Below are 131537 nucleotides of genomic sequence, written 5' to 3' on the forward strand. Positions count from 1 at the left end.
TTCTCAAAATGAGGATGCATCATCTTTGAACACAGTAACACAAAATTTTAATATAAACTCTGACATCTATTTGATATCTCAGCAAACTAGAAGCTGGAATGGAAACAAGGAAAGGATAAGAAAATGATTTAAATAAAGTTATGCACACTGAGAGGCTGCCTACTAAAGCAGTCCAGTGCAAAATCGAGGAGTGACCCAAAACTGGGAGTTTATACCTAGAATCCAGCAAGGGGAACAGAGTGTTCCCTAGGCAGGAGAGAAACCTGAGCTGGACAGCTTTAGCATAAACAAAAGTGGGTCTGCAGGCACTGACTTGCCACAATGAAAAAAATAAAAATAAAAAAACCTTTTAAAGATGTATATCCACTAAAAAAGTCCCCATTAATAAGTAAGGAAGCCCTGTTGCTTAGAACATTTTTACTGCAAATCATGGTTTCAAATCTCCATACTAAAGCAGACATGCTTTTTGGATAAAGCTGAAAATACATGTCATTTTGAATAAGTACATATGAATATAGGTAAATGTTAAAAAAAAAAACAAACTCTAGAGGGGTAAACACAGCAGCACTGAAGAGGAGGAACCAGAATCAGGATGGAGGAGGTGGTCAAAGAGGCCACCTTGTCTATAACGTTTGAATTTTTTAATAAAAGGAAAGTATTCACATATTTTTATTGTGGTTAAAATATACATAAAATTTACATTACAGCCATTTTTAATGTTCAATTCAGTGGCACAGTACGGTCACAATATTATGCAACCATCAGCACTCTCAACTTCTAGAACTTTTTCATCATCCCAAATAGAAACTCTGTACCCATTAAATAACTCCCCATTTCCCTTCCCCCAACCCCTGATAACCTCTATTTTTCTGTCTCTATGAATTTACCTATTCTAGGTAACTTACGTAAGTAGAATCATAAAATATTTGTCTCTTTGTGACTGGCTTATTATATTTAGCATAGTTTCCTAAACTTTCATCCATGGTGTAGCATATGTCATAATTTCCATCCTTTTTAAGGCTGAATAGAATTCCACTGTGTGGATATACCATTCATCTGCTGATGAATCCTTGGGTGATTTCTACCTTTGGCTATTATGAATAATGCTCTGTAGATTGGTGGATAAGTATCTGTTTGAGTCCCTGCTCTCAAGGCTTTTGGGAAAATACCTAGGAGTCAAATTGCTGGATCATATGGTAATTCTAACTTTTTGAGGAACTGCCAAACTGTTCTCCCCAGCAGCTGCACCATTTTACATTCCCACCAGCAATGCATGAGGGTTCCAATTTCTCCACATCCTTGCCAAAACTTGTTTTTCCCTTTTTTTTTCTAATAATAAGCCACCCTATGGGTGTGAAATGTTATCTCATTGTGGTTTTGATTTGCATTTGCACATTTTTTTCATGTACTATAAATGTTTAATTAAAAATTATTTTAGAAGAAGAAAGTAAGGGATCAGGATTTGTTTTCTTCATTCACAAGCAAGGGATACCTTCTTCACTGCTAAGCTCTGTGATAGAGGCCAGGGCTGTCCTGCTCACAGTTGCATCCCCAGCCCCTAACAAGGTGCCTGGTACCTAGTAGGCACTCATTAAATAGAGTATCCATTTGAGGAATAAATGACTGCATTATCCTCCCAATTTATGTATGAGTTGAGGGGAATAAGTCTATGAAGAAGTGTCACCTTGAAAAATATACATGCAAATATTATTCAGCCATAAAAAAAAGGAAATCCTACCATTTGTGGCCATATGGTTAGATCTTGAGGGCATTTTCCCAAGTGAAATAATTCAGACAGAGAAAGACAAATACTATATGATCTCACTCATACGTGAATCTAGAAACGCAAAACTCAGAGAAAACGAGAGTAGAATGGTGGTTACCAGGGTCTGGGGGTTGGTGGGGGGAATGGGAAGATGTTGGTCAAAGGGTACAAACTTTCAGTTATAAGATGAATAAGTTCCAGGGATCTAATGTACAGCATGATGACTATAGATAATAATACTGTATTATATACTTAAATGTTGCTTTACTGTTCTCACCATAACAACAACAACAAAATGGTAATTATGTGAGATAAAGGATGTATTAACTAACCTTATTGTGGTAAACATTTCCCAATATATACATATATAAAAACATCACACTGGGCTTCCCTGGTGGCGCAGTGGTTGGGAGTCCGCCTGCCAATGCAGGGGACGCGGGTTCGTGCCCCGGTCCGGGAAGATCCCACATGCCGCGGAGTGGCTGGGCCCGTGAGCCATGGCCGCTGAGCCTGCGCGTCCGGAGCCTGTGCTCCGCAATGGGAGAGGCCACAACAGTGACAGGCCCGCGTACCGCAAAAAAAAAAAACAAAAAAACAAAAAAAAACATCACACTGTACACCTAATACTTACACAATGTTATATGTCAATTATATCTCAATAAATCTGGAAAAAATAATATAAGTCATCCAGAGGAAAAAGAAAAATACACATACATACTAATTTCTGAAAAAAACATCATCATAAACTTGGGAAGTCTTGGGTAGCAGCCTGTTTCAAGACAGATGCAGGATGGCCAAGAAAACATAAGTGACACTACTTAATGGTTTTAAGAAAGGCAACTTCGGGGTGGTATTCATCCATCTGGGTTGCCAGATAAGGACAAGGAACTTTTCAAGTGTATTCATATTATACAACCAGGGACCCTATATTTCCTGAGTTTCAGGCAGGATGGCTGATGAGAAAGATATATACAATCGGAACACTGTTGTACCCCTGAAGTCTTATCACTATTTGTGTGTTTGAAAGTCAGTTACTAATATTAATCACTTTATCATAAATTCTGCAACAGAAGTAGATATTTGAATTTTTTTCCAATTTGTTCATAAATCCATGAATGAACATTACTTATTGTAGATGGCAACCATCGATTGCTTTTCTCTAGCTAAAGAGGATGGAGGCCATTCATCTTGTTCTCCCATTCCCTTCCCACAAGTTTAAAGTGCAGTAAACTACTCCTCTCTCCACTCCCCAAGCTGAGAACTTGTCTGAAAGTCACGGAACTATTGCCCTGCATGAGCCCCTGATGTCCCTAGGGGTGAAGGAAGGGAGGAGAGAGCTAGTTGATGCTAAGAGAAGAGCACCAAGATGGGAGCTGCCTGCATTCCCTTCCTCCTTGAGTTATGCACGTAAATTCTCCATGGGTGAGTCAACTGGAGAGTACAGAAGGTGGCTGAGGCTTAAGGCCCTTGCTGGCACTCCCCAAGAAGCCCCTCCAGACAAAGATCCCCTAACAACAAAAGGCTATATGTTAGACTGCCCCTGGCAGGGACTGGTGGGGATGTCTGGGAGAAAGGGTTTAGATTGACCTCTCCTACATTAGAGAGTGCACAAGGGAGGCCCCAGAGAGCAACAATGTGCCCATTCCAAGTAAGAGAGCTGGCATCCGGACTCCTGACACATTGGGAGAACCGTTACTGAAGTAGCAACAACCAGAAGAAAAAGAACAGATAACTCTTCATGGACAGTCTTGCAGAGAACATTCTTTCTCCCTCCTCCTCATCCTTACTTAGGAGCAGAGCCAAGCAGAAAGAAAGGGAGTGACATTACCACTCCCTCCACTAAGAACTGTTGTAGCCACAAGTCCACCTGCACCAGGAGAACGGGAAGAGCTATGAATTAAATAAGAGATTAAAGATTTTAAACGGGCAGGCCTAAGTCATAATACTTGGAATGGGACTGTATTAGTTACTGAAAGTGACTGCAATTATGGGACCAGAGTAGAATATTCTTAAGGGAATCCGTTCAACAGAGTTAAGTGAATTTCTAAAGACAGTGGTAATGGTTATAGGGGAAACAAATTAAATCGCTTCATATTTATATCTCACAAGTGAAGACTTTACAAACTGGCTATATACTTATCATAATCTATAATTATTTACTAGTTTATTGTCTTCCCCATAAACTATAAGCACCATGGATCAGAGACCATGTCTATGTTGTTCACTATTGTATCCCTCAAGTACGGCATACATGCTCAACAATAATTTGATGAATGTAGATTCCTTATCTTTTAAAGATACAAACTGAAATGTCTGCAGAATAAACAATGTGATGTCTGATATTTACCTTAAAATAATTCAGGAAGGTAGAGGTGAGACAGTGCATGGGAATATAAACAGAACAAAATTGATAATTCTTAAAGCTGGATGATGGGTACACGGGGTTCATTATAATCTCTTTTGTTTAAGTTTTTAAAATAGTGGTAGGGCCTCCCTGGTGGCGCAGTGGTTGAGAGTCCGCCTGCCGATGCGGGGAACACGGGTTCGTGCCCCGGTCCGGGAGGATCCCACATGCTGCGGAGTGGCTGGGCCCGTGAGCCATGGCCGCTGAGCCTGCGCATCCGGAGTCTGTGCTCCGCAACGGGAGAGGTCACAGCAGTGAGAGGCCCGTATACCGCAAAAAAAAAAAAAAAAAAAAAAAAAAAAAAAAAAAAAAATAGTGGTAAAATTATAATTGTTTCTTAATTTTTTTCTCAACATAATATAAAAACATCTAAATATACATAAAAGGTAAAAGTGAACACCCATATAACGACCATGTATTTGACAATGTTAATGTTTTATTATATTTATTTACCCACATCTATCTTTCTATACATTTATCCATCTTATTTTTGATGCATTTCAAAGTAATTTGCAGACTTCATTACACTTCACTCCTTAACACTATAGCATGCATATCATAAACCTCAAAAATTTTTACCATTTCTTTTTTTTAAGGTAAAATTTACTTACAGTGAAATCATATATTTACTATATGTAAACATATCATATATTTACTATATAAAATAACATTAATATAATCTACACAAAATACATATTATTTATATTTGTCCTTACATTTAGAAGTTCATAGCATGTTATGTTTGTGTTCTTCCAAAATTCATATGGTGAAACTCTAACCCCACAATGTAATGGTATCTGGAGATGTGGTCTTTGGAAGGTAATTAAGGTTAGATTAGAGTAGGGCATGAGGGCATGAGGGTATCCTCATGATAGGATTAGTGCCCTTATAAGAAGGCCATTAATCCTCACCCTCACCCTCACCCTCTCCCTGCATGCACCCACTGGGGAAAGGCCATTTAAAGTTATACTGAGAAATCTGCAACCCAAGGAAAGAGTCTTCACTGGGAACTGAATTGGTCAGCACCTTAATCTTGGAATTCCCAGCCTCCAGGACCATGAGAAAATAAATTTCTGTTGTTTAAGCCACCAGTCTATGGTATTTTGTCATGGCAACCTGAGCACACGAAGGCATAGTGTTATTAGGAAGCCACTGAAGGGGTTCATTACATACTTTCTTAAAGAGCACTCTGGCTGAGTGTGGAGGAAGGAATGAAATAGGACAAGAATAGGTTCAGGAAGACTGGATAGGAGACTATGACTACTGACTAGACTAGAGGTGATCTTAGCTTGCCTAGAATCATAAGAGCAGAGACCAAAAGAAGCAAGTGAGTACAAGAAATATTTAGGGGGTAAAAGAGACAGGATTTGTTGAGAGCATAAAGCTGTGCCATTGCTGGCTGGTAGTACCACCAGTCACTAAAGTAGGGAACACAGAGAAGAAGCAGGCTTTATTTTTGGAGGGCCAGGTAGGGGGATGGAGGTTGAGTTCAGTTTTGGACATATTCAACTTGAGATGCCTATGAGGTTCAACAGACATTTGGATATATATATCCGGAGCTTTGAGGACAGGGCTGGGCTGGGGATAAACATATGGGGGTCACCAGCATAAAAATTATCATTAAAGCATGGAAACGATTGAGATTGTGTAGGGAGAAGTATGGGAAGGTCATGAGGAACACCATGATTTAAGGAGTGAGTTAGAGGAGCAGGAGTCAGCTAAGAATGAAAAGAAGTGGCAACAAAGGTGCTGAGCCACAGAAGCCCAAAAAAGAAGTTAAATAAACTAAATGTTTAATGGCATTTGGTGAAGACAAACAACTTAATGAATCCCTTCACAACAAGGATGATTTCAAACATACCACCAGAACATCTGAAATCTGTTGGCCATTGATCTGAGGTTTTCAATGCGTGGTCCCCACAAGAGCAGCATCAACATCACCTGGGAACCTGTTAGAAATGAAAACTGGGTGGCCCCACCTCATAAACCTACTAAGTCAGAAACCCTGGGGTGTGGCCCAGCAATCTGTGTTTTAACAAGCCTTCTGGGTGATTCTGATGCTCACTAAAGTTTGAGAATCGCTGCTCTAAGCAGTGCTTAGATAGCACCTGACAACCATTCCTTTAGGAACCAATCCCCTTTCCGATAAACACATTTTCCTTTAGCTCTGTTAATACATTCTGCCAAATTGCTAGAGCCTGGGCAGCAAGATTTGGTCAATACCCCATTTACTGTAAAACAGATCCTATCCTGATTTTAACGGTCCTGCTCAACAACCAACTACCTACCGCTTCTCCCTCCACTGGGTGTATCTTTTTTGCTTATTCATAACATCTAAATATTTATAATGTCTGCTCCTTCATCGCTTCTCTTTGTGCATTTTTTTCAGTCTCTGATCCTGCTACCAACTGAACAAATCTCTAAATCTCAGTTTAAATTCCTGAGTGACATATATTGTTGGTGAAACCGCAAATTGGTACAATTTAGTAATTTGGCATCATTTATCAGAACAGAAACAGCGCCTTCGACCTAGTAATTCCACTTCTAGGAAATGATCCTACAAAGGTACTTGCACGTGTGCAGAAAAGGGACGCTCTTCGGGTGAGTATGTCGAGGCTGTCTGGGTCAGAGAGGCCTGTTCACACCTCACTTCACACTTGAGTCAGAAGCAGCAGGGGAAGCCCTCACAGCCTCAGCGTCCCGCACGGCCGTCCCCAACACCGGCCCAAGCCGGCTGCGACTTGATCTTCTCTCGCTTTCCGGGAAGGGAGAACGAGTGCCACCGCCAAAAACCGTGACCGCGGCCCTACCGGCCGCTAGCCGCCCGCCGCCTGCCGCCCGCCGCCAGCCGCCAGGAGGCGGTGCTCCGGAGGGGCGGGAAGGGGCCGACGGGGCGGGGATCGGGGCGGGGCAGTCGGGGTGATGGCCCCGGTTGTCGTCGCCGTCGCCGCCGCCGCCTCAGCAGCAGTAACCGAAGTCAACGCCGCCGCTGCCGCCTCCCGGGTTGCCGGCCGTCCGCGCGCTGGCTCGGCCGGGACCCGCAGCCATGGAGGACTTCATCGTGATCTCGGACGACAGCGGCTCCGAGAGCTCCGGGGGGACCCGCTCGGGCCGGGCGCGGAGGCTCCGCCGGGCCCTGTCCCGAACCACCGGCGCGCTGCCCCGCCGGACCGTGGTGAGTGAGCGAGCCGCCGCTTCTCGAGCCCCGCCGCGACCGGAGCGCCGCCTCCGCTCGGGCCACCCTCTGCCCGGCCCGCTGGCTCCGGCGGCCCCGCCGCCCTCCCCTGGGCGCCTCACAGCTGCAACCGCTTCCCTCCTTGCCGCCTTCCTGTCGTGTTCTACCCTGAGGAGTGCGGCTGGCCCGGGTCGGGAGGCCGGGCCTCCCGGGCTCCGCACTCAAGCCCGAGCGGGCTGAGGCTGGAGAGTGGCCGCCGAGCACATGGACGAGGTCCGGGTGCGGGGGGTGCAGGAGCCCACAGCGGGCGGCGGTCTCAGGCCGGGCCGTGCGCTTCCCCGAGCCTTGGCGGGGGTGGCGGCCGGGGGGCCCGGGGGCACGCAGGGTCCTAGGGGTAGTCCCGGACCTCCAGGCGGGGACGCGGGAGCGTGTAATTGTTTGGCTTGTGGTGGGTACAGATGTATGCAGGGAGGTAACAGGAGCCCGGGCGGGGAGGGAGGGAAGCTGGGGCCTGGGCCAGATGGTGGCCGCGCTCCAGGGCCTGGCAGCCGAGCGAGGGGCCCGATTTTGGAGTTGTGCAGGAGGGCCGTTTATTTCTCTTAGGAAACATTTACCAGGCTCTAAAGGAATAAGGAGGGAAACATCTTGCACGATTTCTTTTTCCCTCAGGCTCTTTGTCCTTCCTAAGGTAGTGAATAAAACATCTATGGTCCCTGCCTTTCTAGAATTCTCCACAGATATTTATTGAAGCCCTACTATGGGCCTGATGTTCTAAGAGCTGGGGATGCGATGGAGAACACAACATTTGCGGCTTCTGTCATAGAAGGTGATATAATCAACAAGTGACTATTGAGTACTCAAGGGATGGGAGGTGGGCAAGGTTTTCTATCAGGAGACTCCCAGCATCAGACTTCCAACAATCTTCCCAGCCTCCCAAAGCCACACCCCAGAAATAACAGAACTGTCACACTGATGTTATTTGTAAACCCCTTTCTTCCTTTGCAAATACTTCATCAAGACAAATCTAGCTTCTGCTTCTCCAATCCCCTTCCCATTGTTTGTAGTCCCTAAGCCTCCACTGTGAGCCACTTCAGGTATAGTGCTAAACCTAGGAGGTCACTGTAGAATAAATGGCATGCAAAACCAATTAACTTATAGTGCTATGTTGCCATGATTCAAGCAAGAGGGATCCTCAATAAATTTCAGTAAAGAATTTAGATGAGATGGACAGACAAAAGATTTTCAAGGTAAAAGTGACCCAACTTGGGAAGTGAATGGATGTCCCTAGTGCTGTGACAGTGTGGGGGACATACTAGATCCACAATAAATATTTGTTGGATGAAAGAATGGTTGACGGAATGGGAGAGCGAGCAGTTCAGATGGATGTTTGACGATGAGAGCAAATACAGTAGGAGCAGGCTTGGGGTGGAGGGAATGCTGCATTCAGTTTGAACGACAGAGGACTTGAACTCTGGAGAAAAGTCAGGACTGGAAAGATTTGGTAACCATCTAAACAGAAAGGAGCATCGAAGGTCTAATTGTGACCGAGATAATCAAGGGAAAGAATATAGAAAGAAAAGAGGTGGAAGAAAAAAATACTGCAGAATAACTCCCAACTGCATCTCCTCCCAGTTCCTCCTCTTTCCTATTCCTCCTTCTCTCAATCCCCCTTTAATTTGTCCTTCCTACTAACTTTGTCCTTTGCTCCCAAGTGGTATCCATCTTCCCTCATCCTGGGTCAGCTTCCTTCTTCAGGTGCCCAGATGTCATCCTTATCCCAGTCTGTCGCGTGTGTTGTGACCCTTCACACACATACATAGGGGCACTCTCAAACTGCCCCCCTCCCCTCCCTTGTGACCACCCAACCAAGCATTTTGATTTGGAGCTTTTCGAATTGAAGAGAAATGAAGGGCAAGTTCCAGAGTAGTACCCAGTGTAAATCTCGCTTCTCCAGAGACTTACTCCACCTTTCTAAAAACTCTGGGCTAGTTCTCCTTTTATCTTTCTTGCAAGTTAGATAAGGGTGGTATGATAACCACACAAAAGATCAGAGGCATTGAGAGAGCAAGGTTATAAAGCCTCAAGCGCCTTTGTCCAGCTTTTTCTCAAGGCCCTGAGGTCAGAGAAACCTCTGTTTAAATACGGAACTCGGAACTCCCCCGCCTCCCCCCCACCCCAACAGCTGTGTGAGCTTTGGCAAGTTCTGTCATCTCTCGCAGATTTTGCATTTGAGAACATTAATACCTACCTGGCAGGACCATTAGAAGGTTTTTAATGAAGCAATGCAAGAAAAATGCCAGCATAAATGATAGCTTTTGCTACACTTTGTGCTGTTTCTCAAGCTTGGGAAGCAATGAAATGAAAGAAACAAGTTTTGTAATTTTTTTTTCTTTTTTACAAATATTGACTGAGGGGAAACAACTTGCTTGAATTCAGGAAATCAGAAACCCATCTCCAATGCTGAAGTTGATGTTTCTGAACTTCTGGCTCTTAACCTGGGCTTTAGTCTTCAGTAAGTTGATGAAATGTGTCTGTGTTTTTTTATAATATTTATTGCTTTTTTCCCCCCTACTTATAAAAGCAGAACATATTCAGATAATTTTGGTTGCCCTAATTACAAAAAATTGAGAAATGTATATAGAAAAAAATTTAATTGCCCTTAATCTCGCTATCCAAAAATAACCAATGTTAACATTTTGAAGTATGCCTGGCTAAACTTTTATTTGTAAATACCAGTGTGCACTCATACATAGCCATGTGTCATCCCCATATATTTTTGCAAAAATGAAGTCTTGCTATACTTCATTGTTTTCAGTTTGCCTTTTCTTTTAATATACTTTTTATCTCTTTCTGCATCAATAAATACACATCACCAATATTTTTAATGTATTTCATTGTACAGATTTATAATTACATTTCTCTTTTCCTATAAATGGATATTATGCTGCCATTTCTAAATTTTCTCTATTATAAACAACTCAGAAATTTCCTCATAAATAATCTTTGTACCATTGTTTGTTTGTTTGTTTGTTTAGGATAAGTTCCTCTTAGAAGTGAGATTGCTGAGTCTAAAGGTATGCCCTCTTTGGAGGGCTTTTGATATATATTGTCATATTTCCTACAGAAATCGTGCACCAGTTATATTTTCACCGTACCCCTTTCTCCACTACCTAGTCAATATCTACCCCTAGATACTGTCAATTTATTGAGTATGTAAATATTTATTGAGCACTTACTATATGCCAGGCACTCTTGTAGTTGCTAAGAATATGGCTGTGTAACAAAACCAAGTCCCTGTTTTTGTGGAGATTTCACTTTAGTCAGAGGGAGACAAAGAATAAACAATCACATAAATGTCATGTCAGAGTGTTAGGAAGAAAAGTAAGGAATTTTTGTTCTTTTAATATTTGCTGATTTGATAGCCAGATTCTGTGAGCTGTCATGGTTTTAATTTTTTCTATGGTTGTGGATTGTGATTCATTCTCTCATTAAATACATATTGAGCACATGCTCTGACCTTGGGTACCAAAGGTGAACAGGATGACAATGGACCTACATTCTAGTGAGGAAATAAGAGCAATAAACTAACAAATAAGTGAACAATGTAATACAGAATAACTTGGGTGGGGTTGGGAGCGTTAGATTGCATCTGCAAAGAAGGCCTTTCTGAAGAGTTAATGTTTGATAAGAGAACAAAATGACAGATTTGTTATGAGAAGATCTTGGGGAATAAAGTAGCAGTAAAGGGTGCAGCAAAAACAGAGGCTTGAAATTTGGAAGGGGCATGACTAATTGGAAGAATCAAAAGGCCAGTGGGGCTAGAATGTGAGTGAAGGACAGAGTTGGAAGAGATGAGAAGTAGGTGAGCTAGGTTATATAGGACCTTCTAGACCACAGTAAGGAACTTGGATTTATTCTTATGTAATAAGAAATCTTTGAAGGGTTTTTAGCGGGGGGAAAACATGATCTGATTTACACTTTTAAATGGTGACTTTAGGGGCTTCCCTGGTGGCGCAGTGGTTGAGAGTCCGCCTGCCGATGCAGAGGACACGGGTTCATGCCCCGGTCCGGGAAGATCCCACATGCCACGTAACGGCTGGGCCCGTGAGCCATGGCCGCTGAGCCTGCGTGTCCGGAGCCTGTGCTCCGTGACAGGAGAGGCCACAAGAGTGAGAGGCCCACGTACCGCAAAAAAAAAATAAAGGTGACTTTAGCTACTGTGAGAAGAAAAGACTGTAAGGCAAGGTGACCATATAATTTGTCATCCAAATGGGGATTCTTTTGCAAATGAAAGGAGTTACTAACTGGACCGGGTATCAAGCAACAGGTGAAGACTAAACTGTCCCAAACAAACCAGCTTCACCTTACTATAAGGGGACAAAAGTGGATCAGGGAGATCAGTCTTGGAGGTTTCATTAGTAGTCCAGACCAGAGATAATTGTAGCTTTGTAGGTGGTGCAACTGGAAGACTGGAGAGATATGGAAGGCATTTATAAAGTAAATCCTGATCTTTGGATGTGGTTAATGAGGGAAAGGGAGAAATTAAAAATGATGCCCTGGTTTTGGCCTGAACAACTGGATGCAAGTTGGTGTCAGTCATTGAAGTGGGGAAGACTTGGGGAGGAACAGGGTTGGAGGAAAGATTCAAGATTTCTCTTTAAAAGGTGTTAAATTTAAGATACCTGTGGGAGAGCCAACTGGAGATGCAAGGTATAAGGTTTTTACTGAGTTTGGAAGCCAGGGGAGAAGTCCTGACTAGTTTGGTGTCATTAGCACATAAGTTGTAAAGTCATTGACCTAGAAGAGTTCATCTAGGTTGACAGTGTACAAGAGGAAGAGCATCCAGGATCTAGCCCTAGAGCATGCCACAGTGCCTGGCCCAGGGGAAGGCAAGGGGAGGAGGAGCAGCTAGTGAGGTTGGAGATCAGAGTGTGTGCTTGGCATGTAGGAGAGCTGGACGTCTTCCACGTTTATTGGAGATCTCTCTCTATATATGTATGTATGTGTGTATATATATATATATATATATATATATACACACACACATATACACACATAGGGTGTGTGCGTGAATTGCCTGTTCTTATCCTATTGGGTTTCTGTTTGTTTGTGTGTTTACTAATTTGTCAGTTTTACTCACATAGTAAAGACTTTTTATAGGTTGGATTGGGTCCTCCAAAAAGATGTGTTGAAGTCCCCACCACCACTACAGAATGTGACCTTATTTGAAAATCAAGTCATTGCAGATGTAATCAGTGAAGATGAGATCATAGAGTAGGGTGGACCCTTAGTCCGATATGACTAGTATCTTTATAAGAAGATGTGAAGACAGAGGGAGTTATGCAGCTGCAAATCAAGGAACACCAGGGATTGCTCATGACACCAGAAGCTAAGAGAAGGGCACAGAACAGATTCTCCCCTAGAGCCTTGGAGAGAACATGGTCCTGCAGACACCTTGATTTTGGACTTCTGAGCCTCCAGAACTGTGAGAGGATGTTGTTTTAAGCCAGCCAGTTTGTAGTAATTTGTACTAGGAAACTACCCCTGTGTCATACATGTTACATATTTTTCCCCACTTTTGATTTCTTTGGTTTTCTTTACAGAGGTTTTAAATTTTTACATAGTCAATTCTGTCACCCTTTTCCTTTATGATTTCTGTCTTTGTTGTCATACTTAGAAAGACTTTCCTCACTCCTAAGATTATAAATATTTTTTTTCATTAATCCACCTGGAATTAGTTTCAAAAAAAGAATAGAAAAAAAAAGAATAGAATGGTAATCTAATATTTTTCTCTCCAGATGGTTAGCTAGTTGTCCCAACATCATTTATTGAATTATCTGTCCTTTTTCCCTAGTGGTTTGAAATATTACCTTTATCAACTAATAACCTTCGTGTCTATTTGTGGACTTTGTATTTTGACCTTGTTGCATGCTGTTTTAATAATAAGCAGAGGAAACTTTTCATTGCTCTTCTTTTTTAGAATTTTTCTGGCTAGTTTTGCATATTTATTCTTTCAAATAACTTTAAAAATCACTTGATCAACTTCCAAATAATTTTTACTTTTAAAATTGGGATTGCACTAAATTTAGAAATCTGTAGTTTGTGATGTTTTATTTAATGACGTTTTACATTTTACATGTGTATTTGTGCATCTTTTTTCTTTATTTTTTTCTTTGTTTTATGTTGAGAAAGATATTTCCTGTCCTGAGATTATTTTCCTATTATTGTTCATTGACTATCTCATTTTTAACATTTATTTCTTTAATTCATCTGAAATGCTTTATATAGCATGAAGTATGCTTACCATTTTCCATATACTGTATTGCCTTATTTCTAAGACAACACTGAATCTAAGACTTGCTGTCAGTTTAAGAACAGCTTTTCAAGAAAAAAGAAACTACCGCATGAAATGTATATACTATTAGATGCATCCTGATTGCAGATGTATGAGGGAAACATTCTGGATATTAGAATTTATAATATATGATTTTAATCATTTTGTCTGGGAATCATTTCTTAAATAATATTTTTCTCCATTTATCTGAAACACATTTTTTATACCAGATTATTTTAAGCACTTGGATCTATTTCTGGGTTTTCTTTTATGTTTCATTGATTTGTGTATTCTCAATGTCAGAATTTGACTGTCTTATTTTTGTGGTTTGATAGTATTTTTTTTTTTTTTTGGTATCTATTCGAGCAAATACCTCTTCTCACCTTTTTTTTCCCCCAAAAGTTCATGTCTGTTGTGACCATTTAGTCGTCCAAGTGAATTTTAGAATCATCTTATCACGGATTGCATTAGATCAGCGTTTCTTTGGGCCAGATAATTCTTTGTTGTGGGAAGCTGTCCCGTGCACTGTGGAATGTTTAGTAGCATCTTTGGTCTCTACCCACTAGATGCCAGCCAGTAGCAGCAGCCCCTTCACTTGTGACTACCAAAAATGTCTCCAGATATTGCTAAATGTCTCCTGTGGGGGGCAAAATTGCCCCTGGTTCAGAACCACTACATTAGATTTATAAGTTAATTAAAGGAGTTTAATTTCTTAATAGTATTGTCTTCCTAATTGGAAGCACAGTTTAATTTTACAGGGCTTCCTTCTTGGCAGTAATAAAACTTTAAGACTTTCTTTGTTTGGGTTCTGTGCCTTTCTCATCAAGGAGCTGGTGTTTTGACTCAGAGTGACTGTTTGGTACATAGAACTGACCATGTTAATCATGGTGAGCATCACATAGTAAGAAAAGTTGGTATTTATGCCAGGCACCATGTTGAGTGCTTTGCACGGATTAACTCATGTAATCTTCACTGCAACCCTATGAGGTGTAGGTACTATTATTATCCCTATTTGATAGATGAGGAAACTGAGGTAGGTTCAACCAGGTGCTAACTGATAGAGCAGATTTACCACCACTAGTGTCAGTCTTGAAAATCCTGGGGTGAACTTGCAAACCTCTCACCATGTTTCCAAAGGAACATCCTCTGGGGATGCTGGAAATAGTTAAGTGGAAAAAAGCAAATTGCAAAGTATAATTCTATTTTTCAAATGTGTGTTTTTATCAGAATAGACTCACCAGTGTTTTTTAATCCAAAAATTATTTTTTAAACCCTATCATGTACTTTAAAAATACTTTTTAAATCACTTTCTCTTTCTCAACCCCTTCTCCCCAAAATTGCAAGTTCCCTGCTGGACACAGCCACATACTTAATGCGTCAAACATAATAGGTGCTCATTAATTATTTATTCAGGGAGAAACAGAATTCTTATTATTGGTTTTCTAAGGAATCCTTTCCTCCTTAGATAAGTTATGTCAAAATACCCTCTGCGATGGGAGAACCAGGGGATAAGTAATGGCTTCCAACCCAAGCTAATTTTTTATAAAGATTTTTGGAACTAAAACTATGGATATGTTTTAGAGTAGAAGGCAAAATTCACCTACATTTTTAATTTAAAACATCAGATGTCAAACTATTGATAATTTGGATCTTAAATCAAGGTCGGCTCCCATGTAAGCCTGCAGATCACTTGCCCCGTTCCCCCTTAACAGCTTTATTAAGATATAATTCCGGGCTTCCCTGGTGGCGCAGTGGTTGAGAGTCCGCCTGCCGATGAAGGGGACACGGGTTCGTGCCCCGGTCCGGGAAGATCTCACATGCCGCGGAGCGGCTGGGCCCGTGAGCCATGGCCGCTGAGCCTGCGCGTCCGGAGCCTGTGCTCCGCAATGGGAGAGGCCACAACAGTGAGAGGCCCGTGTACCCAAAAAAAAAAAAAAAAAAAAAGATATAATTCCATACCATACATAAAATTTGCCCTTAAAATTTCCTGAGTAGTTTAACAACCACCATTGTTTTAGATTTTAGAACATTTTCTTCACTCCAGAAGGAAACCCTATAGTCTCCAGTGGGTTCTCGGGGTTTTTTTTTAAGGTATACAATTTGTGTCATTTAAAAAATAAAATTTCCCCATTTTAAATTATAAAAATTATTTTAAAATTTTAAAGAGGCAAAAAACTCAGGACATCAGAAAGAATGCACCCCTGTCCATTCCCGCTCTCCAGAGATAACTAATAGTTTTCTCTGTGTATGTACACAAACATACCTAAATATCTAATTTTTTTCCCAGTGGAGTCATAGTAATTTTTTAAACCACTTAATATATTTTAGGCATTTAAAAAAAATATTGGTACCTCATTCAGACTATTGTCCACTTTGTTTACCATGGTATTCCCAGTGCATAACATGGTTCCTGGCACACAGTGAGTATTCATTCAATAAATATTTTATCAGCTGCATGTTATTCTCATATAAAAAATGCCATAATTTATGGCATTTAACCAGTCCCTTATTTTTATTTATTTATTTTAACATCTTTATTGGCATATAATTGCTTTACAATGTTGTGTTAGTTTCTGCTGCATAACAAAGTGAATCATCTATACATATACATATACCTCTATATCTCCTCCCTCTTGCGTCTCCCTCCCACCCTCCCTATCCCACTCCTCTAGGTGGTTATAAAGCACCGAGCTGATCTCCCTGTGTTATGCGGCTGCTTCCCACTAGCTGTCTATTTTACATTTGGTAGTATATATAAGTCCATGCCACTCTCACTTCGTCACAGCTTATCCTTCCCCCTCCCCATGTCCTCAAGTCCATTCTCTACATCTGCATCTTTATTCCTATCCTGCCCCTAGTTTCTTCAGAACTTTTTTGTTTTTTAGATTCCATATATATGTGTTAGCATACGGTATTTATTTTTCTCCTTCTGAACCTCTCCCTTATTGATTTTAATTTTTTTGCTATTACAGACTGTGATGTGATGAACTCTCTTGCATGGTCATAAGAATATGTTTTTAGGACAAGTTCCTTACAATGGAATTCTGGAGTTAAAGAGTAATAAGTATTTATAATTTTAATGTATACCACTGTTGTGGACATAATGTCATTCTTTGTGCGATCCTAGTGTCTGAAACCCAGAACTATGTTTGTAAAACTCCCACCTTTGGAAATACAATCTATTTCCTCCTAAAAAAAAAAGCTGAAATGCCAGATACTCACATTCCCGGGCTCCCTTGTACCTAATGCTTGGACATAGAACCTAGATTATACCAGTCAGAAGTACTTTTTCCAGACTTTGAATTGGAAGCTGGTGATGGGAAAAAGCAGGGTAAGGTAGACTCCATTTTGGTGAGACAGCAGCAGCAATGGCAATTACATGTAGCAGTAGGGTACAGGGTATAGCTGGCCATGGAAGCTGTAGTGTTTGTGCCCACTGACAGTGATAATCGCATATTCAGTTGTGCACTATGGTTTAGAGCATCAGTTTTGGCTGTGTAGACTCCAAACTTGGTTCTCAGGTTCTCTAGATTCTAGGAGCTACCCTTTTTCTTGCAACTAAGATCACTAGTTGATATATAACCACCAAATTATACTTCAAAATGGATGTAATATATATTCTTATGTAGACAGTGTTTAAGAATACCTGTTTTCTTATACTTTGGCAAACCTGGATATTATCAAATTTCTTAGATTTGTGCCAAATGTAATGGTCTAACTTTTCAATTGCATAGAATTTTGCTGAAAGGAAAAACTCCTCTCAAATAATGAGTTAACTCATTTAATACTATTGAATGATCTACCCAATTATGTGTAAAACTACCTGTGTCATAAACTAAGTTTCCAGATAATTCGGGGCCTATTTTCTACATATTTTAATTACTGTAGCTCTGAAGTTGTCTTGATATTTGGTAGTGCAAAGCCTCCTTATTTGTCTTTTGTTTTCCCTTTAAGTTATTCTTGAGCCTTTCCACTTTCAAAGGAATGTTTGAATCATCTTACTCATTCCTTTAAAAAATACCATTTTTGTTTGGAATTTATTAAATTTATAGGGTAATTTGGGGATAACCAACACTTTTTAAACTTTAAATTTTTGTTATAAAAGATATATGAATAGACTATCTGAATAGACCTATATCTATTAAAGAAATTGAATCAATAATTAATAACCTTCCAAATCAGAAAACACCAGGCTCAGATGGGTTCACTGGTATATTCCACTAAACATTTAAGGAAGAAATTATTACCAGTTCTCTACAGAAGATAGCAGCAGGGGGAATACTCATTCTGTGAGGCCAGCATTACCCTAATACCCTAAAACCAGACAAAGACATTACAAGAAAAGAAAACTACAGACTAATAGCTCTCATTGAACATAGATACAAAAACCCTTAACAAAATATTAGCAATTGAATCCAACAATGTATAAAAAGAATTATACACCACGACCAAGAGGAATTTATTCCAGGTATGCAAATCTGGTTCAACATTTGAAAACCAACTAATGTCATCCACCACATCAACAGGCTAAAGAAGAAATTTTTTCTTCATATGATCATATGATCATATTAGTAGATGCAGAAAAACCATCTGACAAAATCCAACACCTATTCATTGTAAAAAAGAAAAAAAAGAAAAGAAAAAAAACCTCAGCAAACTAGGATTAAAGAGGAAACTTCCTCACCTTGATAAAGAACAACTACAAAAAACCTCTGATACTTAATGGTAAGAAACTTAAAATTTTCCCACTAAGATCAGGAGCAAGGCAAGGACATCCTCTCTCACCAGTGCTTTTCAGTATTGTACAGGAAGTCCTAACTAATGCTATTAGACAAGAAAAAGTATACAGATTAGGAAAGAAGAAATAAAATTGTCTTTACTCACATGTCATAATCACCTATGTAGGAAAAAATCCAAAAGAATTAACACCAACAACAACGAAAACTAATAAGCGATAATAGCAAGACTGTAGGATGCAAGGTCAGCTTACAAAAGTCAGTCACTTTCCTGTATACCAGCAGTGAACAAGTGGAATTTGAAATTAAAAACATATTACCATTTACATTAAAACCTAAAAAAATGAAATACTTAAGTATAAATCTCATAAAACATGTACAAGATCTATGTGAGGAAAACTATAAAACTGATAAAATATATCAAAGAAGAAATAAATAAATGGAGATATATTCCGTGTTCATAGAAAGGAAGACTCAGTATTGTCAGGATGTCAGTTCTTATGAACCGGATCTATAGATTCAATACACTCCCAATCAAGATCCTAGCAAGTTATTTTGTGGATATCAGTAAACTGATTAAGGTTTATATGGAGAAGCAATAGCCAACTAAATATTGAAGGAGAAGAACAAAGTCAGAGGACTGTCACTACCTGACTTCAAGACTTACTACAAGCTACAGTAATCAAAACAGTGTGGTATTGATGAAAGAATAGACAAATAGATCAGTGGAACAGAATAAAAAGCCCTGAAATAGACCCACATTACTATAGTCCACTGATCTTTGACAAAGGAGCAAAAGATAGTCTTTTCAACAAACGGTGCTGCAACAACGACATTCACATGCAAACAAATGAATCTAGACACAGACCTTACAACTTTCATAAAAATTAACTCAAAATGGATCATAGACCTAAACATAAGATGCAAAACTGTAAAATTCTCAGAAGATAGCATAGGAGAAAACCTAGATGACTTTGGGTTTGGCAGTGATGATTTAGATACAACACCAAGGACATGATCTATGGAACAAATAATTGCTAAGCTGGACTTCACTACTACTAAAAACTTCTCTGTGAAAGACAAGAGAATGAGAAGATAAGCCACAGACTGGAAAAAAATATTGCAAAAGACACATCTGATAAAGGACTGCTTTGAAAATATGCAAAGAGTTCTTAAAACTCAACAATAAACAACCTGATTAAAAAATGGACAAAGGACATAAACAGATACGTCATCAAAGAAGGTATATAGATGTCAAATAAGTGTATGAAAAGATGTTCAACATCATGTGCCATTAGGGAATTGCAAATTAAAATAACAATGAAATATTACTACATTTGGATTTTAGACTACCCAAAATCCAAAACAAACACCAAATGCTGGTGAGGATGTGGAATAATGGAATTCTCACTCATTACTGGTGAGAATGCAAAATGGTACAGCAAATTTGGAAGACAGTTGGGCAGTTTTTTACAAAACTAAATGTGTTCTTACCATAAAAACCAGCAATTGTGCTCCTTGGTATTTACCCAGATGAATTGTAACTTATGTCCACACAGAAAACCGAATACAGATGTTTATATCAGCTTCGTTCATAATTGCCGAAACTTGGAAGCAACTAAGATGTCCTTCAATAAGTGAATAGATAAGTAAACTGTGGTACATCCAGATGGTGGAATATTATTCAGCACTAAAACGAAATAAGCTATCAAGCCATGAAAATACTTGGTGTAAACTTCAATGGCTTTTTTCACTTAGTAATACGTAATCTGAAAAGACTACATGCTGTATGATTCCAACAATGCGACATTCTGGAAAAGTGAAAACTGTGGAGACAGTGAAAAGATTACTGGCTGCCAGGGGTTAATGGAGAGGGAGACCTGAATAAGCAAAGTGCAGGATTTTTCAGGCAGTGAAACTATTCTGTATGATACTACAATGGTTACACATGTCATTATACATTTGTCAAAACCCATAAAATGTACAGCACCAAGAGTAAACCCTTAATGTAAACTATGGGCTTTGGGTGTTGATAATGTGTCAGTGTAGGTTCATCAGTTGTAACTTATATACCACCGTGATGCTGATATTGGGGGAGGTTGTGCATATGTGGGGAGAGGGGATATATGGGAACACTCTACTTTCTGCTCAGTTTTTCTGTGAACCTAAAACTGCTCCAAAAAGTAAAGTTTATTAATTAAAAAAAAAAACTTACATGTACCAGTCCAAAAAATTCAAATACTAGAGAATGGTATACGATGAAAATTAGGGTAGTGTTAGCCCCCAGCTCATTATTTTCCAGAGTTTTTCTGGGTTTTGTCACATTTCTCTTTTTTTTTTAAGTTATTTATTTAAAATTTTAGCTTTATTGATGTATAATTGACAAAATTGTAAGATATTTAAAGTGTATGTCATGGTGATTTGATATGCATACGCATTGTGAAAGGATTCCTCCCATCTAGTTAATTAACAAAGTTTTTAATTTTTAACCAAAGTTTCACACATTATCAATGAACTTTAGTGTCAAGTCACATTTTCTAAAAATCCTCATCATTTTTTTATTGAGGTATAATTGACATATACCATTATATTAGTTTCAGATGTACAACATAATGATTCAGTATTTGTATACACTGCAAAATGACCTCCTTAATAAATCTAGTTACCATCATTCACCGTACAGAGTTACAAAGAAAATTTTTTTCTTGTGATGAGAATTTTTTTAAGATTTACTCTCTTGGCAACTTTCAAATATGCCCTGCAATATTATTGATATATTATTATAATACATTATAATTTATAATATTATTATATAACATATAATATATTATAAAAATAATAATATATTATAAAATACTATTGATATAATTACTATGCTAAACATTACGTCCCCATAACTTATTTTATAAGTGGAAGTTTATACCTCTTGACCCTGTTCACCCATTTTGCCCACCCTCACAACCCTCCCGGCAAACACCATTCTGTTCTCTGTACCTGTGAATTTCGTATTGTGTGTTTGTTTTTCTTTTTAGGTTCCATGTATAAGTGAAATCATATGGTATTTGTCTTTCTCTGTCTGATTTATTTCACTTAGCATGATACCCTCTAGGTCCATCCATGTTGTCACAAATGGCAAAATTTCATACTTTTGTATGGCTGAGTAGTATTCTATTGTGTATATATATGTATTTATATATATATACTATACACACACACACACACACACACACACACACACACACACACACACACTACATATTTATCTGGTCATCCATCAATGGACGCTTAGGTTGTTTCCATTTCTTGGCTATTGCAACTAATGCTGCAGTGAACATAGTGATGCATATATCTTTTCAAATTAGTGTTTTCATTTTCTTCAGATAAATACCCAGAAGTAGAATTGCTGGATGGATCACATGTTCTATTTTTAATTTGGGGGGGAACTTCCATACTGTTTTCCATAGCAGCTGTACCAATTTACATTCCCACTAACAGTGCACAAGGGTGCCCTTTTCTCCACATCCTTGCCAACCCTTGTCATCTCCTGTCTTTTTGATAAGAGCCACTGTAACAGGTATGAGGTAATAGTTCATTGTGGTTTTGATTTGCATTTCCCTGATGATTAGTGATGTTGAGCATCTTTTCATGTGTCTGTTGGCCATCTATATGTCTTGTTTGGGAAAATGTCTATTTAGGTCCTCTGTCCATTTCTTAATCAGATATTTGGTTTTTTGTTATTGAGTTGTATGAGTTCTTTATATATTTTGGATATTACTCTTTTATCAGATGCATGATTTGCAAATATTTTCTCTCACTCAGTAGGTTGCCTTTTCATTTTGCTGATGGTTTCCTTTGCTGTGCAGAAGCTTTTTAGTTTGATGTAGTCCCACTTGTTTATTTTTGCTTTTGTTGCCTTTGCTTTTGGAATCAGATACAAAAATAATCACCAAGACCAATGTCAAGGAGCTTACCACCTATGTTTTCTTCTACGAGTTCTGTGGTTTCAAGTCTTCCATTCAGGTCTCTAATCCATTTTCAGTTAATTTCTGTGTATGGTGTAAGATAGTATCAATAGTCTAGTTTCATTCTTTTACTTGTGGCTGTCTAGTTTTCCTAGCACCATTTATTAAAGAGACTGTCCCTTCCCCATTGTACAGTCTTACCTCTTTTCATAAATTAATTGACCATATGTATGTGGGTTTGTTTCTGGGATCTCTATTTTTTTAATTGATCCATGTGTCGGTTTGTATGCCAAAATCATACTGAGTTTGAAATCAGGGAGTGCAATGCCTTCAGCTTTGTTCTTCTTTCTTAAGACTGCTTTGGCTATTTGGGGTCTTTTGTGGTTCCATACAAATTTTAGGATTCTTTGTTCTATTTCTCTGAAATGTGCCATCAGGATTTTGATGAGGATTGCATTGAATCTGTAGATTGCTTTGGGTAATATGGGCATTTTAACAATATTAATTGTTCCAAACCATGAGCATGAAACATCTTTCCATTCATTTGTGTTTTCTTCAATTTCTTTCATCAGTGTCTTATAGTTTTCAGTGTGTAGGTCTTTTACCTCCTTGGTTAATTTTATTCATAGGTATTTTATTCTTTTTGATAAAATTGTAAATGGGATTGTTTTCTTTTTTGATAGTTCATTGTTAGTGTGTAGAAATACAGATTTTTGTATATTTATTTTGTACTTTGCAACTTTCCTGAATTTATTAGTTCTTAACAGTTTATTGGTGGAGTTATCATACTTTATATAATATATTGTCCACAAATACTGCCATTTATTTCTGTGTCTTGCCTAATTGCTCTGGCTAGGACTTCCAATGCTATGTGGAATAAAAGTGACAAGAGTGGACATCCTTGTCTTATTCCTGATCTTAGAGGAAAAACTTTCAGCTTTTCACCATTGAGTATGATGTTAGCTGTGGCCTTATCATATATGGCCTTTACTATGTTGAGGTATGTTTCCATCTCTACCCACTTTATTGAGAGTTTTTGTCATAAATGGATGCTGAATTTTGTCAAATGCTTTTTCTGCAACTATTGATATAATCATGATTTTTATCCTTTGTTAATGTGGTATACCATGTTAATTGAATTGTGGATGGTGAACCATCCTTTCATTCCTGGACTAAATCCCACTTGATCATGGTGTATGATCCTTTTAATGTATTGTTGGATTCGGTTTGCTAGGATTTCTGCATCTATGTTCATCAGTGATATTGGCCTGAAATTTTCTTTTTTTGTGGTATTCTTGTCTGGTTTTGGTATCAAGGCCATTCTCGCCTTGTAAAATGAGTTTGGAAGAATTCCTTCCTCTTCAGTTTTCTGGAAGAGTTTGAGAAGGATAGTTATTAAATCTTATTTAAATATTTGGTAGAATTCACCAAAGAAGCCATGACCCTGGACTTTTGTTTGGGGTGAGGGGCAGTTTTTGACTACTGATTCAATCTCTTTATTAGTAATCTGTCAATTCAGATTTTTTATTTTTTCATGATTCAGTCTTGGAAATTGTATGTTTCTAGGAGTTTATCCATTTCTTCTAGGTTGTCCAATTTTTTAGCATATAATTGCTCTTAGTAGTCTTTTATGATCCTGTGTATTTCTGTGATATCAGTTGTAACTTCTCTTTCATTTCTGATTTTATTCATTTGAGCCCTTTCTGTTTTTTTCTTGGTGAGTCTAGCTAAAGGTTTGTCCATTTTGTTTATCTTTTCAAAGAATCAGCTCTTAGTTTCATTGATCTTTTCTGTTGTCTTTTTAGTCTTTACTTCACTTCTGTCTACTCTGATCTTTGTTATTTCCTTCCTTCTCCTAACTTTAGGATTCATTTCTTCTTTTTCTAGTTCCTGTAGGTGTAAAATTAAATTCTGTCTTTGAGATTTTTCTTGTTTCTTGAGGTAGGCCTGTATCACTATCAACTTCCTTCTTAAAACTTCTTTTGCTGCATCCCATAGATTTTGGTAAGTTGTATTTCCATTTTCATTTGTCTCAAGGTATTTTTTTATTTATCTTTTGATTTCTCTGTCTACCCATTGGCTGTTCAGTAGCATGTTGTTTAATCTCCATGTATTTGTGATTTTTCCAGTTTTCTTCTTGTAATTAATTTTTTATTTCATACCATTGTTGTTAGAAAAGATGCTTGATGTGATTTCAGTCTTCCTAAATTTATTGAGACTTTATTTTTTTAAATATGGCATATCCTGGAGAATGTTCCATATGCACATGAGAAGAATGTATATTCTGTTGATTATGGCTGGAATGTTCTGTTTATATCTATTAAGTTAATCTGGTCTAGTGTGTCTTTTAAGGCCAATGTTTCCATATTGATTTTCTGTCTGAATGATTTATCCATTGATGTTAGTGGGGTATTAAAGTATATCACAGTTTTTTTCATTGCTGTCAGTTTCTCCCATTACATCTGTTAATGTTTGCTTTATATATTTAGGCGCTCCTATGTTGGGTACATAAATAATTACAAATGTTATATTCTCTGGTTTGATTGACCACTTTATCATTATGTAATGCCCTTCTTTGTCTTTTATTACAGTCTGTTTTAAAGTTTATTTTGTCTGATATAAGTACAGTTACCCCAGCTTTCTTTTGGTTTCCATTTGCATGGAACGTCTTTTTCCATCCCTTCACTTTGTCAGTATGTGTCCTTACATCTGAAGTAAGTCTTATAGGCAGCATATAGATGGGTCTTGTTTTGTTTTGTTTTGTTTTGTTTTGTTTTGTTTTGCAGTACACGGGCCTCTCACTGCTGTGGCCTCTCCCGTCGCGGGGCACAGGTTCCGGACGTGCAGGCCCAGTGGCCATGGCCCACGGGCCCAGCCACTCCGTGGCATACAGGATCCTCCCGGACCGGGGCACGAACCTGCATCCCCTGCATTGGCAGGCAGACTCTCAATCACTGCACCACCAGGGAAGCCCTTGTTTTGTTTTTTTTTAAATCCACTCAGCCACTCTATATCTTTTAATTGGAGAATTTAGCCCATTTACATTTAATTATTGATAGGTATGTACTTATTACCATGTTGTTAATTGTTTTCTGGCAGTTTTGTAGTTCTTCTCTGTTCTTTCTTTTGCTCTCTTCCCCTGTTGTCTGATGACTTTCTTTAGTGTTATGCTTAGATTCCTTTCATATTATCTTTTGTGTATATACTATAGGTTTTTGCTTTGTGGTTACCATGAGGGTCATATATAACAGCCTATATATATGACAATCGAAATTTTCTTAATATAGGTCTTGAAATTTCCCAGTAAATTTATTCCAGGGACTTTTAAATTTTTATTCAAATATGTTTATTGGGGGATAATTCTCCAACTCTCTGGATATCAACTGGGTGTCCCACAATTTCATTCAATTCTGACACTACCTGCAGTCATCATAGAACCCACAGGTTAAGGGCTCAGTCCTACAAGACTGCCCCCCTCTTCAGATTCCAATTGCATGTAGTGCAAGTTACCTTCACTTCTTTCCAACTTGTCTGCAAATCAGGGATTCCCATCACCCCCTTCTAAGGTTTGATCATTTGCTATAATGGCTCACAGAACTCAGGGAAACACTTTACTTACTGTTACCAGTTTATTATAAAGGATGTAAATGAACAGCCAGATGAAAAAGTACAGAGGGCAAAGTTCAGAAGGGTCTCAAGTGCAGGAGCTTCTGTCTCCATGTAATTTAGGGTACACCACCCTCCTGGCACATGGATGTGTTCACCAACTCAGAAGCTCTCCAAACCCTGTTGTTTAGGATTTTTATGGAGGCTCCATGACAGTGGGTGTGACTGATTAAATCCCTAGCCATTGGTGATTACCTCAATCTTGAGTTCCTCTCCCCTCCCCAGACACTTAGGAAGTAGGGCTGAAAATTCTAACCCTCTAATCACATGGTTGGTTCCTCTAGCAACTAGCCCCAATCCTGAAATACCTAGGGGCTTTCAGCCATCAGTCATGTCATTAACAAACACAGATATGGTTGAAAGGGGCTTATTAATAACGAAGATGCTTCTCTTCTATCACTAAGGAAACTACAAGGGTTTTAGGAGCTCTGTATCAGGAACCAGAGACAAAAACCAAGTATATATTTCTTATTAGATCCCAATATCACAGAATCATATTGCATGTTATTCTCTTTTGCCTTTGTTTTTTCCTCAATCTTATGTTTATACAATTAAGCAGTGTTATTGCATGTGGCTTTAATTAGCCATTTTCATCTTTATATGGTATTCCCAAACCAGTCACTGCCAACAACCTTCTAATTTGTGACTTTTCTTACAACTTTCTGGTGTTTTGATAAACAGAAGTAATATTCTCAGTGCATCTCATCAGGAGGAACATTAGGTAGTTTGTTTCATTATTGGTGATGTTAACACTGGTCACTTCATTGATGTAGAATCAGCCAGGTTTCTCTACTTTAAAGGTGCTATCTTTCTCTTGATTAGTAAGAAATTTGTAGGGAGACACTCTGAGACTATTAAGTGTTCTAATCCTCATGAAATTGCTATACTTTAGTTTTAGCATACATTGATGTTTCTTGCCTAAATCAATTCTTACCATGATGGTTGTAAAATAGTGATTATATTTCCTGATTGCATTATATTTCCTAATTATATTAGTTGGCATTCTACTATAAAGAAGAATATTTCCTTCTCTTTCACATCACCCTGTCTACCTATCATTAGTATGAATTAATGGATTTCTATTTTATTCAGTTGGTTAAATAATTTCTACTACTCTTTATTTGTTTTTATTGAGATAATTATAGATTCACAAACAGTTGTAAGAAATAATACAGGGAGATCCCTTGTACACTTTGCCTAGTTTTCTTCAGTGGTAGCAGTTTGCAAAATTATAGTGTAATATCACATCCTGGATATTGATACAATTTGCTTATATTATTGAGATTTCCCCAGTTTTACTTTTATTCATTTGTGTGTTTGTGTGTATTAAGTTCTATAGATTTATAACCTTTGTAGGTTCTTGTATTTACTACCACAATCAAGATATTAAACCAATCCAATACCACAAGGATCCCTCATATTGCCCTTCTATAACCCCATTCACCTTCCCCCCACCACCACCATCACCCCACTCACATCCCTAAACCCTGGCAACCACTAATCTGACATTCATTTAAAATTTATCCTTTCAAAATGTTATTCAAATAGAATAATGTAGTATGTAACTATTGGGGATTAGCTTTTTCACTCATCATGATTCTTGGAAGATTCATCCAAGTTATTATGTGTATCAATAGTTCATTCCTTTTTGTAGAATAGTATTCCACTGTATGTATGTGCCAGTGTGTGTAACCAGGCATCTGTTGAAGGACACTGGGGATAACTGCAGTTTTTAGCTGTTACAAATAAAGCTGCTATGAACATGCATGTACATGTTTTTATATGAAGAATTTTTCATTTTTTTAGTATAAACGTCCAGGACTGTGATTGCTGGTACTATGGTAGTTGTTTGTTTCATTTTTTAAAAAACAGTCACACAGTTCCACTGACATTGTATGAGTGATCCAGTTTCTCTGCATCCTCACCCAGATTTGGTGTTTTCACTATTTTTATTTTAGTCATTCTGTTATATAGTGATATCTCATTGAGATTTTAATTTGAATTTCCCTAATGGCTAATGATGTTGAATATCTTTCCATGTGCTTATTTGCCATCTGTCTATCTTCTTCAGTGAAATGTCTGTTCATATCTAACCCATTTTCTACTTGAATTTTTTTTTTTTTTTTTTTTTTTTTACTGTTGAGTTGTGAGAGTTCTTTATATAATCTAGTTACTATTTCTTTGTTGGGTCTGTGATTAGCAGATCTTTTCTCCCAGTCTATAACATGTCTTTTCATCCTCTTCACACAGGCTTTCACAGAGCAAAAGTTTTAAATTTTGATTAGGTCTTATTTACTCACTTTTTTCTTTTATAAGTAGTGTTTTTGGTGCTGTCTAAAAACTCTTTGCCTGGCCCTAGAACCCAAAGATTTTCTCTTATTTTTTTTCTAAAAGTTTTATAGTTTTACATTTTATATTTAAGTCTATAATCTATTTTGAGTTAATTTTGCTGTAAGGTCTGAGATTTAGGTTGAGGTTCATATTTTTGCCTATGGATGTCCAATTGCTGCAGCATCATTTGTTTAAGTACTATTTATTTGTTGTTCAAATTGACCCAGTGTTAGCCAGTGGTAACGCCTTTATGCTGGCTTCTCTTCAAGAGAAATATTGAATAGGCACTATTCTTGTTTTACTGGCCTACTTTGGAACCAAATCCCCAAGTAAGATGCGCCTATACTGTACTTACTATCTTGGGGATGAGTTGATCTTGAGTTGTGTGAGATTTCACGAACTCTGGTGTGTAAAAGTAGGATCTTCTGCTCTATAATCCTTTGGACTCTGATGGTCTAATGCAACTTTTAAATTTCCCAAGGTTCCAAAGTTTGGTCCTACTTATTTGAAAACTAAAAAGTTTCTTTCTTAGCATGAGAGAGCAGAGCCACTCTTCTCCTTATTCTTAGTTAGTATATCATTAGGCCAAGACCTGGATTAAAACTTTAAAAAGATGGTTGGCACTCCACCCAGTAACATCTGTTCTATCACACATGGGACATTCACCAAGATAGACCACATCTTGAGTCATTAAACAAACCTTATAGATGTTTTAAAAATTGAAATCATAAAAAGTATGCCCTCTGACCATAATGGAATCAAACTAGAAATCAGTAACACAAATATAACAGGAAAATATCCAAACACTTGGAAATTAACACATGTCTAAATAATATATAGGTCAAAGATGTTTTTTAAACATCTTTATTGGGGTATAATTGCTTTACAATGGTATGTTAGTTTCTGCTTTATAACAAAGTGAATCAGTTATACATATACATATGTTCCCATATCTCTTTCCTCTTGCGTCTCCCTCCCTCCCACCCTCCCTATCCCACCCCTCCAGGTGGTCACAAAGCACCGAGCTGATATCCCTGTGCTATGCAGCTGCTTCCCACTAGCTGTCTACCTTACGTTTGGTAGTGTATATATGTCCATGCCTCTCTCTCGCTTTGTCACAGCTCTCCCTTCCCCCTCCCCATATCCTCAAGTCCATTCTCCAGTAGGTCTGTGTCTTTATTCCTGTCTTACCCCTAGGCTCTTCATGACATTTTTCCCTTAAATTCCATATATATGTGTTAGCATACGGTATTTGTCTCTCTCTTTCTGACTTACTTCACTCTGTATGACAGACTCTAGGTCTATCCACCTCATTACAAATAGCTCAATTTCGTTTCCTTTTATGGCTGAGTAATATTCCATTGTATATATGTGCCACATCCAAAGAAGAAATCTTAAGGGAAATTTTTTAATGTATTATACTGATTTAAAATGAAAATACAACATATCAAAATCTTTGGGACACAGCTAAAGCAGTGCTTAGAGGGAAATATATTGCACTTAGTGCTTATATATAAGAAAGGCCTCAAATCAGTCATGTAAGCTCATACCTCAAGAAACTAAACAAAGAAATACATACAAAATAAATCCAAACAAACAGAAGGAAGGAAATAATAAATATTAGAGTGGAAGTCAATGACATCAATAACAGAAAGACAATAGAGAAAATCAAACTAAAAGATTTCTTTTGAAAAAATCAGTAACTTTGATAAACCTCTAGCAAGAATGATAAATTAAAAATGGGAGATGAAACAAACTACCAGTATCAGGAATGAAAAAAGGAATATCCCTACAGACCCCACAGATATTAAAAGGATAATAAGATACTACTCCAAACAACTATAGTCATATAAATTTGAAACTTTAGTTCACATGGACGTATTCCCCTCCAAAATCACAAACTCGCCCAAGGCTAAATAGATAATTGAATAGTCCCATAACTGTTGTGGAAATTGAATTAGTAATTTAAAATTTTCCGAAAAGAAATCTCCTGACCCAAAATTGTCACTAGCAAATTCTACCAAACATTTACAGAGGAAATAGCACCAATTCTACACAACTTTCAGAAAACAGAAGAAAAACCAACACTATCCCCCTCATTTTATAAGGTGAGCATTACCTTGATATCAAAACCAAAGACAGTACAAAAAAAGAAAAAGAAAGAAAACTATAGACCAATATTCCTCGTGAATATAGATATAAAAATCCTCAGCAAGATATTAGCAAATCAAACCCAGCAATGTATGAAAAGAATAATATACCACAACTAAGTGGGATTTATTCTGGGAATTCCAGGCTGGCTCAGTATTTTAAAACCAATTAATGTAATCTATTAACAGTCTTAAGAAGAAAAGCCACATGATCATATCAGTTGATGCAGAAAACACATTTGACAAAATTCAATGCCTATTCATCATACAAACTCTCAGCACACTAGGCACAGAAGGGAATTTCCCCCAGCCCAATAAAGAGCATCTACAGAAACCAAAACAAAACACTAGAACTAACATCATACTTAATGATGAAAGACTGAATGCTTTCTGGAATAAGGCAAAGATGCCTGCTCTTTACACCCCTATTCAATATGGTACTGGAAGTCTTAGCTGGCACAATAAGGCAAGAAAAGGAAATAAAAGGCACACGGATTGTAAAGGAAGAAATAAAAGTGTAACTTTTTCCAGATAATATGATTGTCTACATGGAAAATCCTAAGGAATCTACAAGAAAGAACATAAGAGGAGGGGAGGAAGGAAGGAAGAGAAACCCTCCTAGGACAAATAAGTGAGGTTATAAGTTAGCAAGGTCACTGTATACAAGGTCAACACAAATTAATCATATTTCTATATGCTAGCAGTAAACATTTAGAAACCTAAATTGAAAACACTATCATTTACAATCACATACACAAAAGTGAGATACTTAGATATAAATTTAACAAAATATATATAGGATCCATATACTGAAAACTACAAACTGCTTCTGAAAGAAAGAAGACCTGAATGAGTGAAAATATATACTGTGTTCATGGACTGGAAGACTCATCATACTAAAGATGTCATTTCTCTCAAATTGATGTATAGATTTAACTTAATTCCTACCAAAATCTCAATATGGTTCTTTATAAACATAGATAAGCTTGTCCTAAAATTTATGTGGAAAGGCAAAGGAAGTAAATTAGCCAGAACAATTTTGAAAAAGAAGACTATAATTGGAGGAATCAAACTATCAGATTTTAATAGTTACAATTTAGCTACAGTTATCACAAGAGTGTGGTATTGACACATAGATCAATGGAATAGAATAGAGTCCTGAGATAGACCCACACAAGTACAGCAAACTGATTTTTTTATGAAGATGCAGAAGCAATTTAATGGAGGAAGGACAGTATTTTCGACAAATGATGCTGGAACAATTGACATTCAAAAGCAAAAAAAAAAAAAAAGGAAAAGAACCTTGATATAAATATCATACCTTATACCAAAATTATCTCAAAATGGATCATAGATTTAAAATGTAAAGCTGTAAAGCTTATAGAAGAAAACATAAGTGAAAATTGCTGAGACCTGAGGTTAGATAGAGTCCTTAGATATGACACCAAAGGCACAATCCAAAAAAAAAAAGATAAATTGGACTTCATCAAAATAAAAAATTTGGAGGAACTCTGGTCTCAAGGGCTGGGTGCAAGACCTCTATATGCATCACTCTATGAGCAAGTGAAACTAGACTAAGGACAAGGAAAAGAAGAAGGGCCAAATATTTGCTTTCTCATGACCCTACCACCAGTAAACTGTAACTTCTTTGTTGTAATGGATTGTATCTCTTTTCAACTATAAGCATTTAGAATAATGATTAGTGCACAATTGTCCTCAAAGAGTGATTGAATAAATCAATGACTTTGACTTCCATTTTGTCCATCTAGGTTACCATTTCTACTTTATTTATCTTTATTTTTTTACTCTATTTCTAATCCACTTTCTTGAAATAGATCTGAAGATCTCAAAACTTGTTAATATAAAAACTCCCTGGAATAGAGACAAGATGGCAGAATAGAAGGACTTGAGCTCACCTTCTCTCACGAAAACACCAAAATCACAACAAACTGCTGAATAACCATCAACAAAAAAGACTGGAACCTGCCAAAAAAGATATTCTACATCCAAAGACAAAGAAGAAGCCACAGTGAGACAGTAGGAGGGGTGCTTTCACAATGCAATCATATCCTACCAGGTGGGTGAACCAAAAAGTGGAAAATAATTATATCACAGAGGTTCTCCCACAGGAGTGAGAGTTCTGAGCCCCATGTCAGACTCCCCAGCCTGGGGGTCTGTCATTGGGAGGAAAGGCCCCCAGAACATTTGGCTTTGAAGGCCAGCAGGGCTTGAGTGCAGGAGCTCCACAGGACCAGGGGAAACAGAGACTCCACTCTTGGAGGGCACACACAAGGTTTCACGTGCACTGGGACCCAGGGCAAAGCAGTGACACCATAGGACCCTGGGCCAGAGCTACCTGTGGGCCTTGTAGGGTCTCCTGGGAAAGTAAGAGTCAGCTGTGGCTCACTGCAGGGGCAAGGACACTGGTGGTAGAGACCCCAGGGATATTCATTAGTGTGAGCTCTCCAGAGGTAACCATTCTGGAACCAAGACCTGGCCTGACCCATCAGCCTGCAGGCTCCATTGCTGGGAGACCTCAGGCCTAACTACCAACAGGGTGGAAACACAGCCCCACGCATCAGCAGACAGGCTGCCTAAAGTCTTCCTGAGCCCACAACCACCTATAAACACACCCCTTGACATGGCCCTTCCCACCAGTGGGACAAGACCCAATTCCACCCACCAGGGAGCAGACACCAGAAGCAAGAAGAACTACAATCCTGCAGCCTGAGAAACGGAGACATCAATGGACAGATCATCCAGATGGAAAATCAATAAGTAAGCACAGGCCTTAAATGACACGTTAGACCAGATGTACTTAATTCATATTTATAGAACATTCCATCTGAAAACAGCAAAATACACATTCTCCTCAAGTGCACATGAAACATTCTCCAAGATAGATCACATTGCTGGGCCACAAAGCATGCCTTGGTAAATCTAAGCAATGTGAAGTCACATCGAGCATCTTCTCTGACCACAACGCCGTGAGATTAGAAATCAACTACAAGAAAAAAAAAAACTGTAAAAAACACAAACACAAAACTGTAAAAAACTAAACAACATGTTACTAAACAACCAATGGATCACTGAAGAAATCAAAAAATACCTAGAGATGTAAGCGAAAACACAATGATCCAAAACCTATGGGATGCAGGAAATCAGTTCTAAGAGGGAAGTTTATAGCAATACAAGCTTACCTCAGGAAACAAGAAAAATCTAAAATAAACAACCTAACCTTACACCTAAAGCAACTAGAGAAAGGAGAACAAACAAAACCCAAAGTTAGCAAAAGGAAAGAAATGATAAAGATCAGAGTAGAAATAAATGAGAGATGAAGAAAACAAAAGAAAAGATCAATGAAACTAAAAGCTGGTTCTTTGAAAAAATAAACAAAATTGGTAAACCTTTAGCCAGACTCAAGAAAAAAAGGGAGAGGGCTCAAATCAGTAAAAGTAGAGATGAAAAAGGAAAAGTTACAGCTGACACCACAGAAATGCAAAGGATCATAGAGACTGATGCAAACAACTGTATGCCAATAAAATGGACAACCTAGAAGAAATGGATAAATTCTTAGAAAGGTACAATCTTCCAAGACTGAACCAGAAAGAAATGAAAATATGAAGAGACCAATCACAAGTACTGAAATTGAAACTGTGATTTTAAAACTTCCAACAAACAAAACTCCAGGGCCAGATGGCTTCACAGGCAAATTTTGTCAAACATTTAGAGAGGAGTTAACACCTATTCTTCTGAAAGTATTCCAAAAAATTGCAGAGGAAGGAACACTCCCAAACTCATTCTATGAGGCCACCATCACCTTGATACCAAACCAGACAAAGATACCACAAAAAAGAAAATTACAGGCCAATATCACTGATGAACATAGATGCAGAAATCCTCACCAAAATACTAGCAAACAGAATCCAACAGCACATTAAAAGGATCATACACCACAATCAACTGAGGTTTATCCCAGGAATGCAAGGATTCTTCAGGATATGCAAATCAATCAATGTGATAAACCATATTAACATATTGAAGGAGAAAAACCATATGATCATCTCAATTGATGAAGAAAAAGCTTTCGACAAAATTCAACACCCATTTATTATAAAACTCTCCAGAAAGTAGGCATAGAGGGAACCTACCTCAATATCATAAAGGCCATATATCACAAACCCACAGCCAATATCGTTCTCAATGGTGAAAAACTGAAACCATTTCCTCTAAGATCAGGAACAAGACAAGGTTGCCCACTCTAACCACTATTATTCAACATAGTTCTGGAAGTTTTAGCCACAGCGATCAGAGAAGAAAAAGAAATAAAATGTATCCAAATCAGAAAAGAAGTAAAACTGTCACTGTTTGCAGAGGACATGAAACTATACATAGAGAATCCTAAAGATGCTACCACAAAACTACTAGAGCTAATCAATGAATCTGGTAAAGTAGCAGGTTACAAAATTAATGCACAGAACTCTCTTGCATTCCTATATGCTAACCACAAAAAATCTGAAAGAAAAATTAAGGAAACACTCCTATTTACCATTGCAACAAAAAGAATAAAATACCTAGGAATAAACCTACCTAAGGAGACAAAAGACCTGTATGCAGAAAAGTATAAGACACTGATGAAAGAAATTAAAGATGATACAAACAGATGGAGAGATATACCATGTTCTTGGATTGGAGGAATCAACGTTGTGAAAATGATTATACCACCCAAAGCAATCTACAGATTCAGTGCAATCCCTATCAAATTACCAATGGCAGTTTTTACAGAACTAGAACAAAAAATCTTAAAATTTGTATGGAGACACTAAAGACCCCGAATAGCCAAAGCAGTCTTGAGGGAAAAAAGCGGAGCTGGAGCAGTCAGACTCCCTGACTTCAGACTATACTACAAAGCTACAGTAATCAAGACAATATGGTACTGGCACAAAACCAGAAATATAGACCAATGGAACAGGATAGAAAACCCAGAGATAAACCCACACACCTATGGTCAACTAATCTATGACAAAGGAGGCAAGGAATAGAGAAAAGACAGTCTCTTCAATAAGTGGTGCTGGGAAAACTGGACAGCTACATGTAAAGAAATTAGAACACTCTCTAACACCATACACAAAAATAAACTCAAAATGGATTAAAGACCTAAATGTAAGACCAGATACTATAAAACTCTTAGAGGAAGACATAGGCAAAACACTCTTTGACATAAATCACAGCAATATCTTTTTGGATCCACATCCTAGAGTAGCAAAGATAAAAACAAAAACAAATGGATCCTAATTAAACTTAAAAGCTTTTGCAGAATGGAAACCATAAACAAAACAAAAAGACAACCCACAGAATGGGAGAAATATTTGGAAAGGAAGTGACCAACAAGGGATTAATCTCTAAAATATACAAACCACTCATGCAGCTCAATCTGAAAAACACAAACAACCCAATCATAAAATTGGCAGAAGCTCTAAATAGACATTTCTCCAAAGAAGCCATACAAATGACCAAAAAGCACATGAAAACATACTCAGCATCACTAATTATTATAGAAATGCAAATCAAAACTACAATGAGGTATCACCTCACACCGGTCAGAATGGCCATCATCAAAAAGTCTACAAACAATAAATTCTGCAGGGACTTAATGCAGTGGTTAAGGATCCGCCTGCCAATTCAGGGGACACGGGTTCGAGCCCTGGTTGAGGAAGATGCCACATGCTGTGGAGCAACCAAGCCGATGTGCCACAACTACTGAGCCTGCATTCTAGAGCCCCAAAGCCACAACTACTGAGCCTGTGTGCCACACCTACTGAGGCCCGTGCTCCTACAGCCTGTGCTCCACAACAAAAGAAGCCACCACAATGAGAAGCCCGTGCACCGCAACAAAGAGTAGCCCCCGCTTGCCGCAACTAAAGAAAGCCCACATGCAGCAACAAAGACTCAGTGCAGCCAAAGATATATAAATAAATTTAAGTAATAATGATAAATAATAAATAATGATAAATGATAAATAATAAATAAATAATGATAAATAATAATGATAAATAATAATAATGATAAATAAATTATAAATAATAAATAATGGAGAGGGTGTGGAGAAAATGGAACCTTCCTACCCTGTTGGTGGGAATGTAAATTGGTATAACCATTATGGAGAACAGTATGGACGTTCCTTAAAAAACTAAATATAGAGTTACCATATGTTCCAGCAATCCCACTCCTGGGCATATATCTGGAGAAAACTATACTTCAAAAAGATACATGCACCCCGGTGTTCATTGCACCACTATTTACAATAGCCAAGACATGGAAGCAACCTAAATGTCCACTGACAGAGGAATGGATAAAGGAGATGTGGTACATATATACAATGGAATATTACTCAGCCATTAAAAAGAATGAAATAGGGGCTTCCCTGGTGGCGCAGTGGTTGAGAGTCCGCCTGCTGATGCAGGGGACACGGGTTCGTGCCCCAGTCCGGGAAGATCCCACATGCCGCGGAGCAGCTCGGGCCGTGAGCCATGGCCGCTGAGCCTGCGCGTCCTGAGCCTGTGCTCCGCAACAGGAGAGGCTACGGCAGTGAGAGGCCCGTGTACTGCAAAAAGAATGAAATAATGCCATTTGCAGCAACATGGATGGACCTAGAGATTATCATACTAAGTGAAGTAATAAGTCAGACAAAGAAAGACAAATATCATATAATATCAGTTATTTGTGGAATCTAAAAAATGTTACACGTGAACTTATTTACAAAACAGAAACAGACTCACAGACTTCTAAAACAAACTTACGGTTATCGAAGGGGAAAGGTGACGGAGAGGGAAAAATTAGGAGTTTGAGATTAACATATACACGCTACTATATATAAAGTAGATAATCAGTGCTTCCCTGGGGGCACAGTGGTTAAAAATCTGCCTGCCAATGCAAGGGACACAGATTCGAGCCCTGGTTCAGGAAGATCCCACACGCCACAGAGCAACTAAACCCATGTACCACAACTACTGAGCCTGCACTCTAGAGCCTGCGAGCTACAACTACTGAAGCCCACACGCCTAGAGCCCATGCTCCACGAGAGAAGCCACTGAAATAATGAGAATCCTGCACACCGCAATGAACAGTAGCCCCCACTTGCCACAATTAGAGAAAGCCCACACGCAGCAACAAAGACCCAACTCAGCCAAAAATTAATTAATTACGAAAAAATAGATTAAAACGACTGCATACTACAAGGAACTCTACTCACTATTCTGTAAGAATCTTTATGGGAAAAGAATCTGATAAAGAATGGATATATGTATATGTATAACTGAATCAGTTTGCTGTACACCAGAAACTAACACAACATTGTAAATCAATTATACTCTTAAAATAAAATGTAAAAAATCAATTAATTGATTAAAAATCAATTAATTGATTAAAACTTTGCTCTGTGAAAGACGCTGTTAAAATGAAAAGGCAAACTATACACCAGGAGAAAAGATTTACAAATAACGTATATCACAAAAAGACTTATCTAGGTACATATAGTATACTTTAACCTTAATACTAAGAAAACAAACATTCCAATTAGAATATGGACAGACGATATATGCGCAGCAAGTATTTTCATGAAAAGTTCAACATCATTTGCCATTAAGAAAATACAATTAAAATCATAATGAGCTATCATTACAGTCCTATCAGAATGGCCAAAATAAGATGGTGTCAATTCCAAATGCTGGCAAGGATGCAGAGAAACTGAAACACTTGTGCATTGCTGGTAGTAATGTAAAATAATATGGCCACTCTAGAAAACATTGACAGTTTCTTATAAAGTCAAACATGAACTTACCTGATGACCCAGCATTTGCATTTCCAGGCATATACCCAATAAAACTGAAAACAAAACACAAAACACACAAAAACTTGTCTACAGATGTTCATAGTATTATTCATAATAGCCAGTAAGTGGAAACACCCCAAATGTCTATCAGCTGGTGAATGAATAAAGAATAGTGCTATTGCCATACAACAGATCCACAAAAAGGAATGAAATACCAATAACAACATGGATGAATGTTGGGGACACTTCCCTGGTGGTCCAGTAGTTAAGAATCCACCTTCTGATCCAACAGAGAGCAGACAGCAGAAGCAAGAAGAACTACAATCCTGCAGCCTATGGAACAAAAACCACATTCACAAGATAGACAAGGTGAAAAGGCAGAGGGCTATGTACCAGATGAAGGAAAAAGATAAAACCCCAGAAAAACAACTAAATGAAGGAGATAGGCAACCTTCCAGAAAAGAAATTCAGAATAATGATAGTGCAGATGATCCAGGACCTCGGAAAAAGAATGGAGGCAAAGATCAAGAAGATGCAAGAAATGTTTAACAAAGACCTAGAAGAATTAAAGGACAAACAAACAGAGAGGAACGATACAGTAACTGAAATGAAAAATATACTAGAAGGACTCAATAGCAGGATAACTGAAGCAGAAGAACGGATAAGTGACCTGGAAGAGAGAATGGTGGAATTCACTACTGTGGAACAGAAGAAAGAAAAAAGAATGAAAAGAAATGAAGACAGCCTAAAAGACCTCTGGAACAGCATTAAACGCAACAACATTGACATTATAGGGGTGCCAGAAGGAGAGAGAGAGAGAAAGGACCGGAGAATGGGAAAGGAAATAGCCACCCAAGTCCAGGAAGCCAGAAAGTCCCATACAGGATAAACCCAAGGAGAAACACGCCGAGACACATAGTAATCAAATTGGCAAAAATTAAAGACAAAGAAAGATTACTGAAAGCAGCAATGGAAAAATTACAAATAACATACAAGGGAACTCCCATAAGGTTAAGAGCTGATTTGTCAGCAGAAACTCTACAAGCCAGAAGGGAGTGGCATGATATACTTAAAGTGATGAAAGGGAAGAACGTACAACCAAGATTGCCCAGCAAGGATCTCATTCGGATTCGATGGAGAAATCAAAAGCTTAACAGACAAGCAAATGCTAAGAGAATTCAGCACCACCAAACCAGCTCTACAACGAATGCTAAAGGAACTTCTCTAAGTGGGAAACACAAGAGAAGAAGAGGACCTACAAAAACAAACCCAAAACAATTAAGAAAATGGTAGTAGGAACATACATATCGATAATTACCTTAAACGTGAGTGGATTAAATGCTCCAACCAAAAGACACAGGATCGCTGAATGGATACAAAAACGAGACCCATATATATGCTGTCTACAAGAGACCCACTTCAGACCTAGGGACACATACAGACTGAAAGTGAGGGGATGGAAAAAGATATTCCATGCAAATGGAAATCAAAAGAAAGCTGGAGTAGCAATACTCATATCAGATAAAATAGACGTTAAAATAAACAATGTTACAAGAGACAAGGAAGAACACTACATAATGATCAAGGGATCAGTCCAAGAAGAAGATATAACAATAATAAATGTATATGTACCCAAAATAGGAGCACCTCAATACATAAGGCAACTGCTACCACCTATAAAAGGAAATTGACAGTAACAGAATAATAGTGGGGAACTTTAACACCTCACTTACACCAATGGACAGATCATCCAAACAGAAAATTAATAAGGAAACAGAAGCTTTAAATGACACAATAGACCAGATAGCTTTAATTGATATTTATAGGACATTCCATCCAAAAACAGCAGATTACACTTTCTTCTCAAGTGCACATGGAAGATTCTCCAGGATAGATCACATCTTGGGTCACAAATCAAGCCTCAGTAAATTTAAGAAAATTGAAAGCATATTAAGCATCTTTTCTGACCACAATGCTATGAGATTAGAAATCAATTACAGAGAAAAAACGTAAAAAACACAAACACATGGAGGCTAAACAATACGTTACTAAATAACCAAGAGATCACTGAAGAAATCAAAGAGGAAATCAAAACATGACAATGAAAACAGGACAATCCAAAACCTATGGGATGCAACAAAAGCAGTTCTAAGAGGGAAGTTTATAGCAATACAAGCCTACCTCAAGAAACAAGCAAAATCTCAAATGAACAATCTAACCTTACACCTAAAGGAACTAGAGAAAGAAGAACAAACAAAACCCAAACTTAGCAGAAGGAAAGAAATAAAGATCAGAGCAGAAATAAATGAAATAGAAACAAAACAATAGCAAAGATCAATAAAACTAAAAGCTGGTTCTTTGAGAAGATAAACAAAATTGATAAACCATTAGCCAGACTCATCAAGAAAAGGAGGGAGAGGACTCAAATCAATAAAATTAGAAATGAAAAAGGAGAAGTTACAACAGACACCACAGAAATACAAAGCATCCTATGAGACCAGTACAAGCAACTCTATGCCAATAAAATGGACAACCTGGAAAAAATGGACAAATTCTTAGAAAGGTATAACCTTCCAATACTGAACCAGAAAGGAATAGAAAATATGAACAGACCAATCACAAGCAATGAAATTGAAACTGTGATTAAAAATTTTCCAACAAACAAAAGTCCAGGACCAGATGGCTTCACAGGTGAATTCTATCAAACATTTAGCAAAGAGCTAACACCCATCCTTCTCAAACTCTTCCAAAAACTTGCAGGGGAAGGAACACTCCCAAACCCATTCTATGAGGCCACCATCACCCTGATACCAAAACCAGACAAAGATTAATCTCCAAAATGTATAAACAGCTCATGCAGCTCAATATTAAAAAAACAAACAACCCAATCCAAAAATGGGCAGAACACCTAAATAGACATTTCTCCAAATAAGACATACAGATGGCCAAGAAACACATGAAAAGCTGCTCGACATCACTAATTATTAGAGAAATGCAAATCAAAACTACAATGAGGTATCACCTCACACCAGTTAGAGTGGGCATCATCAGAAAATCTACAAACAATAAATGCTGGAGAGGGTGTGTAGGAAAGAGAACCCTCTTGCACTGTTGGTGGGAGTGTAAATTGATACAGCCACTATGGAGAACAGTATGGAGTTTCCTTAAAAAATTAAAAATAGAATTTCCATATGACCCAGCAATCCCACTACTGGGCATATACCCAGAGAAAACTGTAATTCAAAAAGACACATGCACACCAATGTTCAGTTCAGCACTATTTACAATAGCCAGGTCATGGAAGCAACCTAAATGCCCATCGGCAGACAAATGGTTAAAGAAGATGTGGTATATATATACAATGGAATATTACTCAGCCATAAAAAGGAACGAAATTAGGTCATTTTTAGAGATGTGGGTGAATCTAGAGACTGTCATACAGCATGAAGTGAGTCAGAAAGAGAAAAACCAATATTGTATATTAACGCATATATGTGGAACTTAGAAAAATGGTACAGATGAACTGGTTTGCAGGACAGAAATTGAGACACAGATGTAGAGAACAAACGTATGGACACCAAGGAGGGAAAGTGGCGGGGGCTGGGTGTGGTGGTGTGATGAATTGAGAGATTGGGATTGACATGTATAGACTAATATGTATAAAATGCATAACTAATAAGAACCTGCTGTATAAAAAAATAAATAAAAATTAAAAAAAAACACCTTCCAGTGCAGGGTACATGGATTCAGTCCCTGGTCGGGGAACTAAGATCCCACATGCCACGGGGCAAGTAAGCCTGTGAGCCACAACTACTGAGCCCACACACCACAACTAGAGAGCTCATGTGCTGCAACTACGGAGCCCACGTGCTCTGGAGTCCATGCACCTTAACTCCTGAGCCTGAATGCTCTGGAGCCCACGCACTGCCCCTAGAGAGAAGCCCTCACACTGCAATGAAAGATCCTCCATACTGCAATTAAGACCCGACACAGCCAAAAATAAATAAATAATAAATATTTTTTTTAAAAAACATGGAGGAATCTTGAAAACATAATTCTAAGTTAAGGAAACCAGGCATTAAAGGCCACATATTTATTATTCCATTTATATGAAATGTCCAGAATGGGCAAATCCATAGAGACAGAAAAAGGATATACAAGTCAGATAGATGGAGATTGATCTAATACATTCTATGTTACTAATAGTGCCTAGTTAGAGTAAGCTTCCTGGATCTATAGCCCCATTTTGGCTTTCTAAAACTATAAATTAAACTTAAAACCCCATTGACCCCTTCCTACCTAACAAACTTCAAGGTAAACTTACCCAAGCAAAAAGCAGATAGTATCTTTAGGGTAGAGGGCTTAAAACAAAGAAGGGGGGCTCCTGGTTCAGCCCTTGGTTCTAGATTCACCAAATAATGATGCCATTCCTTTTTCTTTGTGGAAAAGAGTGATAGGTGGAGAGAAACCTGAAGTATCTCTGTTATTTTCAGTCTTCTTGAGTGGAAGTTCTCTATGTGAGGTATGGAAGATCAGCTTTCCCCCTCAAAATTATTATTTTTTTATTCAGTTGATGTTACTTGAGCACTTTGCCATTTGTCAGATGCTGTGCCAGTCACTATGGCATTATACTCAGTCCTAGTGGGAAAGATAAGCAACTAATACTGGGATCTTGTAAAGAGGCCTGAACCCAGGAACTTCTGCCTTCAGCAGTATGACTGACTTGAAAGGGTTCTCTGCTAAAACAACAACAACTAGATCCTGAATGAAACTAATTTTTCCTGCTTGCTGGGCTGGCAGGAATTAACAGAACTCTCCAAGGAGAAAAATAAAACCAAAACCATGAGCTGAACCTGCAGTGAAGAGCAAATACCATTTTCAGCACCATAATCAGGAAATAAGCCTTGGACCAACACCTTGGCATGTGTAGGTGAATTTGAGACTTCTGATTTAAACAAGTCCAGAAACCCAAAAGAAAACTATTCTGCTTTCTGAGTTTTAGTTTCTTTAGCTATAAAATGTGAATAATATTCACCTCACAGGGTTGTTGTGAGGCATCTAGTTTTGGAAAATAGGGTTAATGGAGTGGACAAGGGCTTTATGGGCTTGTTGCTATATTTCATTCTGCAGATACAAACTATTGGAGAGCCTTAGTCATCTGTATTTCTGTCTGGTGACATAATTATTAAAATTAGAAAGATAATTTGTTGTCTGTGAAAACTTAGAGTAATATGTGATGGAAAAGCAAACTACTTAATTAGGAGTTAGGAGGACTATCAGAGGACAATGAGATGAGAGGATAAATAAACAGTTATTAGATTAAATTTATTCATTTATCATTTGTTGAGTCCAAAATACTATGCAGGTACCAAGGATACAGGATACAAAAATAAGTTACGTCTAACGGGGGAGAGGATAAGCAGGTACTCTGTGATATGCACTAAAGTGATATTGGTATGTATAGAGTGCTACGGAGTGATCAAAGAGGGAAGCAATAAACTCTCTCCAAGGTGGAGCAAGGCAGTTGAATTGTACTTCCAATCTGTGAAACTACTTTACCTGCGAAAATACTCCCTGATGGCCCAGGGAAAAATCAGGCAGACACTAGAGAGAAATATGCTCTTGAAAGATAGCTGCACGGGGCAATATCTGTGAATTTGCTGCTCTTTTAACGAACTGCATTCTGCAATCATTTGCCACTTAGGTGACAGAAAGCTGAAATTTTATGCTTTTGAAATGTCAGGGGATAGAGGTCAAGGTTGGCAGAGCAGCAAATAATTAGGGAAGCAATCCCTAATCCCCAGAATCAAGAGAATCACAGGAAGGGCAAACCCCAAAATGAGAGTAAAATCTGCACAAATCTTTGGCTGATAGCCAAATTTAGGCAGGCACAAGAGAGAACCACCCTGCCGCCCACCACCAGGTTGAAAGAGCAGCACCTGGAAACCATAAGAACAAAGATGTCAGTACCTACATTGTGCCAGGGAGAAAAAGCTTGCAGTTTGAGTTCAGGCAAATTAACTATCTACTAGAACAACAACAAAAATGAAAAGACAGTTTTTGTAAGAAAACCATCAAATCATTATGTGTATTACCTATAATACTCAATTTTCAACCAAAAATTACTAGACATGTAAAGAAGCAGAAGTGTGACCCATACTCGGGGAGGAAAAGTAGGCAGTCAATAGAAACTGACTCTGAGCCTAAGTGTTGGATTTAACAAAAAATTTCAAAATATTTATTATAAATATGTTCATCCAATTAAAGAAAATATGGCATCAATGAATGAATAGGTAGAAAATCTCAACAGAGAAAATGGAGACAATAAACAGCAGAAATTCATTTTCTAAAAGGGGGAAATTTGGATATAGAGATAGACACGTCCAGAGGCAAGATAATGTGAAGACACACATCTACAAGCCAAGGAATGCCAAGGATTGCTAATAAACCCCAGAAGTTAGAAGAGCCAAGGAAGGAGTCTCCCCTACAGCCATCAGAGAGAGCATGGCCCTGCTGACACCTTGATTTTGGACTTCTGGACTTCAGAACTGTGAGACAATAAAGTTATGTTATTTTAAGCAAAAAAAAAAAAAGTTAGGGAGTTTAAAAATACAGTAACTAAAATTTTAAAATAACTAGATGGGCTCAACAGCAAATTAGAAAAGAAAACAGGATGTCGGGGTGGGCAGGAGTGACAGCAATGTTTGAGATAGAACAATAGAAATCACCCAATTTTAAGAACAGAGTGGGGGAAAAGATGGAAATAATTGAACAGAGCCTCAGAGATCTGTAGGGAAATATAAAATAATTCAAAATATGGGTAATTAGAGTCTTAAAAGGAGGGGTGGGGGTAATAAAATTTTTTTGAAGAAATAATGGCAGAAATTTTCTCAAATTTGGTGGGGAAAAAAATAATAAGTTACAGATCCTCGAAGCACAGCAGACTCAAGGCAAGATGAACACAAAGAAAACCACTCCTTGACTGTCCAGAAAAAAATATGTTGCATATAGGACACACAATGCAATTAACAACAGACTTCTTGGGAATCCCCTGGTGGTCCAGTGGCTAGGACTCTGCAGTTTCACTTCCAAGGGCACAGGTTTATTCTCTGGTCGAGGAACTAAGATCCCGCAAGCTACGCAGTGTGGCCAAAAAAGAAAACCAAAACACAACGGACTTCTTATCAGAAACTGGAGGCTAAAAGACATTGGACTGACATTTCCCTTATATCCAAATAAAGGAAAAAAGAAACCTTTAGCCAAGGATTCTGTATATGGGAAAGTTGTCCTTCAAAATTAAGGACAAGGAGTTCCCTGGTGGCACAGTCGTTAAGAATCCGCCTACTAATGCAGGGCACAAGTGTTCGATCCCTGGTCCGGGAACATCCCACATGCTGTGGCGCAACTAAGCTCATGTGCCACAGCAACTGAGCCTGTGCTCTAGAGCCTGCAAGCCACAACTACTGAGCCTGCATGCTGCAACTGCTGAGCCCACGTGCTGCAACTACTGAAGCCCATGCACCTAGAGCCCATGCTCCGCAACAAGAGAAGCCACCACAATGAGAAGCCCATGCACCACAATGAAGAGTAGTCCCTGCTCACCAAAACTAGAGAAAGCCCGTGTGCAACAACAAAAACCCAACGCCACCAAAAAAATTTTTTAAAAAGGACAAAACAAAGACATTTTCAGATAAACAGAAAAAGAATTTGTCACTAGCGGACCTGCACTATGAGAAATTTTAGCTGAAGGGGAATGACACCAAATGGAAACTTGGATCTACAAAAATGAATGAAGAGAACTGGAACTTGTAAATATGTGTGTAAAAAGAAAATATTTTCTATTAATTTCCTTAAAAGACAAATAACTGAAAATAAAATAGTTATACTATATTGATGAGTTCATAATATATATATGTAAAATATATATGACAACAAAAATAATGGGGCACAAGGCAAGAGGGATATTTTTTAAGGTTCCTACATTTTTACCTTAAGTATTTTAATATATTTTCTAAGTATACTGGATTAGTTGAATTTGCATACTGTAATCATCTGAGTAACCACTAAAAATATAATTTAAAAATATAGCTAGAGGGGCTTCCCTGGTGGCACATTGGTTGAGAGTCCATCTGCCGATACAGGGGACACGGGTTCATGCCCCGGTCCGGGAAGATCCCACATACTGCGGAGTGGCTAGGCCTGTGAACCATGGCCGCTGAGCCTGCGCGTCCGGAGCCTGTGCTCCGCAATGGGAGAGGCCACAACAGTGAGAGGCCCGTGTACCGCAAAGAAAAAAAATATATATATATAGCTAGAAAAGCAACAAAGGAATTAAAATGGAATTCCAAAAAATATATGTGATTAATTCAAAGTGGGGTGGGAAAGGAGGAACAGAAGAACAATGAACAGATAGGAAAAATAGGAAATAAATGGCATGATTATAGATATAAAAGCAAATAAATCACCAATTAAGTGTAAATGACCCCAAAACGAATCAAAAGGCAGAGCTTGTCAGACCAGACGAAAAAGCAGTAACAACTATGAACTATTTATATGAGATGCACTTTAAATACAAAGATACAAGTACATGGAGAACAGAAGGATAGAAATACACCATGCAAACAGTATGCATAAGAAATTTAAATTGGCTCTATTAATAACAGAAAAATAGACATCAGTACAAGGAGGATTGCTGGAGACTAAGGATAAATGATAATCCTAATAATGATAAATGGGTTAATACATTAAGAAGGTATAATAATTAAAAGTGTATATACACCTAATAAACAGAATTTCAAAAGACACAAAGCAAAAACTAACTGAATGAAAAGGAGAAATGGTCAAAGCCACAATCATAGTTGGACACTTTATTTTTTTAACATCTTTATTGGAGTATAATTGCTTTACAATGGTGTGTTAATTTCTGCTTTATAACAAAGTAAATGAGCTATACATATACATATATCCCCATATCTCCTCCCTCTTAAATCTTCCTATCACCCTCCCTATGCCACCCCTCTAGGTGGTCACAAAGCACCAAGCTGATGTCCCTGTGCTATGTGGCTGCTTCCCAGTAGCTAGCTGTTTTACATTTGGTAGTGTATATAAGTCCATGCCACTCTCTCACTTCGTCCCAGCTTACCCTTCCCCCACCCTGTGTCCTCAAGTCCATTCTCTACGTCTGCGTCTTTATTCCTGTTCTGCCTCTAGGTTCTTCAGAAACATTTTGTGTTTTTTTTAGATTCCATATATATGTGTTAGCATATGCTATTTGTTTTTCTCTTTCTGACTTACTTCACTCTGTATGACAGACTCTAGGTCCATCCACCTCACTACAAATAACTCAATTTCGTTTCTTTTTATGGCTGAGTAATATTCCATTGTATATATATGTATACATGTTCTTTATCAATTCATCTGTCGATGAACACTGAGGTTGCTTCCATGTCCTGGCTATTGTAAATAGAGCTGCAATGAACATTTTGCTACATGACTTTGAATTATGGTTTTCTCGTCTGAGAAAACGACCCAGTAGTGGGATTACTGGGCCATATGGTAGTTCTATTTTTAGTTTTTTAAGGAACCTCCATACCGCTCTCCATAGTGGCTATATCAATTTACATTCCCACCAACAGTGCAAGAGGGTTCCCTTTTCTCCACACACTCTCCAGCATTTACTGTTTCTAGATTTTTTTTTTTTTTTTTTTGGTACGTGGGCCTCTCACTTTTGTGGCCTCTCCCGTTGCGGAGCACAGGCTCCGGACGCGCAGGCCCAGCGGCCACGGCTCACGGGCCCAGCCGCTCCGCGGCATGTGGGATCTTCCCGGGCTGGGGCACGAACCCGCATCCCCTGCATCGGCAGGCGGACTTTCAACCACTGCACCACCAGGGAAGCCCCTGTTTCTAGATTTTTTGATGATAGCCATTCTGACTGGTGTGAGGTGATACCTCATTGTAGTTTTCATTTACATTTCTCTAATGATTGAGAAATGCATCCTTTAATGGGTTTGTTGAGCATCCTTTCACGGGTTTGTTGGCAATCTGTATATCTTCTTTGGAGAAATGTCTATTTATGTCTTCTGCACATTTTTGGATTCGGTTGTTTGTTTTCTGGATATTGAGCTGCATGAGCTGCTTGTAAATTTTGGAGATTAATCCTTTGTCAGTTGCTTCATTTGAAAATATTTTCTCCCATTCTGAGGGTGGTCTTTTTGTCTTGTTTATGGTTTCCTTTGCTGTGCAAAAGCTTTTAAGTTTCATTAGGTCCCATTTGTTTATTTTTGTTTTTATTTCCATTTCTCTAGGAGGTGGGTCAAAAAGAATCTTGCTGTGATTTATGTCATAGAGTGTTCTGCATATGTTTCCCTCTAAGAGTTTTATAGTGTCTGGCCTTACATTTAGATCTTTAATCCATTTTAAGTTTATCTTTGTGTATGGTGTTAGGGAGTGTTCTAATTTCATTCTTTTACATGTAGCTCTTCAGTTTTCCCAACACCACTTATTGAAGAGGCTGTCTTTTCTCCACTGAATATTCTTGCCTCCTTTATTAAAAATAAGGTGACCATATGTGCGTGGGTTTATCTCTGGGCTTTCTGTCCTGTTCTGCTGATCTAGATTTCTGTTTTTGTGCCAGTACCATACTGTCTTGATTACGGTAGCTTTGTACTATATTCTGAAGTCTGGGAACCTGATTCCTCCAGCTCTGTTTTTCTTTCTCATGATTGCTTTGGCTATTTGGGGTATTTTGTGTTTCTATACAAATTGTGAAATTTTTTGTTCTAGTTCTGTGAAAAATGCTATTGGTAGTTTGATAGGGATTGCATTGAATCTGTAGATTGCTTTGGGTAGTATAGTCATTTTCACAATATTGATTCTTCCAATTCAAGAACATGGTATATCTCTCCATCTGTTTGTATCATCTTTAATTTCTTTCATCAGTGTCTTATACTTTTCTGCATACAGGTCTTTTGTCTCCTTAGGTAGGTTTATTCCTAGGTATTTTATTCTTTTTGTTGCAATGGTAAATGGGAGTGTTTGCTTAGTTTCTCCTCCAGATTTTTTTGTGGTTAGCGTATAGGAATGCAAGAGGTTTCTGTGCATTAATTTTGTATCCTGCTACTTTACCAAATTCATTGATTAGCTCTAGTAGTTTTGTGGTAGCATCTTTAGGATTCTCTATGTATAGTATCATGTCCTCTGCAAACAGTGACAGTTTTACTTCTTCTTTTCTGATTTGGATACATTTTATTTCTTTTTCTTCTCTGATCGCTGTGGCTAAAACTTCCAGAACTATGTTGAATAATAGTGGTTAGAGTGGGCAACCTTGTCTTGTTCCTGATCTTAGAGGAAATGGTTTCAGTTTTTCACCATTGAGAACGATATTGGCTGTGGGTTTGTGATATATGGCCTTTATGATATTGAGGTAGGTTCCCTCTATGCCTATTTTCTGGAGAGTTTTTATAATAAATGGGTGTTGAATTTTGTCGAAAGCTTTTTCTGCATCAATTGAGATGATCATATGATGTTCATAAATATCAATATTTTCTCCTTCAGTTTGTTAATATGCCTTATCACACTGATTAATTTGCGTATATTGAAGAATCCTTGCATTATTGGGATGAACCCCAGTTGTTCATGGTGTATGATCCTCTTAATGTGCTGTTGGATTCTGTTTGCTAGTATTAGGTTGAGGATTTTTGCATCTATGTTCGCCAGTGATATTGGCCGGCACTTTTCTTTCTTTGTGACATCTTTGTCTGGTTTTGGTATCAGGGTGATGGTGGTCTCATAGAATGAGTTTGGGAGTGTTCCTCCCTCTGCTATATTTTGGAAGAGTTTGAGAAGGATAGGTGTTAGCTCTTCTCTAAATGTTTGATAGAATTCGCCTTTGAAGCCATCTGGTCCTGGGCTTTTGTTTGTGGGAAGATTTTTAATCACAGTCTCAATTTCAGTGCTTGTGATTGGTCTGTTTATATTTTCTATCTCTTCCTGGTTCAGTCTAAGAAGGTTGTGCTTTTCTAAGAATTTGTCCATTTCTTCCAGGTTGTCCATTTTATTGGCATATAGTTGCTTGTAGTAATCTCTCATGATCTTTTGTATTTCTGCAGTGTCAGTGTTACTTCACCTTTTCATTTCTAATTCTATTTATTTGAGGCTTCTCCCTTTTCTTCTTTTTTTTTTTTTTTATTTTTATTTTGCGGTATGCGGGCCTCTCACTGCTGTGGCCTCTCCCGTTGCGGAGCACAGGCTCCGGATGCGCAGGCCCAGCAGCCACGGCCCATGGGCCCAGCCGCTCCACGACATGCGGGATCCTCCTGGACCGGGGCATGAACCTGCGTCCCCTGCATCGGCAGGCAGAATCCCAACCACTGCGCCACCAGGGAAGCCCTCCCTTTTTTTCTTGATGAGTCTTGCTAATGGTTTATTGATTTTGTTTATCTTCTCAGAGAACCAGCTTTTAGTTTTATTTATCTCTGCTATCGTTTCCTTCATTCCCTTTTCATTTATTTATGATCTGATCTTTATGATTTCTTTCCTTCTGCTAACTTTGGGGGGTTTTTTTGTTCTTCTTTCTCTACTTGCTTTAGGTGTAAGGTTAGGTTGTTTATTTGAGATGTTTCTTGTTTGTTGAGGTAGGATTGTATTGCTATAAACTTCCCTCTTAAAACTCCTTTTGCTGCATCCCCTTGGTTTTGGGTCATCGTGTTTTCATTGTCATTTGTTTCTAGGTATTTTTTGATTTCCTCTTTGATTTCTTCAGTGATCTTTTGGTTATTTAGTAGTGTATTGTTTAGCCTCCATGGGTTTGCATTTTTTACAAATTTTTTCCTGTAATTGATATCTAGTCTCATAGCATTGTGGTTGGAAAAGATACTTGATATGATTTCAATTTTCTTAACTTTACCAAGGCTTGATTTGTGAACTAATATATGACCTATCCTGGAGAATGTTCCATGAGCACTTGAGAAGAAAGTGTATTCTCTTGTTTTTGGATGGAATGTCCTATAAATATCAATTAAGTCCATCTTAAATATTGTTTAATCATTTAAAGCTGTGTTTCCTTATTTATTTTCATTTTGGATGATCTGTCCATTGTTTTGTTTTGTTTTGTTTTGTTTTTCAGTATGTGGGCCTCTCACTGTTGTGGCCTCTCCCATTGCTCCGGACGCGCAGGCTCAGCGGCCATGGCTCACGGGCCCAGCCACTCCGCAGCATGTGGGACCTTCCCGGACCGGGGCGTGAACCCGTGTCCCCTGCATCGCCAGGCGGACTCTCAACCACTGCGCCACCAGGGAAGCCCGATCTGTCCATTGTTGAAAGTGGGGTGTTAAAATCCCCTACTATGATTATGTTACTGTCGATTTCCCCTCTTATGGCTGTTAACATTAGCCTTATGTATTGAGGTGCTCCTATGTTGGGTGCATAAATATTGACAATTGTTATATCTTCTTCTTGGATTGATTCCTTGATCATTATGTAGTGTCCTTCTTTGTCTGTTGTAATAGTCTATTTTAATGTCTATTTTGTCTGATACGAGAATTGCTACTCCAGCTTTTTTGATTTCCATTTGCATGGCATATATTTTTTCAGGACCTCACTTTCAGTCTGTATGTGTCCCTAGGTCTGAAGTGGGTCTCGTATAGACAGCATATATATGGGTCTTGTTTTTGTATCCATTTAGTCAGTCTGTGTCTTTTGGTTGGAGCATTTAATCCATTTACATTTAAGGTAATTATCGATATGTATATTCCTGTGACCATTGTCTTATTTGTTTTGGGTTTGTTATCTTAGGTCTTTTCCTTCTCCTTTGTTTCCTGCCTAGAGAAGTTCCTTTAGCATTCATTGTAGATCTGGTCTGGTGGTGCTGAATTCTCTTAGCTTTTGCTTGTCTGTAAAGGTTTTAATTTCTCCGTTGAATCTGAATGAGATCCTTGCTGGGTAGAGTAATCTTGGTTGTAGGTTTTTCCCTTTCATCACTTTAAATATGTCCTGCCACTCCCTTCTGGCTTGCAGAGTTTCTGCTGATAGATCAGCTGTTAACCTTATGGGGATTCCCTTGTATGTTGTTTGTTGTTATTCCCTTGCTGCTTTTAATATTTTTTCTTTGTATTTAATTTTTGATAGTTTGATTAGTGTGTCTTGGCATATTTCTCCTTGGATTTTTCCTATATTGGACTCTCTGCTCTTCCTGGACTTGATTGACTCCTTTCCCATATTAGGGAAGTTTTCAACTATAATGTCTTGAAATATTTTCTCAGTCCCTTTCTTTTGCTCTTCTTCTGGGACCCTTATAATTCAAATATTGGTGTGTTTAATGTTGTCTCAGAGGTCTCTGAGACTGTCCTCAATTCTTTTCATTCTTTTTTCTTTATTCTGCTCTGTAGTAGTTATTTCCACTATTTTATCTTCCAGGTCACTTATCCGTTCTTCTGCCTCAGTTATTCTGCTATTGATTCCTTCTAGAGAATTTTTAATTTCATTTATTGTGGTCTGGTGGGTTTTTACCTTGCTCCTTCATCTGCTGTGTGTCTCTGTCTTCTCATTTTGCTTAACTTACTGTGTTTGGGGGTCTCCTTTTCGCAGGCTTCAGGTTTGTAGTTCCTGTTGTTTTTGGTTACTGCCCCCAGTGGCTAAGGTTGGTTCAGTGGGTTATGTAAGCTTCCTGGTGGCGGGGACTCGTGCCTGTGTTCTGGTGCATGAGGCTGGATCTTGTCTTTCTGGTGGGCAAGACCATGTCTGGTGATGTGTTTTGGGGTCTGTGACCTTGTTATGATTTTAGGCAGCCTCTCTGCTAATGGGTGGGGTTCTGTTCCTGTCTTGCTAGTTGTTTGTCATACGGTGTCCAGCACTGTAGCCCTCTGGTCATTGAGTGGAGCTGGGTCTTAGTGTTTAGATGGAGATCTCTGGGAGAGCTTTTGCCATTTGATATTACGTGAAGCCAGGAGGTCTCTGGTGGACCAATGTCCTGAACTCGGCTCTCCCACCTCAGAGGCACAGGCCTGACACCCAGCTGAAGCACCAAGACTCCGTCAGCCACATGGCTCAGAAAAAAAGGAGAAAGAGAGAGAGAGAGAGAGATAAAATAAAATAAAGTTATTGAAATAAAAAATAAGTATTAAAAATAAAAATATTAAAAAGTAATAAAAAAAGAAAGAAATAAAGAAGAGAGCAGCCAAACCAAAAAACAAATCCACCAATGACAACAAGCACTAAAAACTATACTAAAAAAAAAAAAGAAAACCGACAGACAGAACCCTAGGACAAATGGTAAAAGCAAATCTATACAGACAAAATCACACAAAGAAGCATACACATACACACTCATGAAAAGAGAAAAAAAAAAAATATATATATATATATATACATATATATAAAAAGGAAGAGAGCAACCAAACCAATAAACAAATCTACTAATGATAATAAACTCTAAATACTAAACTAAGATAAACATAAAACCAGAAACAAATTAGATGCAGAAAGCAAACCCTGAGTCTACAGTTGCTTCCAAAGTCCACCACCTCAATTTTGGGTGATCCGTTGTCTATTCAGGTAGTCCAGAGATGCAGGGTACATCATGTTGATTGTGGAGATTTAATACCCTGCTCCTGAGGCTGCTGGGAGAGATTTCCCTTTCTCTTCTTTGTTCGAACAGCTGCTGGGGTTCAGCTTTGGAACTGGCCCCACCTCTGCGTATAGGTCGCCTGAGGGCATCTGTTCCCACCCAGACAGGATAAAGGAGCAGCTGATTAGGGGCCTCTGGCTCACTCAGTCCCGGGGGAGGGAGGGGTACTGAATGCGGGGCGAGCCTGTGGCGGCAGAGGTTGGCATGATGTTGCAACAGCCTGAGGCTTGCCGTGTGTTCTCCCGGGGAAGTTGTCCCTGGATCACAGGACCCTGGCAGTGGCGGGTTGCACAGGCTCCCTGCAGGGGAGGTGTGGATAATGACCTGTGCTTGCACACAGGCTTCTTGGTGGCTGCAGTAGCCACCTTAGCATTTCATAACCATCTCTGGTGTCCACCCTGATAGCCGCAGCTCGCGCCTATCTCTGGAACTTGTTTAGGTGGTGCTCTGAATCCCCTCTCCTCGTGCACCCTGAAACAATGGTCTCTTGCCTCTTAGGCAGTTCCAGACTTTTTCCCAGACTCCCTCCCTGCTAGCTGTGGCACACTAGACCCCTTCAGCCTGTGTTCATGCAGCCAACCCCAGTCCTCTCCCTGGGATCTGACCTCCTATGCCGGAGCCTCTGCTCCCAGTCCCACCCGTCCTGGCAGGTGAGCAGACAAGCCTCTCAGGCTGGTGAGTGCTGGTCGGCAGTGATCCTCCGTGCGGAAATCTCTCCACTTTGCCCTCTGCACCCCTGTTGCTGCGCTCTCTTCTGGCTCCGAAGCTCCCCCACCCACCCACCCCCCATCTCCACCAGTGAGGGGGCTTCCTAGTATGTGGAAACTTTTCCTCCTTCACAGCTCCCTCCCAGAGGTGCAGGTCCCGTCCCTATTCTTTTGTCTCTGTTTTTTCTTTTTTCTTTTGCCCTACCCAGGTACGTGGGGAGTTTCTTGCCTCTTGGGAGGTCTGAGGTCTTCTGCTAGCGTTCAGTAGGTGTTCTGTATGAGTTGTTCCATATCTAGATGTATTTCTGATGTATTTATGGGGAGGAAGATGAGCTCCACATCTTACTCCTCCGCCATCTTGAAGGTCTCTCCCCTGGACACTTTAATACACTTCTGTCAGTACTTGATAGCACAACTGCATCCCCTCAAAGGTGAAGAAAATCAAAGATCCAAAAGCTACTATCAGCAGCCATGACCTAATTGGCATTTATATCCAACAGCTGCAGAATGCACATTTTTTTCAAGTGTACAAGGAACATTCAGCAAGTAGGCCATGTGTTAGGACATAAAATAAGTCTCAGTGTATTTCAAAAGATTGAAATCTTACAGGGTTTGTTTTCTGACTATGGTGAAGGTAAGCTTGAACTACATGATAATAAAGTGACTGTGTATTAAAAATTGTGGGATGGGGCTTCTCTGGTGGCGCAGTGGTTGAGAGTCCGCCTGCCGATGCAGGGGACACGGGTTCGTGCCCCGGTCTGGGAAGATCCCACATACCGCGGAGCGACTGGGCCCGTGAGCCATGGCCACTGAGCCTGCACGTCCGGAGCCTGTGCTCTGCAACGGGAGAGGCCACAACAGTGAGAGACTTGCATACCGCAAAAAAAAAAAAAAAAAAAAAAATGTGGGATGAAGCTAAAGCAGTACTTACGGGGAAATTTTTAGCTTTAAATGCTAATGTTAGAAAAGAAAGATTTTGAAAATCAAGGTATCAGCTTCCACATTAAGAAGCTAGAAAAAGAAGGGCAAATTAAATCCACAGTAAATAGAAGGAAGGAAATAATAATGATAACAATAGAAATAAAGGGAATGGATGAAAAATCTGGTCCTTTGGAAAGATCAGTCAAATTGATAAACTTCTAGCTAGGCTGTTCAGGGGAGAAAATGCAAAGGATACAAATTACCAATACTGGGAATAAAAAAAGAAAATTGGGGATAAATCTATACAGAATATAGAATTAGAAAGATAATAAAGGACTGTTGTGAACAACTTTATGCTAATAATTTTAATAACAAAATCCATAAGTCACAGAACTAACACAAGAAGTAGAAAATGTAAATAGCCTTATGTCTACTAAATTTTAACTACAAAGCAAATTTCAGGCCCAGATAGCTTCACTGGTGATTTCTATAAACATTGAAGAAAGATATGGTACCAATCCAACACAACCTAAATAGAGGGGGTGGGAATAGCTCCCAATCATTTTATGAGGCCAATTTTATTCTGATAGCAAAACCAGTAAAAGAAATTACAAGAATAGAAAACTGTAAACTAATATCCCTCATAAATATGCAAAAATTCTTAACAAAATATTGATATATTAAAACAATATAGAAAAAAATAATATATCATAACCAGTGGAGTTTTCCGTAGGATTAATTTAACATTAGAAAATCAATTAATATAATTTTTGATATTAATAGTACAAAGGAAAATCATAAAATATCTCAACAGGTGCAGAAAAATCATTTGACTAAATTTAACAACCATTTCCAATTAAAACTCTCAGAAAACGGGACTTCCCTGGTGGTCCAGTGGGTAAAACTCCATGCTCCCAATGCAGGGGGCCCGGGTTCGATCCCTGGTCAGGGAACTAGATCCCACATGCATGCTGCAACTAAGAAGCCACAACTAAACATGCCACAACAAAGATCCTGTGTGTTGCAACTAAGACCCAGTGCAGCCTAAATAAATAAATAAATAAATTTTTTTAAACTCTGAGAAAACAATGAGAAGAAGGGAACTTTCTCAACATGATATGGGGCATCTATGAAGACAACACAGCTAACGTTATACTTAATGATGAAAGTCTCAGATGTCTGCTTTCAGCACTTCTGCTGAGAATTATACTAGATGCTTTAGCCATTGTAATAGTTAAGAAAAAGACATAAAAGGCATGCAGATTGAAAAGGAAGAAGTAAAACTCCTCTATTTGCAGACATGATTTCTTATATGGAAAACACTAAGGAATCTACAAAAAAAGTTACCTGAACTAGTAAGTGAATTTAGCAAGGTCAGAGGATACAGGGATAATATACATACATAAATCAACAGCATTTCTATATACTAGCAATGAATAATTGGAAAATGACAAAAAATTATTTCCATTTTCAATATCATTTAAAAACATCAAATTCTTTGGGATAAACCTTTTTGGTTTGTACAGATGAATTGGGGATATAAGGGAGAAAACTAATAATTTAACTTGGGACAAGAAGTGATCTGGAAGAATTTTCGCACACAGTGATATCTGTGCTGAGTCTTGAAAGACAAGAAACTTCCAAACAATCAAAGGGATAATAATCACTCCAGACAAAAGAAAGAACATAAGCAAACATAAAGATAGAAATACTTGAGAAAGCATGGCACATTTGGGGATCTGAAGTAGTTCTGTGTGATTTGCGCACACGAGGAGGAGAGTAATCACGAAGAGGCTGAATTATGAAGGGCTTTATGAGTCTTTACTAAAGCATTTGCCCTTTATCCTGTAGCTCATATGGTGGGTTTTAAGTGAGAGAGACATGGTAATGTTGCATTTTAGGAGTTGGTGATGGAATAGGAGTTGAATTCAGACCTTTGCAGCTATTTATGTTGAGTTCAGCTAGCAGTAGAGAGGCAGTGATACTATATGGCTGCTTCTTAGGAATGAGGCATTAGGTTTCACCAAGCAATCCCTATTCCAAGATGAGGTGCATTCCAGCTTCTCACTTGACCCACCCAGGATCCTGTGTCCTGCTTTGGTGCCGTTGACAGTGGTGACCATCACATCTATTAAAAGAAATAGCACGGTAGCTGTAGTAGCAGCAAGAGCATTGCTAGCCCAGCAATTAGTACCCGACATAGCAGTGGCAATGGTACCCAACCAAGTGAGGAGACACCTGGAAGGCAGAGCAATATTTTTCCTGGCTCATGACACAGAAGTTGTTTACAGTACCTCTGGCTGGCATCATCAGGCTTTGTGAACTGCCTAATCATTTTGCCAAGGAATGGGGGTGAATATAGGAGGTTTTTTGTAATTAATTTAGGCTCACACTTAGAATGGTTAGTTTTATAACCCTTAGTGTATTATTCTCCATATCTGACTATAGGCTGACTATACATTGAATGAAGTTGTACATTCCTAGGCCCTAACAGGGAAAGAAGGAAACAGGCCTGGGTTTGAATGTCTGTCTCTGCTACCTAACTGTATAATCCATAGGTAAATAACCTAACCCCTCTGAACTCTAGTTTCCCCATCTGTATAATGGAGATGATAATGCCTTCCTGACAGGGTCATTGTGAAAATTAAAGATGTGTGAAAGCACTCAACACATTCTTAGCACAAAGTAGATTCTCGTATTAGTTTCCCTTCTTTAGCTTCTGTTGTAGTTTATCCTGTGTATTTGCTTTTCCAAACAAAGTTTGCTTTTTACTTTGACTTAAGGTTGAAATCTTCTCTACTACTCCCCTGTCCACCTTGGATCATAATACATTTCCCCCTGTGTCCTCTGTTATGTGCTTGTGGCATTTGGATAATTTAAGAAGGTATAGAAATTGGCAGCTTTGACAGAGGAAAATTTTGGCCAAAAGAAATAAACTAACACTTACGTTATATAAGATATATAGGGGCTTCCCTGGTGGCGCAGTGGTTGAGAGTCCGCCTGCTGATGCAGGGGACACAGGTTCGTGCCCCAGTCCGGGAAGATCCCACATGCCACGGAGCGGCTGGGCCCGTGAGCCATGGCCGCTGAGCCTGCGCGTCCGGAGCCTGTGCTCTGCAACGGGAGAGGCCACAACAGTGAGAGGCCCGCGTACCGCAAAAAAAAAAAAAAAAAAAGATATATAAATTGTCAGTGAATTGAAAAAGTAAAATAGTTTTATCATTAAAAGCTAAGCTTTAAGTCCTCTTAGATAAAGCTAAGACCCCTACTTGACCTCTTATCTTCTCACAATCCTTCAACAGGACTTCATTGACTTAACTAGAGAAACCAGACCAAGGGCAAAGGATCGCAATGGACTCTGTGTGATTGACCTAACAGGATCTGAGGAAGAAAATAGACCTATTGCCACTCTTGACTTGACTCTAGAACCCGTTGCTCCTTCCCAGAAAGAGCCAGCCAGTCTTCAAGCATGTGCCAGCCTCTCCAGCAAAGAGGTGATGGAAGGGCGGGTAGACAGAAGCTCTCGGCCTGCAGCACGGAGAATCATTAACAGTGATCCTGTGGATTTGGACCTTTTGGAAGAAACTGCATTTGAAGGTCCCCAGCCCCCTGTGTCCATCAGTGGGGGCTCTGTTTATCCAGGAGAGCCGAATTGTAGCTCAACCATATTCAAAGGTGACCTCGGCTTCTTGGCAAGCCTACAGCTATCTTCAGATATTCACTCCCTCCCTGCAACAAGCAATAATGGTAGCCGTAGCAATCAAAGGGCACCCTTGCCATGCCCACAGCAAGATGTGCCTTGCCCTCCACAAGCCTTGCCATGCCCACTGAGAGCTTTGCCATGCCCACTGCGAGCCTCACCATGTCCACCACGAGCCTCCTCATGCCCACCACGAGCCTTGTCATGCCCATCACAAACCATGCAGTGCCAACTACAAACTTTGCCTCCCCCACCTCAAGAAGGGCCATGCCCTCCTCAAGATGTGCCATGCCCTCAGAATGTGGCATGCGCTCAGCAGAATATGCCAAGTCCACCTCAAGACTCATCATGGCAACTTCAACACTCACAAAGCCCACCTCAAGACTCACTGGGCCTACCTCAAGATGTACCAGGCCCACCTCAAAACATAACGTATCCACAAGATGTGGCACACCTGAAAGACATGCCACAGTCACCAGGAGATATGCTACAATCATCAGGAGACATGCCACAATCATCAGGAGACATGCCCCAGTCACTAAGAGATGTGCCACAGTCACCAGCTGATGTCCTACAGTCACCAGCAGATGTGTCACAGTCACCAGCCAATGTACCACAGTCACCAAGAGACACGCCACCGTCACCAGGAAGTGTACCACATTCACCTGGAGAAATCCCACACTTATCAGGAGATGTGCTACATTCACCTGGGGACATGTCATGCTTGCCAGAAGACATGCCACACACACTTAGAGACTTGCCTCATTTACCAAAACTCAGGCCTGACTCTCCGCAAAATGATGTACAGAACCATGACACCCCTATGGATGTCTCAGCTCCATCCTCTCCAAGCTGCTCTCCCAACCCACAGTCTGAAACTTCCTTAGAGAAAGTTCCTTGGCTCTCTGTCACAGAAACTCCAGCCAGAAAAGAGATATCACTGTCAGAGCCTGTCAACCCCAGATCTGCCCAGGTGCAAGCACGAACACCACAAGGTGGGTTGTACAACAGACCATGCCTGCATAGACTGAAGTACTTCTTACGACCTCCGGTGCATCACCTCTTCTTCCAGACACTAATACCAGATAAAGACACAAGAGAGGTGAGATAACATGTCTTCCCCTGGGGATCAGGTGTCCTTTGTATAGGCCTAGCATGACGTTAGTATGCTACAAGGAGTCCATGCATGAGAGGACAGGCCCAGCTGAGTTAAGACATTTTTATCTTTCTCCCACTGTGGAACCATTCAGTGTAGAATCAGATCTGGGTACAAATTCAGCCCCACACTTAAAATCTGGCACTGAAGAAGTCACTTCACCTATCTATAAAATGGAGATAAGAACATACTTCACAGTATCATTAAAGGAGATAATATGTAAAGTGCCTGTTGGAGTGTCTGGCTCATCATAGGCCTTCATCAAATACTTCTCAATTCCTCTGCCTTTCCTTCCTCAATTCCTGATGCCCTCATTACAGCTTCCATATTACAGAGATAATAATACTCATGACACTTTGGTACCTTCAAAATTGTTACTCTCTAACTTGGGGGGAGGAAATTCAATTTTAAGATTTTTTTAATTGAAGTTGATTTACAATATTGTTTTAGTTTCAGGTATACAGCAAAGTGATTCAGTTATATATTTGTTCAGATTATTTTCCATTACACATCATTACAAGATACAGAATATTGTTCCCTGTGCTAGACAATAGATCCTTGTTGCTGATCTATTTTATGTATAGCAGTTTGTGTCTGTTAATCCCATACTTCTAACTTGTCCTTCCCCACCTCCCTTTCCCCTTTGGTACCCATAAGTTTGTTTTCTATATCTGCAAGTCTGTTTCTGTTTTGTAGATAGATTCATTGGTATTATTTTTTTGGATTCCACATATAAGTGATATTATATAATATCTGTCTTTCTCTGTCTGACTTACTTCACTTAGTATGATATTCTCTAGGTCCATCCATGTTGCTGCAAATGGCATTATTTCATTCTTTTTTATGGCCGAGTAATATTCCACTGTGTGTGTGTTTGTGTGTGTGTGTACCACATCTTCTTAAACCAATCATCTGTTGATGGGCACTTGGGTTGTTTCCATGTCTTGGCTATTGTACATAGTGCTACTATGAACATTGGAGTGCCTGTATCTTTTTAAATTAGAGTTTTCGTCTTTTTCCAGATATATGCCCAGGAGTGGGATTGCTGGACATATGGTAGCTCTATTTTTAGTTTTTTGAGGAACCTCCATACTGTTTTCCATAGTGGCAGCACCAGTTTACATTCCTACCAACAGTGTAGGAGGGTTCCCTTTTCTCAACACCCTCTCCAGCTCAATTTTAAGACTTTAACGGAAATGCTACTTCCCATTAGTCTTCATTGATCTGTAAGAACTAAACTAGATGTGTAAGAAAAAAAAATTGTGGCTCAGTCCCATAACATGAAGCTTTTTTTCATTATACCTAACCACATTCCCAACATGAAGAAGACTGGCTTGAAGTTGTTCAAGAATTCAAAAGGTGCTTCTCCTGTTGGAGCAATCCGTAATCCAGCTTAGTGGGTGTCAGGCATTCACATTGATTTGCCCTTAGAGAGTGAATTTTTTTCTCTCGTTTTAATTGTTCTACCTTCTAGTAGGCTTTATGTTTCCTCCTTCTGAATGACTTTCCCCAACACTAGCTTGTTCTCTTTTTTCCTATGAGTTTGCCTCTGATTGGCGATACATCATTCCATTATTGAGCACCTGGAGGACTTGAGAAAGTTTTTTACCTAGTCAAGGCTGTAGTCCTTTGTAGGTGCTACACAACCAAAGAAGCCATCAGTAGATACAGGTCCACCTTATGTGTACACATAGCTCAGATTACAAGGTGGCAATTAGGCTACACAGAGTGGCTTTTTCTTCTTCATCTTTATTTCTTAACTTCTCAAAGAATCTCAGCCATCTAGAATACATCTGTAAATATTTTCTGTCTCTTTTGATTACTTTTGGGCTTTTTATAAGTACTTCTTCACTAAGTCATTCTCCCCCCAGAACTTGTTTTTAGTGTGATGCACTTTATTTTCTATTCTAATTCATTGGGGGTTTTGGTCAGTACATTATTTTTTTTATTGAAGTATAGTTGATTTACAGTATTATATTAGTAATGGGCAAAGGATTTGAATAGACATTTCTCAAAAGATTTTCTGTATCATTAGTCATTAGGGAACTGCAAATCAGAATCACAATGGGATACCACTTTGTATCGACTAGGATGGCTATAATAATACTTATTATAGCCATTTATAGCCAATAAATATAATATATTTATTATATTAAATATATATTTAATAATATATAACTATTATTAAAATATAGTTGATTTACAATATTATGTTAGTTTCAGGTAAACAACAAAGTGATTCTGTTATTTTTTTCAGGTTACATTCCATTATAGGTTTTTACAGGATATTGAATATAATTCCCTGTGCTATACAGTAAATTCTTCCAAGAACTTCTTAGCCAGTGTCCATGCTGCCGCTAACCAGCCATTAGCCTTAACTCCTCTGAGTTATCAGTGAGATCAGGGGTTACCCTCAGGTGGCCTGAGACATAAGAAAGCTAACTGCCCTCTCCCCAGAAGGGCAATTCCAGCCATCACTGTTTTTCTGTTATACATAAACTATCAAACTTTGTTTGGCTTATGTTTTAAAATTAATACTTATTCTCAGATTTTAAAAATAATGCTTGCTTAAGAAATAATTACCCATGATGCTATCAGTCAGCATTTATTAATGTTAATAATTGGGTGTATTTCCTTCCTGGTTGCCTTTTTATGTGTAGACACTTTAAATTTTTTAATAATTGGGGGTTTTAACAATAATATATTTATTATTGTTGGTTTTGTTGTTTATAGAGAGTTTGAGTTTAGATGGTAGCTGTGGAGTTATACCGCTGTATGAAACCAGCTTCTGCCATCTATTGCATGACAAATTCTCACTCTAAATCTCAGTTTCCTTATCTATAAAATAGGAATAATAATAACATATATTTCTTACAGTTGTTGAGAGAATTAAGTGAGGATAAGTTGAATGTTAAAACTTATTATTATAATTATTGTTGTTATTATATCAGACTTTTTAATGTTTGTTTTTCTTTTGATGATGTGTCTATTACAGAAAAATTGAAAACTACAAAAGAACATATAGAGGAAAAATCATCCATCATTTCACCACCCAGATAATAGAAAACCACTTTTCATACATTCTCTTTCATTCTTTATATACATACTGTTTGGGGGTTGGGGGGGCGGTGAAGCAACTTAATATTTACTGTTGACTCAAAAAAGACCAACAAAATGGAATTCTTCTTCTAACAATAAAAGATATTTAAAGCATCTTTATTCATCTCTTTGTTTCAGTATCTGATATTGTATCATAGCTACCCCTAAATATCTTAATCACCCTTATTCCAAAATCAACTTAGGCTAGCTCTTAAATCTTTTGTACTTTCCTTTCTAATGCTATATTTTAACACAGATGAAATCATGTTACATGTAGAACTTTGTATTCTTATTTGTTAACTTAATATAAGTATTTTACCATGTCATTAGAAGTTTTTTAGATAAGGCTTTCCAGTCTCAGTTTTTTAAATTATGAATATTTAAAATGCATGGAAAACTTCCCTGTCTTCAACTTGTTCCAGAACCTCTAGCTTTTATGTCTATAGAAACCCATCCTAATTTATTTCTTTTTATCTCTGCAGAACAAGAGTCAAAAATTAGAACCTATCCCTCATCGAAGACTAAGGATGGTAGCAAACACCATTGAAGAAAACTTTCCCCTGGGGACTGTGCAGTTTTTGATGGACTTTGTGTCACCCCAGCATTACCCACCCAGAGAAATTGTGGCTCACATCATCCAGAAAATCCTGCTCAGTGGCTCTGAGACTGTGGATGTTCTAAAGGAGGCCTACATGCTTCTCATGAAAATTCAACAGTATGAACCTTAGCTTTTGGCGAATCTTCTGGGGAACCTGGACTCAGGGCACAACTTTCTCTTGCCTAAGATTTATTCATCTAACCATTAGAGAGGGTGACTTAGTATATTAGTATTATTTGTATTGCAAGTGACAGGAAACTCAATCCAAACTGGCTTTAACAGCTGGTAAAAGAGAATTTAATGACTCGTGTTACTAGAAACCTAGGAATAAGATGTGACTTAATTCAGTTCAGAAATGGTTACCAGGATCCATTTTTCAGCTCTACGTTGCTGTTTCTAGGCTTCACATGGTAACCTTCTCAGCCTCTAGCTTTTACAACATTCTTAGTACAAGAGAGGGTCCACTTCCTTTATAATCATACAGAGTTCTGAAATTGAGTCTTATAGGTTTTAATTGGCATAACATAAGACCTGAGTCCATCTTTGAGCCAATCATTGTGAACCGAGGAATAGAATATCAAGATTGACATGCTTTGCAGACTTCATCCCAGGGTCCTAGTGGGTAAAGCCAGTGGGCTAAGAATAATAAAGAGTTGATTTCTTCAAGGCAAAATTGGGGTACTAATGCTTCCCAAAAGACAGGTGGATACTGGGTAGCCAAAGAAAATGAACTTCCACTACCCTCAGATGACATGGTATTGTATCAAAGCGTGGGCAAGAGCACTGAGGATAAGAGGAGGCTTCTTGCTTCTATCATCTTCGAGATCCCATCCCTTCTTCCACTAAACTCTCCAGAATTCTAATTGATGTCACCTTACTTTCAGGCTACATCCAGCTAATGCCAAGACAGTGGAGTGGGACTGGAAGCTGCTCACTTATGTCATGGAGGAAGAGGTAACATAGCAATTGCAAGCAAAAATCTTTTGCAGAGGAGGTTTTTTGTTTGTTTTTTTTTTTGCGGTATGCGGGCCTCTCACTGTTGTGGCCTCTCCTGTTGCGGAGCACAGGCTCCGGACGCGCAGGCTCAGTGGCCGTGGCTCACGGGCCCAGCCACTCCACGGCATGTAGGATCTTCCCAGACCGGGGCACGAACCCGTGTCCCCTGCATCGGCAGGCAGACTCTCAACCACTGCGCCACCAGGGAAGCCCTGCAGAGGAAGTTTTAACTAGAAATAAAAGTGACTGTAAATCTGGTAGTAACGTCTTTGCCATTATTCCTTTCTTTTACTCCCCCCAATCCCGACCAAAACATTCCTATTGAAATGGTATGTGCTGTCTTCCAATTCAAGATTGAATACATTCACTTATCCCTCTCCTTTTTCAGATTCCATTTAAAATAACAGTAAATGAATAGAGAAATATATAAACCTATGGCACTGAAAATAAGGGGAAAGACAATAGATTTGAATGAAGATTGGAAGAGCTAAAGGAAATATAAGAGTGATGACTGATGAAGCTAGGCTGAGAAAGCTACAGGCTAGAATACATGAGGAAGGGCTGTAGCCAAAGAGGGAGGAAATCTGCCCTTTAGAGCAGAGAATTTTTGGACTCAGAAACACAATATATAAGAAGGTTGAAGTAGGATATGAGCTGTAAGTCTGTTGAAAGCTTGTAGATGGAACTGATAATCTCTGTTTTTGAGTACAGAAAGCTCAGTTGCCAGGTTACCTACCTTTCAGGCAAAAAATCAGAGGATTCATTGTCTAAAAGAAATCGAATGAACCATCTGTCATAAATGAAGGCAGCTAGTGTAGAGTTGGTGCTCCAGAAAAAAAGTCTGCATTCTGACCTTTAGGGATCCCTAAATTTAATTGCCAGCTTTCTGTCTGCTAACCCAAAAGCACTTGGATGGAACAAATTATTGTCAACTTAGAACTCTATACTCAGCCAAACTATTAGTCAACTGTGAGGGTAGAATAAAGACATTTCCAGACATGTACAAACTTGACAAAATATCCACACACCCCATTTCATAGGTTACTTGAAGATATGCATACAAAGAATAGGGGAACAATCAAAAAAGGGGGAGACACAGGATCCAGTATCACTAGATCTAATCCAGAAGAGTAAGGAAGAGAAGTCCTGAGATTACTGCAAATAGTAGACCTAGAGGGCAATCACTCCAGATTGGAGCAAAAAAATACAGGGCTTTAAGGAAGCATGATCTGGGAAACACCACCAAGAGGGTAGACAAGGAAGCTCCAGGCCCTTATTCCCCAATGGAGATACCAAGTTAACAACAATATATGGACCAGAATACCTTTGTGAAAACTCTAGAGACCAGTTGAGAAGTTGTAGTACTCAGGCCAATGCATAACCAAGAAGGTACTCCATTGAAAGGAGTAGGAAAGTTTGTGGTGTTTTGTGTGTCCATGCCCCTCCCTCTACCTAGCATAGCACAGTGCAACTAGGAGGAAATCTCCCATACCTTGGCTCCTCCCTTGGGATGGAAACAGAAGAGTGGACGTTGAGTCCAGTGTCCTGGCTTGCTAGGAGAATAGTTTCTGTCTTACCTGACTCAGAGCACTGTTGAGAACAGTGGCTTAGTTTTCTGGCTGAAAAGAAATGTGAGCACTGCAGCATTTTAGAGCTGCAGAGAGTATGCAGTTCCACAAACAGGTACTGGGGGAGCAAGAGACCGTGGGCTTTCAAGAAGAAGTAGGGGCAAGCCACTTGGGAAATTAAGGCAGATAAAAGCACACACACAAGCTCAGAGAAAACACATCTCCAGTAAAGGTCTGAGAGGTCTCAGGACCTTTAGCCAAGCTGATTGGTGAAGGTCTTGCCATGCATGAACTCAATGGATAAAGACTGGGAAAGGTGTTTTTTTCGAATGTTTAAATCTCAAAAGAAGATTACAAAGCATACAAAGAGGCAGGGAAATGTGGCCCAATCAAAAGAATGAAATAAAGCTCCAGAAACTAACCCTAAAGAAACACAAATCTCTCAACAAACACAACAAACACAAATCTCACAAACATACTGACAAAAAAAATTTTTTAACTATTTTAAAGATGCTCAAGGAGCTAAAAAAGAACACAGACAACAAAATGAAGCAAGAAAATAATGCATGAACAAAATGAGAATATTAAATTTTAAAAAACTGTAGAAAATAATCAAACATATCCTGGAGCTGAAAAATACAGTTACTGAATTGAAAACTTCACTAGAGGAGTTCAACAACAGTCTTGGTCAGGCAGGAGAAAAAAATCAGTGAACATGAAGAAAGGTCATTTGAAATCACTGAGACAGAGGAGCAAAAAGAAAAGAGAATAAAGAAAATTGATGAGCACCTAAGGGACTATGGGACACCATTAAATGGACCATATACACATTAGAGAAGTCCCATAAACGGAAGAGAGAAAGGGGCAAAGAGCTTATTTGAAGAAATAATAACCAAAAACTTTCCAAGTCTGAGGAAAGAAGTGGGCATACAAATTCAAGAAAGCTCCAGTGAGAATAAACCAGAGAGACCCCACACCAAGACACATTATAATCAAACTGTCAAAGGTCAAAGACTTTTTCTTTGAAAGACTTTTTCTTGAAAGCAGCAAGAAAAAAGTGAATTATCACATACAAGTGAGTTTGTATAAGACTCTCAGCAGATTCTCAGCGAAACCTTGCAGGTCAGAAGGCAATGGGATGATGTATTCAAAGTTCTAAAAGAAAAGAACTGTCAACCAAGAATACTATATCTGGCAAAACTTTCCTTTAAAAATGAGGGTGAGCAGCAGGAGAGAAGTGACACATCAATACAAGATCCTCAATAAGATTATCAGAGATTTCTCATTAGAAACTGGAGGCCAGAAGTTAGTGGGGCGATATATTCAAAGTGCTAAAGAATAAAAGTCAACCAAGATTCCTGTATCCAGCAAAACTGTCCTTCAAAAATGAGGGAGAGGGCTTCCCTGGTGGCGCAGTGGTTGAGAGTCAGCCTGCCGATGCAGGGAACATGGATTCGCGCCCCAGTCTGGGAAGATCCCACATGCCGCGGAGCGGCTGGTCCCGTGAGCCATGGCTACTGAGCCTGCGCGTCCAGAGCCTGTGCTCCGCAATGGGAGAGGCCACAACAGTGAGAGGCCCGCGTACCGCAAAAAAAAAAAAAAAAAAATGAGGGAGAAACTACTGGGCATATACCCTGACAAAACCATAATTCAAAAAGAGTCATGTACCACAATGTTAATTGCAGGTCTATTTACAATAGCCAGGACGTGGAAGCAACCTAAGTGTCCATCGACAGATGCATGGTTAAAAAAGATGTGGCACATATATACAATGGAATATTACCCATAGAAAGAAACGAAATTGAGTTATTTGTAGTGAGGTGGATGGACCTAGAGACTGTCATATAGAGTGAAGTAAGTCAGAAAGAGAAAAACAAATATCATATGCTAACACATATATATGGAATCTAAAAAAAAAATGGTTCTGAAGAACCTAGGGGCAGGACAGGAATAAAGACGCAGATGTAGAGAATGGACTTGAGGACATGGGGAGGGAGAAGGGTAAGCTGGGACGAAGTGAGAGAGTGGCATAGACATATATACACTACCAAATGTAAAATACATAGCTAGTGGGAAGCAGCTGCATAGCACAGGGAGATCAGCTCAGTGCTTTATGTCCACCTAGAGGGGTGGGATAGGGAGGGTGGGAGGGAGACGCAAAAGGGAGGTGATACGAGGATATAAGTATACGTATAGCTGATTCACTTTGTTATACAGCAGAAACTAACACACCATTGTAAAGCAATTATACTCCAATAAAGTTGTTAAAAAAAAAAATGAGGGAGAAATAAAGACATTCCCAGATAAACAAAAGCTGAGGGAGTTCATTTACTACTATCCCTGCTCATCAAGAAATGCTAAAGGGAGTCCTGCAGAGTAAAATGAAAACTAAACAGTAACTTGAAGCCGTATGAAGAAATAAAGATAAATACATGGGCAGTTATAAAAGCTATTATTGTAACAATGGTTTGTAACTCCACATTGGTTTTCTATAATGTATTAAGAAACTAATACATTTTTAAAGTATTAATCTAAAAGCTAGTATTATTGTAACTCCACATTTTGTTTTCTACATAATTTAAAAGATTAATGCATTTAAAAGAATTATTAGTGTATTTTGGGGCACACAATATATGAAGATATAGTATTGTGACTTCAACAACTAAAAGGGGTGGGAACAGAGCTGTAAAGGAGCAGAGTTTTTGTGTGTTATTGAAGTTAAGCTGGTATAAATTCAAAGTATTATAATTTTAGAATGTTAAATGTAATCCCCATGGTAACCACAAAGACAATAGCTATAGAATGTACACAAAAGGAAATGAGAAAGGAATGTAAACATTTCACTATGAAAAAATCAAAGACAATAATGCAGGAAATGAGGGACAAAGAAACTATAAGGCATTTACAAAACAAATAGCACAAGGCCAGAAGTAAGTCCTTCCTTGTCAGTAAAGGGAAACCAATGAATTGTGCATGCCTGCCTGCTGTGTGACAGACACTTACGCTGGCTTTGGTAAGGTTAGAGTTATCACCACATAAATCACAAGGACACTGAGACTCAGCGGGGTAAGTTAAATACGGGATGGAGCTGAGTTTCAAACAAACAAATAAATAAGGTCTGTGCACCACCAAAGCCCATGCTCTTTACCTGCATCAGTTAGGCTTCAACAGTTAGGATCATTTCACCTGTAACAGGAAACCCAGCTCAGACTTGCTTTCACAGTAAGGATATACATCAGCTCATCTTACTAGAAGTATAGCAGTGAGATAGACATCATGGTTGCTTGATCTAGTAGCTTGGCATAGTCATTTTTTCTGTCTCTGTTCAGATATCCACAGTTTAGGGTTTATCCTGAGACTGATAGTTAGGTTCAGTGAAAGAAAGAGACTGACTTTTCAAGCTCTAGGATTGCCCTATTTGCCCTCTTTTATAATGACCTAGACTGCTTGCTCTCTCCCAGAAACCTCTCTTTTAGATACACACTAGTTGACTCATGGGCCTTCCCTTGACTTAGTATTTATGAGAGCCCAGTGCTCAGTGTCGTCCAGGAGATTGAGAGGAAATACTTCTCATTTTTTCTCCCCCAGGGACAAAATCTGCCCGGGCGAGTCCTTTTTCTACGTTATGTAGTACAAACCCTGGAAGATGATTTCCAACAGATCCTGAGGAAGCAGCGACAGCACCTGCAGCAATCTATTGCAAGCACTGTGCTATCCTGTGACAAGCAACCCCACAATGTCAGGTAACCAGCCATCTGAGCCCTGGGATGACAAGAGGTAGGGGCTGTAAGTGGGCAGCTACTCAAGTCCTGAGAACATCAGGTGGATGAGATTTTCTAGTAGCTAGATAGTATAACAGGGATAGTTATTACAACTATAAACAGTCCTAGAAGAAAACCTCTCTGTACCAACTGTGTGTCAGATGCCATAACTTGTGTGGTTTTTTCCCGAGGACCATCAGACTTCCTTTAGTCTATTTCAGTATTGTTCAGACGGCCTTGTGAGATCCAGGGGGAAAACTTGACTTGTGTAAAACTTTTCACAGCTTTTATAAACCTAAATTTATTTCCATCCCCCTGAGTAACTCAAGATAAATCTCATTTGTCACTACTACTTTCTGAAAAACCTATTATTATAATAGGTCACGTGGCTGACAATAAAGTACAGTAAGGTAGCAAGCACGTGTTCTTTTTTTGTAGGATCAGGTCCAAAGCTTCTGGAAGCTTCAGAGTGGGGAACTACCATATCCTTATACCAACGGGGTGAAATGTGGTTTATAGGGTAGGGATCTCAGGCTAGAATTTTCATCCTGAAACTACAAGCTTTGCTTCTTTTGGAAACGGTTCTCACCAGCATTCCTTTTTTCAGAGCATCATTGAGATTTTTTTTCACTCACATTTACTTTCTCATATGTTCTGGCATATTTGTTAAGAATAGTTTTCACAGGCCAGTGTGGGATATTGACTATTATAACTCCTTTAATTAGAAAAGGGGGACGTTTCATTATGTTCTAAGTAACAGTCCGCTTTTTCTCCCTTAGTTTGCATGCTTATATCCATTTCCCTAGATGTACCATTTTATGTAAAGTTTAAATGTTAATGATTATAGGGGGTAGAAAATCAGTAAGTAGAGAAACTACAGAGAGCACAGGATAGCGTAGTTGGGTTTAAAATTGAAAAATAACAATTTAAATAGTGAGAGCAACTCTCCTGACCATTCTGCTTTGTGAGCTTAGGCATTGGATTGGGAGATGGGAGACATGAACCCAACTCAATCCAGTGACAAGTCACTCACTTTCATTGTGTGAGCCTCTCACTATACCCAACACTATACTCTTGGGTTTAAAGATAGGCATTGGTAACCTCTAAATGCAAGCCACATACTATATTTTGTGCTTTATCAATGAAAAAAATCAGTTCCAGCTGGAGGGGAAACCAGCTGTATTTGATTCAAAAAGAGAGGGCTATTAGATTGAGGTTGTGGTTACACGGATATGTGCATGTATTTATCAAAACTCATCAAACAGTATATAACTGTGCTTTGACCTCTAACGGGTGGGACAGTTGTCAGAGCTTTCTGAGAGGCTGTTCCCGGGTTATAATCCTCAGCTTAGCTCAAATAAAATTTTCCATTTCCTTCTTAAAATAAAAAAATTTCATCAAACAAAAACCAGTGTGCAATTTATTTTATATGTTATACCTCAAAGATAAGTTTTTAAAAAGAAAGTGATGGTAAGTCAGTCTCCATATGACCCCTTAAGGGATTTTCTTTTCTTTTGTTAACTGTGCATACAAAGAATAATCTAGTTCTACATGATTTAAGAAATACACTAGTCCCCAGATCCCCTCACCCACATTTTCCTTTCCCAAGGGGTAACTACTTTCAACTCTTTTATTTAAGTGATTCTTTGGATTTTTACCTCTTTATGGCTAAATAAACTGCTTGTGTTGCTAATTGTTGATTTTTCATTGTTAGCTATTATCTATTAACTCCCCACATGAAAGATGAGGAGTTAGCTCTTTTTCCTCTCTACCTCCTCTCTCTCTCTCTCTCTCTCTCTCTCTCTCTCTCTCTCTCTCTCTCTCACACACACACACACACACACACACATCCCAGCCCCCATGCCATTAATAGAGTTATATCATAATCTTGTTTAGATCAATATCCAATGTTTCCATCACTATAACTATGTGTGCTAGTCAGAGTTGAGCCAAGTACTAAACTGTGATTACTTTTTCTTTCACTCATACTTTTTTGTTTTCCTTAGAGTTAATAACTGCCTCATTTTTAGTTTCCTCGTATTGTTTGTGCATATCAGAAGTCAACCCTAGATTCTCTGCCGTTTGGTTTAAATATCCCATCAAGATGTTTATTCACACTGGGTTAGTCTTATGAAGTTCTTCTTCTTGAAGATCTGTGGTGGAACGTTTTGACCTCCTTCAATCTGGATTGGTTGTCCTCTTTTCCAGTCTTTATCATAAATGTGAAAATTCCCTTCACCTGTTTCCAGTGTTGGATCTCTGTTTCATATCTTCTCTTTCTTGGTTTACGCCCATGTTTTTGATAGATCAGTCTCCAGTAGCTTCTTAGAAAGGTATGTGGGAAGTAAAATTTTTGAGATCTTGTATGTGTGAAAATATCTTTATCTTCCCACACGTTGATTGATAAGTAAGTATAGATATTTAGGTTAGAAATATCTTTTCTACAGAATATTAAAGGAAATCTTCCATTGTCTTCTAGCTTCCAGAATTGCTGTGAAGAAGCCATAAGCTACTTTGATTGCTGATTCTTTGTGTGTGCCTTGATTTTTTTCTCTGGCTGTTTATAGAATCCTCTTTTTGCCCAATATACTTGTTTTAGATCTATGTTCATCTAGTATGCTGGGCATTCAATGGGCCATTTCATATCCTTCATTCTTGGAAAATAGAATTTTCATTCCTGTTATCATGTTTTTAATTTCCAAGAGCTCTTTTTCTTTAAATGTTCCTTTTTAAAAATAATAAATAGTATTCTGTTCTTGTCTTTTTCTTTCATGGATCCGTATCTTTTCATATCTTTGATTATACTAATGATAGCTTTTGTTTTTGTTAATTCCCTGTATAATGTCTGTTTTCTCCAAGTTGCTTTTTTGAGGAGAAAGGAGGGTTGGTTTGGCTTTTTGGTGTTTATCTCTCATGTTAGAATATGTCCATAGATGTCTGGTAAACTTTTGTAATCTATCCACGTTTAAGGGTGACTCAAAAGCTCTTGGAAGCTCTGAGTACAGGTGAGGACTTGTCATTTCTGAGCTTCCCTGTAGGTGGAACTGGCTGTCCATTTCTTAGAAAATACTTCGTCAGTGTCTTTAGGTCTTTCCTCTTGGGCTGGATGAGTTTTCCAGAAAAGACTTCAGATTTCCTACAAGAAGGATAAAGACCAGGATGCCAGGTTTTGGGAAGACAGTTCTGGGAAGGTGGCAAGGATCTCTGCACTGAGCATGCATAGGTTCACTTAGAGCCCCTGTTTTTGCTTTGATGCCTTTGCCTCCCAGCTGTGCCTGGTATCCCAGTCCAGAGACCCTCTGTTTTACCTCTCCACAAAGTTAACCTGTAGTCTTTAGCACTGGGGGAGAAGATCTAAAAGTTTCTTAAACAGATTACAAGCCGTCATATTTATTTTAATTTACCCGCTTTTACCCTAACTTCATGGAAACCTCATACTGCCATTTGCAGCACTTATTGAAGGTTTTTTTTTTTTTCCATTTTTTGGTGAATAGGATTAAATAGGATTGCTCTTCTCTACTGCTGGCTTAGGATTCAGCTTTCTTACTTCTGCCAAGTCAGTTAAAATTTACCCCATTGCCAAAGTCATAGACTTAGATTAAACATCATCTAAACATGACATTTGCCTTATTTACTTAGTTAATTGGTTACTTTGAATTTTGTAATCAGCATCTCTTACCCAACCCCTTAAATCAAAGGCTAGGACCTTGACAATTACCTACATCCATCCCCCATCATCCACTTTTCGCACCTTCTTGCACCCAAAGTAATTGGCATCCTGAATGTTCATCATGTTCCTTTCCTTTTTATATAGTTTTATTGCATCTATATGTGTTCCTGCAAAGTATATATTTTTATTTTAGCTCCTTTTAGCTGTATATAAAAGAGTATCATGTTGTATGTAATCAATTGGTACTTTTATATTTCACTTACTATTATAGAGTACTAAGATTTGTCCATACCTATCCACTGTAGCATATTCATTTCCACTACTGAAGAATATTGTTTTGTGAATATACTTCATTTTCCTTCCAGCTTCCAGATTTTTACTGTTATTATCTGCCCTCCTTTTCTTCCCTTCTTTGTGGACTTTTTAAAAAATTATTTACTGTAGTATTAGTGGCATTTTAGGAGGGAACAAAATTAGATGTGTATATTCAATCCATCATTTTTACCTGGGTTACCTAAGTGATCATCAAAAGTAATTTTGACTATATGAGATGTTTTTACCTTACTAACTTTGTGAGCCTACACCCTGTGTAAGGTTTGACTCCACTGCACATACTCTAAACCTTGGTTATTAGCATTAATAACTGACATCTAATAATAGAAAGCCAACAAAGTCATCCAGTCCAACTTTCCACTTTGTCAAGGAATGTTCCTGGTCAGGAAGCCACAGATAGTGCTCTTTGACCTTGGAGATACCTTTCAATAATTCTAACTTAAAGAAAAATATTGATGTTTTACTTACCTTTTGTAACCTTACTACAATTAAATGCAGGGTTTCCATTAGACTTTTTAAATATTGAAAGTAGCCTAAGGACCCTCTGTGTTGCCTTTAGGGAAATCTAGAGGTCTAGGAGCCCATGTTAAAGTTGCAGTTCTGAGCACCATATAGTAAGACAAAAGTTTAAACTTTTTCTTTCTTATCTTTTTTCCATTGCAGGGATGTCATCAAGTGGTTGGTCAAAGCAGTAACTGAAGACAGATTAACTCAGTCCCCAAAGGAGAATCAAACCTCTCCAGGAACAGGAATCTTGAAGGCCAGCAGTAGCCACCCTTCTCCCCAACCTAACCTCACAAAGAACACCAATCAGCTGTAAGGAGCAGGCAGAAGTTATCTTTCCTGGGGCTATTGGGATTTACTGTTTTAGAGAACAGCACCACCCCCTAAGAGGAGTTTCCCCAAAATTAGCAAGCTCTTATAACATAGGCTGGTTTTTACTAAAAACTATCTTAGTTTGACTAAAGGCTAAATTCCTAATTCCAAAGGTAAAACAAAAGCAGATGCTTTCCCCCTAGATGAATAGGACTTCACTAAGTGAATATAAATTCACAAAGCCGAAATGGAACAAAAGCCAGAGGACATTGCCCTCCCTTTCCTAGATTCCAAGAGACAATACAGGGTTACAGCTACTCACCACTTCATCTGTCCACTGACAGAAGAGGAGTCATGCGTAGTGGGTGTTCCAGCAGCCTCTTGTCCTCAAGGACCTGGGTCTCTCCTCCAGTCCTGGAAGAAGAAGAGCAGTTCAACCTGCAGGTTCCAACAGATTATAACAGCAATGGCTCAGACCAGGGCAGGTCCTATTACCTCAGACCACACTGGAAAGAGATTCCTGGCATTTCTTTAATGGGATTGAAAGTGGTCTTGGCATTTTTTGAGAAATGCCAGGATTTGGGGGCTGGAGCTGCCCTTGCACAAGTAACCTGCTATTCCATGTCAATTGTGTTAAAAATGACAGTCACACTTGATATTTCAAATACAGCATTTGTGCCTAAATTCACAACGCTATATAATAATCTAGTTGCATTGACCTGATTTTCATATAAGTACTATGGGTTTTCACTAATTTAGGAGACAATCTTGTACCTAAAGGGAGAATGTTTTGGAACAATGAAATATTTGCTTGAGCAGATTGGGGAAGGTCCTAAAGTAGGGAAGTAGGGTTATCCCAGAACTCAGTATATAGACCCAAGAGAGAAGCAGACACTGTTCCTTAAATGAAAGCTAATATAATAATAATAATAGTAATAAATTTATTGTAAGTAGATATTAGTAGAATAAAATAGGGTCCCCCTAAAAGTGATCATGATCTTAACAACAACAGTAGGCACTGCTGTTTACCATGAATGAGTGCCTGTCTGCCAGATATCTTAAACAGCACAACTTTATGAAATAGGTGGTATTATTTCTCCTTTTTTGAGATGAGAGAACTTAGACTGAGAGCAGTTTAGTAATTTGTCAAAAATTGATCAGCTTGTCATTGCTGAACCAGAATCTGATGCTAGAGTCCCTGTTCCACCTATTGTGTCACTGGCTACAGATTTTCTGAAAACAGAGCCCTTCCTTCCCTCACAAATAATAGTGCATGTTAGAAGAGGCTAGCTTCAAGGCCAGGCTCACCTTCTGAGGGGTTGCCCAGATTCCTCCTGCCACATCAGCCTGGCTGTCTCCCACAGTTAGGTCTGATGAAAGAGAGGGTCACGTTTCACCAGCTGAAACTCTGAGACTGAACTTAGTAAAAGATTATTGTAAAGGAACTAGTAACAGGAGAAGACTATATGGTAAATATGTATTTTCTCCTATCAAAGAAATTCAAATAATTGTTAGTCATTCTGGACCTGTTTCTTCATCTGTGAAATAGAGAAGTTATAGGTTAGGTGATCGTTAAAGTTCTCTAGACCCTTAAGATTGTATGTTTCTCTTTTTGAATTTAAAAGCAGCTTGCTTTTACAGCTCAACCCCAGGTTCTGAGAGGTTCAGATAGTATGATCTGGCAAAAGGGATTCAGGTAGGTGAAATTGCTAATAAAAGCATGCTGATGCTTGAGTAGTTCTCCCTGACCCTAGTGTGTGCTTTACAAGATCCTTTAGTACACTGGTGGGGACCTCATCCCAGCCAGTAGGGTAGCTCTTTGCCAGACCCTCCCGCTCATTTGTGTTCTGTGTTCTGGACTCAGGATTGTATGCCAGCTGCAGAGGATGCTGTCCATAGCCGTAGAGGTGGATAGGACCCCCACATGCAGCTCCAATAAAATTGCTGAAATGATGTTTGGGTTTGTGCTGGACATTCCTGAGAGGAGTCAGAGGTGAGTCTTAGTTTTTTTGTTGTTGTTGTTCGTTTGTCTTTTGTTTTGGTCTGGGAACATAATTTCAAAAGAGAATTCCAAATGGTAGTTAAATTAGGGAAAAAAAGGTAGAGGGATAGTTCCTGTCTCTTTAACCTTTTGAAAGAAAGAGGTTCTCAACCAGTTGTTATTATTTGCAGCTAAGGCATAATTTCTTGGGAAGAGGCAGGGTACCTTAAATGGAGCCTAAATTTTCCCACTTTATCCATCTGTCTAATAACTTTACTCATCTCTCAAGGTTCAGCTGTGAGGCACGACCATCTTCTCTGACCCTCAGCCATAGAGCCTGGTATAACTGTTCACTAAAGTCTTGATGGATGAATGAAATAGGCATATCCAATATTAGGGGAAAAAGAGGTGACCCAAGAATGAATAGGGTTGCACCTTTAGAGTGAGCCGAGATACTAAGAATAAGGAATTCAGTTTCTCTAAGCATTAATTAGTAAAGCATTTCATCAGGAAGAGACAAGGAAACAGAGCTCTTGGCTAGGGTCTGTGATTCCTCCTTTGAACCAGTAATTTTAGAAATCTGAAGGAAGAAAAATAAACTGGAATGAATATGAATTCATGAACAGTTGCTGGTAGAGAAGATAACTATGAGAAAGCCATTGTACGGTGGTGGCCCTTAGGGGAAATTATCTCCATCAGGTCTATGTCTGCTTCCCATACTCATCCCCTAAGCTGCCAGTTGGCAGCCAAGACTATTCTTGTACAGTTCTGGTTCCTCTATTGGAAGAAAATGTCATACCATACAGAATTGTAATAAAGATTTAATTAAAATATCCTGCTAAGATTAAGACAAACACTTATTGGGTCCCTACAATGTGCCAGTCATTGTCATGTTAATTATCTCATGTTTTCATAAAACTTTATAATGTTATTACTGTTTAACAAATGAGAAATATACTCTAAGTAGTTAAATAACCCAAGTTTACACAGCTAATCACATTCAGAATCCAGATTTAAACCCAGGACTTTTTTTTTTTTTTTGCGGTACGCGGACCTCTCACTGTTGTGGCCTCTCCCGCCGCGGAGTACAGGCTCCGGACACGCAGGCCCAGCGGCCATGGCTCACGGGCCCAGCCGCTCCGCGGCATGTGGGATCCTCCCGGACCGGGGAACGAACCCGTGTCCCCTGCATCAGCAGGCAGACTCTCAACCACTGTGCCACCAGGGAAGCCCCTTTTTTTTTTTTTTTTTTTTTTTTTGCGGTACGCGGGCCTCTCACTGTAGTGGCCTCTCCCGTGGCAGAGCACAGGCTCCGGACGCGCAGGCTCAGCGGCCATGGCTCACGGGCCTAGCCGCTCAGCGGCATGTGGGATCTTCCCGGACCGAGACATGAACCCGTGTCCCCTGCATCGTCAGGCGGACTCTCAACCACTGCGCCACCAGGGAAGCCCCCCAGGACTTCTTAAATCCAAGGTCAGTTCAGAGAAGGCAATACATTACAGTGGTCAGCCAAAAGGAAGCATTCATAAATGCCATGCTTGCTCTATCACTTTGTTAAGGATATTTCATTTGGGTCCAACTCCCATACCATTCATTCATTTATACCCAGATTCTGGTGAGAGATGGGAAATCTAAGGAATGGGTAACTGTAAACAAATTTGGGCTTAACATAGACAAAAAAATTTTAAATAAAACCTGGCCCTACTTTAAAACTTTCTCAGAAAGGGCATATTGGCAACCACCCCAAATTATACTAGGAGATATTTTATATACTTTTATCTTGGTTGTTTTAACTTTTAAAAGTTTAGGTATAATTTACATGCAATTAAATGATACAAACTAATTTACATAAATATCCTTCCATGAGTTTTGACAAAGGCATAACCCATGTGACCTATCATTTTCCAGTGCCTCATTGATAGCATATAGAAATCCTGCAACCTTGCTGAATTCATTTATTCTAGTAGGAACATTTCTGTAGTTTCCTTAGAATTTTCTACATACACAATATTTTGTCTGCAAATAAAAACAGTTTAACCTCTTCCTTTCCAATCTGTATGCCTTTTGCTTGTTTATCTTACCCTATTGCATGGGCTAATACCTCCAATAGAATGTTGGAGAAGTGATAGGAACAGACATCCTTGCCTTATGCCTGATCTCAGGGGGCAAACATTCAGTCTTTGACCATTTAGTAGTAGTATTAGCTGTAGGTGTTTCATAGGTACCCCTTGTCAGATTGAGGAGACTTCCTTCTATTTCTAATATATTGAGTGTTTTTGTGAAGAATAGGTATTAAAATTTGTGAAATTTTTTTCCTCTATTGAGATAGTCAAAATTTTTCTCCTTTCTTCCATTGGTGTGATGGATTACATTGATTAATTTCCTAATATTAAAACAACCTTGCATTCCTAGAATAAAAAACCCTACTTGACTGTGATATGTTATCCTTTTTTTATTGACAGATTGAATTTGCTAATATTTTGTTAAGGGCTTTTGTATCTATGTTTACTAGAGATAGTGATCTGTGATTTTATTTTCTTATACTGTTCAACCTCATTCATATTTAAAGAAATTTAAATTAAAACTACACTGAGGTACAATTTCTAACCTATCTAAATAGTAAAAATTTTAAAGTACTATAAAAGACTCCATTAGTGAGACTTTGAGAAAGCAGGTAGGTACTCATACATTGCTGGTGGGACTGCAGAATGGTACAAGCCTTATGGAGGGGAATTTTACAATATCTAACAAAATTAAAGGTACATGTACCTCTTGACCCAGCAATCTCATGTCTAGGAATTTACCCTGAAGGTACACTTTTTTTTTTTCTTTTTGCGGTACGCGGGCCTCTCACTGTTGTGGCCTCTCCCGTTGCGGGGCACAGGCTCCGGACGCGCAGGCTCAGCGGCCATGGCGCACGGGCCCAGCCGCTCCGCGGCATGTGGGATCTTCCTGGACCGGGGCACAAACATGTGTTCCCTGCATCGGCAGGCGGACTCTCAACCACTGCGCCACCAGGGAAGCCCCCTGAAGGTACACTTTTAACAGTATAAAAATACATATGCACAAGGATATTCACAACAGCATGTTTGTAATTGCAAAATACTAGAAATAACCCAAATGCCCATCCATAGGGCAGTGGTTGAATATCTGTGGTACATCTACACAGTGAAGATGTAGCTGTAAAAAAGTAAAATTTAAAAATAGGAGCAAAATATTTATGATCTGTTTTACAAAATATATTGTTAAGTAAACAAAGCAAAATACAAAAGAGTATGCATAATAAATATACATATCTTTTTCTAAAAAGGAGAAATTTTTAAGCATACATGATTATAATAATTTACAAAAAAAGAAACCAAGTTAAGATAAACTGCAGTCTAATCAAATTGCTTACATACAGGGGTAGATAGATGGCAATGGGCTGGAAAGGAGATAAGGTTCTGAACTGGAGTTGGAATGACCTTAATGGTAGTATTGGTAGTGTAATACTTCCCTGAGTATACTTCTTTGTATAGTTATAACTTTTAGACTTTTAGAACCATATTAATGTTTTATATACTCAAAAAAAGAAAAATAAATCAGCAAGGAAGTTGGATGGGAGCCTAACATGCAATACAAACAGACACAAATTAACCTGTGTTTTAAATGAATAATAATTGGGGCCATGGGGTGGGGGATGGGAGGGAGGACAAGCCCAAGCAACTTTTTTTTTACTTCTTATTTTTAAATAATTATAGATTCACAGGAAGTTGCAAAAACTAGTACAGAGGGGTCCTGTATACCCTTCACCCTCTTTCCCCTAGTGATTACATCTTGCATAACTATAACAGTATCACAAAAAGGAAATTGACATTGGTATAATCCACAGAACATATTCAGATTTCATCCATTTCACCTAGATTGCCCTCATTTGAGGGTAGTTCTATGTAATTTTATCACATTTGTAGCTTCATATAACCACCAGCACAATCAAGATATATGGAACTGTTCCATCACCACAAAGATCCCTTGTACTACCCTTTTACGGGTAACTATTCATCTTCTCCAACCCCTGGAAACCACTAGTCTGTCCAAGTAAGGTAAAACACAGTATCTGGACTAAACGCCCTCAGGCTAAAGACAAAATGAAGTGTAAGTAAATATTAAACTCTAGTTAGTAACTTTCTTTTTCACAGAAAGTATGAGTTAACAATTCAAAAACTATCTTATGTGTATTCTAGGATTAAACAAATAAATGTATTGTGGATAATGAGAGCCAAGTTTCTCACTGTCAGAGAAGAGAGTTACACATATGAAAAGGGGAAAGGATAGAAGGAACCCTGTGGTGCTGGATTGGAATTGGAGGTATCAACATGAACTTGTGGTTTCTAATAGATATAGGAATAAATGTAGATGTGTGAGTGTGTTATATATATATATATATAGTGTGTGTGTGTGAATTCATACGTCTGTTTCCTACCTTTACCCACTGAGAGAGCATAGAAACAATTACACCCTAGTAGCAGTGAGCACACCTAGTACTCAGATCTTTGTTTCTAAATACTAGTTTATACTTAAAGGAACCAGAGTTCTTTAAGGAAATGACTAATTCCAGAGCTGAGGTAAAGAAAAGTATAAAATGAGCCTAGAACATCTTGTTCCAGAAAGTGAGGAAATGTTCAAGGAATGTTCAGAGCATGTCAAAAGAAGCTTAAAGGGCTTCCACTGACTAAATCTGGGATAATTTGAGTACCAAATAAATATTGACAGTAGAACATTATAAACTGTTGTGTAAAATAAGAATCCATGATTCTAATACTGATAGGAAGGAAGAAAACGGACTCTCTTCCTTATATTAGAAAGCCAGCTAATAAATATAAGAAGAAATGATGGGGCTTCCCTGGTGGCGCAGTGGTTGAGAGTCCACCTGCCGATGCAGGGGACACGAGTTCGTGCCCCGGTCCGGGAAGATCCCACATGCCGCGGAGCGGCTGGGCCCATGAGCCATGGCCGCCGAGCCTGCGCGTCCGGAGCCTGTGCTCCGCAACGGGAGAGGCCACAACAGTGAGAGGTCCGCATACCGCAAAAAAAAAAAAAAAAAAGAAGAAGAAATGATGAATTAGGGGAAAAAATACCATTTGGAAGCCATCATAATAAGAGTAAATTCAGGTATGAGTGTGTACTAAAATTGTGAAAGTTTGTGTACTCCAAGATATTTGCATAATCTCAAAGTATATTCTCACAAGATATTAATTATGAAGTGAAAAATAATAACTTTACTGTGGAGATACTACCATAGTCAAGTGATCAAAATTAACACCAGCAATGGGACAAATTGGCATCATATGCCCCTTGATATGATACACACAACATTTTTGCAGTCCTCTTGCCAAAAAATGCATAACCTCAATCAAATCATGGGAAAACATCAGAGAAATCCCAAATGAGAAACATTCTATGAAAAAAACTGACCTGCACTTTTCCAAAATGTCAATGTCATGAAAGACAAAGCAAGATTGAGGAACTATTCCAGATCAAAGGACATTAGAAAACAGGCAACTGAATGCAATGCATAATCTGGGATTTTCTTTTGCTATTAATAGCATGATTAAGACAATTTAAAAAATCTGATTAAAGTCTATGCTTAATATAATAGTATTGCATTAAGATTAATTTTCTGATTTTTTTTATCATTGTACGTGGTTATCTTAGAGAATGTCCTTGTTTTTAGGAATTATACACTGCAAGTATTTAGGGATAAATGGGCATCATGTCTGCAACTTACTATCAAATAGTTTAGAGAAAAAAAATAGAAAGACAGAGTTAGTCAGAAGGATAAAGAAGATATGGTAAATGTCTAACACTTGGGGAATGTGAGTGAAAAATACTAAGGGTATTTGGGAATTATTTGTACTATTCTTGCAACTCTTCTCTGAGTATAAAAAATAAGTTTAAAAAAAAGGTATATTTATTGTAAACAGCATATAGTCAGATTTGCTTTTATAGGCAGCTGAAAATCCCTGCCTTTTAACTGGAGTTATTTATTCCATTTACATTTAATTTAATTATTGGTTTTATATCTGTCATCTTACTGTTTGTTTCCTATTTGTCCCTTTTGTTCTTTGTTCATTTTTGCCTCCTTTTCTGCCTTCTTTTGGATTAATCATTTTCTATTATTCCATTTTATCTTTCCTAAGTCTTTTTAACTTTTTTAAATTAAAAATTTATTTTTACATAGTTGTAGATTCTTATGTAGTTGTAAGGAATAATACAGAGAGATCACATGTACTCTTTACACAATTTTGCCCAGTGGTAACATATTGCAAAACTTTAGTGCATGTATCACAACCAGGATATCAAGAATGGATTTCCCTGGTGGCGCAGTGGTTAAGAATCCACCTGCCAATGCAGGGGACACAGGTTTGAGCCCCGGTCTGGGAAGATCCCACATGCCGCAGGGAAACTAAGTCCGTGAGCCTCAACTACTGAGCCTGCACTCTAGAGCCCGTGAGCCACAACTACTGAGTCCACGTGCCGCAACTGCTGAGGCCTGTGTGCCTAGAGCCCGTGCTCCGCAACGAGAGAGCCCACCGCAATAAGAAGCCCGCGCACTGCAACGAAGAGTAGCCCCCACTCACAGCAAATAGAGAAAGCCCGTGTGCAGCAACCCAATGCAGCCAAAAATAAAAATTTTTTTCAATTTTTAAAAATAAAAACAAAGAATGATAGAAGCCAAGATAGAGAACATTTCCATAGTCATAAGGATTATTCATTTTGCCCTTTTAGAACTATACCTTCCCACTGCCACCCCTTCTTAACCCTTGGCAACTACTAGTCTATTTTTCATTTTTATAGTTTTGTCATTTCAAGATATTGTATAAGTGGAATCATACAGTATGTAACCTTTGGGGATTGGCTTTTTCACTTAGCATAAATCTCTGGAGATCCATTCAGGTTGTTGTATCTATCAATAGTTGATTATTTTTTATTGCTGAATAGTATTCCATAGTGTGGATGTACCTTTGATTTTTTTTTTTTTTAACAATTTACCTCCTGAAGGATATCTGTCTTGTTACCAGTTTGGGGCTATTATGAATAAAACTTCTATAAACATTCATGTACAAATTTTTGAATAAATGTAAGTCTTCATTTCTATGGAATAAGTGCCAAGGAGTGCAATTTTTGTATTATATAGTAGTTACTTATTTAATTTTTTTAAGAAACTGCCAAACTGTTTCCTTGAGTGGCTGTACGGTTTTACATTCCCCCCAGCAGTATATGAGTGATCCAGTTTCTCTGCATCCTGGCCAGCATTTGGTGTTGTTACTGTTTTTTATTTTAGCCATTCTGATAGGTGTGTAGTGGATTCTCATTATGATTTTCATCTTCATTTCTCTGATGGCTAATGAAGTTGAACATCTTTTCATGTGCTTAATACCATCTGTATAACATCTTCACTAAAATATTTTTTTCTCATGTTCTAAATAGATTGTTTGCTTTTTTACTGAGTTTGGTTTTTTTTAATAGATCTTTATTGGAATATAATTACTTCACAATACTGTGTTAGTTTCTGTTGCACAGTGAAGCGAATAGCCATATGCATACACATGTCCCCATATCCCTTCCCTCTTGAGCCTCCCTCCCATCCCCCCTCTAGGTCATCATAAAGCACCGAGACGATCTCCCTGTGCTATGCTGCTGCTTCCCACCAGCCAACTATTTTACATTTGGTAGTGTATGTATGTCAATGCTACTCGCACTTTGCCCTCCCACCCCATGTCCTAAAGTCCATTTTCTATGTCTATCTCTTTATTCCTGCCCTGCAACTAGGTTCATCAGTACCTTTTTTTTTTTAGATTCCATATATATGTGTTAGCATATAGTATCTGTTTTTCTCTTTCTGACTTACTTCACTCTGTATGAGAGACTCTAGGCCCATCCACCTCACTACAAATAACTCAATTTTGTTTCTTTTTATGGCTGAGTAATATTCCATTGTGCATATGTGCCACATCTTCCTTACCCATTCATCTGTTGATGGACATTTAGGTTGGTTCCATGTCCTGGCTATTGTAAATAGTGCTGCAATGAACATTGGTACATGTCTCTTTTTGAATTATGGTTTTCTCAGGGTATATGCCCAGTAGTGGGATTGCTGGGTCATATGGTAGTTCTCTTTTTAGTTTTTTAAGGAACCTGCATACTGTTTTCCATAGTGGTTGTATCAATTTACATTCCCACCAACAGTGCAGGAGGATTCCCTTTTCACCACACCCTTTCCAGCATTTATTGTTTCTAGATTTTTTGATAATGACCATTCTGACCAGCGTGAGGTGATACCTCATTGTAGTTTATTATTATTTTTTTTTGCAGTACGCGGGCCTCTCACTGTTGTGGCCCCTCCCATTGTGGAGCACAGGCTCTGGACGTGCAGGCTCAGCAGCCATGGCTCACAGGCCCAGCCGCTCCACGGCATATGGGATCTTGCCGGACCGGGGCACGAACCCGTGTCCCCTGCATCGGCAGGTGGACTCTCAACCACTGCGCCACCAGGGAAGCCCCTCATTTTAGTTTTGATTTGCATTTCTCTAATAATTAGTGATGTTGAGCATCTTTTCATGTGCCTCTTGGCCATCTGTATGAAATGTCTATTTAGGTCTTCCACCCATTTTTTAACTGGATTGTTTGGTTTTTTTCATATTGAGCTCCATGAGCTGTTTGTATATTTTGGAGATTAATCCTTTGTTGTTTCATTTGCAAATATTATTTTCTCCCATTCTGAGGGTTGTCTTTTTGTCTTGGTTATGGTTTCCTTTGCTGTGCAAAAGCTCTTAAGTTTAAGTCCCATTTGTTTATTTTTGTTTTTATTTCTGTTACTCTAGGATATGGTTCAAAAAAGATCTTGCTGTGGTTTATGTTAAAGAGTGTTTTTCCTATGTTTTCCTCTAAGAGTTTTATAGTGTCTGGCCTTATGTTTAAGTGTTTAATCTATATGGAGTTTATTTTTGTGTATGGTGTTAGGTAGTATTCTAATTTCATTCTTTTACACGTAGCTGTCCAGTTTTCCCAGCATCACTTATTGAAGAGGATGTCTTTTCTCCATTGTATGTTCTTGCCTCCTTTGTCGTAATTAGGTGCCCATATATGCATGGGTTTATCTCTGGGCATTCTATCCTGTACCATTGATCTATATTTCTGTTTTTGTGCCAGTACCATACTGTCTTGATTACTGTAGCTTTGTAGTATAGTTTGAAGTTGGGGAGCCTGATTCCTCCAAGTCCATTTTTCTTTCTCAAGATTCCTTGGCTATTCAGAGTCTTTTGTGTTTCCATACGAATTGTAAAGTTTTTTGTTCTAATTCTGTGAAAAATGCCATTGGTAGTTTGATAGGGATTGCATTGAATCTGTAGATTGCTTTAGGTAGTATAGTCATTTTCACAATATTGATTCTTCCAATCCAAGAACATGATATATTTCTCCGTCTGTTTATGTCATGTTTGATTTCTTTCGTCAGTGTTTTATAGTTTTCTGAGTGCAAGTCTTTCACCTCCTTAGGCAGGTTTATTCCTAGGTATTTTATTCTTTTTGTTGCAATGGTAAATGGGAGTGTTTTCTTAGTTTCTGTTTCTGCTTTTTGTTGGTGGTGTATAGGAATGCCAGAGATTTCTGTGCATTAATTTTGTATCCTGCAACCTTACCAAATTCATTGATTAGTTCTAGTAGTTTTCTGGTGGTATCTTTAGGATTTTCTATGTATAGCATCATGTTGTTGGCAAACAGTGACAGTTTTACTTCTTCTTTTCCAATTTGTATTCCTGTTTTTTCTTTTTCTTCTCTGATTGCTGTGGCTAGGACTTACAAAACTATGTTGAATAAGAGTGGTGAGAGTGGACATCCTTGTCTTGTTCCTGATCTTAGTGGAAATGCTTTCAGTTTTTCACCATTGAGTATGATGCTTGCTGTGGGTTTGTCATATATGGCCTTTATTATGTTGAGGTAGGTTCCCTCTATGCCCATTTTCTGGAGAGTTTTTATCATAAATGGGTGTTGAATTTTGTCAAAAGCTTTTTCTGCATCTATTGAGATGATCATATGGTTTTTATTCCTTAATTTGTTAATGTGGTGTACCATATTGATTGATTTGCGTATATTAAAGAATCCTTGCATCCCTGGGATAAATCCCACTTGATCATGGTGTATGATCCTTTTAATGTGCTGTTGGATTCTGTTTACTAGTATTTTGTTCAGGATTTTGTTTGGAAGAGTTTGAGAAGGATTCGTGTTAGCTCTTCTCTAAATGTTTGATAGAATTCGCCTGTGAAGCCATCTGGTCCTGGACTTTTGTTTGTTGGAAGATTTTAAATTACAGTTTCAATTTCATTACTTGTGATAGTTCTGTTTATATTTTCTAATTCTTCCTGGTTCAGTCTTGGAAAATTGTACCTTTCCAAGAATTTGTCCGTTTCTTCATGGTTGTCCATTTTGTTGGCGTATAGTTGCTTGTAGTAGTCTCTTACGATGCTTTGTATTTCTGCAGTGTCTGTTGTAACTTCTCCTTTTTCATTTCTAATTTTATTGACTTGCATCCTCTCCCTTTTTTTCTTGATGAACCTGACTAAGGGTTTATCAATTTTGTTTTTCTCAAAGAACCAGCTTTTAGTTGTATTGATCTTTGCTATTGTTTTCTTCATTTCTATTTCATTTATTTCTGCTCTCGTCTTTATGATTTCTTTCCTTCTACTGACTTTGGGTTTTCTTTGTTCTTCTTTCTCTAGCTGTTTTAAGTATAGAGTTAGATTGTTTATTTGAGATTTTTCTTGTTTCTTGTAGTGAGATTGTATTGCTATAAACTTCTCTCTTAGAACTGCTTTTGCTGCATCCCATAGGTTTTGGGTTATCATGTTTTCATTGTCATTTGTTCCTATGTATTTTTTTATTTCTTCTTTGATTTCTTCAGTGATCCCTTGGTTATTTAGTAGTGCACTGCTTAGCCTCCATGTATTTGTGTTTTTTACAGTTTTTTTCCTGTGATTGATTTCCAGTCTCATGGCATGTGGTCAGAAAAGATGGTTGATATGATTTCAATTTTCTTAAATTTTCCGAGGCTTGATTTGTGACCAAAGATGTGATCTATCCTGAAGAATGTTCCATGTGCACTTGAGAAGAAAGTGTATTCTGCCACGTTTGGGTGGAATGTTCTATAAATATCAGTTAGATCTGTCTGGTCTATTGTGTCATTTAAAGTTTGTGTTTCCTTATTTATTTTCTGTTTGGATGATCTGTCCATTGGTATAACTGGGGTGTTAAAGTCCTCTACTATTATTGTGTTACTGTCGATTTCTCCTTTCGTGGTTGTTAGCATTTGCCTATGTATTGAGGTGCTCCTATGCTGGGTGCATATATATTTATAATTGTTATATCTTCTTCTTGGATTGATCCTTTGATCATTATGTAGTGTCCCTCCTTGTCTGTTATAACATCTTTTTCCATCCCTTCAGTTTCAGTGTGTATATGTCCCTAGATGTGAAGTGGGTCTCTTGTAGACAGCATATATATGGGTCTTGTTTTTGTATCCATTCAGCCAGTCTGTGTCTTTTGGTTGGGGCATTTAATAATCAAGGTTATTATCGATATGTATGTTCCTATTACTATTTTCTCAACTGTTTTGGGTTTGTTTCTGTGGGTCTTTTTCTCCTCTTGTGTTTCCCGCTTGGAGAAGTTTCTTTAGCATTTGTTGTAAAGCTGGTTTGGTGGTGCTGAATTCTCTTAGCTTTTCCTTGTCTGAAAAGCTTTTGACTTCTCCATTGAATCTGAATGAGATCCTTGCTGGGTAGAGTAATCTAGGTTGTAGGTTTTTCTCTTTCATCACTTTAAGTATATCCTGCCACTCCCTTCTGGCCTGCAGAGTTTCTGCTGAAAAATCAGCTGATAACGTTATGGGGATTCCTTTATATGTTATTTTTTGTTTTTCCCTTGCTGCTTTTAATATTTTTCTTTGAATTTAATTTTTGTTAGTTTGAATAATATGTGTCTTGGTGTGTTTTTCCTAGGGTTTATCCTGTATGGGACTCTCTTTGCTTCCTGGACTTAAGTGACTCTTTCCCATGTTATGGAAGTTTTCAACTATAATCTCTTCAGATATTTTCTCAGACCCTTTCTTTTTCTCTTCTTCTTCTGGGACCCCTATAATTCGAATGTTGGTGTGTTTAGTGTTGTCCCAGAGATCTCTGAGATTGTCTTCAATTCTTTTCATTCTTTTTTCTTTATTCTGCTCCTCGACAGTTATTTCCACCATTTTGTCTTCCAGGTTACTTACTTGTTCTTCTGCCTCAGTTATTCTGTTACTGATTCCTTCTGCTGTATTTTTTATTTCAGTTATTGTATTGTTCATCTCTGTTTGTTCTTTATTTCTTCTAGACCTTTGTTAAACATTTCTTGTATTTTCTCAGTCTGTGCCTCCATTCTGTTTCCGAGATTCTGAATCATCATTACTATCATTACTTTGAATTCTTTTTCAGGTAGATTGCCTATTTCCTCTTCATATTTTTGGTCTTGTAGGTTTTTACCTTGCTCCTCCATCTGTGACATATTATTTTGCCGTCTCATTTTTTTTAATTTTTTTATGAGTGGGACTGTGTTCTTGTCTTACTGGTTGTTTGGCCTGAGGCTTCCAACACTGGGGTTTGTAGGCTACTGGGTAGAGCTGGGTCTTGGTGCTAAGATGAGGAACTCCGTGAGACCTCATTCCAATGAAAATTCCCTGGGGTCTAAGGTTCTCTGTTAGTCCAGTGGTTCGGACTCAGAACTCCCACCGCAGGAGCTTCGTCCTTACCCTGGCAGGCTCATGAACCAAGATCCCACAAGCTGCCTGGGGTGGCAAAAAAATAAAATACAATAACAAAGTAAAAAATAAAATTAGACTAGGAAACTAACAGATATGTTAGGAAGAATATAAAAATAAAAATATAGATGAATCAACAACCGGAAGGTACAACAGTACCACAGTAGTAAAAAAGAGGAGGGAAAAAAAAGGGGGGTGGGGGAGGAGGCTTTGGCTGCAGAGGGCAGGGCCTAAGCAAGGGTGAGGTTTGGGTAGTGGGTGGGGCTAATGCTCAGGACCCACAGGTCTGGAACAGGCCCTGGGGGCTGTGGGGGATGGGGCTTAGGCTCAAGGAACAGAAGGGGCCCAGGCGTGCCCCCCACTCCTGGTCTGAGAGGGCAGGGGACTTCACCTGGGAGCCCAACAGGCTTCCTGGGCTCAAGTGGGTGGGACAAACGCCCTCCTCTCCTCTCCTGCTCTTCCAGTCTGGGAGGGCCCCTCCCCCCTGCCCCTCCTGATCTCCCCTCCTCCCTCCTATGCCCTCAAGGACCTACATAGCCTGGAGGGGTCTTTGGAGGGCAGGTGACAGGCCTGGGATCTCAGCAGGCTCCCCATACCGAGTGAGAGGGGCAATCGCCCTCCGCTCATCCCCCACTCCTCCCAGATGGCTCCTCCCAACTGCCTCTCCTGATCTCCCTGCCTCCCTCCTATGCCCCCAGGACCCATGCAGCCTGGATGGGGCTTTGGAGGGGGGGTACAGGCCTGGGAGCTCAGCAGGCTCCCTGGCCCAGGCGGGCCAGGCAATCGCCCTCCCTCCTCTCCTGCTCTTCCTGGAGAGTTCCTCCCGCCTGCCTCTCCTGATCTCCCTGGCCTCAGGGATGCCGATCCTGTCTGGCTTCCACTTCTCCTCCCCCATCAGTCCCCCTACATCCTACCGGTTCACTTTGGGGTACCTCCCATCTCCTTGGGCATCAGAGTCCCCCACCAGCGGCCGGCAGGCGCCCTAGTTGCAGGGAAAAGCTAACTCCACGTCTTCCCACATCTCCATCTTGACTCTGCTCTCCTACTGTTGACTTTTAAGAGTCTTTATATATTCTAGATACAATCCTTTTTCAGATCTGTAGTTTGCAAATATTTTCTCCCATTCTGTAGTTTGTCTTTTCATCCTCTTTAACAAGGTCTTTCAAAAAGCAAGCTTTAAATTTTAATGAAGTCCAGCTTATCAGCTTTTTCTTTTAAGGAAAAAGCTTTTGTGCCAAAGATTCCTTAGGATTGTCTGTGTAGATCATCATTTCATCTGCAAATAGGGAAAGTTTTATTTCTTTTTTTCCAATCAGTATGCCTTTTATTGCCTTACTGCACTGGCTAGAACTTCCAGTACTATGTTGAATAGCAGTGATGAAAGCAGACACCTTTGTTCATGATCTAGGGGAAAGCATTCAGTTCATTAATTATTGATTAATTAAAATATGAGTTCAGGGCTTCCCTGGTGGCGCAGTGGTTGAGAGTCCACCTGCCAATGCAGGGGACACAGGTTCGTGCCCCGGTCCGGGAAGATCCCACATGCTGCGGAGCGGCTAGCCCCGTGAGCCATGGCCACTGAGCCTGCGCGTCCGGAGCCTGTGCTCCGCCACGGGAGAGGCCACAACAGTGAGAGGCCCGCGTACCGCAAAAAAATATATATATATGAGTTCACCATTAATTATGATGCCAGCTATAAGTTTTTTTGTAGATATTCATTAATAAGTTGAAGAAGTTCCCTTCTATTCCTAGTTTTCTCAGTTTTTATCATGAGCAGGTATTGAATTTTATCACATGCTTTTTCAGCAAATGTTTTACTTTTTTTAATGGTTGCTCTTGGAATTACAATATGCATTCTTAACTTACTAGAGTCTGCCTTGAATTAATATTATATCATAACATGTAATGTAAGAACCTTATAACTGTGTATTTCCATTTACCCCACTCCCATCCTCTGTGCTATTGTTGTCATACATTTTACTCCAGGATGGGATCATATTTTTGATTTAAACATTTAGTTGTTTTTAAAAAAATTTCAGAGATATGGGAGGGAAAGTCTTTATACTACCTAACTGTGATATTATGACCTATAATTAGAAATATATATATTTGATCTTCATCCTGTCCTGGCACAGAGCTCTTTTGGAGTTTTATAAGTGATAAGAGTGATCAAGTTATCTTTGTTATGTTAGTGAGGGGTCTTTCAGAAAGTATTTGGTGACCTAAGGATAGGAGCTGGTTGCCAGGGGAACCATGTAATTAGAGAGTTGGGACTCCAACCCTCCACTACCAGCCCTCCCCCCACCCCACCCCCACGTCTTGGGAATGGGCAGGGGCTGAAGGTTGAGTTCAATTACCAATGGCCAATGATTTAATCAGTCATGCCTATCTAATGCAGCTTCCTTGAAAACCCAAAAGGCCTGGGTTCAGAGAGCTTCCAGGTTGGTAAACAGGTGGAGATGCCTGTAGAGTGATGTACCCAGAGAGCATGGAAGGGCCTCACCCTTTCCCCATACCTTATGCATCTCTCCCATTTGGCTGTTCTTGAGTTATATCCTTTTATAATAAACTGGTAATCTAGTAAGTAAAGTGTTTCTCTGAGTTCTGTGAGCCACTGTAACAAATTAATCAAACCTAAGATGGGTTTCTGGGAACCTTCGATCTATAGCTAAGTGGTTCAGAAGCACACAGGTCAACAACCTGGACTTTCCAATTGGCACCTGAAGAGAGAGTGGGAGGGCAGTCTTGTAGGATTGAGCCCTTAACCTGTGGGATCTGACACTATGGTAAATAGTGTCAGAATTGAGTTAATTGCTTAGTGGTGCTGAAATAAAACACACATCAGATCCACATAGCTACCATTTTGGGTGCTCTTCTTTCTTTGTTGAAGATCCAAGTTCCATTTGGTATCATTTCTCTTCCACCTAAAGAACTTTACTTCTTTTAACATTTTTTGTAGTGCAGGTCTACCATAATGAATTCTCTCAGCTTTTGTTTATCTGGAAATGTTTTTATTTTACCTTCATATATGAATGGTGTTTTTACTTGATATGAGTTCTAGATTGATAGATATTTTTAATTTATTTTAAAGATGTTCCATTTTCTTCTGGCTTGCTGATGAGAAGTCATTAGAATTTCTTACTTTTGTTCCCTTATATGCCATGTGTCTTTGTTCTCTGGCTGCTTTTTTTTGTTTTCAGCAATTTGATTATTATAACTAGGTGTGGTTTCCTTTATGTTTATCCTGCTTGGGGTTTATTGAGATTCTGGAATCTGTGAGTTGATACTTTTGATCAATTTTTGAAATATCTTGGCCATTATTTTTTGCCCCAAACTTTCATCTTCTGGGAATTCAAGTACATATACATTAAGCTGTATGACACTGTTCCACAGAACACTGAGGATCTGGTGTTTTCTACTGTTGTTGTTTTGTTTTATTTTGTTTTGACTTGTCTTTTTTTTTTCTCTTTTTCACTTTGGATAGACTTCATGCTCCTGATCTTTTCTTTTGTGGTGCCCAATTGTTGTTAAGCCTATCCAGTGATTTTTTTTTTTTTCAGGTATTGTGTTTTTCAGCTCTAGAGTCTCCATTTGGTTCATTGTTATAGTGTCCATTTCTCTTTGCTAAGTGTCCCCATCTAATCACTGATTATATATATCTTGGTTAGTTGGTCGGCTGGTTGGTTGGTTGGTTGGTTAATTTTGAACATATTTATAATAGCTGTTCTAAAGTCCTTGTCTACTAATTCCAACATCTGTATCAACTCTTAGCCTGTTTCTATGGACATTTTGCTCCTGGTTATGAATCACATTCCTGCTTTTTCCCCTGTCTAATAATTTTTTATTGTGTGCTGAACATTATGAATGCCACATTGTTGAGAGTCTGAAATTTGCTGACTTCCTTTAAAGAGTATTGAGTTTCATTCTTGCAGACAGTGATTTACTGGCAGATTAGCTTTCTCCTTTTAAGCCTTGTTTCTAGGATTTGTAAGGGTGTTCTAAATCAACCCTTCTTAAGATACTAGTCTTGTAGCTTAGTCTTTCTGGGGTTGCACCTGAATGCCCAACATGTTCAATGAGATCTCTCCTCTAGCTCATTGAAACCCCATGTCTTTCAGCACTGGGTACTCTCCCAAATTCCCAGTCAGCTCATAGCTCCTCACTAGCTGTTCTCTCCCAGGCTTTTGGATCTTCTCCCTGTCCGTGTGCCAAGGGGGCCCCTTACACATATTTCTTGAGCTCCCTCTTCTTTGACACAAATTCCAGCCACCTCAGCTCTACTGAACTCCAGTCTCTGTTTGCTCTGCCCAACAAGCCCACTGCTTTCTGTTTGGGACCAACACTTTCCTCTGCCTTAGTTAGAAAGTGCCCCCAGCAAGAAATCTGGGGTAAACATGGGGTTCACCACCTTTGTTTCCCTTCTCTCAAGAATAATAGTCATTTGTAGTAGCTTGTCCAATGCCTGAAAATAGTTATTTCATATATTTTGTACAGGTTTATAATTATTGATAACAGGAGAGTAAATCCAATATCAGCTATACTTGTTAAGGCTGGATCTGGATGTTAGCCTTCCTCTGTATCTTGTTTTTAAATTTTGAATTTGAATTGCTATAGATAATTGTACCTCCATTTCCTACTATGTCCAATACATTAAAATTACTTTCTTGTCCCTTGGATATTTCTGGGTTTGCCATCTTGGGTTATAAAATCAGGACAAATGCAGGCCCTGGAATAAAAATTGGAAGAGAAAATACAGTTTGAAATAAAAAGTTACTAAATAGGAAAACTGTCTTGTGAAAGTAATAGGCCAAATACAGAGTAGAAATTAAACTTTAAAAGAATTGGGGGAATATCTTATAAATGTAATAATTTGGAGTCCTTTGTATTAAAAAAGAAAATTTGTCAGAGGAGGTATAGAATCGTACTTAAAAAAAAAACACACATTAAAGAGATAAAATGGGGCTTCCCTGGTGGCGCAGTGGTTAAGAATCCACCTGCCAATGCAGGGGACACGGGTTCGAGCCCCGGTCCGGGAAGATCCCACATGCCGCAGAGCAACTAAGCCCATGTGCCACAACTACTGAGGCTGCGCTCTAGAGCCCGTGAGCCACAACTACTGAGCCTGCGTGCCACAACTACTGAAGCCCACGTGCTACAACTACTGAAGCCCGTGTGCCCAGAGCCCGTGCTCTGCAGCAAGAGAAGCCACCGCGATGAAAAGCCCGCGCGCTGCAAAGAAGAGTAGCCTACGCTCGCCGCAACTAGAGAAAGCTCACGCACAGCAACGAAGACCCAACACAGCCATAAATAAATAAATATTTTTTTTTTAAAAAGAGAGATAAAATGGATTTTCACAAATATTACAGACCTTTTAAAACTTTTGAATGGTAAGAAGCAAAGGTTTTAAAGTATTTATTCTGCTTTTTTACCCTTGCTTTTACACAAATAATACCTGTGCCTGGTGGAACAGCAACGGGAAAGGGGAAAAAAGAAAATAAAAATGAATAGATACTTTGTTATTTATCATTTTTATAAGTGACAGTGGCACAAAGAGCACCCTATTTTTCCAGATGTTGCAAAACTGCAAAGGGGCAGTTGTAGAAGAAAGAACTCTGAGATCTAGAGCTAGCTCTGTTGCTGCCATCTCCTTATCTGCTCATGAGCCGTCTATTCCTCAGAATTGCTATGACAAGCAGACCTGGCAAGAACCACCAAACAAACCTTCAGGCAAAAACCTTCAGGCAGTCCAGAGATTCACCCTGTGCATCTGAGATTCATAACTTTTTTTTTTTGGTAGCTGACATTGCTTTTAGAACAATGAGTTTGATTCACCTTTCTGAAGCACAGCCCCCGTTTTACAGCTGTCCTGCTCAGAAGCCTCTGAATGTGCTCCAACCCACCCTCGCTGGCCAAGCCCTGCCCTGCACAGAGTGACAAAGTCAAGGGCCAGAGTCCCTCTGGGACTCTTAAGTCCTAGACTTGAAATTTAACAAGGCTGCAGTGCCCCAGCTATGACTTTTACTTCTTTGTTTTTACCCATGTTTATCCCTGCACTGAAATGCCTCCTGCCTCGGGCCTTCTTTACTCCTAGACCACTGTCAGCAGTGTCACCTCCTCCATACAAAGGCTGCTTCCAGCCCCTTGACCAAATGTGCTCTCTTCTCTGTGTCTCTAGAGCGCCACAGGCACATCGCATACGTGTACACTTGCCCTGCGCTTTATGTAGGTTTCCTGTTGCATACTTCTTGCCCCTCTTCAACTATCAGCTTTTTGAGAACAATATCCTCTTTTATTTCTCTTATTATTCCTTGTTTCTGCCAAACAGTACCTGGCACATTATGGCCATTCAGAAATATGTAATCTCATGATTAATTCTCTTGGTTACAGTATGATATAATTCTTCTTAACGTGTCCTAAACTAGTCTTTTTCAAATATCAAAGACTTTCCCTCCTTCTGACAGTTGCGAATTTATGAACAAATCCATTTCTGCCCTGTCCACAAGCTTTGTGATTTTGTAGGCCTTCACTGTATTCCTTCTTAGCCTTCTCTGGATTAGGGCAAAGGTTAGAGCATTCAGGGAGAATTGTGGTGTATGTTCCGTGAAACAATAATTGTGATGGTGAACTCTCTCTATCTCTTCTCCACACAGAGAGATGTTCTTTACTACCATGGAGAGCCACCTTCTGCGCTGCAAAGTGCTGGAAATCATATTCCTCCACAGCTGTGAGACACCCACCCGCCTGCCCTTGTCTCTGGCCCAGGCCCTCTATTTTCTGAACAATTCCACATCACTGCTCAAGTGTCAGGTACATTTTTCCCTATTTCAGTTCCAGGCCTAGAACACCTTTTCCTTAATCCTTGATTAAGTAAATTATGTAAAAGTGTTTTACACTTTTTTACATTATGTAAAAGTGACTTGAAAACTGTACAAAACCTCTAACTGAGGAAGGCATTTATCACCAATTGCTTTTACTATCTCTGCAGTCGGATAAAACCCAGTGGCAGACATGGGATGAACTGGTTGAGCATCTACAGTTTCTGTTATCCAGTTACCAACATGTTTTAAGAGGTATGGAGCATTTGGTCACAAACCAGATGGTGTGGGAGTCTCACAGTGGACATTATTATGAATTAAAGTTACATAAGGGACTCTAATTTGTTAGCTTCAGTAAACCATTGTTCCTTGGTGTAACTGTGAGGAACAAGGAAGGACATAGCCAGAATCACTGCTGTGAAACAGAAGAATTCACATAGTATTTTTGTTATGGCAGATACTACAGTGGTCCTCACAGTTATTAGGCTGTGCAGGTAAACAAAAGTCATCCTAACATGAGAAGGATTTAGTAATGACCTGATTTGGCCCTGGCATCTTTCCGTGGCCTATCACTGCAGCGTCTTTGTTGGGTGGATTGCTCACTGACTCGGACATTATAAATATCCGTCAATATGATGCAAATACAGAGCAAATCAGTGGCAAAGTAAAAATGTACATCTTGCAAAAGTTGTAAGACACTCTTAAGTCTGTGAAAGTGGCTCTGCTCTAGTCACAGGCAAAGCCAGTGATCCGTGAGGATCTGGAAAAGTTAGACTAATTAACACTCAGGGGGCAAATATTGACAAGGATAATGATGGAATAGCTGCTTCAAATAAGAATGATTTGATTAGCCAAGGATTAATGTGGTCCCTGGGGAAACTAATGTAATTATTAATTACATAAGGAAAGATAGTAAGTTTTCAGGGGAGAAAACTGACATGCCTCTTGATGTGATACCCTGAGAAGGACACCTCATCACTTATGTAGTGTTCTTGCCAAAAATTTATGACCTGAATCTAATCAGAAGGAAGCATCAGACAAACCCAGATTGAAGGGCTTTTACAAAGTAGCTGGCCTGTACTTTCAAAAGTCACAATGTCTTAAAAACAAAGAAAGACTGAAGAACTGTTCCAGATTAAAAACAAACTAAAGCACATGAATATTAAACATAAAACATGATCCTGGATGGGATCCTGAACCAGGAAAAAAGAAGTTATAATGTGCATTATTGGGACAATTGGTAAATTTTAAGTAGATTATATAATAGTATTGTGTTAATATTAAGTTTCATTTTTTTTTAATAATTATCCTGGCTTATGAAAGTAAATACCCTTGGTCTTAGGAAATCCATTCTCAAGTATTGAGGGGTACAATGTCCAACTTATTCTCCATCAGTAAGGGGGGAAAATGCATATACACACACACACACACACACACACACACACATACATACATATATACACAATTTACCTGCCATGATCATATTGAGGTTGATTTTAGCTCAGTAATGGCACTTGGGAAGATAAGATGGTCCTTACACCCTCTTGGGCCTGGAATTGAGGAAGCTGTTACAGAAACATTTTAAAAAGCACTGGATTTAAGACAGAAGGTCTGGGTTTAAATCCCAACTCCATCACCTACTCTGCATTGGGCAGCTAACTTTATGTCTCTAGACCTCAGTTTCTTCCTTCTATAGAACGGGGATGGTAATACATAACTTGCCAAGACTGATTGCTAATGGGCGTGAGATAAAAGTAGAAAGCGCTCAGTCAAGTGTTAGCTGCCTGTCATCTGGCCAGGAGGGTCTTCTCTGTTTCAGGCGCCTGTAACTAAAACATAAGAGAGAGCATTGTCAAGGCCACGACATGTAGTTGTGTGGTTTGTGCATTTTTTAACACGCTCAAAGAAAGGTATGTGTCCTTCTCAGAACAAAGCCCCAAAGGCAAATTCCATGCCTCATGGAGGTTTATGTAATTGTTTCTTTTGGAGATCTAGCTGAAAGTTTAATATTAAAGCAGCTCGGTTTTGCTTAAAGTTCACCTTTAACACTTCTTGTTCATTTCTGTTTTGCGTCCCAGGGAATACACCTGGGTCATGGGCAATAGTAATTTAAGATGGACATGGGATCTACTTTTATTACAGAATATTCTTCTGCCTTGAATAAAGGAGAGGAAGGCCTCAGACCAGTGTATATTGACCAAGAATAAACGGGGTGTGTTCCAATGCTATTTTATCCTTAACGTCGTTTCCAGCTTCTTTGGAGACCAGGAGTTAAGAAGGAGAAAAAAATATTTAGAACCAGTAGTTTGAAAACAGAGTCCTACAAAGAACTACAAAGAACACAGCTGAATGGTTCCCTGAAATGGTCAGTGTCCTTGTCAGTAGGCATTTTACTGTGAGGGCTCCTTAGTCATCTCTGTCCTCTTCAAGTGGGCTGAGGACATTGTTGAGTGCGTTTTGAGGTCGGCCGGAGTTGTCCAGCTCCAAGGGCAGGGGAAGAAGGGAAGAGGTTGGGGAGCCTAAGCTCGCCCTGTGTTTATGGGAACCTCTTAGCATGGAGGAAGAGAGGAAGGCAGCATAGGTAAATGCACATGCACTGGCTTATCTAACCCAGTACCCTTGTGAAGGTGAGTACCACCCGCCTTTCACAGATGGGAAAACAAAGGCTGAGAGGAAAGTAAATGCAGAGCCAGGTCTGTTGCCAAAGTCTGTATATGGTGAAAGCACACTGGAAGGAACTAATTTTCTATGAAATCACTGGGTGAGATTAGAAGGTGAGATTCTAAGGAATTTCCGACCCCCCACTTTCTAAACTCTCTATACATGGTTAAAATACTTTTGTATCTACCCTTGATCCTGGGGAGAAGTATATCTTGAAGCCCCACATCTTGTAAATGTTTCTGTAGAGGGCAGAGTAGCCCCACTGAGAGGTGGATGCTGGGCTGTTGGCTGAGCTCACATTCTCTGGCTGAGAGAATCAATCCCCCACACCCCAGTTTCACAACTATGCAACTCAAGTCAGCCTCGGCAAAATTATGAATTGCCATAATGCCATGAGTTTTCCTGATGCTTATGAATAATTAGAACCTCATATTTTGAAACTATGAATTCTAGGAATTTAAACATATAGTATTTAAACGAATGAAATGCATGCTTTTCCTGAATTCCGCTCTGCTGGACCACTTAGGGCGATGCGGAAGTCAGACACCTGTTCACTCCAAGGAGAGTCTCACATACAGCCTTCCTGCAAGGAGCCCTGTCCACAGAGGGGAGAAAAGCAGACTCAGGCAAGATCAGTTAAGTTCATACATTCATCCAGGCAACAGTATTTACTGAATGCCTCCTCTGTGCCTGGCTCACTGGGAAAACTTCAATGAATGAGACCAACATGGCCCCTGCCCTCCTAGAGCTTAACTGTCTAGTAAAGAGATTGACCCTAAACAAACCACCACACAAGTAACATATAATTGCGATGAAAATAAATGCTGTGAAGGAAAGTACAAGTGCACAAAACAGGACTTACACTGTTTATGGAGGAACCCAGGAAGGCCTCCCTGAAGAAGTGATACTTGGGCTGAGATATGAAGTACCAGTGTTAGCCAAGCGAATAGGGAGGGAAAAGTTTCCCAGAAAGAAGAAACAGCATGTCCAAGGGCCTTGAGACAAGAAGTTGCTTAATGAGTCCAAGCAACATAGAGCAAACTGGTGGGACTAGGATACAGTGAGCAAGGGGGTAATAGCACGAAATGAGACCACGGTACCAGACAGGAGCAGGTGTGAAGGGCCCTCCTGTTAGGGAGTTCGTGTTAAGGAATTTCACCTTGATTCCAGAGTGAAGGGAACCCATCAAAGTGGTTTTAAGTAAGGTCACTCTGCCTGATGTGTGATAAATAGTTTGGCCGAGGACCAGAAAGGTCAGGGGAGGGATAATGGTGACAAGGGTGTGGGTGGTGCAGTGGGGGAGGCAGTGACGGATCAGAAGCACTTTGAAGATCAGTGTGACAGGGCATGGGTGACCAAGGCTGAAGGATGTCGCCCAGTACTGACGTGGAGATAAATGGAAGATCTGCAGAGAAGATAAAGAGCTCAGTGTGACTGTTAGATTGGAGATTCCTGTAGTGACGATGATTATGATAAAATAATAGTAGCTGATCCTAGTGTTGATTCAGGAACTAATAATACTACCAGCCAGAATATCTTGAGCCAGGCCTTGTGCCAAATAAACCCTTTACATAAATCACCTCACACAATAATCACAAGAACCTCCGATGTAAGAACTCTCCTCTACTGAAGCATAAAATCCAAGGCCTTGCCAACTGGACCAGAATGGTTCAAGTCCACTGGCCAAGACTTCCTCCCCTTGGATGGTGGTTAGGTGGGCACTGCCAACCTTTGCTTCTTTGAATTTCCTGTATTAATAAATTCCAAATTCTTCTTGCTCCTAACCCACATGTTCCCTATATCCCACTCTATTCAGCCAATTCTATCTTTTCAAAGTCATTTTAATTTTTTTCAGAGTAGTACATGCTTTGTTTAAGAAAATCAAATTCTACTCAAAGGCTTTTGTCCCCTGTGACCATTCTCCTCCAGTAGCAGAGTGAAATAGAGCACATTTCCCTGCTTAAAACCCTCCAGATACTTGCCTTTGCTTTCAGAGGCCAAACTCCACATTGTTCTGTGGCCCAGCCTGCCTGCCAGTCTCCTCTAGTCCTGCTCTCCTTCTTACTACCCGGATCTTACCTCCAGTTCTTGAAACAAGCTCTTCCTGCATCATGGCATTTGCACTTGTTCTCTCTATCTGGACTGCTTTTCCCCTAGACCTTTGCATGCTTACCTCCTTCTCATCCTTTGGGACTCAGCTAAGAGGCCCTCCCTGACTAGAGTGAGCTGCTTCCCTCGTTTCCCCAGTGTTCCTCTTCATCACAGCACCTGATTTATTTATTGGGTTGCACTCACCAAAACTATAATTGTTTTTGTTGGCTTGTTCACTGTCAGGCACTGTCACTGCAGCTAGAATGTCAGTCCATGAAGGCTGGGCCCAAGGCTCTGATCCCACTGCATCCCCGAATTCTAGCCCAGTTCCACAGACAGAGTAGGTGCTCACTGTAAATGTTTGTTGATTGAATGTTGAAAGGGCCCTGTAATGACATCTCAAGGCAGCTTCACCTCCTATGTTTCCAGACTTTTTGGATACTCTACAGTGTATTTATTGTACTTTCTTTTCAGTTTATTCTGTTTCCCAAATTTCTGGACACTGTAGTTCAGTCCTTCTAATAACCCTGTTAATGAAGGCGCCACTACCCCCATTTTATAAATGAGATAGAGAAAATGATACTGTTGTGGCCTCTGGCGCACCTGGGAGTCAGAAGGGCTGCAGGGCTCTTCTCACTTCATTTGCCTTATATGTAACCTTGAGCTCCTTTCCCTCAATTCCACACACTTCCAGAACCTTGTTGGGACTGAGTTATGGATTTGGGATGAGATACCTTTAGACCTTTGTACTTTCCCCCAGTATTTTATTTTTGGACTTACAGAAAAGTTTAAAGCATAGTACGATGCACACCCATATAAACTTTACCTTGATTCATAAGCTGTTAACATTTTGCCACATTTGGTTTATCTGTTAATCCATCTATATGCTTTTTTCTTTTTCTTGCTGAACCAGTTAAGAGTAAGTTGCACTGTCATAATCCTTCATGCTTAAATACTTCAGCTTAAGAATACGAATATTCCCCTACATAACAACTATTCATCATCCCACTTATTTTATCCTTGATTTAATATTATCTAATATGTGCCGATAATATCCTTTATAGGTGTTCAGTTTTGCTTTTGGCCAGGATTCAGTCAAACAGCACACATTGTACTTGGTTGTTATGCTCTTCAGTCTCCTGTCATCTAACACAGCTCCCAGCCTTTACTTGTCTCTCGTAATATGTACATTTTTGAAGAGTCCAGGGCACTTATTTTGTAGAATGCCCCACAATTGGGGTTGCCTAGTTATTCTCTGGTGACCAGCAAGAACATGGAAGAGATGAGGATGTACACCCCTTTCCCAGTGCATGACGTCAGAGGCAGAGACTTGAGCCCAGCCCTCATGGACTGACATTCTAGCTGCAGTGACAGTGCCTGACAGTGAACAAGCCAACAAAAACAATTATAGTTTTGGTGAGTGCAACCCAATAAATAAATCAGGTGCTGTGATGAAGAGGAACACTGGGGAAACGAGGGAAGCAGCTCACTCTAGTCAGGGAGGGCCTCTTAGCTGAGTCCCAAAGGATGAGAAGGAGGTAAGCATGCAAAGGTCTAGGGGAAAAGCAGTCCAGATAGAGAGAACAAGTGCAAATGCCATGATGCAGGAAGAGCTTGTTTCAAGAACTGGAGGTAAGATCCGGGTAGTAAGAAGGAGAGCAGGACTAGAGGAGACTGGCAGGCAGGCTGGGCCACAGAACAATGTGGAGTTTGGCCTCTGAAAGCAAAGGCAAGTATCTGGAGGGTTTTAAGCAGGGAAATGTGCTCTATTTCACTCTGCTACTGGAGCAGAATGGTCACAGGGGACAAAAGCCTTTGAGTAGAATTTGATTTTCTTAAACAAAGCATGTACTACTCTGAAAAAAATTAAAATGACTTTGAAATACATTTTTTAATATGTAAAACTTGAGGTCCAAAGAGGACCAAGAATAAAGGACTGGAAATGGAGGTACCACAGGTACTCACATGCCTTTTGACTTGTATCCTAGTAACTCATCAAGTCTTTGCCTAGACCCTACCTAACAAAATTGGACTTCATCTTCCCAAGTCATAAAGGAATAAAAAGCAGTTCAGAACAGTTCCGCTTAACTTTTCCCTCTTGCAGAGCACTTACGGAGTTCAGTGATCGATCGAAAAGACTTAATAATCAAAAGGATTAAGCCCAAGCCCCAGCAAGGAGATGACATCACAGTGGTGGACGTGGAGAAACAGATCGAGGCCTTCCGCAGCCGCCTGGTCCAGATGCTGGGGGAGCCGCTCGTTCCGCAGCTCCAAGACAAGGTGCACCTGTTGAAGCTCCTGCTTTTCTATGCCGCAGACCTGAACCCTGACGCAGACGCCTCTCCACAGGCCTGGAGCAGACCCTGAGGTCCTTCTAAGCACTGAACGCCAAGAATACCTCCTGAACTCCATCTCAAATTACTTGGAAGTTCTAAAAGTATAAAAAGTAGTTTAAAATCTTATAGGACCAAACCTATCTTATTTATCTGTAGGCTATAATAACTTTCTGTTTAGTAAATATCTTTTTTTTTATAATCCTATCCTAGCCTGTTCTCAGATATGGCTTAAATATATAAGGTGTATATATTTTTTAATAAATTATTTATCTATACTTTTTTTGAAACAGGTAATACTATATGCACTGTATGTTTAACATTTCAAGATGTGAAAAAAGAATCCGTGTGCTGAACAAATTCTAGACATCAATGTTATGTCATTCAAGGTACTGACAACCTGTTTCGAAAGAGAAAGACATATTTGTTTCTCCCTAATGGAAAACAAACATCCTATATTGGACCTGTGATATTGCCTATGAACTTGACTTTGTGGCCAGTCTGTCAAGATCTAATGCAATGAAAGGGGTAAAAACAAAAGGATTGAGTGTGTTACAAAAAATCTGATGTTAAAAGCATACAATAAAAAAGCAATGGTTTTTCAAAATACCAAGTTTATCATGCTTCGGTTTCATGACTGCAAGCAGGCAGAATGGAATAACTACTCTTAACAGAACCAAAAAAAGTTCCATCCACATTTGAGAAAGTAGTAAGGATTTTTATTGTCAAAACAAGTTAAGAGATACAAGCATAACAGAAAACACAAATAAATTAACTGTTCTGATCATTTTAGACTCCAGGGCATCTCTGTGGGAAGGTCAGCTCAGCTCCTTGTGTAGACACCATACTGTCCAAAGCAAAAGACAGCAGGAATTTGAAACAGTGTTCAAGACAATGATTGAACATGTACACAGTGAGGAGAAATGAAAAGGTGGATCCCCTCATCCCTTTCCTCAGTGAGGTATGTGTTTAGAAAGGTATGAGGCTCTTTTGGGGGGAAAATGATTGCATACAGAAAATTTTTTAATTCTTCCACCTCCCAGAAAAGAATTTTTCAGGCCCTGGCCTGAACAAGAAACTCAAAATAGGGTGACACTAGTTTCGTATGAACTGCAAGACTATACTCGAACTGCAGTTGCCACCTCCTTGAAGAAAGTTTAACATCCATTTATCTATACCAAACCAGTAGACTGGATTTTCTCCCTTCGGAAGTTTTCAACCAAATGGGAGTTAAATTAATCTCACTTTAAAGTGCAACAAAGGATATGTAAGGCTAGTGTTTGTTCTGTGACACACAAGAGAGAAGCATCCCTCCAACAGCACTGGCCCAAGAGGTACTACGTAAGAACTGGCTGCAGGACAAAGTGATCCATGAGGTCTACCAAAAGGCAAGGAGGTTCTGGTTTCAGCAGAAAACAGAGGGGATCCCTACCAAGGCTGGCTCTTAACTATACCCAGATCTCAAACAGATCCTGGGTCCCCATAACTGACAAGGCTGGAGCACACAGTGCCAGCACAGCCAGGAGGGCCAAAGTCATCTAAACTAGTCAGTGAACGCCTCTATGCCATGATTTGTCCATGCGCACATGGACAGTGGTAAAGGAATCAAGAAGCCTTGGTTTTGGAACAACACAAATATTATTTACCTATTAAGTAATGATCAAAGTTCTTGTGTAGGGTAAACGATACAAAAATAGGTAATGAGGTCCCCATACATCACTGCTGAGATTTAGTCTAACTTTAAATTAAAGCAGTACAAAATGGCTTCTTCCACACAAGGACAAGCTTTGCACTAATGTTTCTCAAAAGCCAATTATGTCTCCAGCTCTAGCCTCAGTTTGAGAGTTTTTTAAAAAGAGAAAACAAAACTTTTCCTATGTCAGAGCCAAGGTAAAGGGGAGCTGGGCTCAAGCCACCTCTATCCAGAGTCCCTGGAACAGAAAGAGCTCTAGAAGCCAGTGGGTGTGAGAACATTCAAGTCTCGCGGTTTTAGATTGTGGGCCCGCGGCAGCTGTTTCTTCCCTTCTATCACTGGGATGTCCATTTTGGGTGGCTTGAACACTGCTGGATCCTCGGCCATTCGGGTGGCTTGTGTGCGAATCAGTTCCATTGGAGAAGGCTTCTGGGCTCCTTTGTAGGCCTGGATGGCAAAACCTCCTACAGAAGTAAACCACAGAGCAAACGATTTCAAAATTAGTAAGCAGCTACCAACATACATGGTAAAATGCCCGCCACTGCTCTCTTTCATGAAGGGGCAGCCTTACCCGAATCAGACTTCTGGAGGGATCTTGGTCCAAAGACGCTCCATTTATCTGCCGAGCTTCTGTCTTTTTCCCCGCTTCCAGAATCCATGGTGCTAAGATTGGGGCCAGGTAAGGCTGTGGAAGAACCAGAAGTGAACCAGCCTCTGGAAGAGAAAGAATAAAATGGTAACACATCCTCTTCCTACACCTCTAGAAGCGTCCCACGCCAGGACTAGGGACTGTCAGCTCCCCCTCCTGACTCGGAAGCCACAGGCTGACCTTCCAGTGTTGGACGTGGCACTGGCTTTGCTTTAGCCCATGGCTGCTGGGGGGTGGGGGTCGCAGGAAGGGCTCACCTGGGCTTCTGCTTAGGGGACGAGTGGGGGCTGCTGCTTGGGGTGGACTGGGTGGAGGCCGGCTGCTTCTCCTCTCTTGTTATCTCTCCGCTCTGGAGCTTTAGTTTCTGCTCAGATGGGTAAGAAGAGAGGCTTTTTAAAAATCACAGCAAATACAAAACAGCTAAGTTTGGGTATAAACAACCTGGTTCACACTAACTTCAGGCAAAAGGAAACATTAAGAGGTGAAATAGTTTTGGATTATAGGAAGATATTCCTTTGATTCTGCCATACTAGAGTTCCATCTTTTAAAAAAATGTATTCATCCTATAGCATATCCTGAACATCTCTGTACTAATTCCACACCAGAGCTTTCGACTGTCCACATTGACCAACCAATAAGTGGACGAGCCAGAACCCCAGTGGCGGGCCTTCCTCAACTGCCCTCTTTGCCACTACCGCGCACACCCCGCCATCCCCAGCCTCTCAGCGCCAAGACTTGGCCACTAACCCCTCCAGCTAAATGCTCCCTCTGTGCAGCCCTTCCTTCCCATAACCAGTCACTCCAGCTGCCCTCAGCGTTGTAAACAGACATCTAACAGACAGACCAGCAGTCTAGCAGGGGAGACAAGCCTACTTCTCACTGCTCCTAGGTCAAGGCTTCCATACGGTCTCCGTGCTCCGTGTCTAGTACACCAATGCTCAGCCCAGGCTATACTTCAAACAAATGACCGTGATGAATTTTCTCAACACTCAACATATCAAGTTACATGAGCTGGCATTTCAGCCATCCTCATGTTCTACTCCTATGGCCAAGATGCAGAAGGTGGGCCAGATTCAGTTCCACCATTATATGGGGTGAACTGTGCAAATGGAATTCAGACTGACACCTACCCTGGAAAGTTCTCAGTGTCAAAGGCTGACAGTGCCCCTCTCCAGAAGGATCTGTCTTGTCTGAGAGCTTAAGCTGGACACCAAACCAACCCTGACCCGCCACAGCAGTGGTTTTAAGTTTAGTGTGCAAACATCATCCGGGATGCTCATTACAAAATGCAGCCATCCACAACGTCTTGTATCCCTGCCCACAGGCCACTAACCCCCAACTATTCCTCCTCCATGTATTGTATATCATGATCCTCCTTGTGAGTCCCTCGGGAGCCAGATTCTCAGGCAACTCTGGAATATGGAGAAAAACCAACAGGAAATAGGGCATCAGGAGACTTGATTGCAGGTACTATGACTGGTTAATAAATACATAACCCTGGACCTCAGTTTCTTCATTTATAAAACATGGATGTATCTATGTCAGAGGATTAGTAAGAAGATGAAGTGAATATGAGTGCTTGATAAATCTTAAAAGCACTATTAAGTATAAAGTGATATTCCCTGAAAGAAAATCATTTGAAACTATTTTATTTTATTCATACAATTATTTGGTCATTATTAACCTTACTGAAAATTCTCCATTTGTTCCAATTTTTAAAATGAAAGCAAAAACATCCCAATTCTATATTTATTTTAATTTTTAAAAAACTAAACATAGAGCATAACATTCCTTTCTAGCCAGTGTCACCTCTGTTGAGGTTGCCTGACTCCCATTTCTCGCCCTCAGAGTCAATCACCCTGGTACATAGTGACCCACGTTGGCTTTGTTGTTCATAACGTGCTCACACATATCACCTGTGTAAGCTCAGAATCTCATCTGACCCTCCGAACTAGAAGTAAGGGAAACAGTAAGTTTTATAGATGGATAAGCAGAAACTACGAGGCCAAGAGCCTGGGAGCTTTCAGCTAGAAAGTGCGACCACAAGGGGGACTAAACCTGCTCTAAATTCCTCGCTCAAGCCTCTTTCCACCACTCTCCACACCCCCAACTAGCTGAGCTGGTAACTTCAAAACCACAGCCACACCTCAAGCTGTGAATGATGAGGGTTTTGGTTTTTTGTTTTTGTTTTTTTTTGCGGTACGTGGGCCTCTCACTGTTATGGCCTCTCCCGTTGTGGAGCACAGGCTCCGGATGTGCAGGCTCAGCGGCCATGGCTCACGGGCCCAGCCGCTCCGCAGCACGTGGGATCTTCCCGGACCGGGGCACGAACCCGTGTCCCCTGTATCCGCAGGCGGACTCTCAACCACTGCGCCACCCGGGAAGCCCGAGGGTTTTGTTTTTTAAAAGTTCCTAAGAAACAAGCTTACGTGGAGTGCTTCTGCCACTCGAAGGTACTTGGTCTCCTCGGTGGTGAGGCCCTTGTGGGGTGTGTAGCCAGCATCTCTCAGCCCTGCCTGTTGCTCAAAACGCTGAATGCTCTCCTGGGTCTGTTCTGGGAACAGAGGAGATAACAGTCATGCCCATCCCCCTCTCCCATCACAAACTGGGGGAGATGAACACAGATATCCACTGTTCTCCCCGGGAGCAAGAGCATACACACTGGCCATCCGAGAAGGATGGCCAGACAGGCATCGTGGCAGGAATTCTGAACCTCACATGAAGCCTAGGCAGAAAGAAGCCTTCCCTTACAGCAAGCTAAAGAGCAGGTTACTCCTAAAGGGACAGCCTGATAACCTCCCGGGAAACACTCCTTACCTTCCTCTCATTTATACCCTAGGACATTTTCTTTGTATTCAGAAATGCAACATGGAGAAGGCAGCTGACATTCAGAAACAGTGCAAGTTCTCCAAATATAGAGTTTCCTCAGAGATACTCACCACCCTCTTTACGATCTTCACCAAAGAGAAATGGGCCACGTTTAGGACAGATGGCACCAAAGTAGCAACTGGATCCAAACCAGAGAGAATGTGCCTTGAACTAACCAAGGTCTACTGATCCAATGTTTCCTGTGTGTGAAACTGCCCACCACAGTGCCTGGCACAGCAGGCAGACTCAACTCACTATCAGGGCAGTCTGACCCGATTATCTTGTCATCAATGTCAGTTATACCTGGGAATGACTGACAGTGGAATTTTTGCTTAATCTGTACACACACTATGTAATACACCCCCATGTACAAGAATGTGGCAGCTGAGGACCAAAAGTCCAGATGCCAGATGTCCTTTATGACTTAGTCATTCCCCTTCTAAGGGACTAGTTTATTTCCAACAGAAATAGAAGCAAAGGAAACATACACACACACACACACACACACACACACACACACACACACACACACAAAATGTATAAAGGTGTTTTCCAGTCTTGCCATGTAGTCACTTGAAAATTTTAAAAGCAGGAAAGGATTTAATGAATACGATACCTGATATTTAAAATGCCAGAATTTTAAATGCAGCTTTTTTTTTAATTTTATGACTACAGCAACATGAAAAGTTCATCGTAATATTAATTGAAAAAATATTGATAGAATGGTTTGTCTATTAGATTTGCAATTATATAAAAATAGGCATATATGTGGAAATGACTAAGCCAAATAAGTATCTGAGTGACAGTAATATATACTGGGGCGCTATAATGTTCTATACTGTTAGTAAACTCTATTTTCTATAAAGAAGTTACACTGTTCTAAAAGAACAATGACTAAGCTTCCTAACACTGCCAGGACACCTTCTCAAGCTTGCAAAACACAAGCAATAGTTGCTGATTCAAACAGTGCATTTATGTGTGAATAAGAAAAAGTCCAAGTAAGAGTTTGGACTTTTGGTTCCTGGGTGAGTTCTTCAGGAATTGCCCAAGACTAACTGATGCCCTCCAGAGCAGATAAACAAGGGCTTCCGACATCAAAACTGAGCCAACTAAAGAGAACCTCTACATGCCCTGCCCCTGGCAGAGGCTGCTGCTGACAAGCAGAGCTGTATATCTAATAATTGTTAACTTCCCACTAGAAGCAACTAGAAGGGCCCTCTGGAACCAACAAGTTTAGTTAACTTGTAAGATTTTTTTTAAAAATTCAAGCTCTCTTGTTTCCAGTCTTATCAGGACCACAAATCACACATTCTTAAGACCAAAGACACTTGAGGCACCAATCTTGTCTCAAGATCCAAGAGGAGGAACAACTTTGAGCCATTTAATTAAAAAAAATAAGCGCAGGGGTGGTGGGAGATGTCTCAGTGTGTCTCCTTCTCCAGCAGAGCTTGAAACAGTATCAGCAGCCGCTCCCGGCCACTGAGCACTGGTGCCATCTAATCCTCCCCTCCACCTGCCGGCCAGATTCCCCATCTCACAGAGGAGGAAACAGCCTCAGTAGTTAAGTAACTTGCCCAAGGTCACGCTGATGGATATGGGTAAATAAGGCTGTAGCAACGAAGCAGCAGGAGTGCACCTAAATCAACTGAGATGCTTAACGTTGGGCAAGTCTTCCACCTAAATGTAGCTTCAACACTGATGATGACTCAGCAGCCAGACTGACCTCTGCCGGGCTGGGTTAGGACAGGTTAAGGCAAGTGTGTCTGCAGAACTCCCCCAGCTAGTTGTAGGAAGCCTAAACTCTTCCCCTCCCCCAGTTCTGAGAGCGCAGAATGCTTACTTGTGATCAGAGAACTCATGATGACATGGGTAGCTTTAGCCTTCACCACGGGGACCTTGTCCGCACCATCAATGGCCGATGGCAGGGCACAGGATGAGACGCTGGCCTCTCCTTCCTCCACCTGTTCAAGAGGGGCAAGGAGGCACCTGAGCCAGACAAGGGAGTCACACGCCTCAACTTACTCCTCTGGGAGTAATCAGATACAGGAGAAAATATGTGAAGGGGGGCTTGGTTGTCCACACCCAATTAGATATGTATTATCCATAGTGACAAACGATATGACATTATACGAATAGCCTGAATTTATAAAAGTGGGAGAGCCAGAATTTGAAGCTCTGAGCTCTGTTATCTTTCCAGATTATGTCTGTCCAAAACACAATATGCCCCTAAGGATACAGAAGAAACAACTATTACTAAGCATTGACCGTGTACCAAGCACCATGCTTGCTTTTGCTTAATTAATCACTGCATTCGCTAAGTGGTTCTCAAATTTTGCCAAGCACCAGAATCCCCTGGAGGGCTTGTTAAACAGACTGCTTGCTGGGCCCCAACTCAGAGCTGATTCAGTAGGTAGGGCTCAAGAATTTTGTTTCTAACAAATTACCAAGTGATGCTGATGCTGTTGGTCCCTGAGACCACACTTCGAGGACCACTGCTCTAAGGGTTCAATAACGGTCTTTTAAAACAAACCAGAAAGTCTACGTAGCTCCTCAGCTTTAACATGAGAGGGCTGGAGCACGCTGCCTTCCTTAATCTAAACGCCTGACACTGTGCTCAGGACTAACTGGAAGCAGAGGACTGGGTTTTACTCTTTGTTCTCTACTTCTCCAAAGGAATTGAGAAGAAAGATGGTCAGAAAGGAGGGGAGTAGAAGGAAGTATTGAAATGTTGTATCCCTGTTACAAAACAGGATTTAAACTCTTCAGCTGTGACCTTACTCGAGCAAAACTTGAACCTCTGCTTTCTCACTTGGAAGACGGCTGACGATTGGGACATGGATGCCTAGGGCATGGATGGTTAGGACAAACAAAAGAATGCATGTAATGAGTCAAGTTGAGCTCTCCTTAGAAAGGCCAGTTGTTCCAAACTGTCAGCTGTTCCAGCTGGGACACAGCAGAAAACTGGAAGCCCATTCTTTGCCTAGAGAAGCAAGCAGCAGCCTTCATAAATGAAGAGGGTGGTGGGCTGCCCTCCCAAGAGCTATCAGGAGCCTTGCTTCTTTTCTGCTCCGGTCCCTTGAGTCTGCTGTTTTGGCATCACAGGCCTGCTGCTGGGGCCCTTTCCCCCTAGTACTGCCAATACTTTTTACACAAAATGTTTCTACCTCAACAACTGACTGGGTCAGATTTCAGCAGAAAACTGATATAGGGAACTTCCCCCAGAGCTGTAGGGGGCACTTTCATAGCAAGGAGCGCCCTGTTCTGAGAGCTTAATGGTATGTGTGTGGGGGGGGTAGGGGCGGGGAAGGGAGGGACACTACACTCTTTAGAAAGGAAGGATCACATACAGCTCTGCCAAGGGAAGCTAAGCCCGAAGCCAGGAGTCACAACATCAGCTCCACACCTAATATGTGCCAGGCCTTTCAATCCTCTTTTTTTTTTTTATAAATTTATCTATTTTATTTATTTATTTTTGGCTGCGTTGGGTCTTCGTTGCTGCACACGGGTTTTCTCTAGCTGCGGCGAGCGGGGGCTACTCTTCGTTGCAGTGCACGGGCTTCCCACTGCAGTGGCTTCTCTTGTTGCGGAGCACGGGCTCTAGGTGCGTGGGCTCAGTAGTTGTGGCTCTCGGGCTCTAGAGCGCAGGCTCCGTAGTTGTGGCGCACGGGCTTAGTTGCTCCATGGCATGTGGGATCTTCCCAGACCAGGGCTTGAACCCGTGTCTACTGCAATGGCAGGCAGATTCTTAACCACTGTGCCACCAGGGAAGTCCCTCCAGTCCTCTTTTATTTAATCCCCACGGCACCTCCATGACAAAGTATTTTCATCTCTCACACAGAGACACTGTGGCTCAGGGGTGAAGCCCAAGCTCACAGCTGGTGCACAGACTGTTAGGTGGCTCACACCCAGGTCTGCTTAGACAGCTGCTTACTGGTACTTGCTGTCAGGACCTAGCTGTCACACAGCTCAAAGTGCAGTGAAACGATAGCTGCAGCTTAAAAGGATTCATCTGAACTGGGTGGGCCTAGCTTATTCAGGCAACAGGACCACCTTTCTGGCATTCTTGGTGGTTGGAAAGTCAGAGGCGAGAGAGACACAGTCCCTGCAGTCGGGAAGCACAGGCTTCAGAAACAAGCCTGCAACAAGCATGTCAGAACCCATGAAGCCCAACTGCACAAAAGGGCTGTGAGAGCAGATCAGTGTGTAACGAGGTATGTGTGTGCATGTGTGTGCATGTCAGGAGGGCCTTACAAAGGAGGCAGCTCTCACATAGGATGGCAGTGGGGAAGGGCATCTGAGGCAGGAGGGACAGCATGAGGAAAAGCACAGCATATGTTCAGGAAAGAGCCAATTTTTAATCACTCAATGAGCATCTTTTTTGCAATCACTTTATGCCAAGTCCTCTGCTAGATACTGTAGATGGAGTATGAATCAGACAGGGCCCCTGCCTCCAGGAAGCTAATGGAGGGCAATGAAGTAACACAGGGATTGTAACAGGGGTCCACAGTACACTGGAGACCTCAAAAGGAGGGGTGATAGTCTTACTGGGAGGATGGAGGAAAATCACAGAAGAGATGGTTGAGCTAAGACTTAAAGGATGCCATCTGTCAGGCAGATGAAGTACGAGGATAGGATGGGGACTGTGAACATTCCAGGCAATCGGAGCAGCGAGAAGCAAAGACTTAGAGGCATCAAATACCCTATTAAGTACAAGAAATCTTAGGTAACTTGCATGGCTGGATCACAGGGGGTGGGGGGTGGATTCGGAGGGGAGGGAGCGCTGACAGGACCTGGACCATGCAGAGCCAGACTAAGACTAAGGAGCTTGGATTTAATACTGTGGAAACGAGGGTGGGGAGGACGGGGAGGAGAGGGGATGGGGAGGTTGTATTTCAGGTAGAAGACACAGCCATTCTAGTTTTGAATTAAAAAGGAAAAAGGCCTACCAACTCTACAGAAAACATAACATATATAGGGATTGGTGGCTGCCCAATTCTATGGGTGTCAGGAGCTGCTGACGGCTTCTGGAGCAGAGGAAGGAGAACGAAGGGGTTGGGCCTGCCAACGGCAGTCAGCGGGGTCAGATACCTTGGCGAGGTGCTGATACTTGCGCTCTGGAATCACTGGCTTCCAGGGGATGCTGCCCATGTCCGATGGAGGAGGAGTCATGGGCGTAGGGTCCTCGAGGGCATCATCATAGCTGAATGCCCGGCGGTACATCCCGATGGGCAGGGACATCTTGCCTAGAGGCCCACTAGGCTCAAGAGCTAAGAACAGACACACCTGTCAGGATGGGCTCATCAGCTGAACATACCAGTAGCTTTAAATTAATCTGTAGGCAGGAAAGCTCTGAAACACTCTTATTCTGGGACAGAGGAAGAAAAGCTCATTCTGGAAGAGCTAATCCAGTCAAGGTAAGGTAACTACAAATTCCTTCCTCTCTGCCTGACACTGGATTCTCCACTTAACCCACACAGCACCCCTAATCCATTTTTATGGATTAGGAAACCAAAATTCAATTTCAATTTACCTGAGCAAGGTCACATAACTTCAAAGTGCAGTAAGGAATCAAAACCCAAAGCAATCTGATTTCAAAGCTTGTATTCTTTTTTTTTTTTTTTTTTGGGGGGGTTGCGCGGGCCTCTCACTGTTGTGGCCTCTCCCGTGGCGGAGCACAGGCTCCGGACGCGCAGGCTCAGCGGCCATGGCTCACGGGCCCAGCCACTCCGCGGCATGTGGGATCTTCCCGGACCGGGGCACGAACCCGTGACCCCTGCATCAGCAGGCGGACTCTCAACCACTGCGCCACCAGGGAAGCCCTCAAAGCTTGTATTCTTTAGGCCACAGAAGCCCGTGGCAATCCCAAGACTCTCAATTCAGGCAAAACTGAGGATATGCAGTCTTGGGAATTCCCTGGCAGTCTAGTGGTTAGGACTCCACGCTTTCACTGCTGAGGGCCAGGGTTCAATCCCTGGTTGGGGGGACTAAAATCCCACAAGCCTCATGGCCAAAAAAAAAAAAAAAAACACCATGAAATCTTGTTCCCAGTTTATACATGAGGAAAAGAAGGCCCAGAGGTGGCAAATCCTCTGTCTTTACTACCTCACCTAAGATAACAAGAGCACCATGACAAGAAATATGTCAAATAATATGCTGTCCAGCAGCATCTAGAACAGTTTCGAATGTTCTATATGACTTAAATGGCACAGCCAATTTTCATCACAGAAACTACTGACAACGGTTCTCACAAAGCACTGCCAGCTGATCCTGCCATTCCTGTCCACCGGAACGGACTGGCGGAATGCCCCAGTGACGCAGGCTCCCCACCTCAAGGGCACACTCAGCTCTGCCAGGTCAGGGAGCAAAGTTCATTTTGTTTGTTTGCTGATCCTTTCAGAGCAGAACTAACGTCCAGATCCTGCCTTCAGTGTGACATTATCCTGTTGCTCTAATTACACAATCACACTCTCCAAGACATCAACCTGTTCGGCAATAAGTCCAAAACCAGCAAAGACATTCCATGTAAACAACAAGAGGGCCAAGCAGTTACCATTATTCTTATGATTAATAACAATTACTAACAAATCCATAGAAACAGAAAGAGGATTAGTAGTTGCCAGGACCTGGGGGGAGGGAGGAGCCACAGGAGTGACTACTAAAGGGACAAGGTTTTCTTTTGTGGGTGAGGAAGATGTTCTGGAATCAGACAGTGGTGATGGTTGCACAACCTTGTGAATATACTAAAAATCACTATACTGTTCATTTAAATGGCTGAATTGTATGGTATGTGAATTATCTCAATTAAAACAAACACACAAGCAAATCATAATTACCAAGTACCCTTCCTTGCCAGGAACTTACATCCCTCATCTTTCCTAATCCTCATTAAGCAGATATTCTTCCCCTTTTCCAGCTCAGGAAACTGAGGCATAGATCTTAAGCAACACCCCACTAGCAAATGTGAGGTGGGGGCTGGAACACAGATCTCAGCCAGCTCTCACACCCCCACGCAACACTCCATGCTCCCCACACTATAAGCATTAACCTAATGCATGCAACCCTGCGGCCAGGATGCTTACAGGGAGTTCACAGTCATCACAACGACAATGAAAGACAAACTAAAACACAAGTTGATGAAGTTAGAGACTAGAGATGGATCCTTATCGGGAGACTCCTATGACTCCACTTAATTTGGGAGCAATTTCAGAAACATCTTAAAGACTCATCCCAAGAGCCATCCCAATAGCCTTCCTAAGAATAATAATAATAAAGTCAGCTAATATTTACTAGGAGATAAATTCCCACAAATAGAGACCAAAAAATTTTCTGGGTAGTAAATGTATATTCATCTTTAACTCACATTTTCATGTATTTTATGTTTGATCTTCACAGCAAACCTGAGAGACAGGCACTATCATCAATACTTTACTGAGAATCAAAAATTGAGTGATTCAGATTTTAAAAATCACTAGCCCTTGCCACTAAAACAGTCCAAGGAGGAATCAATGACTTCACTAACCCAGAAATTATAACCCTGTACAGACCCAGGACTCACTAAATGTTGCAGTGAGCATTTTCATGACTAAGTTCAATGTGTCTTGAAATCAGGCTGGTGCCTTTTTGCCCAAACTTTCATTCCTCCCACCCTCCTATCTCCTCCTCACAAAAAAAGGGGGTGAGTTTAATCACTTTGGTTTAAGAACTACGCAGCTTATTCTAAATTTTTATTTGATACATAGGAAAGTGACAAATCTGTCATACCCTTAAGTGAAATAACTGTTCTCTTTCAAGTTAGATTTTTGGGTTCACACCCTGGCTGGGTGGTTAATAAGATAATATTTAAATGATGCCAATCTATTAAGTCTAAATACTCTCCTGGTGGCACAGAGTTACTATTAATATGTGGTTCAGAAAAAGTAGTTTCTGTCTAGCTCAAAATGTTAAGGGCAAAACATAACTTTACCAAAAAGAATTAAGTTTACCAGGCACTTCTGGTTGTCTCGAAGCCATTGAAAGACTGGGATCCAGGTGCTTTTTCTATACAGAATTCAGAGCTGAGTCCCTGCCACCTAATAAAAACAACAAAGGGCATTTTCTTACAGTGAACACCAAAGAATAGCTCCAATGCTGTTCTTCTGACAAGCACATAGAGTTTTATGGCTTGGTTACAAGGTTGAAACACACACAAAAGAGGGACAAACATGCGAGGGAGAAAAAAAAAAGGATAAAATCAAAGATCTCACTGTACCTGTCACTGATCTTAACACCTGTGATATGACAGACACCATACACAGTGAAAAGGTCACCTTACCAGAGTGAAATGATGTGACGATTATGCTGACAGACAGATATTAATGAGGAACGCTGCTCAGCTGCTGCAAGTTAGCAAAGCTGCTCGGGAAGAGTCCATCCATTCCAGAGGTTCTGAGAACAACAAACAACCAGCATTGGCACAGCCCTTCAGAGTCTGCCAAACACCTTCCTGTACTTTCATGTATCTCCTGTAACAACCTTGCGAGAGATACTATACTCGTTTCGTTTTTAAATAAGTTAGGGCTCAGGGTCCAAATAACCTGACCCACAGCAAGGGACTAGGGAACCACAGTGGGTAAATTCATTCCTTGCTGCTAGTACTGACTGATACTCATAAGGGTTTTATACAACACTTATCTTGCGTTTTAACCCTTGCAGCAACCCTTGCAAAGCAGGCATTGTTTACCCCCAATTTAAAGAAAAGGAAACTAAAAAGCAGAAGTGATTTGTCCAAGGTTACAGCCAAGTGGCCCATCTGTAAGGCAGGTAGTTTCATCTCCATTTTACAGGGGAGTTCAAACAAAGCTCCGAGAAAGCCAAGTTACTCGCTTTTCAGCTTGCTGCACTCCTCCCTCTATCCTGATGAAGCTCAGAAGGCAAAATCGTTAGTTCCTCATTAAAGAGTATCGCTGAAACCAAAGTCGGCCATCCTCGGGGTCCAGGCAGCATTCCGACCCGACACCTCCCCTTCCACTTCCCAGTGCCCATCCCCTCCCCCCTCCCCGCAGAGCTCTGACTTCTCCTTCATAAGATACAGGACAATGCCACCAGGATGTGAAACGCCTGGGCTGACTGAACCGCCTCTTCCACCCGGCGAGGATAAGAAAGATTAAGGCGATTAGGGCCAGGGCCTGGCACAAGCCGAAAGTTCCCCGGGGCAAGGCAAGTAGTAGGAGATAAGGGCGAGAAATGGGGGGGTCCAGGACAAGGCCGGCCTGGTAAAGTAGAGGCGAAGCCCGGTGCCGGGGCTGCGGGGTCATTATCACAGAGATACCCCACAGGGGGACCCCAGAAGGCGGGGCGAGAGATGCACGGAGCGGTCCGGCAAAGATCTGAGCCTGAGTAAGGGGAGAGGAGAGAAGCACCACGAGGGCCCGGGCCAGGGCCTCGGTGGAGGGGACGGGGGCACGCCCCTCCTTACCGGTGGAGGACCGAGCCCCAAGGAGGGTCCGGTCCGGCTCATCTGGTTACCTGTTTTTCCGCCGCCGCGGAGCCGCCTGCGGCCCGAGCTCCGGCACTAAAGAGGCTCCGAAGACCCACGTCTCTCGAGAGGCTGTGGCGCATTCGGGACCCAAGCCATGGTGTGAGTGGCGCTGTGCCCGTGGCGACACAGAAGGCCCCAGACAGCAAACAGGGAGGGACCACAGGCTGCCGGCCCACAGCCTTCCCGATAAAGTCTCCAGAGGCCGAGTCATTTCACGCGAGATTTGGCGGGGGGGGGGCTCGATGCATGCTGGGAGTTGTAGTCCATGGTCGGGAAAGTCCCAGGATCTTAGCTGCACTGCAGGTTGGTAGGGCCAGAGCTCCGTGTGTGGAAACTGCCAGCTCCCAGACGAAAAGCTACCCTTGACTAGCATTTTATGCCTGGGTCTGTGACAGGCTGAGGGCAGATGGAGGTGGCATAGTAAAGTGACACCCTCAAACCCGTTTCACGGAGGGGAAGTTGAAGAGATGCGAAGGCACTTTGACTAAGAAGAGATGAAGTGAGCAGGGACCCTCTTCCAGGAACAGCTGGGTTAGGCAGGGTTCATACTAGTAGCAGAACCAAAAGGGGAAGCAAATAGCGCCAGCCTCTGCTAGGTAAGGTGGTCGTAACATTATTTCCCTTTTACACTAAGGAAAGTGACACTTGGAGAGGTGCCAGCTCAACTGTCATACCCTGAAGGCTTCTTTTTTCCTTAAAGAGTTTACAAATATGACAAAGCAATAAAGTTGAGGAAGTAAACGAAGTTGAAAAACAATCTATCCACATGTCCAAAGCTTGCCATCAAGGCTCATTTCAAGAGGGCTATAGGGGCTTGGGGCTGGGACTTTTAGATTTCAGCATTTGACCATTGGCCAGGCCTACTGGCGGGACTGAGGGGCTTTCTTCATGCACCTTTAAACTTGAATATACCAGTAATTAGAGTCTTTTCTAAATTCTGTGATTAGCTTATAAATAGCACAATTACATTGCAGTGTGATTTTTTTCTCGTGTTAAAAGTGTTATTTCATGGGCTTCCCTGGTGGTGCAGTGGTTGAGAGTCTGCCTGCCGATGCAGGGGACACGGGTTCGTGCCCTGTTCCGGGAAGATCCCGCATGCCGCAGAGCGGCTAGGCCCGTGAGCCATGGCCGCTGAGCCTGCGCGTCCGGAGCCTGTGCTCCGCAACAGGAAAGGCCAAGACAGTGAGAGGCCTGCGTACCGCAAAAAAAAAAAAAAAAAAAAAAAAAAAAAAAAATTGTTACTTCAGGGCTTCCCTGGTGGCACAGTGGTTAAGAATCTGCCTGCCAATGCAGGGGACACGGGTTCAAGCCCTGGTCCAGGAAGATCCCACATGCTGCAGAGCAAATAAGTCCGTGTGCCACAACTACTGAGCCTGCTCTCTAGAGCCCGTGAGCCACAACAAGAGAAGCCGGCACACCACAACAAAGAGTAGCCCCTGCTTGCCGTAACTAGAGAAAGCCCGCACGCAGCAACGAAGACCCAACGCAGCCCAAAATTAATTAATTAATTAATTAAAATAGACTCTCAAAAAAAAAAAGCGTTACTTTGTAAATTTGCAACTTTTAAAATATGCCATAATTTTTGCCCTCTGTGGGGACAAAGCTGACACCTTGCCCTCCTCCATCACAAGGAAGGCATACACATCACATCTTAGTCAGAAGGGGAGGAAAGAGCACTTTGCACCTTTATATAAATTGCAGGACAGGATCACCTTGTTTCAGTCTTATCCACAAATTAATGAAAACTGAAGGCTTTCCTGGAAGTTACTGACTCTAACTAAGACAACTTTATCCCTGACTCTTGTGATACTGATGTCTGGAGCTGTGACATGATGTTGGCAGATAGTAGCCGTTTGAGAAAATTGCTGTTTTCCCCAAAGAGCAGACTAGCTATAAACTTTTAGCCTTTGCAAGCTTACAGGGTTTTCCCCTTTAAATGGGTGTTGTATTTTTTATTTAGGGAGCTTATTCTTCTAAAGCCTGGACTTCCTTCGAACCCTTCTTTGTAAGTAAACTACTTTTCTAAATGGTCTGGTTGCATAGCTAAAGAGGATTCAGTCGCAGCTGAATCCATGAGGCCCAAGAAGGGCACCTTCAGAGCTGTTTGATCTCAGGCCATTTTTCTCAGTGCCGGGGGTGGATCTCTTGTAGCAATAGAGATTCCCCTCCACTGCCTTTTCTGTGCTTTTTTTCTCACTCTGGTTTTGGTTCTTTTTTTCTTTCTTTCTTTGTTTTAAAGTCTTTATTGCATTTGTTACAATATTGCTTCTGTTTTATGTTTTGGTTTTTTGGCCACGAGGCATGTGGGATCTTAGCTCCCCGACCAGGGATCGAACCCACACCCCCTGCATTGGAAGGTGAAGTCTTAAGCACTGGACCGCCAGGGAAGTCCCTCTGGTTTTGGTTCTTAGCCAAGCCTACTTTTAATTGTCACAGCCACTTTATTTCCCCAAGAGTGGCAGCATCCTTGGGAGGTTGTTCTTTGAGGTCTGATTGTTGGTTCTTATCTGGGGGCAGACAACAGTCAAGGGTCCCTGTGTGTGGTTGACCAGGGAATCTGGTTGCCTTTTTATGTATATTTACAACATACACTTACCACGAAACTAATTTTCTTTTTTAAAAAAAATATTTAATTAATTAATTTATTTATTTATTTTATTATTTTTGGGGGGGCTGCGTTGGGTCTTCATTGCTGTGCATGGGCTTTCTCTAGTTGCTGTGAGTGGGGGTTACTCTTCGTTGCGGTGTGCAGGCTTCTTATTGGGGTGGCCTCTCTTATTGTGGAGCACGGGCTCTAGGCGTGTGGGCTCAGTAGTTGTGGCGCACGGGCTTAGTTGCTCCGCGGCATGCGGGATCTTCCCGGACCAGGGCTCGAACCCGTGTCCCCTGCATGGGCAGGAGGATTCTTAACCACTGTGCCATCAGGGAAGTCCCGAAACTAATTTTCTAAATACTTTTGACTTGGAATTTTCTTTTTGCACCTTCTTGGGCACTTCATACCTTAATAAACTTGGAGCCTCTGAAATTGACCAGAATCTCTCTTACATCCACCCAGGATGCCCCAAATCATCCTGCATTTCTACTTCATGGGGGACGGGCAGAGAGTGGAACCAGACTCTGCCCACCTGCCTTCCTCTAGACATCTGCACTCTCTGGCCAGTACAAGCCCTCAGAAAGGTCCACTCCCTAGATAGACCTGTCAACATTCTCACGACCCATCAGCGGACTGAAACTTGGTCACTGGGATAGTAGCAGGTGGGGCATTTGCATTTTTGGGATCTCTAGACTTGGAACTCTGGAAATCTGCCCCCTATAATATCACAGATAAGGCATTCCACCTAGTAGTGCTTAGGCATTGTCCATTTCCATTGCCCATTTCGCAGCAGAGGAAACTAACACTCTCAAGGGAACTTTGGATAAGATAACTCAGCCAGGAAGCGGCAGAGTTGAAATTCAAGACGGGCTGAGTGCCCAGCTGATAGTTTCGCTGCTGGCTATCCTTGGCCTCAGCTCCTCCACTTTAACGTCCCTGGGGCTAGAGGGTTGAAGGCACATTCCCAAGGAAGAAACAAAGATCAGTAACACCGCCCTCTAGTGGTGAGGGGTAAAGATTTCACTGAAAAAAATAAGGATGCTTGGTCAGCTGTCAGACTGTCCTTAGAGACAAACTTCTCCCGCCTAATATCACAGATGAAGCAACTAAGGTGCAGAGAACAGAAGGAACCCGGCCACTGTCACAAAGTTAGTCTGGGGCAGTTGGTTAGCTAGAAAATGTGTTTTTGTTTCTTACTTTGTGTCAGGTACTATGCGTGGTACTCAGGATACACTGGGAAGGGTCCCTGGATGTTATAGGCTGACTTGTGTCCTCCCAAAATTCATGTGATGAAATCCCAAACCCCAGTGCCTCAGAACTTAACAGTATTTATAGATAAGGGCTGTAAAGGGGTGATTAGGTTAAAATAAGGCTGGTGTCCTTATAAGAAGAAGAAGAGGCCCCAGAGTTACACAAGCACAGGGAAAAGGCCATGTGAGGATACAGTGAGAGGCAATTTGCAAGCCAAGAAGAGAGGCTGCAAAAGAAACCAAACCTGCCGGTACCTTGATCTTGGACTTCTAGGCTCCAGAACTGTGAGAAAATTAATTTCTGTTGTTTAAGCCACCCACTCTGTGATACTTTGTTATGGCAGCCCTACCAAACTCATACGAGGAGACAGACAACGAATGAGAGATTATGAATAATTAAAAGCCAGATATCAGGAGGCAATAGCACCAAGTGCTATGTAATAGGGGGACTGACTCTGGAACATCAGGGGAGGGTGCCCAGAGAAATACGAGTTACAGAGGCAAGGAAGTAGGTGGAAGAGGGTGCTCCACGTGGGGCACCAAAGCAAGGGAAAAGGCCCGGAGGCAGGAGAAAGCTTGTGTCTGAGGAGAATTGGAGGGTGGGGAGCAATTAGCAGAGTCCTTGAGGTGGCAGAGCCCCCACCAGCTCAAGGTTTATAGGCCAAGGTATGGATTTTGGTCTTTCCCCTGAGAGCCATGGGGGTGAGGGGCCACCTGGAAGTGGACATAGTGTAAACAAGTCCATAGTTGGCCTTGGGTGGGGAGGGGAAGAGAGGGGAGAGTTAGAAAGGTTAATGCAACGGGCCCTGGGGTGATTTTGTTAAGCCAGGTTTTATTAGGGTTGGGGTTTATCTGGACGGCAGTTTGAGCACATTTAAATGCATTGGGAAGAATCAGCAGAGAGGGAAGTGTGCAAGATGCAGGTGAGTAAGGGGTTAAGAGCCCTGAGATGCAGGAAGGGCCACCTGGCATTTGATCAATTACCTAGGGCCTACAGGTTTTTCAGAGACCCACAAAAACATCTTTGAATGCTAAAAGTTAAATGATTTTCCAAGAGTTTTTTAAAACTGCAGAATCAAAACTAATATGTTTAATTAAATGTCCGCACAACAGAGTATTACATCAACTTCCTTTATGATAATATTTAACTCTCATAAAGATGCCGTTGCATTTGAAAACAAATTGAGAGCTAGATTTTTCTCACCTTGAAAAATACTCCCAATGAGCAACTTAGTGCTCCCACCGAAAAAAACAAAAGCAAAAAAACATAGTCAATCACAAATTAGACAAGTTGGGACTTCCCTGGTGGCACAGTGGTTAAGAATCTGCCTGCCCATGCAGGGGACACGGGTTCAAGCCCTGGTCTGGGAAGATCCCACATGCCGCGGAGCAACTAAGCCCATGTGCCACAACTACTGAGCCCACACACCACAACTACTGAAGCCCGCGCACCGCAACAAGGAGTAGCCCCCGCTCGCCACAACTAGAGAAAGCCCGCGCACAGCAACAAAGACCCAACGCAGTCAAAAATAAATAAAATAAATAAATTTATTTAAAAAATTAGACAAGTTATCTGTAGCTAAGTAATTTTTAAAGAAAAACTTTTTAATTATTTAAATGTTTTACAGCAATATGTTTAACATGGGACATGAGTACATTTGAATATGTTTGTTTGGTACAGTATGTGGTGGAATGTTGTAAGGAAGGACAGGCTAGGGCAGAGGAGATCTAAAAACCACCCTGGGGTGGGTCCAAAGCATGTGACATGTGAGGGGCTGGCCTCGGAAAGAAGGAAGTTTTCAGTGTGTTTGGTGGAGGAGATGGGCAAGGCCCCCTCTACTGGCTTTTTTGTTGTCGGTGAGGTAGGAGATGAGCTGTCTCTTCTGTCTGTGAGCAGAGAGGGGGAGGTGAGGTGAGGGGCAAAGAGAGAAGAATGCAAAGATTTGAAATTGCCATTTCAGAGAGTGGAGGAGGAGAAACTGACGGGAAAGTGTGGATGACCCAGTGAGGCTGGTCACCATGAGTAACTGATTGTGCCAATGTGTCTAGTTGTGTGTCTTCAGGAGCATAGTTTAATGGTCTGGAAGCAGGAACACCCTGGATTCACCCAGGGCTGGGGTTCAATAGGGTGAGCAGGATGAAGGGTCAAAGGAGGTGAGGAAGTTAACATCACTTGAGTGCCTACATCGTGTGCACAAGAATAGACACTCTTACATACACTGCCTCATCCATAAGGATCATTACATTGGTTACGATGCGTTTGGCTGCAGTCAAGAGAAAAACTCAACTAACAATGGCCTAAAGGTATTTGTTGTTTATTTAGGAGTCTGTAGGAAATTAGACCTCGGATTAGTTTGGAAGCTCCATAATATCCTCAGAGACCTGGGTTTTCCCTTCCCTTTTGTGCCTTCCCTCAGCAAGTTGGGTTTCATTTGCAGGCTTGGACCTCACGTTTGAACTGTGGTCGCTCCAGCTCACAAAGCAGAGCTTCCTCACATGACAGCACTCTCTGTGGGAAGGGAGAAAATTACTTCCTAGAAGGCTAGCAGTCTTCTACCTACAACCCCTGGGTCAGAACTGAGCCAGATGCTCACCCCTACACTAAAACTGATCAACAGGAACTGGAAGGCTCCAATCATCTTAGTTTTAAGTCATGACTCCTCCCAAGGCTGAGCACATACCAAATAAATAAAGTTGGGATTCTGTTAGCAAGAAAAACAGAGGGATGGCTCTGTTGGATATTCCACCAACAGTGTCTGCACAATCATTATCCTCATTTTACAGTTGAAGAAACAGGTTCAAAGAGGTTATGTGGCATGATGAAGGTCACAGTGGGTCTGGAAATTGAGCCCAGATCCTTCTGATACCATTATGCTGTGCCCTGTTCAGGTCTTGCTGACTCTAAGACCAGTTTTCTTTGCATGTAACAATGGTTCCCAACTAGGGGTCCCTATAGCCCCTACAGAGAGTTGGGGAGAGGAGGGAACTTCCTGGGTATTTATTTCCAGTGTAAAAAAATTAATAAACAGAAACCTTAATTAAATAGTCAGGAGACCAGAAGCAGGGAGCTCTCACACTCTGTGATGATGATAACAGAGCCCAAAAGGAATAAGAAAGATTCCTCTTGGGCTTCCCTGGTGGCGCAGTGGTTGAGAGTCCGCCTGCCGATGCAGGGGACACGGGTTCGTGCCCCGGTCCGGGAAGATCCCACATGCCGCGGAGCGGCTGGGCCCGTGAGCCATGGCCGCTGAGCCTGCGCGTCCAGAGCCTGTGCTCCACAACGGGAGAGGCCACAACAGTGAGAGGCCCGCATACTGCAAAAAAAAAAAAAGAAAAAAGAAAGATTCCTCTTCCTTCCTGACAAGGACTCATCCAGTGAAAAGCCATGGACTCTTTGTTTACTGTAGCCCTCCCAGCTTCCTTTTCCCCTTTATAAAAGAGTTCTCCTTCCCTTGCCATGCAAGGACTTGCACATGGCTTCCCACAATTGCAGGCCCCAAATTGCAATTCTCTGCTCATCTTGAATAAACCCACCTTGGCTGGAGAAATATCTGGCAGTCTTTTTATTTTAGGTCAACATTTTGGTGGCCCATATGGGGGCCAGAGATGATCCCCGCTGGTTCGAGGACTGGTGAGCAAACAGATGCAGTACCCACAATTGAGCCCACTGTCACTCACTGCTTTTCTCACCAACCCTGGTCTTTCTCCTGGATCAAGCTCACACTCTCTTTGCCTTTGAAGCTCTCCAGGCTTTTGGGGGGATCTACTTAAAGCTTTCGTCTTTCTGGTTAAGGTCTTGTTCTGTATGCGAGTACTTTTTTTGCACTTTGGTCTGATTTTTGAGATCAGAATGTTTCAATTGAAGCTGGCTGAGAAGCTGTGGGCCCATTCCTATGGGAACAAGAACTGCTTCACTGAAACTGTGCCAGTTCAGCTGTCAGCCCATTCCTTAGGAATAGGGGCTATTCTCTAGAAACTGACTGAGAAAGTCTTTGGCCTGGCTTCTCTGGGACCAACCTGTTTCCTTAGAATTGGATGGTATCAGCTTTCAAGTTGTTTGAGCTGTTTGAAAATTGTTCTTTTACTCTAGAGAAAAACCTGTAAGAAATAGGGTATCAGTTACCTAAATAGTTTGAGGGTGTCCTCCCTATAGTGACTCTGAATGATTTTATGTTTAAAAACTGCATCATTCTTCATGCACATTTCAACAAATGGACCAACCCAACCAAAGGCAATTTAGAATATCAATGGCCATTTGGAGGAACTTTTGAAATCCACAAACTTAATTTCATTAAAACCAAATTGGAGGGCTTCCCTGGTGGTGCAGTGGTTGAGAGTCCGCCTGCTGATGCAGGGGACACGGGTTCGTGCCCCGGTCCGGGAAGATCCCACATGCTGCAGAGCGGCTGGGCCCGTGAGTCATGGCCGCTGAGCCTGCGCATCCGGAGCCTGTGCTCCGCAACAGGAGAGGCCACAACAGTGAGAGGCACGCATACCACAAAAAAAAAAAAAAAAAAACAAAAAAAAAAAACAAATTGGACTAAAATGGCTCAAAAAATTTCCAGAACTGAGTTGTATGCCTATTTCAATTGGTACTTTGAGGATTCCCAATGTTATCAGAAGTCTAAAATTGCCTCTCTGAAAAATAAGATTTTAAGATTAAGTATGGCAAATGAAGAAAAACAAAATGGCTCCCAAAGCCTTGGACTCTTCTTCCTTGGCTTCTTTGTCTCCCATTCTGCCTCTGACACCATCTTATCTCTCTCTCCCTTGGTTCTTCATGTTCAGGCCCTGCTCCCAGCGCCATCTTCCTCCTTCCCTTCTATACCACCTACACCTCCTCTATACTCTCAAGTCCCCCATGCTAAATCTCTCACCAAACTTGTCCTTTTTTCTGAAACTCTCCCTACCCCCTTTTCCTCTGAACCTTTAAAATTAAAGGTTCAGAGGAAAATCTGTCCCTTTAAAATTAAGCCTCCTGAGGACCCAGAGAAAAACCCTTAATTTCTTATATTCCCTGGATTAAAATTAAACTGCGAGCCATAGTTAAAAGATTTTCCCAGAGTAACTGAAGGTCCTCCCGGATTTGCTGAGGAATTTAAAAGTATAGTCATTCAAACTTATGAACCTGGTTTCTCCAACTTATATCAGCTAGTTAATATGCTTGTCAGTGGCCCAGCCTTAGATAAAAACCCCTAATTGGGAAAATCATGAAAGGGCTCTAGAATTACAACTGGGAGAGCAGCCCACTAATTGATTATATGATCAGCCTTGTTCAATTGCTAGGTGACTTCACTGAGCAATTTCTAGGGCTTTTCCAAAGCCTATTGATTGAGACAAAATTCAAGCTTGCCCACAAAAATCTGATGAACCTGTTCATGACTATTACAGTCAACTTCAGATTATTTTTTAAGAAAATTCTCATCTTCCTTCAGATGTTGATTCCCCATGGGTAACTTTTAACTCTGTTTATTAGTGGGCTGAACCAGGACCTTTCCCTTCTAATATAAAGGACCAGGATGAAGTGGGAAATTATGTCCACTCTAGATTTAGGTAATCGGGCAAACCAGCTCTCACACTGTAGGTGAGTCACCACCAAAATTCTTAATCTTCAACTCCAAAAATGAAGTCCCCTCAATAAAATCAACACCCTCCCAGTTTCTGCTATTACTGCAAAGAGCCAGGACATGGAAAAGAGGTTGTTACAGACTCAAGCACTTCAGGCACCATTATCCCTCTAACCAGCCTTTCCAACTTCTTCCCAATTCTCACTGACAGGGCTCCAAGGAACTACAGGGCCGCTTCCCAATCCTCCCTCTTAATCAGCTTGGAGAAACACTCCTCCAGATATGGGATGGGTCTCTTCTCATCCTAACTGACACTACAGCCACACTCTCAGTGCTCAACCTCACTACTATAAAGCAGCCCCTGCCTCGGAGTACTAATACAGTTCAAACAGTGGGGATCTCTAATGAACCTCAAGCGCTTCCTGTCCCTGAACCTATTCTTTTTTATCTAGACCCTTTGAAAGATATACATGCCTTTCTCCTCAGTTCCTCCACCTCATCCATTTATTAGGCCAAGACTTCTTACAGAAGTATCACACCAGGGACTTCCCTGGTGGTCCAGTGGTTAGGACTCCGTGCTTCCACTGCAGGGGGAATGGGTTCTAACCCTGGTCTGGGTCCTGAATGCTGTGTGGTGTGGCCAAGAAATAAAAAAGTATCATGAAATAATAATAGGAAATAATTCTAGAATTTGACAGTAGTCATCAAAGTCACCCACCAGGTGAATTAAATGATCCTTTGACATCTTTTATTTGTTCCATTTCTGACAGTATTAGAGCTTATTCTAGAAACACAGATCATTTGTGCCTATTGAATCAGCTACCATCCCCCTTCTGGGCAAAATCTCCAACTGATGTTGGCAAAATTCATAGCGTACCTCCCATCAAGATTCATACAGACCCCTCAAAACCTCTCCCCAGAATTAGTTAACACCCTATAAGAAGTTCTTCAGGGCATAAGGCCCATAACAGTTACAAGGCTCAAGGCCTCATTATCCACTGTAGTAGCCCTGTAACACTCCCATTTTACCAGTGAGAAAACCTAAGGGTCAAGGGTGGAGGTTTGTGCAGCACCTCAGAGCAACAAACAACACTGTTATCCCTCCACACCCTGTTGTTCCCAATCCTTGTATGTTGCTAACACCCATTCCCACCAGATGTAAATTTTTTACTGTAATTGATTTATGCAGTGCATTCTTTAGTATTCTAGTTGATGAAGCTACCTACCTACCTTTTTGCCTTCACTTGGGAAGAAAAACAATTCACCTGGACAGTAATGTCTCAAGGTTCTACTTGAGACATTACTTCTTATTTCTTGCAAATCCCAGAAGCTGATCTGGATGATATAAAGTCCCCTAGAGGTTCTACTTTGTTGCAATATGTAGATGATTTACTTCTTTTCTCTCTTTCTCAAGGTTTCTCACAGAACGACAGCATCCACTTGCTAAAGCTTTTAGCCTCAAAGGGACCGAAGTTCACCAAAGAAAAATTGCAGTTTGCCCGAACCCAGGTTTGATATTTAGGATATCTGGTATCAGAACAAGGGCTACACTCAGATCCAGATAGACTTCATGGTGTCCTAAGTTTCCTAAAACCCAAAACTAAGTGCCCACTGGGAGGTTTTCTTGGGCTAGTTGGTTACTGCCAAAATTGGATTTCAAATTTCTTATGGCCAAACCTCTGTAACATTTTACTAAACAATAACAACCTGGACCCAATTTTATGAGAACCAGACAACATAGTTTCCAAGGCCTTAAAGGAGAGTTTGATGAACCCACTTGCTCTTGGACATTGCAATTATCAGATTCCCTTTCTCCTTTTTGTTTATGAAAAGGAAAAGAATGCCCTGGGGATATTCACCCAAAAACATGGGACCACCATTGATGCTTAGGGTATTATAGCCAGCAACTGGACCCTGTGGCATGGGGACACCTTCCTTGCCTTAGAGCCATTACGGCCACTGCCCTTTTGGTTAAGAGCACCAAGAAAATTATTGTGGGATCCCCTTTAACCATCTTTGTACCTCATGCAGTAGAAGCCTTCCTGAGTTCTCATCACACTCAACATTTCTCAGTCAGCTGCCTCACCTCCTATGAAGGCCTTTTGTTAACTGCTCCTCATATAACTCATTATGCTCTAATAACTTTTAACCCTGCTACTCTTCTCTCCTCCAACACATATGAGAGACTTCAGAGCCAAACTCAGTTTTGCTTCTTTTTCAGATGAAAAGTATGATAAAATGAGTGGACCTAGGTTCCAGCAACTGTAAAGGGGGATCTAGGATATTTAAAGCATGGTTTTGCAATCACACAGACCTGGTACAAACCCCAGTTGCATCATTTATTGACTGTGGTCTTGGGGAAGTCACTTCCTCTCTCCAGGCTTCAGTTTTCTCTTTTAGGAGGTGGAGATAAGCTGACAAGTTGACAGATAGCACAAGCCAGCCCCAGGTCAGGGGGATACCCAGGAGTCACAGGGAAGTTGGCAGATCAGAGAAACTAGCCCTGTGGCTACCAGAAGAGGGCCGGGCTGGGGTGTGGACAATGGCAGCCCAGAGCAGAATAGGACACAGCCCCATCAGAGTTTTCTGATAGACACACACTTTCTTCTTCCCCACCTTGCCCGGGGGCAGACCTTGGCCAGCCCTATAGCTGTCACCATACTATTACTGCAGGCTGAGAAGGCACTGGCTGGGTGGGGTGGCTTACAGCCTCTGGGTGGGGAGGGAAGTCAAAAACAAGTACAAGGCAGTGAACTGGCCTGTACCTTAGCTTCTCTTCCACCAATCCTCTCCGCCCTCCTGATACCTTAGGCACTAGGTTATGGCAACCATGGGTGGCAGCTTCTAGTAAGAGTCCTACTTGGATAGAGAGAGGTACAGGGAGGTACTACAGGGATGCAGATGTCTGCTCAGGACAGTATAAACCAGGAGGTATAGACTGTACACGAGTCTCCTTCTCAACTCACCAGGAAAAGTTCAAGCTACACTTGGGCTTCGCCCCCTCCCCCAGGCACTCAGTCCTGGCCCCAAAGAAATAGGAGCTCACAGGGGCAGATAAGAGACAGCTGAGGGACACACACCCATCAAGAGAAAGACAACATACAGGGCAACCTTATCCAGACACAGCAGAGTTCATGGACTAGGCAGGACAGGAAATGAAATACCCATTTTAAGTATTATTCTAAAAAGGAAAAGAGAGGATTGGGGAAATATGAAGGAGGAACAAGAAGTCATACAGAAGAACCAACTATAGAGTCAGACATGAAAAATGTCATAGATGAAATAAAGACCTCAAAGTCTGGGGTGAATAGCAGAGTGGATATAGCCAAAGAAATACCAAATAAGCAAGTATTGATATTAAGATCAGGTTGAGAAAATCTCCTAAAAAGCATGAA

At 40.6% G+C, this 131537-nt stretch overlaps 2 protein-coding genes across 9 annotated transcripts; one reads left to right on the forward strand and one right to left on the reverse strand.

Moving 5' to 3' along the window:
* The first annotated feature begins 7095 nt into the window (after window positions 1–7095).
* SIMC1 (SUMO interacting motifs containing 1) lies at window positions 7096–104614 on the forward strand. 6 transcript variants are annotated; one of them, XM_073802814.1, is made up of 11 exons: window positions 7098–7344; window positions 58907–60406; window positions 64042–64274; window positions 65042–65111; window positions 70310–70464; window positions 75149–75301; window positions 77166–77294; window positions 96756–96912; window positions 97091–97175; window positions 100108–100216; window positions 103777–103974. In XM_073802814.1, exons 1-11 carry the CDS (start codon window positions 7216–7218, stop codon window positions 103829–103831), a joined length of 2775 nt encoding a protein of 924 aa, XP_073658915.1. In that variant the 5' UTR covers window positions 7098–7215; the 3' UTR covers window positions 103832–103974. The 6 variants fall into 6 exon arrangements, with proteins under 6 accessions (XP_073658916.1, XP_019798292.1, XP_073658915.1 ...); XM_019942731.3 differs by lacking the exon at window positions 100108–100216 and having other exon boundaries at window positions 7099–7344; window positions 103777–104614; XM_019942734.3 differs by lacking the exons at window positions 58907–60406; window positions 100108–100216 and having other exon boundaries at window positions 7099–7344; window positions 103777–104614.
* An 88-nt stretch (window positions 104615–104702) lies between these two features.
* KIAA1191 (KIAA1191 ortholog) lies at window positions 104703–118917 on the reverse strand. Of its 3 annotated transcripts, XM_033853587.2 has the most exons (9): window positions 118720–118917; window positions 117527–117639; window positions 117198–117284; window positions 114304–114482; window positions 111056–111176; window positions 108777–108901; window positions 106605–106711; window positions 106270–106412; window positions 104703–106162 (listed from the first exon to the last, which is right to left on the reverse strand). In XM_033853587.2, exons 3-9 carry the CDS (start codon window positions 117223–117225, stop codon window positions 105954–105956), a joined length of 912 nt encoding a protein of 303 aa, XP_033709478.1. In that variant the 5' UTR covers window positions 117226–117284; window positions 117527–117639; window positions 118720–118917; the 3' UTR covers window positions 104703–105953. The 3 variants fall into 3 exon arrangements, with proteins under 3 accessions (XP_033709478.1, XP_033709479.1, XP_073658918.1); XM_033853588.2 differs by lacking the exon at window positions 117198–117284 and having other exon boundaries at window positions 118720–118916; XM_073802817.1 differs by lacking the exons at window positions 117198–117284; window positions 117527–117639.
* Between the last annotated feature and the right edge of the window lie 12620 nt (window positions 118918–131537).

This window comes from Tursiops truncatus, chromosome 3 (assembly GCF_011762595.2).
Source record: "Tursiops truncatus isolate mTurTru1 chromosome 3, mTurTru1.mat.Y, whole genome shotgun sequence".
NCBI lineage: Eukaryota > Metazoa > Chordata > Mammalia > Artiodactyla > Delphinidae > Tursiops > Tursiops truncatus.

Excerpts from the sequence above, each read along its gene's own strand:
- SIMC1 (XM_019942731.3), top strand. The coding sequence starts at position 7,216 with ATGGAGGACTTCATCGTGATCTCGGACGACAGCGGCTCCGAGAGCTCC. Across the intron at positions 60,407-64,041 it reads CAGATAAAGACACAAGAGAG|AACAAGAGTCAAAAATTAGA; the intron begins GTGAGATAACAT and ends TTATCTCTGCAG. Across the intron at positions 65,112-70,309 it reads CTTATGTCATGGAGGAAGAG|GGACAAAATCTGCCCGGGCG; the intron begins GTAACATAGCAA and ends TTTCTCCCCCAG.
- KIAA1191 (XM_033853587.2), bottom strand. The coding sequence starts at position 117,225 with ATGGCTTCGAGACAACCAGAAGTGCCTG. Across the intron at positions 111,177-114,303 it reads AGTATCAGCACCTCGCCAAG|GTGGAGGAAGGAGAGGCCAG; the intron begins GTATCTGACCCC and ends CCTCTTGAACAG. Across the intron at positions 106,163-106,269 it reads CCTCCAGAAGTCTGATTCGG|GAGGTTTTGCCATCCAGGCC; the intron begins GTAAGGCTGCCC and ends TTACTTCTGTAG.